This window comes from Glandiceps talaboti, chromosome 7 (genome assembly GCF_964340395.1).
Source record: "Glandiceps talaboti chromosome 7, keGlaTala1.1, whole genome shotgun sequence".
Lineage (NCBI taxonomy): Eukaryota > Metazoa > Hemichordata > Enteropneusta > Spengelidae > Glandiceps > Glandiceps talaboti.
In genome coordinates, this window is record NC_135555.1 from 8,586,455 (window position 1) to 8,730,633 (window position 144,179).

The 144,179-nt window shown below is 33.9% G+C and overlaps 3 protein-coding genes across 6 annotated transcripts in view; all 3 read right to left on the reverse strand.

Moving 5' to 3' along the window:
* Positions 1-2,813: 2,813 nt before the first annotated feature.
* LOC144437215 (sodium/hydrogen exchanger 3-like) lies at positions 2,814-71,732 on the reverse strand. Its single transcript, XM_078126110.1, has 15 exons — positions 71,348-71,732; positions 37,342-37,811; positions 25,976-26,232; positions 24,114-24,331; positions 23,750-23,961; positions 23,090-23,179; positions 21,645-21,715; positions 19,558-19,791; positions 13,832-13,976; positions 13,036-13,294; positions 12,148-12,258; positions 11,223-11,297; positions 8,458-8,493; positions 6,397-7,059; positions 2,814-5,077 (listed from the first exon to the last, which is right to left on the reverse strand). Exons 1-15 carry the CDS (start codon positions 71,613-71,615, stop codon positions 4,905-4,907), a joined length of 3,282 nt encoding a protein of 1,093 aa, XP_077982236.1. The 5' UTR covers positions 71,616-71,732; the 3' UTR covers positions 2,814-4,904.
* Positions 71,733-76,051: 4,319 nt separating this feature from the next.
* LOC144438236 (sodium/hydrogen exchanger 3-like) lies at positions 76,052-131,327 on the reverse strand. 3 transcript variants are annotated; one of them, XM_078127282.1, is made up of 14 exons: positions 130,962-131,327; positions 118,394-118,860; positions 104,691-104,947; positions 102,759-102,976; positions 99,682-99,881; positions 98,872-98,961; positions 98,034-98,104; positions 97,490-97,708; positions 97,074-97,218; positions 96,202-96,487; positions 95,786-95,878; positions 94,120-94,227; positions 90,475-91,023; positions 76,052-83,766 (listed from the first exon to the last, which is right to left on the reverse strand). In XM_078127282.1, the coding sequence occupies exons 1-14, from the start codon at positions 131,224-131,226 to the stop codon at positions 83,588-83,590; spliced, it is 3,147 nt and encodes a 1,048-aa protein (XP_077983408.1). In that variant the 5' UTR covers positions 131,227-131,327; the 3' UTR covers positions 76,052-83,587. The 3 variants fall into 3 exon arrangements, with proteins under 3 accessions (XP_077983408.1, XP_077983407.1, XP_077983409.1); XM_078127281.1 differs by lacking the exon at positions 76,052-83,766 and having other exon boundaries at positions 87,761-91,023; XM_078127283.1 differs by lacking the exons at positions 76,052-83,766; positions 94,120-94,227 and having other exon boundaries at positions 87,761-91,023.
* Positions 131,328-135,426: 4,099 nt separating this feature from the next.
* Positions 135,427-144,179, reverse strand: part of LOC144437373 (uncharacterized) — a 32,015-nt gene continuing 23,262 nt past the window's right edge. For both annotated transcript variants that reach the window (XM_078126299.1, XM_078126298.1), the window contains exons 8-13: positions 142,279-142,330; positions 141,273-141,537; positions 140,834-140,940; positions 140,220-140,299; positions 139,466-139,495; positions 135,427-138,274 (exon numbers count right to left, since the gene is read on the reverse strand). In XM_078126299.1, coding sequence (XP_077982425.1) covers positions 138,160-138,274; positions 139,466-139,495; positions 140,220-140,299; positions 140,834-140,940; positions 141,273-141,537; positions 142,279-142,330 — 649 coding nt within the window. In that variant the 3' untranslated portion in view covers positions 135,427-138,159. The remainder of the gene's footprint in view (positions 138,275-139,465; positions 139,496-140,219; positions 140,300-140,833; positions 140,941-141,272; positions 141,538-142,278; positions 142,331-144,179) is intronic.

Here is a 144,179-nt window from a genome sequence, read left to right on the forward strand (position 1 = left end):
ATATGCTAAATATCAAAGTGCTGAAATTGATAGATGTTACCAGAAAGATATAGTTTTTTATGGATTTTTTTGTAGATGTGCAGTACAAAGTATCGTCAATGATGTTTCACTGACTATAACAAAAACGGAGAAAACAAAGCACCACATAATACAAGACTACATGTTGCTGGACAGCTCCTATGCTTATCAGTAGAACGCTTTCAAGACGACCTGCCAAACAGCTCAGTTTTGCTTATTACCCATTTTTGTTTTAAATTTATGGTGTTTTCGCGGTATAATTTTAATAATGCTTTCTTTGTTTTTCTATCTCTCTCAAGGTATTGGTGTGGAAATGCAAGATGTATCACTTATAATAGGAATTCTTCACCATATTAGTGAGTTATGTGAAAATTTCAATTGTGCTATCAACTTCATCCTGTATTGTGTGCTAAGTAGTCGCTACAGAAGCACTCTAAAACACACCGTATGTTGTACATCATGTGTCGGAAGTACGCCATCAACGACACCATTAGGTAGAGGGCCAGTAATTTCTGTGTCATCGGCATCTTTGTGGTCCAGTTTGAGCATGTCAAAATTTCGAAAATATCATAAAAGAGAACGTAGGAGACAAGTGGCAATTGACGATACAATTAATGAAGTTAATTGAAATTTTTGAATGTTTTGCCCTTTACTAAAAATCTGTTGTGACACATGGTGGTCACTACACACACACACCTACACACAGCCATAAACAACTATTTTCCCTCGTTTATTTGACAAACTGAGGCCACTAAGTGACAAAGACTACCACTGATTACTTTGACACTGTTGAAAATCGCAAGCTGAACTTTATTGCTTATGAAAATAGTACAAAAATAGTATTTTGCATAAGTGACATTTTTAACACCAAAATGTAAATTTTCTGTAACAATCCTATTTACAATCAGGTAAATTCTTAGAATGATGTTGGCTATTTACAAGAATGCTTGCTTACGCGCTTCTCAATTGACCTTTCAAATATATAGCGCCCTCTATTGACTAGAATAAGTTTGTAAAATGGGTGAAGCATGGACCACTCACGATATCAAACATCAGCATATCATATGACACAGCATAAACTGGTTACAGACTTGACGCTTGTATAAATTGTTGCCATACACACCACTAGAGGGCGCCATTTGTTGCTGAGGTATATCATTTGGCCATATTTCATACAATAACTTTCGGTCTCCCTTCGTTATCATTTCTCATAAAGTTTTCTCATAATGTACATGGTGTGAGTCTCCTCATACCAATTTAAAATCATTTGACAGTGCAGCACAAAAATTGCATGGATGCCTCTATAATACTTGTCAATCATAAAATTCTCTCAGTGAGTATAGGTTTAAAATAACCACAAGTCTGAAATGCATATTTCTCTCCGTAGTGAAATACACTTTAAAGCCAACTTTTTACGATAAAATCTCAAACACATTTAATGTACTTTGGTAACAGTGCCAATTCTCTATTCTACATTATATATAAAGATAGCACTGCTGTGTTATAAGTTGCCTTATCATCCTTTTTCAAATCAATGATAAAAACTATATGCAAATGGCAAATACATTCAGCTAGTTTAAAAATCATAAGAATTATACTTTCATTTGTAATAATAGAAAAAACCACAGCTTTAAAAGCACCAAGACATTGTAAAATTTTTGACAATATGTAAATTACAACTTGCCAAATATGGGCATCTACAGTCACTTGTCTATATAGTCAATTACTTGCCAAATATGGGCATCTACAAAGTCACTTGTCTATAGTCAATTACTTGCCAACTATGGACGTCTACAAAGCCACTTGTCTATATAGCCAATTACTTGCCAAATAGGGGCGTCTACATAGTCACTTGTCTATATAGTCAATTACTTACCAAATATGGGTGTCTACAAAATCACTTGTCTACACAGTCAATTACTTACCAAATATTGGTGTCTACATAGTCAGCATAGTTTCAAAATAAGATTGTTTACATAGGACATTCCAAATATGAATATCCATATAAAGTACTTGGCCAGATATGGTCATTGACAATTTTACCCAGTACTTTTAACACTTGTAAGTATGGGGTTTACACAGTCAAAGTACTTGCAAAATTATGGATGTCCACATCATTAAATTACTCTTCAAATATGGTGTTACTAATTCAAAGTACTTGTCAAAAGATGGGTGTCTACAAAGTCAAAGTACTTGGACAAATATGGATGTTGACAATTTTATACAGTTAAAGTACTTGTAAGTATGGGGTTTACATAGTCAAAATACTTGCCAAATATGGGTGTCCACTACAGATTCAAAGCATTTTCCAAATATGTGTGTTTATAGCTTCAAAGTACTTGCTAAAAATGGGTGTTCACACAGCCAAACTACTTGCCAGATATGGATGTAGACATCATCAAAGTACTTGCCAAATATGGATGTAGACATCATCAAAGATCTTGCCAAATATGGATGCAGACATCGCCAAATATGGATGTAGACATCATCAAAGTGCTTGCCAAATATGGATGTAGACATCATCAAAGTGCTTACCAAATATGGATGTAGACATCATCAAAGTACTAGCCAAATATGGATATGGGTGTTTACAAAGGACTTTGACATACAGACAATATTTGACAAGATAGTGTATTCTATCACCAACATGTCAAAACTATAACACTTGCTTAATTTAAGTGTATCCCTACATCAAATATACTGGGGCACACACACAACAAACAAACTTCTTAATTTTTCATCCTGTAAATGTCCATGTCATGCACAATAATTGTTAATTACACATACAATCTTAAAATTCACAACAATTACACATTCAAAATAAATTAAATATTATTTCTTTTTAAATATCTATCAATACATGTCGTTATTTTTTTATAATATATTTTCCAATTTTTGAAATATTCAATAAATAAATGCACAATTTTAAAACCATACAAAGTAAACAAAACTCAGTCTTCATTAAATATATTAGTCTTTTAGATATTCAGATTAGAATATACATCTCATTTTAAAACAATGATCACCACTAAATAAAAAACACTTGAACACACCAATTCTATCTCACAAATATAACAGAAGTGTGTACGCTATATAGTATATATCAGTCCATATCATTGGTGTATGACAATTGTATCTAGAATCTCATTGGTGTATGACAATTCGATCTAGAATCTCATTGGTGTATGACAGTTGTACTTAGAATGTTATTGGTGTATGACAATTGTACCTAGAATCTCATTGGTGTATGACAATTGTATCTAGAATCTCACTGGTGTATGACAATTCTATCTAGAATCTAATTGGTGTATGACAGTTGTACTTAGAATGTTATTGGTGTATGACAATTGTATCTAGAATCTCATTGGTGTATGACAATTCTATCTAGAATCTAATTGGTGTGAGAATTCTACCAAAAATCTCACTAGTGTAAACTTATAATGTATGTAGGATGAAATACCAACAGACAGACATACAAGTTTACTACACTGAAAGATGTTGTCATTGTTGTTGGTGTTTCTGTTAATCATTAGCTATTAAAACATAACTCATTAAAGGAGTGTGTGTATACAAAAAAAATATTTCAGTACAGTAGATGTTGCATATACTTTAGTTTGGTAAAGACCACACCTGATTTGAGTTGGTTACATACAGACTAATATGTTAAAATAAACATACCAATTTCACAAGTAAACAGGTTCTTAAGGTTGGAACTTCAATAATATAGTAATTATCTTTGGTACACAGCAAAGTTATTTTTTTTCATGTCTATGTTTTGGCAATGTGACTGTTGCCTTCCTCAGGAACCAAATAACACTACACTATTATAAAACATAGCAATCATTTTTCACAATGTTAAGGTTCTTGGTAGAATTGTCTCTATACTGATGTCATCTCAATTGAGTTGCATCTCTACTCTCACATCAATATATCTTTCAGAATCTGTATTTTCAGTAAATGTGAATAGCTATAGAATACATTCTTTATTTCAAAAAACGTCATAATGTGTTGACTGTTGAAGTTTGACAGTAAATGAATTTATAATAGACGACAGAGTCTGTCAATGCATCATTAGTAATGTTATAAACAACAATTCTGTAAATTTGGTAAAATGATCTTTTTATCAAACACCTACCTATAAATAGTTTGGTTCACTTCTATTTAAAGTTTAGCTAACAACTATATGTCGTTTATGAATCTGAAGATCCCTTTAACCACGTAGAGGTGAACAAACAAAATCAGAACATAATTCCATTTTTATCATGTACAGTGGTATTTAAATACTATTGCAACATGAACGTATCCTCATGTATGACTTAATTTTAGACTGGAGTTGGACTTCATAGTAATAATTATTTGCATATCTTGGAGCAATTCTCTAGAACTCAGTCACACCATGTTAATACATAAGAAGTAATCAATTACTGTTGACATGTGCTGTTTCATTCTCGCCAACCAGAGTTATTATTTCTACAACTACATTTCGAAATAAATACTCTGGCATCTTACGGCTGTCAAAGCCATATCTCACGTATACGTAATACATATTCATAAGCAATGACATCATGATAATCTGACCAATCAAAGTCCGTCTCTCAAAGAATGCGTTTCAGATAACAGTGGTCTCATGTTATGGCGAATTATTGCAACTGCAGAAAAGTTGGCGGCAACGCAGAAAAACAACAGGATACTCACACATACAACCTGTGGGAGGCTCGTTAAGAACGTTGCCGTAAAACAGGCTGTGGTTTGCGACAATGGTGCTGTTTACACTTTTCCAGTATAAGACTCAGCTGAGATTTTGTTTTACTACCTGTGGTTAAATGGATGTTCAGATTCAAAAACTAACGTATAGTTCCTAGATTATTGAAACTTCTACTCAACCATCACACAGTAGATTCTTTGTCAATAGATTCATTAGATATATTAATCCTAAATTCATCTACAGGTTTAGGTGATGGTGTTCTGTCTCTTGGAGGTGATCCATTCCGTTTCTCTGCAATTGGTTTTAATATGTGATCTTCTTGTTGTTGAGAAGGGGAATCAGCTGGTAATGTCACTGCAATGGAAAGAAATATAGTATTAATGAAGGGATCTGATGGCGACGATCATTTTGCATTTTGTAATTGTAAGACACTACTAATATACTTTATAATATTGTATGTCAATAAGTATAAATAGGATTTTACAAGTTTGTATGATTTTTATTCATGCTCGGGAGTTAGGTTAGGGCTAGGTTAGGGCTAGTAATAGGGTTAGACTCCCCAGTATACCCTAGAGTCTTGCAACAAGACCTTGGATCTGTGCTCGTGACCTCTGGTCACTTTTAAAGTTTAACTTAGCAGATGTTTTAATTGTCCAACGGTCTAACAGCTAGACTAAGTATGCCCCTGATTTGTATCATCTTCAATTAATAGACTATTCTACATGTGTTCTTAAATTCTATCAGAAGTGTAACAAAAGGTGGTCACGTTTAAATTTAAAAAAAATAATTTTCTTAGTATTCTGGAAATGCACAAGGTAGAAGCATATCATTTGGCAGAAAATAGTATCTGATATATACAATGACCTTGATAACAGAGTTTGACTTGCAGTGACACTTGAAGGCTTATAGTATCACTATCAATCTCCAGCTAAATAAAGAAAATATTGGATTATATATATAATTATTGTATTGATGTTACTTTTAATTCAAATTGATGTTACTTTTAATTCCATTAATGTATCAAGTATCAAAGTATCTTTTTTGTTTGTATCTGCTGATCTTGTAGAAAGACCACAACAAGTCTGAGTAATTTGTAAGAATTGACTATTGTAATTATCATGAAATGTCACTTCAAGTTGATGAACTGAGATTGTGAGAATTTGTGATGTTTTGGTAATAAATTGATATTGTGAAAACAATCTGTTGTGATTCAGTATATGATTTAATGCCAATATGACATATAACCCAACATAAAACACATAGCCTTAAATCCAGTCAAGTGGGAATTTTGCTTTTGCTTCCCCCCCTACCAAGCCCGGCATTTTGCTAGTGGCTGTTTTACTTGAATGAAGCTTTGGCCAGAAAATCAGATGCATATTCTTATTGAGTTTTGAATTTTTCCTTCTGTGAGGTCCCTAGCATCACTATGTGATTAGAACCAACTTGGAGAGTTGAGCTATATGATGTAAACATTACCATATTCAATCGTTACTGTGTGGGAAAATCAAAATCTAATCTTAGGTTTGAATAAATGGTTGCTAGCAAAATGCCAGGTTTGGTAGGGGAAAAGCAAGAGCAAAATCTCCACATGACTGGATTCTAGGAGAGAAAACAAAGTGACACCATTGTAATCCTCAACTTGCCAGAAATAATAATGGCTATGACAAACTTACTACTTCTGTTGTCTTTCCATGGATGATGATGATGGTGGTGGTGCTGATGATGAGGTTGATTATCGCTATGGTGATGATGATGATGATGATTATGATGATGACGTCTTGAGAGTTGTGGACTACAGCATCCTGCTGAGATCTCTGGTATGTCATCATCTTGAGGCACTGAGTGATACCTGTATGGTTTAGTGTCACTAGCCCTCCGTTCGGTTGTTGAGGAGGGTGGAACAAGATCAAAATGATAAGCAGGAGGAGTGACTTCACTCTGTCGCCGTAGTAACAACTTACGTATAACATCTCCACCAATGTTGACAGGTTTGCCACTGTCTTTGTCCCCACTCCCTCTCCTGGCTGCAAAATTTGCAAGATCAGCAGATTGTAAACTGCTCCGTCGTCTTTCTCTCAGTATACCTTCAAACTTGATATCATCACACTCCTTGGTAGAGTCATCCAAAACTTCGTCAGGAATATCAAATATACCGACACTTTCTTCCTTTGCCCTCTCAGAAAGTATGGGAGTATCACTGTACTGTTTCCATGGCAACCATGACTCAGCAGCAGTTGGTTCAATGCTATCTAGCTCATCCAGTAACTCAGGTTCTGATGGCGTTTCCATGGTAACAGATGCAGGTGACGCCCCAAGCAATGATAAAGTTTCTCTCTCTGTGTGAAAGTGAAATTACCATTAGGTAGTTGTACAACTTGTTTTAATACAGGGTATAATTGGCAGTAATTTTCAAACAGATTATGTCGTCTGCTATTACACTCAGATTTGCACTTCTGTTTAAGTCAGTAGATTTACAGAATGACATTTACATGTTCTCTCTTTCATAACTGTCTTTGAAGCACTCAATCTAACTACATCTATAAATCAGGTTTACACAATTAATCAGTTTGCTTTCCTTTTTGATCACGATCTTCACATGTTTGTTGACAACACAAGGTAGAGCTATTGACGTCCTATAACTTTTTTCATTGCCACAGCCTCTACAGTATTGTCAATGTATTTATTGATTTTCACCAAGGCCAACTTAGTATTCACAAACTAACAATTACTGTATACAGTAATAGGAAAACAATGGCAAAGGACAAAAACAAATCAGGTTCTATCTGAGTTTGTACATAATAATGTACGTCACTGCATTCAGAATCTTTTGAGGTGAATTTTATCACCATTTGTGAATGAAACACATCATTACACTGTATTGAAAATCAGATATGTAACGAATTAAACAACATCAATACTATTTTCAAACCCAGGCCAAAGCTAACAAAAGCGTTAACACTGTCTATTGACCAAATCAAATGAATAAAAACAGAAGAATTATTGTATAAATGGAACTGTAAGCAATAAATTGTCACCATGGTATCATGGGTCATTTCATGGTGTTTGAGTAGTGTGGACATTTTTAGAGCCATCATGCAGTGATAACATTATATATCAACTATTCCATTCAAGTCTTGCCTAACTGGATGGACACACATTATTGTATTATTTATATGGGTGTGTTGCTTGTATTCCACCTAAGTAAGACATGTAATGTGCATCATGGCTTTACTCTCTATTCAATGGTATGTCACTATTTAAGCTGCAGGTGTGGTCATTTGTGTGTGTTGTACTCCACCAAAGTAGCTAGGCCATATGACTGCGCATCACGGCAGTTATTACTCTCTATAGACAAAACAACATTTCTTGTGTGTGTGTGTGTGTGTGTGTGTGTGTGTGTGTGTGTGTGTACATGTATGTGTGTGTGTGGTGGGGGGGGGGGGTAATGTCACTGTGTGTGTTGGATTCCACCAAAGTAGGCCATATGATATGGCACATAATGGCACTTACTCTCTATAGTCAAAACAACATTTTTTGTGTGCACATACACACATGCATGTGTGTGTGTGTGTGTGTGTGTGTGTGTGTGTGTGTGTGTGTGTGTGTTTGTGTGTGTGTGGTAATGTGTGTTGTATTCCACCTAAGTAGGACATATGACATTAGTATATTATTCGATTCTTTATCCAAAACAATATCGTTTGGTTGGTTGTTCTCTGACCCATGATTTGTCTTACCTGGAATGGTCTCCAACATTGCCTTTTCCATTATCACTAGGTCAACAATTAAGAAACAGTTTTAATCTTTATAATCTTTCTTTAAAATCTCTATATTATTAAGGATTGTAAATTTTGTTATGTTTTAGTATACATGCAGACACAATTATTGAAATTTGTCTGAAATTTTAAAGTTATGTTTTAGTAACAAGCAGACACTTATGAATTTCTGTAAGTATCAAAGTTATAGGTTGGTTAATATTCAAGCTCTGATGCAGGTTATGGAAACACTGTTTTTATTAATTAGTTTTCATCCAGGATTTAGAAGTGCGCCCTCTATGGCAAGTTTGTAAAACTTTGCATCTTGAAACTGCGAGTTTTATGTCTCAGTCAAATCACTCTGTTGGCAAGATTTATGGGATGTAACTGATTTACACTAAATTCAGAACTAAAAATTAACATCTGGTGATAGAGGGCGCACTCTCAGAAGCATGTTGGGAAATCTTATGTCATCGAAGTGCAATCAAATGACATGCACAGTTTTTAGCAGTTGATTTTAAATAAAAAATTAGGTCTTATTTATCAATCTAAATTTAGTTCAATCCATGTTAAACTGCTAGAGGTCAACATTTCTTATGAAGCAGTCTTGTTAAATTAGTCCTTGTAATTGAAAAAAAATATGAAAGTAAAGAAAAAGTAAAGCATTCTTGGGAAAAAGAAAAGAAATAATGTTAAAAGTTTTTATGGTCAGACTTACCAAATACTAGATTGTGCAAATATGTGAATGAGGTGTAGGAAAAATAATTGAATTTTACTCTTTAAGGTAGAATACACCTCAGAGAAGAATTTCACTGAAAATCGCTCCACACTTTGTCATATGAAAGCTTGTTCCTGGTCCTTTTGAAATAGTAAAAGAAATTTGGGGTTTCACCACCTTACTTTCAGGGAAATTATCAATCATTTATTTTCCCACAGAGTTAACATAGTATTTGGTGGCCATATTGGATTTGGCGGCCATATTGGATTCTAAAATGACTGAATTTTGATCACATTTTGACCTCTATTTCATAACTTTGTATGGTGACCCCTGATTTTTCTTTGAATTTTAACTGAGAAAAGGTTGGAGATTTCTTGAAATAAACAGCAAAAGTTTAAAGAGTTTATTTCTGAGGTGTTTCCTACTAACATTAAATGAAAGGAAAAGAAATGAAAGGAAAAGATAAGTTAAATAATATTTATTTGAAATCATGAAATTTGACATGGAAATAAAATGAAAATAACCAAGTATGACATCATAATGAATGAAGTGAATAATAATATGAATTACAATAAAGAAAAATATGAAAGAAATTGACTCCATAAACCATGCATTGTGTGAAAGAATGAAATGATGTGAACAGAAATAAGTAGAAATCTATAAAAGATATTGACTAAACATGCATGAAGTTATACATGAATGAATGAATGAATGAATGAATGAATGAAAAGAAATTAAAACGAAATATGAAATTGAATATTACAAATCAAGAAAACTATGAAAGAAACTGATTATAATTAAAAGCAAAGATACAAATGAGATGATTTATAATTAATATCGGTAGTAGAATTACACAAGGGCTATGTGTGATGCCATCCATGCCATCAATCTGGTCCTACACAGTATGTTGCTAATAACTATTACAGAAGTTTTGCGACCACAAGTATGTTGTCTTAGCATTGAAGCAATCCTCAAAAAAAAATTTAAAAAAATGAAAGAAGATAAAATAAAATTGCAACCAACCTACCCCTTTCTCTGAAGTTGTGTTTTATCTAAAACCAATTTTTTTTTTTGCCTAACCATAATCTCTCAGTCTGCTCCATATACACGAATGTTTACTTCCAAAATGACACTGAGGTAATACATTTTATTTGGACCCAGTGTCCTACAATATTGCTACATTGTAAATACCATGTAAACACAATAGACTGATACTTTTATATCTCCTATATTTGTATATGGTACAGTTTTATAGAAAAATATTTTTAAAAATTCTAGATGGTAACGGTTGTCACATCACAAAAAAATGTTGATTTTAGATGTATAGACATACTAAGTGCACTATCTAGAATGTGTACAGTGACAACCAAATGGAGCAACATACTTTTAAAGTACTGATAAAACCATTAAATTTAAGACAGCCATTTATCTACTAATTCTATCTCAACTAGGAACACTGCCTTATCCTTATGCCTGAATTCTCTACTTAAATTACTTATCAGGATTTTATTTGCATGAGTGGATAAGATTGTCAGTAATCAAATTGATCACAAATAGCCCTTGTGTATAGAAGTGTTCCCTCTAAGGCTTGGAGCAAAGTGTAGTACAAGCTGAGGTATTTGCACTCGTTGTCATGACAATCACATTTGCATCCCACAGGGAGTTCAACTAGAAAGTAGGTGAATTCCATTTTAATTCTTAAATTGTTTCAGGGAATTTGGATGGCAAAGATCAAAGATTTTCACTATCCATTACTTAGTATTTGTGTCTCTCAAAATTAATAAATCAAATCTTGGCATGACTAGTTTACAAATATGCCTCAGAAGGCACAAATGTTCATGAACTGTGGGTTCATCGTTAATAATGAAAATTTCTACTCACAGAGTCAAATGATTTCTTGGAAACGAATCTGTAATTGGGATTTGCTTCCACGAAATGTTTTGACTCTGTGTGCGTAGGAATTTTTCTTAGTAAGCCTCAGAGAGTTTCACTGTGTGTGTTAGAGTAGGGTTTATAGTAATCTACTTACAGGGACTGTCTAGGAAAAGAGTATCAAAAAACACTTGAAATGGTTCAGGTAGAGAAAGTGTGTGTTTTGATGGGTCTAGACAGCAAAGAAACGAAAGAAAGATTGACAGAAAGAAAGATTGACAGAAAGAAAGAAAGACAAAGAATGAATTAAAAATACAACATAAAAAATAAGAATACCTTTATAGAAAGAAAAATGACAATAACCTAGAGGGTATAAAACATATGAAGTAATGTTTTTAAAAAAAAAACTAATGTTGTCATAAGACATTTTCTCTATTCTAAACACTGTTTTTATTCTGATTTTATCTAAATAGTCTGTGTCTATGTATTCAACTCTCTGACATTACAAATATCATTTAGGTATGAATTTGTTTACTTTTTGTCATTTTGAAGTTTTTTTCTTCATTCTTAAATATTCAATTGTGAAAATTTTATTTGATGATAAATGAATAACATTAACAAAATATACCTTGTAGTTAAGTCATGAATCATTTCCTACCACTATTTCAACTTAGCTTTACGAGTTTTTTCAAACTTACTAACCATAAATTTGAATGAACTGACCAACCTAACTGATCATGAGTTTAAACGAACTGACCAAACTAACTGAACATGAATATCCAAGTATACTTTTTGTTGTAATGACACTAATCTGCATTTGAAATTGAAGGGTACAGGATGGTCTTGATAAAAACCCTACTACAAGATGTCCCAAACACACAGCATCATAAAAGTTGTTAAAATTAACACCCCTAAATCAAATTACCATACTATTTTGTGAGAAGAATATACCACACAAAAAAATAAAGTAGTTCAACACCTCAGTGAAGACAGTATAGGAAAGAATTCACACACTGTCATACATAAAACTCATTTAAATGTAACCACATGGGTCAAGGGGTGGGAGGAGGAGGAAGAGGTACCTGGATGAGCTTCAAATGTTATACCGCCCTCGTCATCTGAACCAGAGGCAGTGGCTTCAGGTGGATGAACTATGACCTCCACAGGACCCTCTCTGATCTCATCACCGGTCGCTTTGAATATAAAAACAAGAAGAAGGTTAAGTATTAAGTCAAATATCTTTGCATCATCTCTGTCTTTTTATCTACTAGTTTCGTGGTCAAGAAAAAATTCCTGTTATCTAATGCTAAGATGTACACAGGCCCACAAAATGTGGCATATCAGGGCCAAAACTTTGTTCATGGATACCGATAACTTGACATTACATGAAGTAGTCAGCTCTCTACATCCATTGACTAAAACATTACTTCACGTCTTCCTTAAAAGTGAACAATACATTCTTAAGCAGAATATAAGAAAAAATCAGTGAACTGGCTAACAATTTACTGACTTTTGCAAAAAAAAAATCAGAATTTTGAAAAAATTTTGAAGGCAGCCACAGTAAGTACCACCCTTATTGCCCACACTTTTGATCCAAAAGCTGCTTCCAGACAGCACTCCTAGAGGTTAAAACGTTGAATCTTTTGTTTATCAAATAACCAGACGATGGTATATTGGTAACAATAAGGAGTATTCTCAGTTCATATATTTAGGTATGTGTTATTAGCTAACTGATAGCTAATAATGTAATAGTGTTATCCGTATTTATTGATTTGTACACATTGACTGTTACTACATTTAGCTAGGCCATATATCACAGAATGGTACACTACATATGTCAGAAATTTATTTGTTAGATAGTTGCACTTGCAAGGTGATATAGCCACAAACTCTGCATCTAAAATGCCACATTTACTCCTGTATAAACAAGACTACTTTTATATTCGTTGAACCACAGTATTAAAACTTACATGCATGTCGTTTCCTGCCATTAGCTTGGCGTCTCTTCAATTCGGGTACTGTTATCTTTTCCACACCATTTTCAAAAATTGTATTGGTGACCTGACTACTTGCATTGTTATTATGTCCCAATCTCTTTGCTAATTTGGCTTTTTTCCTTCGTTGTTTTATTGCATGTCTTAAATGTAAATGTACACTTCTATGAAGTAAATTTTCATTGTTTTCTACATCTTGTTCCTGCATTAGATGCTTAATTCTTTTATACCGACCCTGGATGAATGTAAAAAGAAAACAATGTTACATCCAATCATATTGATAACCATCACAATGCTATGACAACCATATCCTACAATTAAAGTTTATCCTTGGATAGAATTCACTTTTGGATATGGATCAAAGATGTGTGCATTATTGGTATACCACTCTTTGCAACACCAGTATACCATCCCTTCCAACAATTGTATACAGCCTTTACATCACTAGTTAGTATACCATCCCTTGCAACACTAAGAATACCATCCCTTCCAATAATTGTATACAGCCTTTACATCACTAGTTAGTATACCATCCCTTGCAACACTAAGTATACCATCCCTTCCAACAATTGTATACAGCCTTTACATCACTAGTTAGTATACCATCCCTTGCAACACTTGTATGCTGACATGTATACTATCCTTTGGAGATCAAGACAACTTGATGGGATGATGCTACAATAATGTAGAACCTAATGGGGTGAAAGGTCAAGACAACAAGAGGCAACTCCAGACAGAGAACCGAGCAGGTGTGAAAGGTCAGTATACTTACCTGTCTGCTAGGTTGATGCATACTTTTGAGAACAGTTTCCTCTAAGTGATGGAGTTCAGCATCATCAATATCCCTGGCAGCAGACTCTCCGGCACCACCAACGGAATGCATATCAAGACAGATATCACTCACACCATGGGGAATACTGTACAAAATCCAAGGAAATTATCTTAACATATTGTTTAATGGATATTCCTGATAGCAATAGAAGTCAGATACAATTGTGATGGAGAGATAAATGGAAGGAAATTAGAGTGGAAATGGCACTCTTTGACATTTTTAAACAAAGTAGACTTTTTGAAATGCTTATGCTGTGTTGACATATTTCCGTCATCTTCTAATTTTATGAACTATGTGACTGAAACGATATTGCAGCTATAACCTGTTTTTCTTTTTACTTGAATTTAAATACTGTAAAAATCCAATATCCATGGATTTCAATATCTTGTTAATAATGATATATATAAGATATAATTTATATTGTGTCTAATATTGAAAGTAGAAGTTGTTAAAACAGTCCTTGAAATTTAGTAGTTAGAATAGATGTTTTCAGATTAGGGCACATTTTGTATGTCAACATGGCTGAATCAGCTTTTGTATTGTCCCTGTTGAGTTCCAGTCATTGCTTGGCTGTGTTTTTAGACATGAACAACACAACATTAATAGCATATTGACATTTGCAATTGTTATAATTTGTGTAAAATAAGAACATGAGTGGGTTTCTTATGAAAACCACTTATATCAGTTAGTGGACATGATGACATTAATTTGTGGGCGTTGAGAAACACTACTGAGACTTCTGTTCACATCTGGTACACGGTTTACCGATATTATAAGATTTCAGGTGACTTTTATATTAAACACTGACCTATGGGATATAATTATACAAGATTTTCAAATACTCTGGGTTTTTTTTTAACTTTAATTTCTTAATATAGATTATAATCTTATGCAAACTATTTATAATGTCTGTCTGCCTGGTTTATTTTATTTGAAAGTGTGATAATTCCCAGAGGAATCTTACTATGAAAGGTAATAAATGAAAAAAAATAGGTATGAGAAAATAAATTGAAATATAAAAATTAAAGATGGCTACTAGCGTCTCCACACATTGTCAATACATTAATATTGATGGCAAATTTCATTGATTGTGTGATGAGTGACATATAGTGGAAATCTGATTTCTAGAATAACCTCTGAAAGAAGTAAATAACAATAACAATAACAATAACAACAAATGCTCGAAAGCTGATAGACCTAGATTTGATAAATTTATGATAACAATTTATCATTTTGATAAATTATCAGTGTGATAAATGAGATTTGAAGGAAACATTTCATGAATCATTAGTTTGAAATGCATGACTGTTTTATTATCTGATCTGAGCTAAAAGGTCAGCTATCAATAACATCTGTAACTGACAAGAGTCTTTTCTCTATGTAAATTATTGAGAATAATAAATGTGAATAGTGGAGGCAAAATTTACAACTTACTAATCTTTGGTTTTTATGAAGAGAAAGGATATGGACTCAATAACATGCTGAATGTATGGTACTAGTAAAATGTACTGTGCACTGATTTATTTTATGGCATATCACCTAAAGTGCACAACATTAGGATTTACATTTTCTTGTAGACTAGTCTGGATGACTGGACTTCTAAGTATTTCAGATAAAATCTCAAATCAAATGTTAGAAGACTGTAGTAAATATACAGTATGTAATTCTGATGAAATCTCCAATGTAGATTTTTGTAAATTCTTAGTGAAGACATAGTATTTTAGATAAAATATCTCCAGTCAAATGTAGATTTTTGTCAATACTGTTAGTTCTTCAACATGGACATGTTGGTAATACAATTGTGATATATAACATCACACAAGTTTGACATTGTGACCTATAGTTCACACGAACACCTGACGCAATGCAGTAAACTGACAAGTAAGGCAAATTATATTTACACGGGATATTAACAGCAACTCTAGGTGGATTATTGGATTAGACATTAGGGAATTTCTAAATGACTGCCTTAGTTTATGTGATTGTTCTGAAGGAATCTCCTACTACTAACTAATATGCAATGTTCTATGGTAAAATGCTTGAGGCATCTAATGAAGCAGTATCATGATTTGATTATAAATAACTACTAGGGTCAGTATGTGTTCTGGAGTCAGTTCAGTTCATTCTACAATTGTTGGGACACAGTGTTAATTTTAGGGTATGTGATGTGATTATATCTAATATGGTACATAGTCAGACAACTATCATGCAAGGTGACGTCACTGCTATAGCTTAAATACACATATCAAAATAAACATACTACATGTGATTTAAAGGGCAATGTTTCAATCCCTGGTCATCACTTTAGTGTTATAATAATAGTAAATAATCTTTATTCATCTAAATGTATTTGGAAATGTGTTGAATGGTCGCCACAAGAGCAGCACTCTAGTGCCCTAGTGTTGAAGAAGCAGGAGGAAACCGGAGTAACCGGAAGAAACCTGTGTTGTTCAGCAGAGTCAAACTGAGCATCACCCTTCTTACCTGGTTATGGTTAAATATTAATCAAACCCAGCCAATGCTTGAGGGGTTTGAACCCAGGTTGCAGAGGTAAGAGGCATACAAGCTAACCGCTCGGCCACAGCAATCCCTTATCTTTAAATTTTAACATTAATGTACAAATTCAGTCAGACAGAGGTTGTACAATGTGCTACTTTATAGAATTCTTGACTGTAACATTTGGGCTGTGTGATATGTTATTATAACTGTCATCTACATTCAGTTACTGTTTACATGTGTCCTGGTGGAGTCTGACTTTCAATTTGTTCTACAACGGCTACCTTATAGAGTTATTGAACGTCCAATGCTTGGGGTATGTGATGTGATCACAACTGACTAGGTATACTCATATACAGCTGGTCTCTGAATCTAACTTTGTTCTACAATGTACATTGTATGGACAATGTTTTCTGTATATCTGATGTGATTATAACAGACATCTTGGGTTATTGTATGCAGATGTCCTAGGTAGTTTGGCTTTGAATTTGTTCTACATATACTGCTTAGCTTATAGAATTATTGAATGAACAATACTTGAGATATGTGATGATTTGATTATGTATAAATTTAGTCAAACAGTTGGATGTCTTATAAGGTCACTAGGTGCTCGCTTTAATTGTTGAATGTAACATGTTTGGGGTACGTGATGGTGATTGTTGACTTTTAGGGTGCGTCCTGGAATATGTTGTACATTAACTGCTACATTATAGAATTATCGATTGCATTGCTTTGGATATTTGCCATGTGATGTAAATTTAGTCTGGCATTTGCACAAGTGCCTTTCAGGGTGCTAGCTTTTATAGAATCAGTGAATGTACAATGCTTTCCATTATGTGATTAGATTGTAACTATGGGTTGACTATGAGAGTTGATCTGTACAGGTGTCCTGGAGTCAGACTTGTTTCTTCTACAACTGTCAGCTTATAGCATCATTGACTGACAATGCTTGGGGTATTTAAGGTGATAAATGCAATGTACAAATTTAGCTTGGCAGTCAGACGTTTGAACCACCATACAAGGTATAACTGTTGGCTACAGACTCGTTAATGTATACAACTAATGGGGCATTAGTTATAAACACACAGACATGTTCTAATATTGTTAAATACAATTACTGTACTAGACTGACACTGGGTCATAACATTGTCGTTAACACAGTAACACAGATAAATTATCTGACTGCAACTTTAACATTAAATTCTAATGTCCCCAGCTGTGACATATACAGTAAACTGTGTAACAAGGCTTTGTAATTGGACAGGCAAAAGGGAGAATTACTACAATTTATCACACTCAAGTTTGTGTAATAGTTCCGTGACAATTCTGACTTTTTGTGATCAGAAGGTTAGTCTTTTACAAATTGAAATAAAGGTATACTGCCAGTTTCTGTTTGTCTGAAAAATGGCCAGTAATAAGTCATATGAGATTGATCTATAAAGTAAAGATGCAAATACCATGTCATCTGTCTTGTTGGGCTGAAAAGTTAATAGTTGCATCAATTGTACATTTCAAGCTAGTGCAGTAATCACGTACACCACAACAAACAGGGAATATGCCACTCCAGGAAATGAAGGTTTTTTAAAAATAAACTCTGGGTGCTAGAGAGCCATTTCATGATTTTCTCCTGAGAGTTAAACAGTCACGAATAATCAGTGTGGATCTAATGAATAATCATGTCTGCTATAAAAACCCATCATTATTTGGTGTATCAGTGAAGGAATAATAAGAGGTGAAAAAGAGTTTCAATTTGGTGTTTCTTGGCAACCGAGTAAAAATTATTGATGTGAAATCATGAAATGACTCTCGAACCCAGTGTTTATGAAAATACGTTTATTTCCTTGAGTGACATTGCCCTTTTCAACTCATAGTCTAGCTCCTAATAGCAGTAATCTTTATAATAGGGGGATTATTACAAGTTTTATTGGCACTTCATTCTAAGGTCTATGGGGGTGGGGTGGGGTGGCACCAATATAATTTAGTTTTACAGATTATATACGGGTTACAGTCTAGCTTGACAATTGTGTTGTATGTGTTTGTAATACTGAAGTGGTATTCATAGCACATTCCTTACCTGCAGCCGATTCCAAAAAATACAAAATGCCAAATGTTGAACGAACTACTGGCATTTCTTACCTGCTAGTAGCACCATTGCCAAATGCTGAACTACTGGCATTTCTTACCTGCTAGTAGCACCATTGCCAAATGCTGAACTACTGGCATTTCTTACCTGCTAGTAGCACCATTGCCAAATGCTGAACTACTGGCATTTCTTACCTGCTAGTAGCACCATTGCCAAATGTTGAACTACTGGCATTTCTTACCTGCTAGTAGCACCATTGCCAAATGCTGAACTACTGGCATTTCTTACCTGCTAGTAGCACCATTGCCAAATGCTGAACTACTGGCATTTCTTACCTGCTAGTAGCACCATTGCCAAATGCTGAACTACTGGCATTTCTTACCTGCTAGTAGCACCATTGCCAAATGCTGAACTACTGGCATTTCTTACCTGCTAGTAGCACCATTGCCAAATGCTGAACTACTGGCATTTCTTACCTGCTAGTAGCACCATTGCCAAATGCTGAACTACTGGCATTTCTTACCTGCTAGTAGCACCATTGCCAAATGCTGAACTACTGGCATTTCTTACCTGCTAGTAGCACCATTGCCAAATGCTGAACTACTGGCATTTCTTACCTGCTAGTAGCACCATTGCCAAATGCTGAACTACTGGCATTTCTTACCTGCTAGTAGCACCATTGCCAAATGCTGAACTACTGGCATTTCTTACCTGCTAGTAGCACCATTGCCAAATCCTGAACTACTGGCATTTCTTACCTGCTAGTAGCACCATTGCCAAATGCTGAACTACTGGCATTTCTTACCTGCTAGTAGCACCATTGCCAAATCCTGAACTACTGGCATTTCTTACCTGCTAGTAGCACCATTGCCAAATGCTGAACTACTGGCATTTCGTACCTGCTAGTAGCACCATTGCCAAATGCTGAACTACTGGCATTTCTTACCTGCTAGTAGCACCATTGCCAAATGCTGAACTACTGGCATTTCTTACCTGCTAGTAGCACCATTGCCAAATGCTGAACTACTGGCATTTCTTACCTGCTAGTAGCACCATTGCCAAATCCTGAACTACTGGCATTTCTTACCTGCTAGTAGCACCATTGCCAAATCCTGAACTACTGGCATTTCTTCTAAGAAAGTTAGACATACTGGCACTGTTAGGATATACTGGTAGATTGAAGGATCCAGATGTCTTGACATAGTCCATGGCATCTTTGATACTTAGATTGGTATAGACTTGTAAAATCTGTGTATCTTTAGATTCTGGTTGTTCTCTCAGTAAAAATGGCTGTAAATACTTCCTGTCAATCTCTTCCCATCTGTGCAACAATACAGAAAAACAATTGATTTAATCAAGTCATAGCCCTACTGCACTTAACATGTGTTCAGACATTTTTAGAAATTCTTAGAAGGCTTTATGGGAACACCTCTAGTGATGAAATCACATTGTAATCTCTTCGTCTTGACACTCTCTGTAGTAGTCGAGAAAAAAGAGAGTATAGTAAATCTGATGTCATCATGGGGGTTTTCCCAAAAACCCTTGCAGGAAATCACCCAAATGGCTGAACACATGTCGAGTGCAGTAGGGCTTTTGTACAAGACTTCAAAAGTTGCATGAGTTATCAAGGAGCTATTTTATCACCTAAATCCACTGTGTCAAAATGTCCACTGTGTCAAAATGTGGCCACATAGTTGAATGTGAGCACACCATGAAGTGGAGCAGAAATATTGGTTCAATGTATACTTTTGTCTAATCACTAATAATTTTATATAAATTTTCCATAAAAATATGAAATATTGTCAATGGTTGCATAAATAATTATACACTTATTTTAATGCCTTTTTTCCCAGATCATCCTCACCAGAGACATCAAGTCTTACCTGGGGGTACTTGCTAAGTTTGAAAAGACAAGACTATTCAAATCTATTGCCATCAACCAATCCAAAGTGAATAACAGGGAGAAGTGTCAAATGTAACTTCAAATAAAACATTCTGAACTTAAATCATGCCATTTTCAAATTTGAGGATCACAAAACTATTTTGATTGTGGGTACATTTGATTGTTGATGTGATATGAGTTGATATATATATAGTGTTTATTTACCCAAAAGCACAAATGAACATTACAGATACATATACAAAAATACTATTTCGTGGGTAAATAGGGGAATCAGGATTTAGCTTACAGCTATTCAAGCCTGTCCCCTACCATAGTTATATACAATGTTTGACAGCAAATTGATATAGCAAAAGGAAATACATAGTACCTCGGAGTTCATAGTACTTATGAAGAACATATGGTAACAATAAATTGTACAGTGGTTTAATTTACTCTTCTAGAAGAAATTGTTTATAAGATCGCTTAAATTCGTTTAGCGTATTGATACATCTTATGTTGACAGGGATGCTATTCCAGATTTTTCCAGATAGCAGTATTCTATCAAAGTCAGAAATAAGTCTGATTAAATCTTTCCTTTGAGTTTCACCTCTTTTCACTTTTCAGATTTATTTTTGTTTTGAATGTTATCGTTATGATCTATTGAGATTAAAGCTGCTCTAGTTGCAACTGGAATCATTTTTGTTAAAATATAATGACTTTAATTGTAATATCATACACCCATACTTGTGCACAGCTGTATATGGTACGATAAATCCAATCAAATTGATTTTTGGGTCCGTCACCAAAAAAACAGGAACCAAATACAATCCTGATTTCAACCATATTTGTGTGTAGCTGTACATGGTACAATAAGTCCAATCAAATTGATTTTTGCATCTGTCACCAAATCAGGGACCAAATGCAATCGTGATTTCAACCTATACTACATATGGATAAAATTGATGTCTAGTCAGCATGTACAACATCTAACTATTGGTATGTTAACAATTTTCAGTGAATATAACATTGGTTGTCTCATTGAAAAAATAATAATCCTGGACAGTAACAGCTAGTGCATCTTTAATAATGACATTCATCTAAAAAAATACCATCTATCTCTAATATCAGTGTATATAAATTTGCTTTTACACTGTTTTTTGTAAATAAAGTAATTATTTTGACATGTTTGGGTTGTTTTAGTTTGACAAGAATTTCGATTTGTCAAATTCATTGATTGCAATCAAAACCTGTAATTAATGGAGATGTTACTATAAAATGTATGACATACATACTTGTCTCTCCAGTAGTTGTGTCCATGGGAACCGATTACGTCTTCTATACCTGCCATTGCATGGTCTAACAGCTGCAAAGCAAGGCAACAAATACATTAAGAATTGAATAATTTAAAAAATAAAGAGAATGTAAATTATTAAAACATGCACATTACAATTACTGTAACACCTAAATGTATATCGACCAATAATATATACAAAAAACAAACAAACAGAAAAGTGACAAAATCATACCAAAATAGAATTGCAAATCTTACATTCAGTCATATATAACTAATATCTTTCAATATTTCACATCTGTGGTGATTAATAACACTAGACTATTTGATGATATCAGACAACTGGTGACTTTGAAGGCACACTAAATACCCTTAGGTTGTTAGCTACTGGAATCTTGTAGCTTATAACTTTTTCATTAATTTTTTCTCTACACTGTGAATATTTCAAGTATTCCCATTTTCTGAGGCGACCAATCAGGACAGAACAGTGGATTTATGGCTTATAAGTGAGTAATAAAACACCAAATGTGAAATCTGATATTCTTATTTCTTATATCTATCAACTTACATCAGTTCAACGCTAACAACATCCAATCTAAGTTTATCTCAAGCAGCTGGAGAGTGCTAAAACCTCTAAATATTACAGTGATCTGGAAAATGTTATCAAATTCCACAGAGACCTAGTGGAATTTTCAGTCGGAGAAAGTGAACGATAATCTTTGCTGTCTACTGGCTATTTCATATATTCATATGAGACTGTACAGATGATAAAGAAGGGAACTGTCTCTCCTGTCCACTGGCTTGTTATAACTTACTAGTATGTATATCAGGAACTGTACAAATGATAAAGAAGGGAACTGTCTCTCCTGTCCACTGGCTTGTTATAACTTACTAGTATGTATATCAGGAACTGTACAAATGATAAAGAAGGGAACTGTCTCTCCTGTCCACTGGCTTGTTATAACTTACTAGTATGTATATCAGGAACTGTACAAATGATAAAGAAGGGAACTGTCTCTCCTGTCTACTGGCTTGTTATAACTTACTAGTATGTATATCAGGAACTGTACAAATGATAAAGAAGGGAACTGTCTCTCCTGTCCACTGGCTTGTTATAACTTACTAGTATGTATATCAGGAACTGTACAAATGATAAAGAAGGGAACTGTCTCTCCTGTCTACTGGCTTGTTATAACTTACTAGTATGTATATCAGGAACTGTACAAATGATAAAGAAGGGAACTGTCTCTCCTGTCCACTGGGTTGTTATAACTTTAATATATACATGCATATCAGAAACTGTACAGGTGACAAAGAAGGGGATCGCCTCTCCTGTCCACTGACTGGCTTATCATATATCATTGACTGTACAGTATATGCAATTGAAACAATGTTGTGGCTAATTTGTAGTCTGTACTTAGGAGATAGCAAATACTAGTAACTTACCCTTGTAAATATTTTTTCACCCATACTGGGTTTATGCTTATTACTTCTTTTCACTTTTAACTTGTCCACCAAAGGTTTTATGGTCATTCCCTGCAGAGTAAACCATAGTAACACTTGATTGGTAATGTTGGTATTGGTGTTGATATTGTGGAAACATAACAACGGTTGATGTCAAAATTAACAAAATTATACCATATCCAAACCAAGTTGAACAAAAGGTATGGAATTTATACCCTGGTCATTCTACGTCACAACAAAGTGTGTCTATGTCAATCACCACAATGTCTACATCACTGGTTTTGCTGTGTTCAAAATATGAATCAAAACATTCAAAATTACAAGAACTGATTTTTCTTTGATAGTACTCGCACTGGTATAATTATATTTTTCCCCAATATTTTTCTTCATTCAGCTGGAAGTTTATCCCTACTCATCTAGCAATTTGTAGTGACAACACCCCATAGGTAACTCGTATTTTCCTTGGCAGAACAAAGACTATATTTGGGAATAATACTAATTGTATGTCACTATTGGTGTATTGGAGTTGATATTGCAGACACAAAATGTTCTTGTTTATACAACACTAAAGGAATCATTATTACTATAAATGATACGATAGACTGCCTTTTTACAAAACATCTCAAGTAACATGTTACACACCTGAATAAAAACAGTAAAAAACACAACAATCAGACACGTAGTTTCCATTAAATCTTTCTTGGCTTTCAACTCTGGTGTTGGTGCTTCAAGTAAGATGGCCAATGAGAAGGCAATAGCACCTCGTAGTCCACCATATGCCATGATAAACTGCTCCACTTTGTTCACTTTTACGGCACGAAACGAATTAGCAAAAGATGTTAAAAGAATTACACCTGAAAGGAAGAAAATAGACATTAAGTCTTTGCACATAGTTGGATGAGAAACAACACATTATTCTAATTGGATCCTTTATATCATGTGACATATATCATGTGGTAGTCACATGACACTGCATAGCCAATAGAATGACTGGCTCACAACTTACCTATAGCTCTGTAAAGAAGACAGAAGAACAGCGTACAAAGGATGAAAGCTGGATCCCATACATGGTCATCTCTAACAGCTGATAAACCCAGAAACATAAAGATAATAGTTTCACTGATACTACTCAACATCTTCATAAAATATTTGATTGTAGTGTGAGACTTCTGTGATATATTGGCTTCCACATATTTCTTCATGATAATACCACAAAACACAATACTGGTGGAGAAAATAATGGAAAAACAAATGTGATCTCAAAATGATGAAAACTTAAAAGATGCTACTGTAACAGTATTAGTATGTAAAAGTCTATTTATTCATTTATGTACTGTGGTTCTCTCCAGTGCAGGCATTGGAAATATTCTTTATTGAATGTCCTTTATTGATTCTGTACACATAGCCCTGTCCCTGCCTTTACTAGATTCACAACTGATTCAAACTGAATTGATTCGGTTTCTATCCATATGTGAAAACTGAGTAATGGACATGAATTGATAATGAACTGATTTACTTTGAATCAGTTGGAAACCACACCTGACCTGAGGTGGTTTTTGAACTAATGCAACTTCAATCAGCTTGAAACTGATTTAGCGCATGTGAGATCCAACTTTGATTCAATTTCGAACAGATTCAAAATTCCATGTGGGGGACATGGACAGGACCAATATTTGTAGGCTTGTTTGGTCTTTTCTGATAGATTAGAAATTATGTACAATACCAAATAAAACAATCACACATAATTTTTATAATCATCTATAGCTTACTGTATTGCCTACTCTACACAGACTTCATATCTTTATCTTATCTTTCTCTGACAGCTATAATTGCTATGTGTAATCAGCAAAGAAATAGCATTGAGTTATATGTTCATCAACCTGTTTAACATTCAACTCTACCAGTCTGCCACTAACTGATAACTATAAAAAAGACACTGGATTGTCACTCTAATAAACTGCTTACTTGCCATTAATCCCACACCATAAAGTTGTTAAGCATTTGGTATATCTAATGGAGGTATTTTATAGGGCATTGTGATTTATAGCTGTTTTCACAAGGACACTGCACTTAATTGCCTCATAACTATATCTTTTAATGTCTACAGGACACACATATGGTTGTAAGCTAATACTAATCATACCTATCTGAATACGTTCAGCTCTCGTAACTGTTTTTCTCAAAGGAAAAGTTTCACAGTATCATTTCAACTATTATTTCAAGGACTGTTTAAGCATCTCTCATTATTATCAGCCTTTCATCAGTCTGTTGACAAAATAACTGACACGTTTTAATTTGTTTTCTAATAGTACTATAATCTAACACTGATCTGTTGAATAGTTTCATTAACAGATCACTGTTTCATTCAGTACTCTGTTTACAAAATTAGAATTTTATGATGAATCTCTTCACAAAATATCAACAAAATATTTGAGGGTTTTGTAGAACATCTCCATCATATCAGAATGAAATAAAGAATAATTATTCTGTATCTGTTCATTATAATACTAACAATCACAGCATTTCAAATACTTTTTGTTTGTTTGAGGTATTTGAAGTATCTCTGGAAATGAAGATCAAGGCTGAAGGAGGAAGAAATTAATTTCAACAACATAACGATGAGAGTCCAATTGAATGACTAACTTATTATGCTACATACTTCCCACCATCTAACCACCTATTATTGTACCTTTGGCACCCTCTCACACACCCCTCCCCCACACGCATATGTACAATATGTATACTACCCCCCTCCCCCCCACACACATACATATACAACATATATATGGTCAGTCAGTCAAACATACACACTGATGTGCCTATCTCTAGCCATACTCACAGCTACAAGGCAAAGCTAGCTATACTTACGCCATAATGCCTGAAAATCCAAAAACTTCAGCAGTAAGGTAGGAGAGGTAACTCATAATGAAGACAAACAAAGGTTCTATGACTCTGACATGGTCTGTAAACTTGGTGACAAAAGCTGTAAGAAGTCCCCATATCATACCAATAGCAGTACCCCCAACACTGATGACAAGGAATGATGTCAGACCTAACATATAGTCTACTGACTCTATGTTGTCTACACCCATAGCTGTAAACTGTTTAAACATTCTGTATAGCACCTGTAAACAAAAACAAAGGACAAGAGCTAAATATAACACCATATAACACCATATAACATCATCATCATCATCATCATCATCATCATCATCATCATCATCATCATCATCATCATCATCATCATCATCATCAACATCAACATCATCATCATCATCATCATCATCATCATCATCATCACTATTATCATCTTACAGCTGAAGTTATGCCAGTCATGTTTACATGGCAACTCTTGGACAAATGACGAAATGATGAAATGATGAATTCACGTAACACAACACCTCTGGGAGCAGTGATACAAACTACCTAATTTAGCAACTCTGGGACAATTCACAAGGAATCACATTCTATATAGTGCTTCAACTACTCTCAGATACTTGATATCATTAGCAGTGATAAATTTCACAGCTTTCACTGTTTCAGTGTCATACAAGAGCCCTCATGGGGCCTTCTTGGGAAATGTTCACTATTATCAGAGAGACATACACTGATATGGGCTGTATTGGGAATAGAAAGTACCAAACACAAAAGACTACTTGTTTATGTTAATTTTACCTGTATAAAATAGCTATGACTTGTATGTATATCTCATTGCATTATTAAGACGATAGATGTCACTTGGGAATGACAGGACAGTAATTGTCCTGCGTATATATATTGCCTCAATCCATAATATTTTCAACAATTTATGAATATTTTAAACTTGTATGGTATGTTTAATAGCTACTAGCCTGTAAAACATTTACATGTACATTTACATTTATTATTACTATTGTTGTCACTACCTTCACTATTTCAACCACATCGATGTTATCTATCACATCAAAAATAAAGAACATTTGACTTGACTTGACTTTACAATGTATTCAAACTAGGGAGTTATAGTCTGGGTTAGCTTAGGAATTGGACCCCCTAGCATACACTACATTTGTATAATTGAGAATGAGAGGCCACTGTTTTATGCATGTCCCCATGCATGACGACAATGCAAGGGATGATCACATGATGTCACACAAGCTCAATACATGAACTTCATTTGTTTAGGGAGGGGTTCTGGCATCAATGTGATTGCTGAACTTCATTTTCACACTTCTAATTACACTATCATCAAATTTAGAAATCTTTTTCACACCTTCAATGATAACAGGTTCTGTGTTACTACTGAGATGTTGATAAGTTGATTAAAATTTACTTCTAGTGTGATATACAGTACTGGGTTGCCACTAAAAATTTTATTGTGTTTACTATGTTTTCAATTGCATCGATAAAAGTGGTGTGACAGCTACAATTGTCATCATGGTTTACACCATATATAAACGTGTCAATGTCACACTTGTGAACATTCGCTTTAATAGGGGGAAAATGCGGGGTTTTTGGCCTAAACGAATGAAGCTCGTTTATTGAGCTTGGGTGACTTTGTGCGATCATCCCTAACTTTTTTAGGAAGACATTAGAGTATTGGCATTCCAGTCACCTATAACCTCTAACAATAACAATGAAAATCTTTGAATACACCATTTCCTCAATTGCATCAGTCTTTATAACTTATTACTTACTATATTGAATATATTATCATCACAATTCCTTACTTTAGGAGGAGATAAAAGATATCTCTGTTTTGAAGCAATTAATTCTTCAAAATCATCATCAGTTTTATACAAAGTACGACCAGTTGTACGACATCCATGTCTAGAGGTAGTCTAAGAATGATACTGAATATACCAGTATGTAATATGTGAACATCATAAAAACAATTCTCTGTAGCCTTGACAAAACTATTTCAGTTAAGATTAATGATGAACTCTTTGTTGTGTTTAATATATATATATCTTGATTAATATTTTGAACGTATGATTAAAAAGTGTTACTATGGCAATAATTAAGTATAGGCCTAGTGCTTTATGAAGGATACAGTATGATCAATACTCCAACAACAGTACTTGATAAATCATGGCATTGGATTATGTTTGCAGGTGCACTGGTATATTATCAGATATATGAGTTAGATAGCATCGTCAGATATGTAACTTAATATTCTAAGGATTAGTAAAAGTATTGGTGATTGATTGTGCTGTCATACAGCAGTATACGGTATCCTGACTATGTGACTGTATATCATTTTATTAATATCATACTGATATGAATGAGAAAAATTGTAATAATCTACCAAAGGAGTTAATTTGAGGTCGTAATGTTTGCAGGTTCTGTATGGCTTTTCATCCAAGGTAAAATCAAAAACATAATTTTATTCCGAATTCATATGTACATTTGTTGATAGCTATAGCTAGGATACTGTATTTTCACATGGAAACTATTTTTTGCTATCTCAGCGACACAGCTGACTGCTAGTTGTTATCAATATAAAATGAACTCTCAATTATTGTAAATGTTGATAGTGATTAGTATCTAGACTTAATGTCTCCATCTGTACACACTGATTTATCAGCAGCATAGCTGTAAAATACATTAATGGTAGAGTGCCTCAAGAACACATTTCCCTGAAAATTAAAGTGCTTCCATTTTTTCCAAACTTTGCCATATTATACAAAAGCTGTTCCTGGTCCTTTGGAAATAACAATTTTCGGGGGTTCAACTTCTTGTTTTTCAAAGAAATTGATAATCTTTTACTTTCCACACAGTTAATTAACATACTGAGTATTTGGTGGCCATATTGGATTCTAAAATGACTAAAAAATGTTATCACATTTTGACCGTTATTTCAAATATTTGTACAGTGACCCCTGATTTTATTCATTTGAGAAAAGGTTGCAGTAATTTTCTTCAACAATTTAGTAAAAGCAAAGGTCATTCTACGTAAATCGATCAGTAGCAGGTCTTTGGTTTCCTGACTGAGTACATAGTGGTGATAGTGATACTGATAGTCATATCAACATTTCATTCTGTTAAAGTAGACAACTATTATAAATATGTCAACATTTATCTACTGATATATAAATGTTTATGACTTGTAAATATATACAACAGATGTGGACAGTGATTTTGTTATGGGTGGTATCAAAGTACATAAAAGTCTACATGAGTTCCCCAGTTATTCTACCAGAATTGAATCAATATCTAACATATGGCCAAATATGCCAGTTTTACCAGATTTCCCCATTTCTGTTACCATGCATGGTTTCAATACCTTTAAGCATAAACACTTTTAGAGATAAGTGGCCAACGCATATATATGTGAGATATACTCACCCACAGAAATTTGAAGTGGCCATATGGATGAGGATTGGGTATTTATTTTTGGATTTTTAATTTTTGAAACAATTTTATGATGGCTTCCTACTTGTAAAATCAATGTGAAACAACATAATGGCAAGTCCTTGTTTGAACTCAGTATAAAATTACATGAGATAAATAAATGTGTAAAGTGTTTGTTACTGTATGTACAATAACAATACATTTTTACACATTTGTTAGCTTTTTGCAATGTAATGAGTTACAAAGACAGACTTGGTCAATGTTATGTCACATAGATTTTTCAAGAAAAAATCCAAATTAAATAGCCAATCCTTATCCATATGGCCACTTTAAAATACAAGTAACCTTCCCTTCTGTACACAGTAGTCATCACAAATATCACATTTTCACAAAGATATCTGCTATAATAATTACAAAATGTATGGATACACATGTACAAGGAAGGGCAGGTGCACTGCTGTGTTAAGAGATACCAACCACACATGTATCAGAGGTTTACCATAAATCACAGCAGTTGAATTCCTGGCATCCTGCCCAGATGATCAAATTGAAACCTTATAGCTTATTTTAGTACTTTTAATCGTAGTAATTATGTGACTGTGCACTTTGCTGTGTCCATGGTATTAAAGTGACAACCCTCCCAGACATACTTAACCTTTAAGAATACAGTTTCAAATTAATACCACAGCATACTGTGTCCATGAAAGTGACAACTGTCCTACACACTTGTACCAATTCACAGGCTATACTGTGTCCATAAAGGTGACAACCCTCCAACACATTTGTAAGCTGTAGCAAGGCAAGGAATACAGTATCAAATTAATACCACAGGCTACTGTGTCAATAAAAGTGACAACCTTCCTATACACTTGTGGTATGGAACAGGCACCATGATGCTTTGGGTGAGTCACCTCACTCTTTCGCCTTCCTGTCCCATTCCTTTGTCTACAAAATACATCCCAGTATTCTTGCTAGGACAGGAGAACTGTCAGTCACAGACAACAAATACAATGTGAGTTTATTACAACTGTAATGTAATACATTTATAAGAAAATAACTGTTCAGCTTCTTTTAATTTGCATGATATTAAATTAAAGTTTCAAGTTCTGGTCTGTTTTGAATTTCTAGTTTACTGTAGCCACTTTGTACCAAAAATCTTAGATATGATCGACTTTGAATTTATTCAGATGATTATTTTGTGAAAAATTAATCTTTGCTTCCAATATTCAAAATTCATCCCTCTAACCAATGACATGACAGGAAACACTTCCCCCCATCCGTAACATGTAAGTGCAAGTGTGTGGGTGTACTTGGGGGTATTTGTCAAGTGTTTGCTGTGTTCTTATCATTGCATCAAAAACCCAAACCAGCATGCCAGTGTAACTACTAAATATCTCCACATTGAAACTCACACATCATGGGATGCTGTAACAAGTTTCTTTTCAAAAAGAAATTTACTTGCTGTGTATGATATACAGTGGTTATTACAAACTCCTTCTACATATAGATATTGTCAATGTTGTACTGCATTTTATGAACATCAATACAAGTAATAATGTAATACTAAATTGAATTATCTAGACACTGTATATAAAGTTTGGCTACTGTATTATTCAATCTCTGAATACTTGTCATTCTACAATCTCATCTAATTATTCTTTAGAAACCTGTGAATCTCAGGGTGTTTATCAACACATAGTGGTTTTTTTCTCTCTATACATTACATCGAGTGCTTCAATGCTAGTTGTCATATAGAATTTAACATTTAGATGACATGACAATAACAAATATATTCCATGTGTAGCAAACAACATATTTCAACCAGACACAAACCAGTCAATATACTGATGTGAAATTGATACTTTATAAAAAATGCATCCTATTATATATAAGAGAAAGTCAATTTAGCAGTACCTGGAAATCGTTAAGCATTCAATTTGATCCTTACTTATAGTAAACTGAGATAAATTACCACATCTCAATTCATTCTACATCAAATGTTTCAATAAATTTTAATTTCCAATAAAGCTGACAAATTGGTGATAAGATAATTTCCTGATCATAAAAACCTAACAGACTTATTGTGTTGGCAAGAAATTCAATCAGTACATATAATATGTATGCTACTCAGTTGAATGGAGATTAAAGTGTCTGTGTAAACACTTCAACACAAAGAATCCATTAGCCCATATAGACTCTAAGTCGTAGCATATTATACTTTTAATATGACTTCCCAACATTTTTCTTCATTCAGCAAAGGGTATTAATACAAGTGTCCTGAGGGGCCTTCTCTGTTCAGGTAAAAATACTGATAAAACTTTAATAATCAAATTAATGTAGTCATGAGTATTTTCAGGCTGAATAAAGAAAAATACTGCTATAAAATATGAAAGCAAAATTCATGAAAATAATGGGAAAAGTAATGACTTTGACTAATATAGTAAATTTGTTGTAAAGTAGAATGACAAGGATATAAATCCCATAGTTTTGGTTTGAATGTATTCAATTTGGTTTGCATATACAGCATTGCTATCAAACTCACAACTACCAACATGGTGGACTAGACTGAAGATTTCTTCACTGTCTATGATTCTATAGTCATAATTATATGTGTACTAATTCATCTACTGAGTCTTGTATGCCAGATATAAAAGGGAAAACTTAGTTTTTGAAGTCTTTTCATCACCTAGATTGATGGACTTAGTTTACAACAGCTATAATTTACATGACACAATTATAGGTAAAAAATACCCCATCACTATTTATACTTTATAGGTATCAGTGCTTGCATTGGTGTGCACAAATAGTGTTGGTATTTATAATATTACTGCAGTGCAATACTGAAAAACATTATTGCACACCTGTATATACGTGATTTCCATGTTCAACAAATCACATGAATACACACTTGAATTAAAAAAAAAAAAAAATATTTTGATTTTAACAAACCCTACGACATATAAGAGTTTCATGTATCTTATTTAGGGTATAGTTGCATTCAGACTTGTGATAGTTTTTTTTCCGATCACTACACACTTATGAAGGTATATATGGCTACAAATAATACTACATGTACTGCAAGCACTTGTGTAAATACTGAAAGTACACCACACTTGAATTCATGCATCATGGAGTCCTGTTTATGTGTGATCATGCATACAGTGGAAGACAGCAAGAAATGTTTTACATATACATTGCTTTCTAATAACGATGCATAGCCTTAGGTTTACTCTGATGACGTTAACTTCCTGGTTTCCTCTCATCATTATCTAGTCATAAAGTCAAAGATGTCATTAAAAAACACCTTTATCATGCCGTTGAAGGGATAGCTCCAATCTTGTGAGTCTCTATTTTTCACACCTGCAGTTATAGCCAAGGATAACCAAATGCATATAATTGTGTTATCAGTAATCTATAAAAATGAAATCTCCATTGAAGAGTTGCTGGGGATACAATCTATTTCAATTGGATTGCCAGAGAGACTGATAATTTATGCATGAAATCTGAGGTAACCATATCCCCGTAGGAGTAGACATCTACTCAGCTGCATGATTATCATGTTTTGCAATGCTTACTACTTCATGTACAGCTAATACTATAGGGCATTACTTTCTATTGAGTTTGCCATTTTTATTTTACTTATGAAGTAGATACAATGTGGTAAAAGCAATGTTGAAATCTAATGGGTAAATGGATAAAATAGCACCAATAGTGTCAAACACTGTTGTGTCATTATTACTACATATGAATACATGAGGCAACTAGTACCTTCTGTGGGTTTAGTATTAGGTAAAAGACAACAACAAATTTAGTAGCAGCTACATACTGTTCAAATCAGTCACATTATTTGACATAATTCTGTCCACATACAGAACAAGAATTAAAAACAACTTTTCAAAAATTTAAATTTTTTATCATTAGCTTTTCGCCAAGTCCCATGTCCATACAATATTGTCATTAGCTTTTAGCTAAATCTCAGGGATATATCTTACAATCAAATCAATAATATCTTATGATGGGTTTCAAAATATCATCACTTTTCTCATCCAAATATCAAATATTCATAAACTCAATATAAAAATCATAATCATGACAATTTTCTTAATCCATTTATGAAAAATTTACTATGTATACAGCAGAACCAAGACAATTTGTTTTAAATTTCAATCAGTGGTGTTACAAGACATTATTCCCTTGCCACTATATCAGGTAACTGTTGTATCCCCTTGGCTATGGCGGGTATATTACAAAAGTCATTTAATATTCAAATCTTTTAAAACTCTATGTTGGACTCGAGGCCAGAGTATCAATTTTACTAATTTGCAGACATAGATAATGTGATGTCTGTAATATTGATGTTCTCAAGACACAGTTTGATAAAACAAAGTAGTTTTAAATCAACCATGTCCAAGTTTTAAAACCTTTTATGATGAGGTGTCTTATCTGTGATATTTTGATGGGTTAAATTCACCTAAAACTATATTAGACAATGATAATGTGTCTACAGTTATGAAACTTGTTTAAAAATAGCGCCAATGGTGTTTTAGTACAACTGGTACAATTAGAGCAATGATTGGCAGACAGACTGACACTTTATCATGGCTATACCACAACTCAACCTAACTGTTTAGTTGCATTAAAAAATGTCACCAAACAGCATCAAGCAGAGATCAATAATGGTGCTATAGATAATCAAGTATAAATTACCAAAAAAGATTTAATGATATCATTACAGCAATAAAATAATAAATTCCTCACTTGAGTCACAATGGAAGATATGTTTTACCAAACAAATCACATGCATTCATTTCCTATCTACATGTATAGAAGCACTCCAAATATCTAAGTCCCCACCAAATACCAAGACTATTGATCTGGTGGTTTTTGACTTTAAGTTGTTCACATTAACACATGCAAGCACGCACGCATGCATGCACGCATGCACGCACTCACACACGCGCGCGCACGCACGCACGCACGCACGCACACGCGCGCGCGCGCGCACACACACACACACACACACACACACACACACACACACACACACACACACACTTCTGACCCAGTTCAGTAACAGTGCTACTAATCTTTGGTTAAAGCAACAAAATCTTAGCATATTTTTATAACCTCATTTCCCAGTGAAAATAACTTTTATTCTTCATCAATGCCTTACTACTATAAATACTAGGCAACAGAGTCTAAAATTGTATTCCTCACACTCATTAAAACTCAGCACTATCTTCACCTCCATTATCCACTGGCAACCACAGAATACATTTACACAAAGTACTGGGCAATTAGTAAGTAACAGCAAAATTGCTTATTTATGTATTCTACATACGTCCATGAGAAGATTGGTCTCAGACAGGCTTCATTTGGATGGAATATTCAGTGAAAAAAATCATTACTTACATAATTTTTGTCTAAACGTTTACTCAAACATTAATTACAGAATGAATTCAGATAAAATACTACTGAAAATATCATACTTTTATGGGAAAATTAATACTACTGTGTAGGGTGTCTGTGATGGAAAATTGAGAAAAACTTATACTTTACATAAAAACTTTAAATAAACTATTCTTTAAGTAGAAAATTTCTTTCATACTTTATGGGAAAATTTACAACTACTGAGTAGAGTTGCTTTGAATGGAAAACTGACAAAAAGTTATAACTTGCATGAAAATTTACTCACTAATTTATGATTGAGTGAATTTAGATGAGATATTGTTACAGTAGAAAATTTCACATCTTACAGGAAAACTATACAATTGAATGGGTTCAAATGGAAATGTGAAGAAAATTTATGCCTTATGTACATAAAAATTTATCCGCTACTAGTCTATTTGAGTTGAAGTAGATGAAATACAAAGTAAAAATGTTCATGTCCATGAAAAAATCAACAACTATTGAGTAAGAGTGTCTTTTGGATACAATATTGATTCATGATGTAAAGTTAGATGAAATTTAAACACTAAAATGCAATTTGATATCTTCAGGAAATGTACCAATCTTAGATTCATCGTGAAAACGTATTACCTTTTGTCACAATTTGCAACTAATGAGAAAAGTGGTTGTGAATTTAATGAAACCAGGTAATTTTTATCCACACATCCTACTATGACCTTTACAAAACTGACTTTCGTGACATTCTGTATCGGAACTACTTAAAATACATTCTGTAAAGATCACAATTTTATAAATAGTAAATGGTATCAATTTTCAAGGAGACAATTACTTCAAAATGTTATCCAGTCATTACATGTACGTACGTACGTACGTACGTACGTACGTATGTGTATGTATGTATGTATGTATGTATGTATGTATGTATGCATGCATGCATGTATGTGTATGTATGTGTATGTATGTATGTATGTATGTATGTATGTATGTATGCATGCATGTATGTCTATGTATGTGTGTGCGAGCATGCAATGTGTACATTCATGTCTGACTGTATGTATGTACATATGTGTATGTCAAATAACAGTTGACGTATATGTAGTATCTGTTCTGACTGCAAATATGGGCTGAAAACTTAACCACGCAAAATAACCAGATGTAAATAGTGCCAATGGCATTGTAGCACAACTGTATTTGGCTAGGCGTTGTCTTGTATGCAAGGTAAATTTGCTTACATTTTTGGGAAACTTTATTCACAAGCCTACCCATTTGTGTTGTTATCCTTGAAATATACACCATGTTGCTATGTGTGTGGTCTTTTTGCATACATATTCTAAATGTTTATTTTTTTGCCTATTAATCCCTATTATTATTTTTATGATATACACCATCATTTGGCTGTTGCTATGAGCATGGTCTTGTTGCTAGGCATATTTACATACATTTTAAAAATCTTTATTCACTTTAATACCCACCCATCACTGTTATCATTGCAATGTGCATCATAATTTCACTGTTGCTAAGGGCATGGTCATGGTTGCTAGGGCCAGTTGTGTCAAAATGTTTTTACGTTTCAGTTCAAGATCGAGTCAAGATCCGAATCTGAATAATTATTCACTGCAGAAAGTTCATCTTAAATACGGTGTAGACACTCATTTCACTTTTATGTACATAATTTCAAATTTGATAAAGAAAAAAATCCAAACCTTTGAACCAAGTTTGATCAAAACTGGCTGAGAATTTATGAGAGGATGGATGCACAGACAACAGAGATAAAAGGAACCTATACTATTCCGATAGTCTCTCTCGTTGTTGCCAACACACTCCCCCTACATACATTTTATTCTTATCTTTAGGCATCTCAGAATTATCATGTCAAATCCATTCAGGCATGAACTATGAAATCAGGACATTAACATATACATACTGGCCCTATTCCTTTGCTGTATCACCCTAATTAATCGGACTGCTGTTAGAAATACTATAGGTTACTACAGGTGACGGAAAGAAACCAGGCAAGCAGACATTGAAATCTGTTGTTACTATTTCTTATTTTTTCTGTAATTTTTACATAATCTTTATCTCAAGTTATTTCCAATCCAACTCAACATAAAAGAAAGAAACAATACAGGGTACAAGAAGTAAAAGAGGTTACCATTATCAACAAAAATAGAAACAAAGTTGCTTTTAATTTATCTGACAAAGTCAGGACAAGACTGCTGAAATGGTCTAAAAAAAATCAACTTGCGATTTTGCGAAAGGAAAATCCTGGTTTGATGATAATAAACTATCAGATGTACATAGAGGTGAACAGCTTAGACAGAAAGACTCGCTGTTCCAAAAGTGCCATTAGCAACAAATTTTTCAGTCTAGTGAACAGCTCTGAGTGCTTGCAGCTTGTATATAGTTCACAATGTGATATAAAGTATGGACATGCATACTGAGAAGACGATCCATTTTGTCATGGCAATATCTTTTTTTTCCTTTGTACTTACCACAGTGACTGCATCATTGAGTAATGATTCACCAAACACCAGAATATACAAAACTTCATTGACGTGAACTTCTTCAAAGACAGCAAGTACTGCTACAGGATCTACAGCAGATATTAAACTGCTGAATACTAAACAGTCTAAAAAATCCATAGGTACTGACACCCAGCCTAATGACACAATTCCAAACAAAGAGGCACCGATACAAAAACAATTGAAAAGTGTTCCAACAACTGCATAGAGAAGAATTGTTCCAATGTTGTCAAAGAATGACCTGTTTGGCATAAAATATCCAGCTTCTAGTACAATGGGTGGTAGTAGAAACAGGAAGAAAGTGTCACTGTCCAGTGTGTAGTTTATTCCTATGTGATCTTTGGCTGCAAAGAAGATGACAACACCGACCACTAAACCAAGCAGAATTAGCAAACAGCTCTCTGGAAAGATTTTGGCCAGTCTATCAGTCAGATGAAATGCTGAAAGAAAAAATAAAAGAAGAAAGGTTGAGAACAAAGAAAATTTTATGGAGATAAATGTTTCAATATTCTGTCTTGAGTGTTATTACAATGTATAATTTGTAGAGAGATTACAAGAATCTTTTGCCAGATTATTATCAGCCTAAGGTATATTGAAAGTAGGGATATATTTGCATGAAGGGATTGATTTCATCCATAATTCAAATATCTAGTATTTCGTAGACTAACTTCTTAATACAAATCCATTTATTTGTATAAAGGTTTTCTTTCAATAGCTGAACCACTTTGTTTATGACATATTTTGTGAGAATTGCCAGTTACAGATACAAAGATGAAAAGAAATATGCCATGGTTATTAAGAGACAGTTTCATATCTAACTGTAGAAATTAATTTATTTCATTGCAGCATAATTAACATACAAAACTGTTGTGTTGATCTGTCACAGAAACTGTGCAACATCAATTTTCACTTTACGTATACTTGAAATTCAATGAAGAGAATAAAATTGTTGACAGGGAAAATGTACTACTGTTAAGATTTTACAAATAAAGAGTTTTTGACATTCATATTTTGTTTTGAGATGGGGGGGGTGGGGGGGGGTGCAGTTGATGGACAATATCCAATATCTGCTGGACTTCTTCACAACTTATGGTAGAAAATAGTCAGAATATTTCATTTCATTTCATCAGATTTCTCCTGTGCCATATACATAGGTTACATAGGCTATAAAAATCTAGCAAAGTATAATCAATATTGGTATATACAACTACTAAAATTAAGTCATTTTAAGATGTCCTTTATAAAAACAAAAATTGTCAAATAACAACAGATGGCAGCACCTTGTGAAAATGAAAACTACCCAGGCCTCCATACATTGTATACAAATATCTGAGAGGCACTAATACAGCAAATGATAACCCAGCAATCTTTGAAATGTATCATTATTACCATATAGGTATATGTTACACATGAAACTTCCTGCATTTAGTTTATACTATGAATGATTGCCATGAAAGGTATTTCAAAAATACTTTTAAATTTAAATTTGTGAAGTAAATGTGTATAACAAAAACTACCTAAGAAATATTCCCCTGATAATGTTACTTTATGCTTTGCATTTGTTTGAAAGAATTTTTAGGTCCTTGATAATTCTGTTTAAAACTGTTATTTCTCACATGAAATGAATACATGTCTCATATTTTGATATTTAATATTATAAAATTCACTCTGTGTATAGCATGACTGCAATATAATAAGTGTTGCTGGCCTCTAGCCAAACACAGCTACCAAACAGCTGTTACAGTAGTATATGTATATATGCATTACAAATGTTTACTAATCAGTATATGTATCCAAACAATTAACCCCATAATACAAATAATATTATTTTTTTTATAATTTTTATAATTGCAAAAGTACAGTTGTCCTGTAGCATGCTGTTTATGCATTTCCATATATACAAGGTAGATAATTTATCATGTTTTGTCAGGATGAGTCTGAAGCTAGTGATGATATAGATTACAAAGGAATATGATATGGCAAGGCAAATAGCTGAACATAATGCTATATTATAGCATTTGCATGTCATGCACTTTATCAAAATAAAAGTTTAATTTCTTGTATGAAACTTACATGGTTTTCTCTTTATACTTTTAATATAAAACACCATTTGTTGTGTTGTGTGACATTTACCTTTCAACACATATGTTGCTGAAGACATTGTAAAGTATTGCATGAAATAAAGTTTACAGAAATCACCTTTCTGAATATGTACTATGACTATCACACACACACACACACACACACACACACACACACACACACACACACACACACACACACACACACATGTAATTGGATAATGAAACTATGTGAGGCTGCCTTGAAGTCTTTTGGAAGATATCAAGAAACTGATTTTACTTTTCTGGAAATGTTCTTCAATAGCAGGTTAACAAGTCATGCAATTTGTGTTCCATGACATAAGTTTACAGAAATCTACCTTTTTGAATGTGAATGACTATCTATCACACATATAGCTTTTTGATAATATATAACATGAGTTTGCCCTGAAATAGTTTGCAGCATATGTCAAGAAACTCACATTTTACATTTCAATGACTGGTTAATAAATCATAGAATTCTGAGTTAGTATTGCAAGATGCATGTTTAACAGATATTTACCTTTCTGAATATGAATGACTGGATAATAAAAATAATATATAAGCATGAGTTTGCCCTGACGCAAGCAGAAATCTACCTTTGTTGAATATTATGAATGTCATGCACAACATACATATTGGATAATGCAAACTGATATTTCTCTGAAATCTTCAACAGAAGGTTAAAAAGTCATGGAATTTGAGGGTTGTTTTTTCCTAGCTATCTACTTTGGTTAATTAATGCTTGTTGGACAGTCAGTCACCATAAAACCACTACGTGCATGAATACTCAATGTAATGCATAAAGTCAACTATTTATTGGTATACATTGCACAATATGACTAAATATGTATATCTGCTGTTATTGAAAGAAATTCAAGTACTCAATTTATTCCACACATGACTGGACTAAACTAACTTTTTCTGTCATTTTTCTTCTGATAAAAAGGCAGTGGATAGTAGTAGTATACACAGACTGGCATTGCACATTTGTACTGCTTTTTAAGGTCACCTATATCTTCACACAAAATATTTCATTTCTTGGAAACCATTTTATAATTAATTTTCCAACTGTCACAGTTCAGTGATGAGAATAATTTAGGGTGTTCTAACACACTTCCATGGATCATAGCTGTGTTAATATACAGGTAACCATAGCAACCGATACATTCACATTCAGCAAAGCTCTGTAGGTGTCCTGACTACTACTCACAGCACCTTGCTGACTTTGTACCACTAATCATACATTTCACTGCAGTTCCCGAATCTTGAAGCGTGAGAAGCGAATTACAAAGAACAATTGCTGTGGGATATATTACAAAGACACACCAGAAGTGTTTAACCTGGGTTTACAAGCTCTACAGAAGTCTTGACAGCATAGAAAACAGATGAATGGCACCGTAGTAACAGCTGATTGCACTGAAGTATATTTTTTTAGATGCATACCGAGGATCGCATCATCTTGCTTTTTCAAGTAGCTACCTAAAGAACTAGATACATTTAGATTTATCCACAATAGATTAATTGCAGGTATTTCGACCAAAAAAATTCCTCTTTAGAACATATTCGTGTATAATTTAAAGACTGTCTTATCTTTAATAAACGTTTCATCTGGACACCAAAATACATATATCTCAACTCAAATAACAAGACATTAATAGAAGACCGCCACATCACTCCCTATGCTGGTTTTATTTCTTACTGTGTTTCACAAGGTGAGAGATGACACAATAGTGACATAATATAGTTCACAAGATTGTCAAATTTCAAGAGATCAATCCTAATTCAGAAAATATTCAAGATGAAAAATATGAGAAAAACAATATCATTTATGACAATTACTATTAGTTTGAAAAAAAAGTTCAATGATTTAAAAGTTTATATTTCTCACTAATCACAAAATATTATGACGACATGTACATCATTCTCAAAAACCAGAGTTTTTATTTCTTCCGTGACACTGTGAAATAATGTCTCTGGACTCTTACGATGAACGGACTAAGTATTGGTTGTAGTGTTGATGTACAAAGTCACTGTGATAAATACTGCTTTTGTATGTGAACAAAACCACGGTCTCTTGGACGGTGTCGTAAAAGAGGCTGCAGTTTACGACAATGATTGTGTATTGTGAATATCGCGATGATAATATATGATTTGACTTTTTGAATCATATGATTTTTATGATATGTCCAGATGACTATGTAAATAAAATGTAACTATCATCATCATCATCATCATCATCATCATCCTCATCATCATCATCATCCTCATCCTCATCCTCATCATCATCATCATCATCATCATCATCATCATCAATCATCATCATCATCATCATCATCATCATCATCATCATCTCATTATATAATTTTATTCTGTTAGCCCAGCTGGTATTTGTATGTTGTATCTATTTCAGTAGTAGTGTTGGTAATTGTGAAGCGGATAATTTTCAAAATGGCATTCATATACTTTAAATCCTACACTATACGCAAGGGGTTGACATAATGCATGACTGTATATCGATAAACTTTCCAGAGTTTTCCTACATAACATACAAATAAGCGCTTATAACTTCCTAAATATCAATATCACTACATCCAACATACTAACAATTAATTACTTCATGATAATCTTGCTGCATACAATTATATACAAGAACACATACATAACTTCCTGAATCTTCCTAGTATCACATACAGACACATTCTAACTTTAACTCCTTGAATCTTCCTACATACACAAATAAGTATAGGTAAAAACCAATTAACAGAGTGTGATTGATAGATACAGGAAATGCTTGTCACGTTTTAATGCATACAATGTGTTTACAGGACATTAAGCATGTATTCCATCTGTAAATCTTTCTAAGTTAACTCATTCAGGTATTTATCTATATACATAGCCATTGTATAATTCATCTATTATTCACTAGGTGTCTATATACACAGCCATTGCATTAAATCATGTGTCTTTCACTAATCTGTACTATACTACACTCAGGTGTCTATAAGCAAATCACATATATCATTCACTGGTCTGAATCACTGTATACACTATACAGTATATTATACCATGCACACGCCAAGTTGAACAAAAATATGGAATATATTCTGGTCGTTCTATGTCACGACAACATGTTTCTACGTCACTGCTGTGTTCAAGATATGAGTCAAAACCTTCAGTGCCATTACTTTCCCCAATTTTTCTTTGATATTACTGGCGCTGGTATAATTATGTTATTCTCCAATATTTTTCTACATTTATATGGAAAATACTAATGACCTAAGGGTTGTCACTACTCGGGGGAAAATATGAATTCGAAAGTGATGAGAATCAGACTTCGATGGTTGGACAGTGAAATATTGTCATATGAAGACAGTTACTATTTATTTCACTGTCCATTCTCTCATGATTTACGAATGCATTTCTATAAAAGCTTACTTGAGTCATATCCAAATTTTGCAAACTCTAATGAGTAAGACAAATGGAACTTTATAATGACCAATATGCCTAGAGCAACTAGTGAATATATTCAACAAGCATACACCAGAATGTGTAATCAGTTATATATTTCATCGTAATACTGTTACTTTCCTTTACATGTTATGAATTGACTGTGCTCTTTCCATCTTGCATTTCTTTAAGTTAATTAGTAAATTTTATGGTGACAAATAAGCTCGATGGGCTGGGTGATGTATTGACTTGCTGTTATTTTGATTGTCAATTTGTGAATGTATAGTCACATCTCACTATAAAAAACAACTCTTACTACTTCTACTACAGTAACTATAGTCACTTTGGAATGATAAATAACTTACATGTAGTTTTGATTGATCTACTAAAGACCATTGGTCCCACTGGAGATTAATTAAAACATTTCAATCATTTCAAATTAACCATTCCAAAGTATATTTCACTTTCCAATTTAGAAACATGATCAACACATTTTCCAGTACATTTGATTCAAGATCAGATACAGGAATTATTATATTTCCTTTCGTTATTCTGTTAAAATGTCCACATGGCTGAGTAATGGGTGCTACGGATTTCTAATTTAATAATAACTTTTTGCTATGTTTTTACTACTTGGCTGGCAAACAAGATCAGTTGTTTCTTATTAGCAAACACAATTTTCACAGTCACGTAAGATTTTGTGATCACCTAAAATGCAATGTTTCAAACACTAATTAACTTTTGAATAAAGTAATAAATAGTGTATGAGGCTTGGCAGTACCGTGTAGTTTTAGAAATAAAATAGTAAGTAACCTTTGACCTGTAATACTGAGTAACAGAATGGTCAGTTAATGAACGTTATAGTTACATGACCACAATAATCTCTGTGTGGCATAATACAACTATAGCAGCAGACAGTACTGTACAACTTCATTTTATGCTTCCCTTGTGCTAGCAACTCTTCTCTAATCATTTATTTGTTTCTGATATCCGTAGGATTATCACCATGCAGTTACTTAGCAACACTTGCCAAGTGGGAACTCTTCAAGTGGTCCTGCCCACTCAATCACATGTTCAATCAAAGGGATATGTTTTGTGGGGGTTTTACCTGCTGATAACAATTATACTAGTGTGACCCCTACAAATAACTAATCTATCCTGTAGCAGTGATTTCAAAGCAACTGTTGTTGATGACAACTACTCTGTTACATTGTATGTATCAACACCATATGTCTGACTTATTGCAAAGTTGAGATATACATGATTGCACAATGATAGGAAATCATACAGTAAATTAAAATTTTTTACCACAGAAGAGAACATTTTATCAGATTGTTGTCAGGCAAGTTCTATTTTCCCCAATATGTTCACTGTGTTAAAAGAAAATTTGATACTTGTTGTAGTAAACTGCAGATACTGGCTGCTGTGGAAAAATTGTGCAAAGATCAAAATATATATATTCATAGTCACATCCATCATTTCATCATTTCACAGGTAGTATTATTATTTTTGTATTATCGATGCTAAAAGATGGAAAAAATGTGCCTGTAACTCACTCTTAGGACAACTGTGCAACTTAAGGTTATTACAGTATTGTTAAGCTGTGGGTTGCCAGTCTCTAGCTGTTGGCTGCTGTGGAAAAAACCATGATCATAAAGAAGTTTGAAACTACATCAAATTCAAAGTTTTTACAAAATGGTTGGGGATTCAACACATAATATTTGACAAACAGAGAAATCATACAGCCTTAGCATTGCTGAACAACAGTGTAGAAGTAGTTGTTGACTTCAAGCCATTAGCTCTAATTACAGTCTTGCTCCAAGTAGTATGGATTCCAGTATATAAATATCTATGCAGTTGATATTTGCAAAATTTTACCTTGAATTCTGTTAAGTTATATTTTGAATTGTCTGAAAAGCCATATGGTGTTCCTGTAGCTAATACTTGAGTCCTAATATAGTACATTGTAGTGATTACTTACTGTACGTGTGGAACTTCAATGTTAATTAAACTACTCATGATAAATGTTATCATTGGTGACCTTTGCTATGACTGTCACGACGCTCATGTTTTTGTTATTAGATGTAGTTTCTAGTGTTTCCCTAAGGATGCAAAGCAACACAAGAAAAGTGGACTCTGCAGAGTATCAAATAGATAACTAATTCATTCGATCAAGAGATCAACTGAAGTACCAAATGATGCTGCACTCTTGGACTTCAATGTAGAGGAAAATTCTGAATCTAAGATTTTGAAGTATTCATAATATTACAATGTTGAGGTACATTTGTATAACATGGGATTTGCTAATTCAGAAACTGAGTGTATTTCTAATTGATTACCATTTCATCATAAAGTCACTGCTTTATCTATATGTAAGTAAACCACATAAAACAATATGTCACTTCTACTGGAATCGGCTCCATATATGGTTTTCCCAATAGTTTCAATCATTTGCCTCATTGAGAGAAATACTTAGGTCACATAAGGGGCCTTGTTACAATGAGCTGAAGAAGCATGATAAAACCCTATGGTCAAGAGGATATGTTCTGCCTGAATTGGTAAATGAATTAAGTAAAAAACTTTGGGACCAACCAGACTTGCTTAATGCACGGCAATTAATTTTTAATGTGTAGACTCGTGTTTCCTACACCATGGAACTATACTGTAAGATTTTTGTAGCACAAAACAAGTCAAAATTTGTCAAAGATGGTTGATGAGATAATCAATTTGATTAGCTAGCTATACTTCATACTATTAGCTCTGTTAATAACACAACTGACCTTTATATGAACTTATAGCTTATTGCAAATTGTTATTTCGTTTTGCCATTAACTTGTAAAAATATAAGGACTAAGGTTTGCAATTCCATATCATCATTTGAACTAGAATCCCCTGAACTTCATATGAACTCAGTCACATGGCCATGTATTGGTTGGGTATCATTTAGTCATGCATAATTCACATGAACTCAGTCACAATGCCATGCATTGGTTTGGCATCACTGGAACTCATGCAGTCACATCAGTTACTGGTTTGGTAACATTTAGTGATTCACAATTCACACTGTTATTAGCAATAGGAAAAATGGTAGTGCAGTCATTAACAGACAATTTGAATGATAAATGTCAGACAAATTTTGGTTCAAAAAACTCAGTAAGGTATACCTTGCATTCCATAGGTATTTCACATTTTTTTCCAGATTGCCACACCTGTCATTGTTGGGGTTCTATACAGTGTGCCCTCTAGGCCAATTTGACACGCCACTGATGCACACAATTTCTAGTGACGCACCAAAATTTGTGTTCCCCTATCTCTTACTATGGCGTCACTCACAATAAGTCACAGTTTTTCTCATTTTGACTCACAACAACAACATTTGACTTTCATTAGAGGGCACACTGGTTCTATACAACTTCAGCAAAAATAGCTCATGATTGTATATGAATTGATGGCAGAATGGATATAATTTCATGATCAAGTGAACACATCACAATACTTTAAAAAGTCAGACTCTTATTTCTGCATTCATTCATTCATTCATTCATTCATCATTTGTATATGCACAAATGAACATGCAATATAGCAAAGGAAATACAAATCACTATTCATACAAAATGAACATGACAAAAAAGCAAAAAGCTGTCAACCGTTAGGCAACACACCATCTGATTAATTGTTTTTGTGTAATGGAATTTCAGCTCAAATGGTAGCATGCCAGCTGAGTTACTTCCACAACAACTGACATGTACACTCCTGCTTAACAGACATCCCTAATCTAACCTTTAAAATGCTGTTCACATCAAATGGTGGGCAGAGTGACAGCTCATTTAAACTACCCCCGTGATATTATCTTCAACGTTTCACGTTAAGAACAATTGAGATAAGACTCAACATTCGGTAGATATAATAATTCACCTGATAACATGATTTTGTAATTATAAATTAGATTTGAACTAAAATGCAAAATTTGTCAGTACTGTAGTTGTCCCATAAACATGAAATTTATACTTGATTTGGGCGTGTTATACAAATGTACATGCCTACATTGTACAGTTACATGAGACTGTGACTGTCTGGGCAAGCAATCACCATCCACAGAATACATCAAATCACGGAAATGGAAATGTTAATGCTAATTATGTATTTTTTTCTAACATGGCATTGTATATATACAATTGACTGAGAATACCTAAATCTATACTGTATATTTTTTTAAGTCTGTGAGATATGATAAATTATAAAATCAGGTGTAGTTGCTATGGCCATCATCATTGAAGGTTGTCACGGATTACAAAAATATAATTCAAATGTAACCATAATCATTTTGATTTTGTCCAAAACTCATTATTTAAGCTGTTGCTATCCATATAATGGTCATAGTTGCTATGATGTCTGTTTTTGTTTGGAATGCTTGTACTCATTAACGGGGCAAGTCAGACTATGTGGGTTATTATATCTATCGAAAGTTGGGATTTGTCTAATGTTTTATTTAAGAATATTACTTGAATAGCTTAGTACTGGCTAAGTACTTCTGTTTATCATATATGTGTCAAATGCCAACCCATCAATGAGACTTTTACATACTTATTAAAATATCCCCACCACATATCATATCAATCTGCCAAACACAACTAAAATAAAAAATATTACCACAATATCAAGACAAGTTAAGCCACCGGCTCCCTGTAGCGTAGTGGTCAGCGCACAGGATTAGCAGTCGGGAGGTCACGGGTTCGAATCCCACTGGGAAACAGATTTTTCTGTGACTGACCCAACACCCAGGGTGAGTTTTCTACAGACTCGATGGGTAGGCTGTATGGGCCGTGACTCATTCCCAAGACGAGTATGAATTTGGGGGGACTCCTGGAGTAATGACTCAAAAAGTCGTGGACGATTACTCACATGGAGCCTGCAGGTGCTATGTTTGCTGGGCCTGGGTGTCTCTGGGATAACCTGTGGACTGGCTGGGAAGTTCTTGACAGTTCCACAGCAACATGATATAGAGTATGCAACATAGCCTTGTCACATAGTACCAAACCTGAATGGTTTTCTGTAGCATTTGTGTGTGTTTGTGTGTATTTGTCTGAATAACAGAAAATCACCGGGAGCAATTCCCAGCACCAAAAAAAAGAAAGAAAAAAGACTAGTTAAGCCTATAGGCAAAATCTTAATTTACTCCCAATTTGTATATGTATCACTGATCAGATAGCTTTATCAATCAATTCCCCATCTAGAGACCTTAGTATCTATAATCTAGTAGGCATTTGCCTAAGCTATGTTCCTACAATGCAACAAGGGCAAACAATTCAGACTATAGTGAATTCTAGATATCTGTAGATTATACATATCCCCTGACAAGCCATTCAATGATTCATGGAAGGGTACAACAAATACTTCTAAATAATATCAATATGACAATTAAATCTGGAAATTGTATACAAATTATGCATTTCCTATCATCACAATTCATTTTATTTTATCATTTCATTATTAAAAAGAGTCTAAAGTTAACCTAGGAAACCTTTATTCATCTTTATTTGTCTTGAGAATAACTTTATTCAAATTGAATTGAATTGAAATTTATTCCACCAGAAGAGAAAAATATATACACAAACTCTGAAAGCAACGGATAGAACATTTCTGGTGAGGGCCATGGAAATAGTTCGTAGGAACTAATCAATGTCCATGGACCATGCATGTAGATAATAAATACAAATTGAGAAGGTGAAGAACATATTTATATCACTAAATTCTTAACCTTTCTATAAGTGAATGCATATAAAACATGCTGATGATATATATGTCTTGATTTATTCTATTCTTATCACAAGCCTCAAACAGCTGGTTAACAGATGACACTTGAGTTTGTTTTACATGATGGGTAAGTTGTGCTACAAAATAATAAAGGTGAACTAACTTACATGTACAATAAATCTGCATATAACAGGATGTTAATTGTTAACCTGCATAAAATGGTATCATCTCTAGTTTTCAACGTGCATATACTCTTATTTCTATTTACTTCAAATAAAATTTTACCATCAGCGCATGTCATAAAAACAGCAATATGATTTCTTGGTTGATACTACGACTTCTACCCCACACACTATGCTTGCATTACTATGGGTGTATTAGAATAAGTGATTTTCTTGTTCTATTTTGACCCTCTAGCATGAGATAAAATGGTATTACATGCACCAAGAGCAAATGAAAAGCAATGAAATATTTTGACTTGGTCTTCTTTTTTTTCAATATTCAAAAAACAACGTACTAAATTGCATCTGGTATTGCTACGTGGGTGTCAATAAATCAACACACAGGTACATTAGATGTTTTCATCAATTTGTTTTCATTTTAAGAAAACAGGCTACATTTATTAAATAATATATTGTAGTTGCATACAAAGAGTAGATCAATTCAATTCCAACTCACATCTACATTTTGCATATATTTCAATATTTGTGGTTGATTTAATTACTAATCATATTAAGGCCACATGCAATTTTACACATGCAACTTACTAACAATACACTAAAATACACTAAAATGTTAGAATTTACCTGGAATTTGAAACCCAAGGGGAGGATTTATTTACAAAGCAGTCTCATAAAATATTCAAAATAGGTTTTAGTTGGCAATTATGGCTGTCAATCAAAGTTTTGACATTTAAAAAAATTCATACAGTAACAAAGCTGAAAAACAGTTTGATGTTCCTTATATTATTTGACATAAATAATTCACAGTGCATAGTGATAATAATAATAATAATAATGTTGGGTTCTTATATAGTGCTTTCCCACACCGTGCTCAAAGCACTTTACAATTATTACCCCTGGCTCGGATCAGAATGGCACAACGACCCTGATAGTAAATTTGCTATCAACATCAGGTATTCATACATACATACATACTATACATATTTCATAATATCATTATCACACATACATAATTCAAATAACTGTTTGGCATATTATTGAAATATACATGGAAATTATTTCATTTTTAAAAAATCATTAAAACAGCATCAGTATGAAAAGTTTGAAGTTTCTAAAATCTTCACAAGTTGAAAATATAATGAGCCTAAATTCATCAAATAAACATTATATCAGTAACCTCATAATTCAAAAGATCTGTAAGTCTGTAATTATCAAGTAACATTTTTCCTTTACGCTGTCAACCATAGTATAATTACATCCTGTTCACTATGGTAATCCTGTGACTACTTCATTACTTGAGTACAATTTGAAAATTCCTTTCAAAGGCTGACTGAAATATCCTGTAATCTGTGCATAATAAAGGTGTCTGCATGACATTGCATCATTTGATAAGGGAAATTAGTATTCACATCAAGTATTTTAGTATATAGACAACACATTCTAAGCGAATAGCTATATCAATCAACCATTAAGTGTTGTCTGAGCTTCACTGTAAATAGTTGATGCCACAACTCTTTTCATTAATACAGCCTCAACCCACTGATCATACAGTAATCCACTTAATCGTGTTTAATGGAAGATGTAATGATCCATTTGGTTACACATAGAGTAGGCAGACCAATTAAAGACATATCCAGTTTTGCTACAGACATTAATCACTTAATACCAAATGGGAATACCATATCTGTTACCTAATCTCTTCCTAAATGCAATATGAATCTATAGCTTTTAATTAGGAAAATTACAAAATGTATTGAAACAGTAGGTTAGCACTCACTTTCTTTCTATTCAATACCATATCTAAAATGGCTGAGATGAATATGCTACTACAACCTTCATATCTGATGGCTATGATGAATATGCCAATACAACCTTCATATTTGATGGCCATGAATATGCGAATATAACCATCACATTTGATGGCTGGATGAATATGCCAAGAATACAAACCTTCATATCTGAAGGCTGCAATGAATATGCATACACAACCTTTATATTTGATGGTTGAAATAAATATGTCTATAAAGCATATATATTTGATGGTTGAGATAAATACATCAAGATACAACCTTGATTTCCTACTTGTATAACTAGCAATTATGTATCAACTTGAAGGGTTACACTGATAGGTATGTTACTTTAAACAATAGTTTGCAAATTCCCCCCCCCCCTAAAAAAAACAAAAACAAAAAAAATTAAGAAAAAAAAACAAATTAAAAAAACAAACAGAAATAAATCTATTGCATGGAAAGTGAGTAATGAATTGAATCAATATAGTGCAGATCTGCAATAATGCTAAAATACAGCAAGGATTTAGTTCAGAGTTAATTTAGATTGATAACACTGTTAAAGATTTAGTGTGGTGTTATGTTGATATTATGCAGTAAGTTGCAGCTACTGTTTGTTCTTAAAGTGACTGTCTAGATTTTACAGAACAGTGTTCTTAAATCCAAAACGAATACAGGAATTGCTAAAAAAAATATATGTATATATCATTCCTTGGCTATCCTCCTTCCTTACATTATTCACAGAAAATAGTTTCCTTCCTCCTCAATCCTGTACTATTGATCTAGACATAATCACTTCGCAACTACGGTACTAGCTGCTACTCATTGGATAATATCAACATAACACCACACTATCTTTGTTAAACTAACTCCAAACTAAATCCTTTCATGTAATGACCAATTCTTTGCATCTTTAATTTCCTTCACGACAGGTCTTAGAAGCTATCCTCTTACAGTTAAGATGCCGTGTTTATAATAGAAAGTGCAATTGCGACTTGTTTATTTTGTGATATTGTACCTCACCATTTCTATGTAAATTATGTTTGTTGACATATGGCAGTCACCAGACATAATAATTGTTGCAGTCTGAGACTGAAAGGTTTAAATTTATTGGAACTAATCACTTCAATTACTGTCTGTCAAAACATACAATGTCTTTAGAGATTGTGAGCTGCTGTCATTCATAGTCTTAATTTGGATAGTTTTCATGCAATATATCCTCTAGCACATCACCCTGTCTAGATTATAGATAGTAAGCCTTTAAAATTGTTATCTTACATGACAGCATTTCCTGTATAAAATAATTCTACCGTAAAAACCTCAATGATTATTTCAAGACTGTAGTGTAGACCATAGCTCTTTAAACTTCAGCAAAATGTATCTATTCCTTATGTACACAGAGCAGCCGGATCATTTTCAATTTCATTTGCCGGTGCTAAAATCTGGAATAATCTTTCAACAGATCTGAAACATCTCTCATCAAAATGTGAATTTAGAAAAGCATTAGGAGAATACCTTATCAGTGATATGTGACTACTAAACATTCTACCAAGTCTTTCATAGTCCTGTCTCTGTATTATTATTTATGCTAAAGTGGATTATTTGTAATGTGCGGTGGAGCCAAACTTAACTAGCAAAGAGTTATTTTTTGGACTCCAAAATTGCCAATTCTGTTTTGTTTATAATTATAGTATACTATAATTGTGCTACTACGGACATGTAAATTTTGACCCTGAAACTGGCAATAACTATGAATGAAAAATGAATGAATGAATGAATAAATGGCATTTTGGTATCTATTGTATTGTTTATATATTATAAACCAATTAATTGTCAACACAAAACGAAGGAAATCAGTTATGGGTATCTTATAAGCTATAAGTTGCCAAGGGCTTATAAACAGGTTTAACGTATAGCACTACGTAGTCTGCATATAATTATATATGGGGATCAGATTAAGATGATGCTCATTGCACTACATGACTCTGAACATGTAACACATTCACAGAGCTCATACAACATCTATGAAACTGCCATTTTAGAGAGTATGTATTACACTATTGTACTTCAATAAAGTATTATGATATATAGGAAAGAAATTTGCCACTTCATCGGAAACTAGTTGCGTTTTGGGAACTGCATTCATGAAAATGCTGGCTTGATACACATTGGAAATGTTGAGATACCGACCCGGAATTGAAAATTAAAATGTTAGCAAACTCTAACAAATTATGGTATGTTATACATTTCAATTGTTTTGACAATTTCAACCCATTTCATCCACACAGCTATTAGACTCTTTTACAGTACTAGTACCTCCAAATTTGATAGAATAATGATACATATGAAGAAGGTGGTCCAAAATAACACATACAAGTGAGAAATGCTGACTATAAATTTAAAATTCTGAGAGATTATACACGAAAGTATACATTACTCTATAACGAATTACCTTGAAGTTTGTCTACATCTAAGAGCTATTTTTGACTTAGTGTCTAATTTACAACTTCTGTTATTAAAGGAAACTACAATTATCCAATTTAATCTGATATACATACAGGAAACTACAATCACCAACTTTAATCTGATATAAGATTATAGGCAAATTGACAAAAGACAGCCTATAGGCATAATGCATATTGACAATTCTATTAAAACTCTCCACAAAATACATTTATAACTCTTCATCTCAGCTACATAAAATTGACATTTTATCTCTTCCACAATGGAGTTCATTTGGAAAAAAAAAAAAAATTCTGCATATCTGCATGGTACTTTGCATGTATGAATGGAACACTAATTGCTCAGAAAGTGTCACTGTGACTATAGATAGAGCAGTAACACTGATAGTCAACTCAGTATGTGGTTCTTTATGTATCCAGCTGAGGTATTCTGGTAGTTTATAAATTATAGGGTTCTAATACTTTATTCAGCTGAGCCATTCACATAATTTATATTTCTATAACATTCATATTTCTGTATTATATATCAGAAACCTTGACTTGTGTGATCAATACCTTCATTCATCACTCAGTATTTGGTATGCAGTATACCTTCAATGACACTCAACATTTAATTCATTTCCTAAACATTTCTTTTATAGTCTTCGTTTTAATATTGGATTTGCTATCAAGATTTCAATTTTGACTTTGTCTAATTTACATATCTCACAGTTATGTGTTAACAATTTTGTCTAGAGAGAGAGAGAGAGAGAGAGAGAGAGAGAGAGAGAGAGAGAGAGAGAGAGAGAGAGAGAGAGAGAGAGAGAGAGAGAGCTGTATTTAATGTTTCATATGAAATGGCATATGTGTATATCCCTGTTCACAAACTCATAAAATATCAAATGTACATGCAGCTGCCCAAATCATCTGTTTTTAAGAATATCAAGAAATTTTATTGACATCTCTAAGTAACTCAATAGGCATCTTGACATGACATGTATACATAAATGTGCTAGTGTAAGCCTCCACAACATAATATAATTGAATAATTTACTGTCTTGCCTCAAACATTTTGTTCAAAGAGCAACCTTTTCGTAGACATCAAATAAACTACAGACATTGTTTTGAGGCCTTTTTGCATAACTTACCATTGTAATGACTTGTACCCTAACCTTTTCAAAGATGACATTCGACATAATATACTGTTACCTCATTACTTCACTGCTCTTCAAGGTACACAATTATGTCAAACAGGAAATTTAGTTGAAGTATAAAGCTGAAGGAAGGAACTCATTGGCAAGTGTTACTGATTGGGAAGATCCTAAACTATAATTGTTCTTTCCAGGTACTTTGAAAAAAGAATTTATTTGTAAACTTTATCGCTAATGGCGGGTTATATGGTACTGAAAAAGTTAATCAACTTATAAACAGACTACATTAATATATTTTTATGAACACTTCAACAACTCTCTAACAGCTAGTATATATGAGAAGGATAAGTGTTATGATTCAATGAAAATGAAACAATTATTTATTGAGGAAAAAGTGTAGCATGTGTCTGTTAATTGTCAAAGCATACATGTACATGTGTGTATTATGTACAGAGTCCCTGTAAACCAGTCCAAGCTCATGTATATTTGGCAGTCTCTAGTCTAAGAGCACTTTGGTAAGAAGGTGCAATGACATTGGGTACAATCTAGCTGTCTGCAAAATTTGTCATAAAACATCTGATATTACATTATTCTCAGATTTAGTCTACAATCTCAGATTGAATTGTATATCCCCAAGTGTATTTCAGATAGCTTAAAGACAATCCTTCAGAATTAAACCTTTCAGCCATGACAGGAGAAATTCACCTTTCCCGAAGTCATGACTCAGCTTTTAATGGATTATCCTTACAGCAAACGTGTCACCACGAGATGAAATTATTAAGCTTACTCTACATGTACAACACTCCTAGCACCAGAAAATGTACAGTGCAGACTAAATGACGATGAGCAAAGAGACAAAAGTTATCTGCATTCATTCATTCATTCATCAATCATTCACACGTAACTAAAATTCAATTAATTTAAAAGGTTGGCATATCCTTAGTAGTCAATGAAATTTGGTCATCCATTGTGTAAAACCTTTTATAACTTTGATTGACACAAGAAAATGTTATCAGATTTAGTATTTCCATTGTGAAATGTTTGAATGTAAGCATTTGAACTATCACTTTCAATTTTGGATCCATTGAATCCATTGATTCAACCAAAAACAACCTACGCATCTACAGTGCCTGATGGTATACAATCACATAGTTTCTAGTATATATTGTACTCTTAGGCTGGTTTTACGGCACATGCAGGAAGCTTGCTGTTTGACATTTAATTGTCACTTACTAGATACATGTAAGTTTCATTATGATTTATGTCATACACAACAATCCCTTTGTTTTCACGAACACAAAGAAGACAAAGAATTTGTTGTAAAATGTGACGTCGTCACAAGAGGTATTCCCATAAACCCTTGCAATAAATTCCCAAAATGGCCAAACACATGTCAAGTGCAGCAGGGCATCACTTAATCAAACCAGATGGACAGGAATTGGTAAAACAAAACCAGGCAATCCAACAAGGCAAAGAGAAAACAGCACCAGCTAAACTAACCAATCAGGAAGTAGACAGACAACACAGCTAAACATAGCCATGTATGAAGAATGCAACAAAACTGACCAATCAGGAAGCAAGCAAAAAACCCCAAAGACAGGGAGTATTGCAGCACTAGCTAAATCAATCAATCAATCCATCAATCAACCAATCAATCAATCAATCAATCAGGAAGTACAATCTACACAACACCAGCTAAAACACAACATCAGTAAAACCAACCAATCAGGAAGCAAGCAACACAAGATAAACCACCAAGACAGGGAGAATTACAGTATCAGCTCATCCATCCAATCTGGAAATAAACAACACCTGGTCCAGCTAAACATATAACCATGTACAAAGAATGCAGCATCAGCTAAACCAACTAATCAGGAAGGACCAGGGTAAATTACCACACCAGACAAACCATCTAGGTTATAGGAAGAGTGCAGCAGGATGTATAAAGCACCAGCTGAGCCTGAATTAGCAAGGCAGGCAGAATGCAATATCAGGCACACCAGTGGGAATGGGAAGATACAACACCAGCCAAACGAACTGAGTAAGAAGTGTGCAGCACTTGGGATTATCATATAATTACCTTTAGGTGAACACATTTTGATGACATTTATATCTTTAAATAATTTAATATTTCACATCTGTCTCTTCCAAACGTCACAATGCATCTTTGTGTAATGATATCGACCAATTATTAATCCAACTGATATAATCCTAAATAAACTCTATGGTATAATAAAGTTTGTCAATTATGTGCCTGAAATAGGAAGAGCATTGTATTGTATATTAAAGTAAATAAATATTCAGTGCTGGGTGCTGTGTACACATGATATCAAAAAAATAATTGATCAGTACACATGCTCTTAAAGCTTATATTTACCCCTACTTTTCCTTGTTGATTGTAGCCTAGGAAACTGAAATCTGTGTTAAATTATTTTTCCTCTTGATCTTGTTTCACAGATGGACAATGGCATACATTTGTTACCATACAGAATGATTGGGAGAGGTGAAATGCTTAGACAGGAAATGTGCAATTTCACATTTCAGTATGTAGAGACTATCAGGTAATAACAAGAGAACATTTGAAATGGCTTGGTTTTGGCATCAGTGCTGGAGACTATTCCACAGACCTGCCAATCAGTGTGTGATACAATGATTGAAACTTGAAAGAGCTCAAGACCACAGGGAAATAAGACAAGACCAAGAGAGATAATTGCTTTATATTAAAGTGTGTAATTCTTTACAATATATCTCGATTTAAACAAGTAACCTCTGAACTGTCACTGGTTATCTCATCAGCTGGATTCTTGACTTACTCTCTATCACATCTTAATCTAACCATTACGAGTACAACTCACAAAAACTAACAATACAACTAATACAAAAATAGCATGGGTGCCTGTGATGTAGGTTCAGGTCACGCTTTTATCAGTTTGTTTATATTTGTGGAAGTTATACTGCAACACTAACAACATAGCCAACATGATGATACACATATTGATTAGCCAATTTGCATATTTTAATCAAATTAACAATCTAATCTCTATGTACACCACAGAAGTCTCTCCCTACATTTCAGTTATATATACTGGGCATGAGTTTCTAACATAATAATTCTGTGTAAATGTACATGCTGATTAGCTAATTTGCATATTCATTCATCACCTCATTACAGTTTCGACAATCAAATTACTACTTATTCTCTTGTAGTATTAGTGTTGCATATAGCTGCCATGTGTTTTTGAAGTCATACTTTTATACCGTAACAGCAATTTGCTAATTTGTATTTGTATCAGTTGTAGTTACACAATTCAGAGTCATAACTATTAAACAAAAGTTAGCAGTTGAGGTTCTTGTAGTTCGTTTTATTTGCTAATATCTCAACATATTATTTGTCAAAACCATTTGTCAATCAAAAGTCTCTCATCACAGAAGCTTCCGTGAAATTGGTTTCTATATCAATGATTCGATAAACCTTTCTTAGGATGGGTTAATTTGCTTTGCGTAGAACACAACTTTAAAAATTTCCATCTTCAAGACATATTCTAGCTGAACTGATAAATTATTTGTACTGCCAAATTTGGGCATGTCCATGCAATTGCTGAAGATGAGCTTGAAATCCATTGACATGTAGAATGATCCATACTTTTACAGTGATATTTAATAATAAAATTATTGGGCAGTATCAAGTAATGATGAACATTACACAATTTATATGGGCCACAAGGTATTTTTGTGATTGACAGTTCAGTTTTAATTCATTTTCTTTCTTTAATTGAAACATTTATCAGATGGCACATAATAAAACTTCACAAATTTCATACAAGTCAATATATTTATGCATTTGAAGTTTCATTTCATTTTAGTGAAAGGAAATAACATTTCACAACTTAAGCTCTTAGTAAATCCGTTGCTATGGATACTACAGTACTTTACTCACTTATGTCATATGTTTGCAACACGGTTACCAGGCCCAGAGGGCATTTGTATGACTAAAAACCAGCCTACAGGTTACAAGGCAAAGCCTAAAAATATCAGTTACCGCTGAACAGAAAATCTACTGAAATATATACCATCAGGTGTTGGCATTTCACAGAATGCACACATATATATTATTTAAATTTCATGAATTTTCATGAGAACAAATCAATACTTCATGGAGATCTGTATTTATTTTAGTATTGACTTATGGTTTGTTATATAGAAAATTTGGCGAAACTCAGAAATTCACTATTACTATTAGTATTAACATATCTGCATTGTATGATTTGCGAAATAATATCTGGATTGGGAGGTAGGTTTACCTCACCATCAAACTTAAATGCCAAGTCCATATGTTTATCACTACACCTAGACAACATGACTTATTGCAACTGCCTCTATATGACTCTATTATTTTACTTCAGGCTGTCTTAGTTTTGTTATTTTCACTCATGTCTATGATCTGTTACACAAAAGTAAATTCTATGTGCACAACACACCTGATAATTGCTCAAAGTAAAAATTGAATTCCTTGAGAACATAATATCAAATACACTGCTTTGTTGTCTTTACAAATTACATACATATATAACTATGAAAACAATTTTTTTATCTTGACTACATGAAGTGTTTATTTTGGTATCTGCAATCTATAAAAGTACATACCCCTATCATTGCATAATTGATTTGACAGCTCTAATATCAGCTATCAGTAACATCTTTTTTGACCTTTTAGTGGTTGCCTGGCAACCATATTCTTGGAAGCAGTTGGTAATTTAACAGATGTGAGTTCTAAGTGAGCAGTAATGAGTACAATACTGGTGCTGAGGTATGTTTGCGTACATGTATGTATGTATGTATGTATGTATGTATGTATGTATGTGTATGTATGTATGTATGTACATTGTATGTATGTATGTATGTATGTATGTATGTATGTATGTGTGTATGTGTGTGTATGTATGTATGTATGTATGTATGTATGTATGTATGTATGTATGTATGTATGTACATGTATGTATGTATGTATGTATGTATGTATGTATGTATGTATGTATGTATGTATGTATGTATGTATGTACATGTATGTATGTGTGTATGTGGTGTATGTGTACACATGTATTGTATGTGTGTGTATGTGTATGTTGTATGTGTGCCTGTCTCTGTGTGTTTGTATATCCATGCATCTTTTCGACATATTAGTGCATCACCATATCTATTCAAATAAATTTCCATAACATCAGCATATTTGCATAACTTGTAATTTATTTAATGATTGCAGGAAACAACCATTTTTAACTAACATCCTATGCAGCCTCTCAGTCTGTAACAAATAACCTCATACAATATCTTTTAAGCTATTTAATTGTCAGTTTACCCAGTTTCAGAGGTCAGAGTTATAATAGATTCGTATGATTTGCAATTTCAAAACAATTGTATATAGACAGAGAGACAAATCAGTAACATATCTGCCTTGCTGTGGACATCACTGACGGCTTAGTGACAGCTGTGTTGAATATGTCTGCTACTTGTCTTCAAGTCGCTGTGGAACTTGTAGAACAGAGAGACAGAATTTTGTCACGCAACCTCAAAGAGTAGTATCAAATGTCTAATTCTGCAGATATGAAATAACACATCAAAATAGTATCATAACCAGCTTTTGCATGAAAGAGTCAAGGGAAGTTATACTTATTCACAGTAGAATACATAGGAGTTCACAATGTACACTGTTTTGCTACTTAAATGGGCCTGCCACTCCAAGAACTAGCAGACACATATATATATTAGATTACTTAGCACTGAATATTCATGACTCCTGAATGCTTATTACCTAAATAAATAGTCATGAATATTCAGTGTTCATCTAATACATATAATGTACATCTGTTAAATCTCATGAGACAACAGTTGACCACAACAGGGACCACTAAAAGAACAATGAAGGTGAAACACAGTTTCAATTAGGTGTTTCTTGGAAATCGTGCAAAATTTATGTGATGTGAACTCACATGAAATGACTCTCCAGATCTAAAAGTTTATGATATTAATTTACATGTAATTCCAGGAATGACATTCCCCTTTAAGGAAGAGTGCAGTGGGTAAAATCTACCTGAGTCACGTGAAGTCATTTTATCTTGTTCTATCAAAATTATGGTAACATATCGTATGGAAATCTACGCAAGCATTAATACTCCTTTCTGTTACAAACCCTAGCATAAAACACTCTCTGATGTCAGTGTGAATTTCTTGTTTTATCTCTATCATACAGTTTATATAAAACAAATCACTTCTTCATATTTCTTCACCAGATTGAGAATCATTAAAAGGTCAGATATATGTTATATAGAATATTTATCTAAAAAATAAAAGTGAATGTACATTGAAATATTAGTACTCTTAATTACTGACATTTTGATATATTTTTGGGTTCTACAGTCTAAATATCAAATAAAAAATAAGGAACTTGTGTCTCACATAAAAGTCAACATGATGTGTGGCAAATGCAAATTCAACTCAGTGACAAAAGAGTGTGAGTAATATGTACTGGTAATTGTCAGTAAGGGTTTGATAACTCACAACTAGATCTCTCAGTGCATATACATGTAAGGCCCCCCAAAAATATATCTGGTTCTGGTCAGCGCACGCGTGTCCCGAATACCCTCGCATCGATCCTTTTTTTTCCGATAATTTTTGCTTTCCCGTTCCTTATTTATTCCTGATATCAGGAGAACAAGCAGCTGAAATCTATCCTACATGCCAAGACTGCTTAAATACAAAGGCTAAACTGCTTTGAAGAAAAAAGAAGTTTTTCAAGAGATAAATATGATAGAACAGAGTATGTAAAGTGTCAAAAAAATAAGTATTTACTAATTTGCAAAAAAAAATAAAAAATTAGAAAAAAAAAAAAATTCGCGTCATCGCACCACTTTAGACAGTTTACCCTGACCAGAACCAGAAGGTTTTTTTTTTGGCCTAATGCTTCCATCAAAGACACTATACATTGTTTTATTTGGTATTTAATTGTATGATACTCTCACCTTGTACATGTATAGTGGCCATGGCAATGTCCTGTGATGTAAATTTTAAAGTTTTAATGGTCAAATCATGACAATGCACTTTTAAACAGTACTAGTAGTGAACAAAGTGATTACGATATCATGGTCAGATCAGAACATACATTATTCTACATTATAATGTACACAACTTTGTACATTGTACTAGGACAGATCAGTCAAGATCTGAACATCATTTATGCCATACATGTATAACAGATCAGTCATGGATTCACACATACAATGCTAGAATGGGTGGAATGGCTAGAACACATCACCAGGATAGATTGGATCAAGATAGACTGTAATTAGTTAGCTAAGATTGGTCAGAATAGCACTCCTTGGTGATGGAATAGAACTGATCAATCTGTCTGTCTGAATACAAATATACTACTCTGAACAGAGCACCATACTGTACGTAACTGCAACAGATTGGTTGTGGAATAACTATACATGTACAACACATACATATAGGATGGAATAATTGGGTCAGGATTGACCCTCTATGTACTTTTAAGTCAGATTGGACAGAATAGAGTATCACGGTGTAAATCTATAGAAATGATCACGCTGAATAATAATGTAACCCTGTACATCTTTACACTGACAATCTTATATGACACTCATTGAACCCTTAAATCAACTTAATAACTGTACCACAGAGCATGATGATCAATCACACAGAGGGTCCTTACAGTTGACTCAATAATGGTACTGTGGTGATCACTCACAGTGCTTTTGTCAGCCAGCCTACTCTTCAAAATAACACTCCTTTCAATATGCCTATCATTACTGACAAAAGAGGGTTGACATATAAATTGTCACTGTACAGCTATATCACTAGGAGTCCCTAGACTCGTGGTGACAAAGGCCCCTTAGGTCACTCATATTTTCCTTGGCTGAACAAATAAAAATATTGGGGGATAACATCTAATTACCAAAATAATCCTATGAGGAAAAAGAATTCTTTTTTTTTTTAAATATCTTTTTAAAAAAAATATATATGATAATTATCACTAGAAACTGTTACTATACAGAAACTAAAATCATGACAAAGTATTACTAGATTTGGATTACAAATGTGATAGTTGATATCTTTTATTACTGTATTTTATAAGTACAATAACAGCTTATATTAAGACGATAAATCTCCACAGATAGATGACATCAGGTGCTTCCGATGACATTTGGATGGTTTTATTACAAATTTCGATGGATGGATGTAAGCATCATCATACATCAAATGTGAAATAAGGAAAGCTATTCTGAACAGATATGACTCAGTTACTTCCTGTGATTCACTGTACAGGATTAATGAGAAAACAACTATCCCATCTTACTATTACCTACCAGTACTGTCCTACAAACCTACCACTAACTACTGATACTGTCATATTAACTAACGAACCTACCACTAACTACTAATACTGCCATATTAACTATTAAACAAACCTACCACTAACTACTGTAATGCATGTGTATAGTGCATGGAGAATTGGCAATGTCTTTTATCAGTTGAATTTATAAAACCTTTCTTTGGGTGATAAATATTCAAATCTTAGTTCACAATCATGATTTCAAGATTAAAGCTGAGTGAAATCACAAAAAGAAGTCAACATATATTTCACCAGTTGACAAATCATTTGCTGTACTACAAAATACTTATAACTTATAAGGATGCTTGATTCAACATATGTTTTATGTAGGTTCGGTTTTATTGCCTGTAAATAAATGATGCTTTCATCAAAACAACACACTGTTGTCACTACAACGGGATAGCTATAAATAATGTTAGTTTATTGGTGAACAATATATCATGTCATTCCTATAATTGGGTACTTATTCTTCATGTCATTCCAATACCACAGGGATGAGAATTATTTCAAATGAGACACAAGTCCAAAGTAAATCAAAGGATAAAGTCACCATAAAACTGACTTATAAGTTACTATTTCCAAGTCATATCTTACAAATGTAATTTCCAGACATTTGCTATGAGTCAGACATGGTTGCTATAGCGATTTATTACATTATATTGAACTCTATTATTAAACTATATGCATGGAAAATTTCAAAACAGTGTCAATGGTATTGAGACACTATTGCTTATAGTATATGCAAACCAAGTTTAATACATTCAAACACAAAGTATAGGATTTATAATATATATCACAAAGACACATATGTCTACATTCTTTGGTTCTGCAGTACTCAAAATAAACGTCTATTTGTTCAAAAGTGTTGTTATTTGTTTTCCTAATTTTCATAATCTGTGATCATATCATATTTCATAATCAAATCAATTGTACTAGAGAAACTAATACTCTATGGTTGCTATGGCTATGGTAATTGTTGCTATGGATTTCTTTTAATGATTTAGGGATGTTTGTTGTCTAGATCATCCAGAACTTTCTTCATACCTTTCTAATAGTACAATCTGGCTTTGGAAAATTAATTCAGCGGAAACCCATAGTTTATAATGCTTGTCTTTATAACCTAAAACACCCACTAGTGTAGTTGCTATGGGTACAGTTATAGTTGCTATGGATTCCATTATACATTTAGAATGCAGGCATACCTGTAAGTAATATAGGCAGAGTGCCTTTCTGATTCATTAAATGACTCTTTCTTCACATGTGTTTGACAAAAGCAGCAGCTGCAGCAAGAAGGAAAAATTGCTGAGTAATCACTTTATAACTTAGGTTAAATTACAGCATAGAAACATCAATCGCTTTTTCATGAAGTTACTCTTTCATGGATGTTTAATACCATGGTTATAAAATCTTACCATGTAAGCAATTATCAACAGGATGATATACTTTGACCAAGTTGTATTATCAAATATAACCAACAAATATATTTACATTTTGAATTCAGTATCCAAATATATCACATAAAAAACAGCAAATAATCATGATAAATGAATTACACAGCATTATGAGAACATAAACGAGATCTTGCAGTCTTCTGACTGAATGAAACAGACATGTGAAACCAGACAAGGGACGGAGACACATAATTCACAATCTGAGCTATTGAATAATGTTGACAAAGCAATTCATTAACAAACTCTTTAACTGCATGCTAGCATAATGAACTACATTGTAATGCAATGGAGTCTATACTACTGTGTTAACTATCTTGTGAATTGAGTGGTGCCTTTTTAAAAAAAAAACTTTTTGTCATGGTCAGATTAAATCGTCATGAATTGTCTGTGAGTTGTGAATAAAGGCACAAATCAACTACAAGCCTTGAGTCTACTTGGATAGTCTATTGCACACACTGGGGTCATAGTGTCACTGTAAATCTGATATTGTGACCCAAGAATAAGATACAATAGTTGAGTGGTGACCCTCAGGTGTATTTTATCGTTTGCTATAATGATTTTCCTTTGATGGTTTATAGCGGACAACAATTAGAAGTACTAGATCATGACTTGCGTCATCACAACAAAAGCTACTGACAAGTTTTCTGTTCACATGTTTTAGTAACCTGAAAGTTCAGTCAACAATAATACATCCAATAGTAAACCTTAACTTTTATGATTGTCTTCAAAACCACAAGAATGGCATTGTATTGGTAATTTAATATCTAAGCCACCCTGTTTTCATAGGTATAACCTTACATCCAAAACAAGGCTCTTAAATAACTGTATATGATTACAACAACATTGTTATAGAAATGAAAGTTGCAAACCACTATTCCTGGTTAACAAATGATTTTGGCAGTCATAAAGATTTATTACATCAAGGACTTATAGGTATACAGACTTCTAATGGATTGTTTACCATTAAATTTGAATACCTACAACTAGGTATGCAGTTTCATAGTAAAACCTTCTCAAAATTTTTTAGTACTTCAAGATTCAAGAACAACTAAGTCTACAACAGATTATTACATTTTAACCATAGATTAAACCTGAAATATACAAAGTTTGAGATTCAATAGAATCCAGAATTTGGAGGGAAAAGTATACTTGAAATACAACATTACTTGATATCCATCAGTATAATACCTACAATAGTATTATGTACTATACCTTGTATATTGTATAAAGATTTGTATAAATTTGCATATCACATATAGACAATTATATGGTGTGTGTGTGTGTGTGTATATATATATATATATATATATATATATATATATATATATATATATATATATATATATATATATATATATATATATATATATATATATATATATATATATATATATATATATATATACCATATAATTATAAACAAATAAAATTAACCAAAATAATGTATAAAAATAATGTATAAACACACTCACATGTATGTGTATGTGTGTGTATGTGTGTGTGTCTATGTGTGTGTGTGTGTGTATGTGTGTGTGTGTGTGTGTGTGTGTGTGTGTGTGTGTCAAATGTCTAATTCTATACATACAGGTTTATTGAACTATTGTCTATTATCTTAAAGCAAAAAGCACACATGTTATAACTACAAACTGTACAGGATTCAGACTAATTACACATTTGAGGTATAATTTCCATGACAACTGAATCATCTAACATCCATGTCTTATTAGCCTATATCATGCTTGAATTACTCTGTGTTTTTATTTAAGGATGATAAGCTAGTAAAAATCTACCTGAGTTCCCCAGTCATTTTATTGAGGTTCCCCACCAAAAAAATGGTACAATGGTACAACGTAAACCAGTTTACCTGTTCCCCCTTTCTGTTACCACGGTTCCCAAACCTTAAAAAAAAACTTAATTTAATAGCACCTATACGACAATGCAGAGTCTCTGATAATAATTTATGATATTTGGAAATAATAATTTGTCATTAAAGCAATCCCTACAGTAATTGATAAATATATAGAAAATATTTATGAATAAATATAAATGAATGCTTAAAATGAATGCTTAATATTAATATTTAAAATGAATATTTAAAATGAATGCTTTAGACTCTTTATTGATGTACATGTATACATACTAAATTGGTAAATCTGTATCGACAATTGAAATATTAATCATAATAATAGTGTATATGATTTGTAAATTGGTTAAATCATCAAATTTTAGGTCATCTTGATTAATACATGTAAAGTACTTTCAAGTTGAAAAGTGTTGTATTATCAACTTTAACATTGTAGTACACCCCTGACTATGCTGACTTGACGTCAGTGACAATTTGTGATTTGCTGCCAAGAAATATTGTGACTCTGTGAGTAGAAATTTTCATTACCAAGTATGAACCCAGAACCCATGAACATTCATTCTCACAACTTTCAAATCATGATTATAATACTCTTCCCTATCCAATAGCACCATAGAATTTGACCGATATATCATATGTACATCCTGAACATAGACAGACAAATTGATGGACAATTCCTACAATTTCTATAGCCTAGAATCCAGGTGATTGGGGATTTTGAATGAATTCAAAACCACTATTTGTATGCATTCCAGGCTAACAATTACAACTAAATTGGGGAGAAATTTCTAAGGTTTCAATATAAATTCCATGAATCAAAGAAATTTATAGCATTTTGCAAAATGCACCTGTCATACCTGTCCAATTTATTAGTGTGTGAGTATACAGCTCACTTAAGTTGTCATGTGTATGCATAATTGCATTAATCTAAAATTACAATAAATGTATAAAAAATGTAACTTTTAGTGCAAGTCGTATACTACAAGTCTACAACCAATAACTAACAACACTGTTTGATATTCAGTTACATACCTCTCAAAATACAGTGTAGATAGGATTAATTATCTTAGTATAGAGTATTGCATTTTCATTATTTTTATTCTGTGGGACTCATAACATTTCCACTTTTAATGTTATTTTATCAAAATTTCTGACTTTCACATCATTATTGAGATATTTCCGTTGAAACTATGTAGATTCAAGTAAGGGAATATCGAATCACAGTACTTTTTTTTCACTTAGACTAAAATAGTTTGCCAATGAAAAACCACATTGCTAGTACAGTAGTAGTGTTAGGGAGGCCTTATCTATTTCTATGGAACACCTTTAAAAGGATGGGCTGGTCAATCAATTGAATGAAATCAAAACCACTATTAGCATGCATTCCAGGCTAACAATTACAACTAAATTGGGGAGAAATTTCTAAGGTTTCAATATAAATTCCATGAATTAATGACATTTATAGCATTTTGTAAAATTAACCTGTCGTATCTGTCCAATTTATTTTTAGTGTGTGAGTATACAGCTCACTTTAGCTGTCATGTAAAAAGTCTAAACCAAATAACTTAAGGCTAACACTGTTTGATATCCGGTTACATACCTCTAAAAACACACAATGCTATTTTTTTTTAAATTTTGCTATAGAGGGCACCAATTTTTAAAAATTATTTTGCCCAAATATGCATTTGTGGGGGTCGTCATCTTACCATAAATGATGTGATTTTTTTCAAATCTTGCCATGGGGCATCAATTTTTAAAATTACTTTGCCCAGATATGCATTTGTGGAAGTCACCATCTTACCATAAGTGATGTGATTTTTTTCAAATCTTGCCATAGGGGCATCAATTTTTAAAAATTTTACTTAAAATTATTTTGCCAAAATATGCATTTATGGGGGTCGCCATCTTACCATACACGTGTTAAGTGACATGATTTTTTGACAAATTCTGTTGTAGAGGGCATCATTTTTTTTTTCATTATTCAGCTCGCGATTGACAAAATAGTGTTGGTTGGGTCATGAGAAACATAGAAAAAAAATAGGGTTGCCCTTATGGTATTTCAACTTTGTGAGTTGTTACATACTTGAAGCTTTACAAGGCAACAATCTTGTAGCTGTGAGTTGATAATCACTGTGCATTATTAAAACAGATCAAAGTGGAATGTAACATATATATCTTAGTAGGTAGAAAGTTGAAAGGTCAAATTGAAACCCAGACATCTCTCAAACTGGTAAACAAACAGAAACTGATAAATACTGGTATTGTGGTAAGCAACTCAGTTTAGAATGCCACGATACTATATTTAGTTTTATATTTCCATTGAGTCTAGTTTTACATAAATCTCCAGGGAGCCCTCAGTCACTCCCTAGGGAGCCCTCAGTCACTCTATATATATACATATATGGATCTACTATTTGTGGATATTTTCAATATTATAAAGTATCAAATGTTCTGTACAAGTATTAGATTTCCAAAAAAAAGAGTTTCATATTTACATGGTGTAACTTGAGTTTATTCACTGAGTGAGAAACTGCTACTATTTTTAATTCACTATATGGTATTACAAGGATTTAATTGCCATGGTAACATACCGATATCAACACAGATTACTGTTGTCAGTCTGGCCTTACAAGTTACATTCAGGCCTTAAATTCTGAAAACATGTGACAAACCATGGAATGCACACAGTACATATGAAACTATCTGACATATTGCTCAACAAACTCTAGAAAAACACTTAACATTTAGTTGACCTCTAGGGCAAAGGTCAAACTGATCTTGTGGCAATAGTGAAGGACAAGTTATTCCAAAAATACTGCTAGATTCCTACATTGTTGAAATCAAAAATTAGTAAATTTTACAGAAAATACGCAATGCAATCTTTTGAACATAAGATTTTTAAATTTTGATGGAAGAATCATTTTATAAATCCTGAACATGTCTAACATACTACATAGAGATAAGTTGTTCTCTGAATTGAGAAGTAGAACAAGCTGTCTTGAGTTAATCTCAAACTGGGCTAGAGATAGCTACCACTGTCACCAACTGTTTGACCTTGACCTTTGCAGCAAGGTCAATTAACACAGAAAAATCTAAATGGAATTTAGACCTTACTCTCCATATATATTACCATTCTTTGACCATCAGCTATCACTGTATGAGGTATATAACCTTTCTCTATAAAGCACTGACAAGCTATACTACATCAATCATGTCAACAAGTAATTAGGTAGTTAGGTGTTAATTAAAGCACTCATAAATCAGTTACTGTCTCCTGAGTGAACTGTTAGATAATATTTATTTATTACATTAGTAGGTAAATTAAGATGTGTTGTTCTACTCAATTAAACAGGATATTTTATGATGTTACAGTAAGATTATTCAGAACTAACAAGAAATTATAATTCTTTAACATGATATGTTAAACTAAATATAAGGTCCTGAAATGTTGTGGATTCATCATATAACCAACTATACTTGAACATAGAGTACCTAGAGAAAAATATTAGTAGTCACCACTACTAGGCATTCCCTGCCATCAATCAACAACTCTGATATGACTTGAGAGATGGTCGCATGATGTCACATAAGTTGAACTTCGTTCATTTACGGGGGAAAGGGGGTCTGGTGTCAATGCTATTATCTAAGAGTTCATTCAGGATACAAGAGAGATGACAGACAGTTACTGATTTATGCGTGTTTTAATTAACACCTGACTACCTAATTACTTGTTGACATGATTGATGAAAGGGGGTCTGGTGTCAAATGTGATTGATGAACTTTTTTTAGTTTTCCACTTTTTATTCAAATTGTGAACCTTCAATGATAATTCAGGTTCTATATTTACTCCTGAGATGTTGATAAGTTGATGAAAATTTATTGCTAATATGACATACAGTGCTTGTTCCCAGTTAGTATTTTAATGTGTTTACCATGTTTTTACATTGCACCGATCATAGTGATACAACTGCTACAATTTTCATCATGGTTCACACCATTATAAATAAACATGTCAGTCACATTTGTGAACGTTCATTTTGGGGGAGGGGGATGGGGTTTTGGCCAAAACGAAGTTCATTTATTGAACTTGTGTGACATTGTACGATCCTCCCTAAAAGCTACTGCATTTTACAGCTTTTTGAAAGCTAGCTGTCTCAATAATTATCTGCATGAACATTATTTGCCAACTAAACCAACAATATGTATAATTGTTGCAATATAACATCAAGTGAATCCATATTGCCTTCTTTTATTCAAACCCCATCTTCAATATTTCCTACCTATACATTGTGAATTCAGGTACTACCAGGTATATCATTTCCATATAATATGAAATCCATGGAAACGTTAATGAGGTTAATCAACTAGTCACGGAATACTATTAAAAGTTTCACTTTCATGATCACAAGTCTGTCATATCATTAAGGTAAATATTTGGTACCAGATTGTAAATGTTGATTTACATACTTGCATTATGAGTTTTATTGAATAGGTATTTAATAGCAGGAATAAGGAAATCATTTTACTGACAGGAAATACATATTTCAGGAAACAGATAGTTAATATAAGGTAAGGATTGAACTACTTAAAATATCATCCAGGGAAACCATATACTTAGCAAATATCACCTATGCAACGACAGCTGGAAGACTTCAACATACAGCTGACATGACATTTTATATTTTCACAGTCATGATATTCTGAGTTTGCCAAGATTCAATGCTTTAAAAAATCTGCATGAGCCATTTCAGGTTATTTTTAAGTTTGCCAGTGTACAAACAATGTCGGGTCGAAACAACAGGTAAACAAAGAAGTGTTAGTCGCGAGCAGTCACGACAGGCCATTTGATTATAACTGTCATGTAAATATACACCCCAGAGCACATAAAATACACGACACGATCCGATCCATTGCGCGTACTAAATTTATGTTGTACTAACCCGGAAGACACGATCGTTTGATAAGCAGTCAATGGTACTAACAAACAGAAACCGTTATCATCAAAAAATGACTCTTTTATTTAGTATTCTTGAGAAACAGCCTTTGCACCTCACACCAAGTAGATGCTTGCCTTTACGAGTACATTGTATACTGCACTGCTATCTAAGGTTGAGTGTGAACGACCGCGACTTTACATCACTCACTGTGTCTTGTCTTGCACATACTAGAAATTGTCAGACTGTGCAACAAAAATATCAAAATTGTCAACCAATATTCAAAATATCGACAAGACGGTGGAATTAATTGGATTGAGTTCAATATTTGTTGTGATAAAAAAGCTGTTTATATCATACAATTGTTTTATATCCATGATAAATAGCATCGTCCGAACACAACAACAACAACTTCAGTGAACGATCTTTCTCAGTAACAAGTTTAAGTACACTTACCAATCTTGGCATAACTGGCGAAGAGTACAAACAGCGAAATCAAGTACGGTGTTTCAACATGATGCCAGTTCAATTCTGCTATGGGATAACGTTCAGGTACTTCATCTCGGTGATGGTCTGCAACAGGGCCATCGTCGAGTTCTGACGATGCATGGTGGTGAACGCCGGTAGAATTTTGAAGAGCTGTTTCTCCCGCTGACGCTCTGCCGAGAAATGTAAACAATAAAATAAAAAGACAACAGTTCCGATATTGTGCGGTAGAAATCATTGTTCACGCGTCATTCTTGGATCTAGATGTGGCACGGTGTGTAAATATTATTGGTAGTATTCAGGTGTTTCATTCCTTGTCAACTCCGGAAGCTTGCGACCGACCGGGACCATCTTCGCTTCGTCGTCTGGTGGTAATAAATTTGTCGTATGCTAGGCACGTCAGTTACAACTCTGACTCCCTAGGTCTGTAATCAACTTTACACACTGACATGCCCACCTGAGCGTGATATCACCGGTGACGTAAGTTCCATCGCTTCGAAATGTTAGACATAAACATAAAAAATTGTGTTATTGCATTATGAATCATAAAAAAAGTATTAAAAGTGTTAAAAGTCTAATCCGCGCACTTGTAAAACTACCGTGATTTACTTTCAGATTTTTTTTTTTAAGCTTAATATCCCCTAAGCTCATTTATTTAATTTTGCGTAACTCCGCAATTTATTACATGTAATTTATTTTTGCAAATAAATGTACATGATTTTTTTGTTGATCATCCTATTGGTAGTATTATATGAAATGAAATGATTTGAACTGCAATCACTAGTGTAAGAGTCGGTCCATAAATGTTTCTGTACCACAACAGAAAAGAATTATTATAAAACTGGCCTACATAAACTACGCAATTAAAATTATTGTAAGCTTATTTTCTACCAGGACAGATTGGCTCGTAGCTCATATATAAAACCCCGGCCCACTCTGAAACCACATTCTCTCTATGTCTCCGTCTTGCTCTTTCGTGTCTGTCTGTCTGTCTGTCTGTCTGTCTGTCTGTCTGTCTGTCTGTCTGTCTGTCTGTCTGTCTGTCTGTCTGTCTGTCTGTCTGTCTGTCTGTCTGTCTGTCTGTCTGTCTGTATGTATGTATGTATGTATGTATGTATGTATGTATGTATGTATGTATGTATGTATGTATGTATGTATGTATGTATGTATGTATGTATGTATGTATGTATGTATGTATGTATGTATGTATATATGTATGTATGTATGTATGTAATACCATATCATATTTAGACCGTATAGAAGTCTATATCGTTATGAATGACTCTTTGAACTAAATGATTAATGATATAAGCCTATACGTCATTTACATAACCGTGATTCAAAATTACCACAGTAAGTTATCTTGGTTTTGAGTGATGGGATATATTGGAAGTGATCGAAAACTACCGATAACATTGGCAGCCATACCAGAATTGATGAACTGATCTTATAACACAAACAGTGATAAACTGGAGTAACTAAGTGATGAAGACTAATAATTTACCGCCAAAACTATAGTAGATATGGGATAAATGTAGTAGGGGAGACACTGTGTCTGTACGCCTAATGCGTATACGGACAAACATCAATTATGTGTGTTTACATTAAATTTCAGGGATATGTCTAGGTACTTACATCGAAAGCTGTGATTGGTCAGCTCCTATGCTGACACATGCTGACACGTACATGCTGACGCTGACCAATGTAATCTTTCAAAGTTAAGCTACAAATTCAATCTTTAACCGCAATTTAGGGACCGGTCAGTTTCTTCGCCAGGGGGGGGGGGGTTGATTGGTACGGGGGGTGTCACCCCGTTATTGAAATTGGCAGTGGGGGGGGGGGTCATCCTGTTTTGAAAATTGTGGAGGCGGGATTACTAGTATTTTGTTTTGTTTCCTACCTATGTTCTTTAATATTACTTCACCCTGGGCCCGGTGGAGTGACACTCAAACATAACTATATTACATGTATTACCTACTAGTTACAGAACATGTCATATAAATACTCAGGTATTTCACAATCAATGGCCAATATGCTTCACATATATATTGCACTTTGGGGCAAAAGTTGAAAGTTCCGTAATCGACACTACAAATCACCACACCTCATCAGATTCCAGTTTCTATTATACGTACTAGGTATGAGCACCTAAAGTTCTCTACCATACCAGTGACTTTACTATATCTGCAATATTAATGCCAACTCTCCCATGTCAATGATACAACCATCAGATACTTAAATTATATATCGATAATTTTTTAAAGAACATATTTCAACCCTATGTGTAAAGAATAGTTTGATTTGTGATACCTGATGGTGCTGTCTTGTATTTAGCTTGGAAGTTATTGTCTAAAGGGCTCTGAATAGCCTAGAAATTGGCTTTACAAGATTATAAGAATAACAAAACTTCCAGAGCTTCTAGGGAAAGACCCCCCCTAGGACACCTACAAGAGGTGGACATATCCCAGTCACAGTGTAAAACTCTTCCCCCTACCTCCTACGGGTATTATCAAGATGCTATTAAACTTTTTTTTTCACTATGTAGTTGCTTTTCACATGTTGGTGATGTCTTGTAAACCTTGGAAATATTGTCTGAAAGGGTCTGAATAGCCTAAAAGGCTTTTAAGTGTCAATAAACCTCCAGATCTTTGAGGACCCCCCCCCCCCGTGAGAGGTGTACATATTCTCAATACAAAGCTTTCCCGCTACCTTTTACTGTCAAGATGCTATTAAACTCCTTTTTGAATATTTACTGTGTGGTCGCTATTAAATTTAGTATGATGCTACCTTATAAAGTATTTAGTCAAGCAGTCCACTCTGAGTCACCGTCGATCAAATACCTGTTATGTAAATATGATATATATAGGGGGGCCACTATGTTTTAGAATTGAGTGATGGGGGGGGGGGCAGGCTGGTTTTGGTTTTACAGAGGGGGGGGGGGAGGTCAGTGACTTTTCGTCAACCTGATGGAAAAATAGGTCAGGTCAGGTATAGTGAGGTATCGACTGAGTGTTATTTTTAGGCTCACATTATTCAGATCCAAAGATGTGAAATCTGTCCTTATGTTAGCTTGCCCCACATACAAATCACCCATGAAAACAAGAACAACACACGCCATATCACAATAGCTTCCTCCATTGAATAAAACTTATTGATATGTGTACATTATGACAATTAATATCTGATAAATATACAATACTGAAGAGTAGACATATGTCTGCCATCTTGTACTATAATTATAACAGTATCACTAATACCCAAACTAATTCCTAACTTACATACAAGAAATAATTCTGGGTCTATTAACATCCCAATTTTAGAAAACTTTGTCTTCCTAAATCTAGAAAGGATCACTGAAAAAAAACACATTTTGATATTCCACAAGAAGAATATTTCCCCTAAACCATGTTAAAACTGTAAACTGGCCGTCTTTTATGATCCATCGAAATTACTTTGTTTTTTGCCGTAGCAGCGTTGCGTGTCTTACATGATCAAAATTGCTTTGTTAACAGCGCCCTCTTACAGAATTCATCTAAATTACTTTGTTTTGTCTTAACAGCACCCTCTTTGCTATTATATCGAAATTGTTTTGTTTTCACCCGTAACTATGCAGGAGTTGTTGAATGTGGTTGAATTAAAGCAACTACAAATACAAATAGCACAAGCAAAATGAAAATACATGCTTGTAACTCTCTAGTGCCAATCTTGCCTGACACTTTCATGCACTTAGTACTATCATTATCAGAAAATAAGTGACTTATTGCGATCACTGAAAGGCTTGGGCATCATCAAAATTTTGGTAAAGAGTGCCAAACCTTGTGCAGGCACTAAATTGTGACATTGCCCTCTCTGGCATGTTATTATTTAAATATCACCCTGCAGATATGACATTTATTGACTTGAAAGTAAAGTGTGCCCTCAGTGTTTCCATATTACCTTGTCAATATGGAATTTAATCACTTCTTTAAAGTGGTGAAGGGCAGCTCTTTATCAAAAACTGCAAATACTGAGTTTATTTCTTGACTTAATAAACTAGTAAAGGCAACCTTTAAAGTTATATATCACCCTGCAAATATGGGAATTTATTCACTTCAGAAAGGCTGCCCTCAACATTGTATATCATCTCACAAATATAATTTGTAAAAGGTCGAAGTACTGGAATCTACCCATATAGAATTATAGACACTATGATTCGAGTAGGGTATTCTTTTGCTTAAACTACTCCTTCAATTTGGAACAGTCTTCATCACTCTCACTCTAAGTCTTCCTTCCACTCTGCCCGTAAAACTTTAGCCTATTTCAATCTTAACTCTCACTCGCTTACTTCTCTCTACATTCTTCCATGTTTTCAATTGTTTCTCTGTATCCTCTCATTTTGTTTCTAGTTCTGTGTATGCGCCTGGAGCTCTTTGGAGAACAGGTGCATTATAAATTCACTTTATTATTATTATTAGGGTCTATGATATAATGATCTTTTCAGAGCCACTATCGACTTCCAAGAGGATCATGCTTCTCATTGACACTTATATTATTTGTGTGAGTAGTAAATCGAGTACAATACTGACTCGAATCTTTAACTAGTTTCGCACCTTAGTGGGTTTTTTTTCAAGAAGTTGGATCAATCAAATCATTTGCTTGGAAACACAGAAACCCAGACACAGCTAAATCTTGGATAAACTTTATTTCATTCATTTTAAAAGTAACAATTACATCCCTGTGATGTACATTTCTACATAAAGCCAAAAGTCGTTGCTTTTTGTAGATTAACTCAAGAGTAATACACTCAACATATACGCTGGCTGACAGAAATAAACACTATAAAGAAAGCGACATAGTTAATAAACGATATGCAGTGTGGCTTTACACACTGCCATCTATGTAAATACACAGTAGAATGAAATAATCTAATACATGGATGACAATGGCATACTTTGTAGTTTTTGGGTTTTAAATTGACTTATTCATATGCGAGAATAAAAAGATAGGTGACAGCATCACTGCTGAATTACCAATTTAAATATAGTTACAACTCTAAGGTAACCCTCAGATATACAATGAATGAATTGTAACGAAAATACATGAGCTTTGAAAACATGTCAGCAAGGAGGCAACAACATTTCTCTGAAAGCTTTTGTATAAGTTCGTTACAATAAAATTAATCTATGTGCTACAATAACACTTGGTGAATTTGCCTATATCTTAGCATGTGAAACACTCAAATTTATAGATAAACTTGACAAAAAGTTATTTTGTGTGCAGTATGAATTAAAATATCCATATCACATGTCCTTTGGTCAGAAAAGTCATTTATAGACAACATGAAAGTAATGCCACTGTCATCAATATGGACAAGGATTGGGTATTTTGGATTTTTAATTTATAAAATAATTTTATCATGGCTTTCTACTTGAAAAATCAACATGAAACAACATATGCCAAGTCCTTGGTTGTAACTCAATAAATGGCAAAAGACTGATAAGTGTGTAAATGTTTGTTATTGTACATTTACACATTTTTTAAAGCTTTTTGCAATGTACTGAGTTACAAACATGGACTTGGTATGTGTTGTTTTACATTGATTTTTCAAGTAGAAGATAAAATTGTTTTATAAATTAAAAATCTTAAATACCCAATCCTTGTCCATATGGCCACTTCAAGAAGCATTACATTTTTTTGCTGTGACGTTATTGTTCAATCAAATTCGTTTGCAATACTTATGCAACAGCGCCCTCTATCACTTCATATCACACTAACTTTTGTTTTTTTAAAGAGTAATTTACTTTAGTGATGATAGCTAGCAGTCAAAAATTTGGCAGATTTTCTTTAAGATTACAATATAACCACAGAAATGACATGGTGAATTCAAAGCCACATATAACTAGGAAATATCTCTGTGAATATTGTCAAAAAAAGAAGTAAAATGAATCTATTAAATTTCTCAAACCCTTGAAAATTGACCAAACTGCATTGAAATTCAAGTGTGTATAATGTTAATACTAGTATACAGAGTTGAAATTACAATACATTGTTTTACTAGTAACATAGTGATAGCACACACACATAAAGAGTGCATATTTAATAAACTAAATCAAGTTGTGAAAATGTTGAGACTAAAATATTCTAAATAGCAAAGAAAATATTAATATGATAGTGATTGTTGACACAAAACATGACTAGAATTGTGAGAATGAATAATCATGGTCTTTAGATTCATAGTTACAAAAATGAAAATTTCTACACAACACAAAATGTCAGCAAACATTTGAGATTCACTTCCAAAAATGTTTTGACTCTGTGAGTAATATTCTGATTTGTAACTATAAGAAGAATTGTTTGTTAGAAAGTGTCGGACAGAAATCATGTTTGTACATAATAAAGTAAAATAAAGTAACTCTTCATTTGCAAATCCTATTTCAATAATCTGACATCATGTCAAGTCACTGTATATTTCCAAATTTTATGTCTAAAGTATATTTATCACTTTTACATGACTTTAAAAAATAATGTTATTACACATATACATATTATACACTTGTTGTCAGAGAATTTGTCATGTGAATTACATATTTGTTTTCGAACTCACACAGTTGCATGTTTGTTTAAATTATTTTCATTCATCATTCAAGATTTCAGGAAAGTTCAGCCCATTTGATCTAATAACCAAGTGTTAACCATTTAACATGTTTCTGTTCAACCTGCTAGATGTTCCACATAATATTACATATCTACCAGAGATTAGTTGCACCAGTTTGTGGCGCATACTAGTGGTATTTTCACTGCAGTGCAATACCGAAAACACAATCATTTGCTATACATGAAATGGTGTGCTCGCACTGCATGATTTTTATGGTAATTTGCCATTTCAGATAAACATATTTACATGTAATAATAACAGAACCCCATCCAGTGTGGATACTCAGGGGTATTTGCACTCGTGCTTGCAGTGTTTTCTGCTGTACTTTCACTCACTACGCTAGTCAAAGTATGGGCTCACAGAACACTGCAATCACTAGTGCAAATACACCATGTACACCACATTTGTACTCATGCATCATGGGGTTGTGTCATAGCATTTGATTCACAGGATGAACTGATCATTGCACTCTTTATTTCCTATCACAGGAAAGGTTTTCCACTATAATTTTATCACTTCTATGCATCCTTAATACTGATTTTGTGATATTACCTCTTTTGTCCTTCTAGTTAGCTGAATCCAATTGAATTCAAAGGAACAAATGAAGTTGTATTGCATTGCACTGAACTCTTTCCGCAATACGAAACCCTGTCCCTTTAAAGCTCTGACAGGGGTGAGTATGCCCGATTTGGTCAATCAGGCATACTCACCCTGTCAATTTGCAATTCATGAAGTTCATTTTAATATTTTTAATCCCAAAATACAACTTTCAGACTGACAACTTTCCACAGTTCTGAAAAGTTTCTCAGCTGTTCTACTATATAACACTACTCCTACTGGAGTCCCATTTACATGTTAGCACTGCTGTCAATTTGGCTAGCGCTATGGATGTTGCCTGGCTTTACTGTGCTAGGGGAATGAACTGTGTTTAATTGGCATAGACTTTGGGTGGTAGTTATGGTCATCCTCAAACATATACAAGAAAATCAGTATTGCTGGTAGTAATAGTTTGTCAAATATGTCAAATGGAAAGAAATAATAATTCTGCATTTAGTTGTAAAAAATGTTTTAAAAAAACCAACATGATGTCCAACAATAAATTCCAAGTACATTATAATATTAATATATTTGGAATAAAATACAGATCCCTACGGCGATGTAAGTTTGAGCAGAAAACATATTATCATATATGGTAAAATATTAAAATAATAGAGAAATGTAATACAAACTGTATGCCAGTGATTTACAACATTGGCAAGTCAACTATTGGCAAACTAAGATAGACACAAACTATTATTATGACATGTTTATATATGATATATATATATTCAATGGACTTGATGAAATGTTATATTCATAGTTGGTGGTGTCTCTGATAGCAAGTTTCTCTCAAGTGGAGGCACATTCAACATCATGTTTAACTTAGTATGAACTGGTCAAGTAGTCTACATGACTTCCAGTGTTTACACTACCTCGATTACAGGGTGATTACCATATATCTACATAACCGAGGCACCGCTATCACCCATTCGTGTCATCTATCACATGTACCAACAATAGTTTTAGTTTGCATCTATCTTAGCTTTCAGACGTAGACAGCCAGTTTTCCATAGTAGTATTGATACAAATAAAATGACAAAACGACATGTAAAGTGGAGGAATGAAAAAAACAAACAATCAATCAAATAATAGATACTCTCATTATTAAATTCATATCAAAATACTAACATTACATATATTTGACTGGCTATATATGTATTCATTAAATCTATCATAACAAATTTACCTGAATATGTAGAAATGACAATTTGAAAATATTTTGTTGCCATCGATTTCAGTTTTTTTTTGAGTTCCTACTTGTCAATGTACAAATAAAATCTATTCCATCACTCGTCAAAAAACACTTCAATGTATTCTCATGTACACTCTAACATATCAGAAGTTGCCATCATTGTTAAAATGATACCAGCAGGTGTTATCAGACTTGCTTCATGGGTATAATCTCACTCACTTACACACTTCTCTCTACATGTTTTCAAATTGTTTCTCTGTATCCTTTCATTCTGTTAGTAGTTCTGTGTCTGCGCCTGGAGCTCTTCAGGGAACAGGCATATCATAAATTCACTTTATTATTATTGCCTTGCGTGATTTCTTACCAAAGAAGACACAGTTGATTTGGATTTCAATTCTGTTAGCTGCAATATGATTGGTGCAGAAAGTCATGTGACCTCCTCATGAATATTCAAGCAGCAATATGACTGGTGCAGTCATGTGACAAACTCATGAATATTCAAAATCTTACTTCATTCAACCAATCAAAATGTCTTTTAGATAAAGATGAATAACTTTGAAGTGTATTTTTCCACAAGCTATACTGTAGGTAAAGATGAGATCAGCATTAACAAGTAAATGATTTATTTGGCAGTAAATTGCAGAGAGGAAAAAATATATATAAATGAAAACAAAAATTTTTTTTCTTTTATTTCAAAATCTAATTTTACATCTCTTTTATATGTTTATACCAAGCCAATATAATGTAGTAACTGAAGGAAACTGAATACCAGTACAATTTATAGACTGTATTGTGCAATATCCACATTGAACAGGAAAATTTGTGTTGGATAACTATAGCACACTGGAATACTGATAAATCTTTGAAAAAATCACCCTGTTATTAAACTGAATTCAAAGTTCAAACGTCTAGTCTAAGGTTTCAAACATACACTCTGATTATTTTACTAAGAATGCTGTGGAAAATTTCATTTTTTTGTGGTTAAAACTGTATGTTTGACAGTACTGCCAGTAATAGTTGGTCTTATTAAAGTCACAAAGTCAACACAATCTTGAGATAACTGTGATTTCATATTGTGAGTGTCTTGCTTTTTTTCACAACATGAAATCAATTATTTACAAAATCATACAATCTAAATATTACAGAATATTATGACTTTTTTCCCTTGTAGTTATCATATAGTATTGTATGAATAATGGCGACTTGAGACAATTTCAGTTGTCAATGATTTGACCTTTGACCTTTCAATACTCTGAATGGCAAAGATTGGTCAATGCAAAACACTACAATATAGAGCAAGACTTCATCTTACGTAAAATCACTCTGAAAATTTAACTCTCACCATAGACACTTACTATGACAATAACAACACCATCTTGTTTACATATTGATATTTACTGTCACCATGACAACCACTCATTTACATAAACAGCTACCTGTTTTAGTTGTATCAAGGTTATCACTGATTGTTTTAATTTTAAAGTTAATTATATATTTAACAAAATTCTTGTCACAGTTTTACAATACTATTTACACTTTGAATAACCATATACTCATTTCAACTGCTCAAGGAGAACATGTTTACATATTCATGTAAAATTTAATTTGTTCCACAATGACATTAAACAGTACAATTAGAAAATTCTTTCCCTTTTTCATTTTTCATCATTTTGAAAGGTCAGAGTAAAAGAACCCCACTCATGTATGTATCAGGTGACCTGTGACCTCAACTAAGGTCAATGGTCACCTGTTCATGTATGTACATGCAACAAAGATGTTTAATGTAATTGTAGTAATTATTTTGTATAGAGTACATATCAAATTTGACAATTATGTTATATATATATATATATATATCAATTCTGATAACTACATAGATGGTACAATTTACAATGCATTGCACCAGTACAGTATGGTACATCAGTTTTAGTAGTAAATATAGAACAGTGGCCAATTGTAGTTGTCAATATGAATCATATTAACACTAGAGGGCGCTAACCACATTCCTGTCCCTACCTAACTCTAAATTTACTCATGAACTCCCTAGTTTTACATTCTCCCTTTAGTCAGTCAGCTTACAGACTGTTACAAAACTAAAGTGTGCACTCCATTCTGCACTTTCACAAGAATACAGTGGACCACCAGTACAACAGATTCATACTTGGATTAAACTAGGGAGTTGGGTTTAAATGTTAGGGTAGGGAAAGTTGGCCACTGTGTAACATTTGCTATGGTGGTATCTCTGACAGTGATAGTGCAAGTCCTTAATGGTGATAGCATTTATCATTTCATGTAAATACCATAATATAGCTTTACTTTATTTACACTTTTTTTTTTCAAATATCTTTTAATCATTTATTTTATTTATGAAAAACTGTGTGATAACTTTTATTAGCCACATTGTAATGAATATCATGTCATTGCTTATTCACACTGGTTAGACATTAATACATAGTATGTACCTTGTTTTGAAACTTTTTACATAATTCTTTTTAAAAACTTTAATTTTTAGATGTAGCAAATTCCTTTATATCATGAGCATTGATTATTCAAACAAACAAACATATGCACACAAACTAACACAGCAAAAACTCCCAATTTCAAAATATAGGGTCACTCTGTCCATATTACCATTTCACATACTAAGATAAATTTCAAATTATGGAACAATTCAGACATTTCCAATATTGGGTCACTCTGTCAGTCCAGATTATCAAATAATACAGTAATTTAATATATTTAGGTAACTTTGACAGTTTTGATTATGGAACAATTCAGACATTTCCAATATTCGATCACTCTGTCAGTCCAGATTATCAAATGATACAGTCATTTAATATATTTAGGTAACTTTGACAGTTTGGATTATGGAACAATTCAGACATTTCCAATATTGGGTCACACTGTCAGTCCAGATTATCAAATAATCACTGCAACAAATATTCAGGTAATCAATCATTTACTCCGAGGTCAACACTTTGACTTTGGCAGTAATCTAGTTTCTGCTAATTGTGACATATACACAGACATTATCACTTTCACAATATAGACATTTTAACAAAAAATAATTATACAATTAATCCTGAGTAGTGATTCAACCTGACTTATTTTTTTCTAGATTTGATGCCGAACACATTTTTTGATAAATCAAACCCTAGTCTAAGTAAACCTTGCAACTCTAGCTGTTAATCTCAGAATTATTTGCTACACTCTCTAATTTAGATGCTAATCTCATAACCTCTCTGGCTAAATTATATGCTACTCTCTCTATATTTAGATGCTAATCTATATCTGAGAACCTCTCTGGCTAACTTTGACATTCATTACCATTACTTACATTACAATGTGTTGTGTGGCATAGACATCATGCATATGATGTGAATGACCATAGACCATAGACCATAGACACTATACATATACTCTGGATATTAAAGGAGATGTAGTATAGACATGGTATAGACACTAATAGAGTAGACATGTATAGACACTATACATCCTGTATACTAGGTGTGGTGTAGCATAGGCACGCATAGACACTATACATCCTGTATACTAGGTGTGGTATAGCAATGTCGCTTTCACATGGTTCATTGAATATGAGACACATAGCTTGGTTTGTATGGTCCAATAATTTGTGGCTTATGGTTACATAGCAACATACATACACATACCAAAAGTACAGGTAAAAGTCCATTTCTGTCTCTACACCTAAACTCAAAGTTAAACTTATTTCTTGATGGGTTGGTTTTCTCACAACTTCAGTAATTTGAATCCAATCTTGCCTCTAAACTGACGATTCATAGTTGATATCCTGGTTCCTGGTATCAGCTGATAGTAAGTTAATATTGAGTTCTTGATCTCTGCATGTCATTGGTATGTCAGTAGGTGGTATTGGATTGTTTTCTATGTCTATTATGTGGCTATCATCTCCATGGTACAACGGGTTGTCTTCTCCTTCAGAATCTGTTAGAGATGATATGTAATATGGCATTACAGTTGTATCAAGGCACCGTAGTCTGTAAGGTACGCTGTGATGGGGCACCCTCACACATCGGCCAACCCCTCCCAGAGAGGAGGCCTGTGAGGACGGAACGTCACGACGTATCTTACAGTCAACAAGGCACTGAAGACAGGGTACATCATATTGATATTCAATTTATGCACAGCTTCTTGAAAATTTGATAATTTATATACAAGATAATGTGTGTGTACATACAAATATGTACCTTAGTCCTATACTTTACTGCAGATGTATATGTAATGTTTTGGAACTATAACAAACTGGATGGTCCACCTGGTAAACGTTCTTTCCACACAGCCTGTGACATCTGTAATTCAAACTCAGTTGTTTTCATGGATACATGCACTGATGCTGATTGGTTGAACATGATCACATGATGCATATATTTATGTTGATTAGCCTAGGTCACATGATGCCCATATTTTATAACCTAAAAAGTCAACACATGATATGCTAATTATATGCTGATTCTTCCCTCTTGGTTTACAGTTGTAGATAATGCGACGTGGAATACTGAGTCTGAATTACCATGTTCACAGACTGTGCTGAGAGAAGGTTTGCCAGGTTGACCATCTAGCCTGCTACAACACCTTGTAATGGATATGTTGACTGAAACAATTTTTTGCAGTTGTGATGTAAAGCTGAGGTTTTCTGGGTCAAAAATAATTTTTACATTTATCTTGGACTTATCAAAGTCTGACAATGACAAATACTGATTGATAATGTAGTACATGCAACTCTACACTTACCTGATATGATCACACAGACACAGACACAGACACAGACACAGACACAGACACAGACACACACAGACACACACCAGCACATGCATGCATACACATACACACAAACAGGCATGCATACACATACACACACACACACACACACACACGCGCACACACACACACCATGCAAATAAACATAGACAATATGCAAAACACATAAGATACTGCGCCAACTTAGATATAAATTCCATGCAGTGACTAAGAGTTCAAAATAAACCAGCTTGTTTATCAGTGTACAAGCATGTTACATGTATTGTGCTGAATATAGCATAACAATAAAATGACAACATAACAATACAATTGCAAAATATTCTTTTGGGGAATGTTTGAAAGGATAGTTTGGCATTTTGAAAGAGCTGGATGTACAGTTGATGGCTGTGAACTTTTTAGCGTGACAATAGATGTCAAGTATGGCTGTGAACTTTTGGAGAGTGACAATGGACGTCAAGTATGACTGTGAACTTTTGGAGAGTGACAATGGACGTCAAGTATGGCTGTGAACTTCTAGAGAGTGACAATGGACGTCAAGTATGGCTGTGAACTTTTCAGCGTGACAATAGATGTCAGGTATGGCAGTGAACCTTTCAGCATGACAATAGACAATGGATATCAGTTATGAAAGTTTATGATGACATTTGTATCAAATATTTGTCAATCGATAGGGGCATTTATACACAATGATATATACTTTACATGGATGGCATAAATCAAACTTGTATGTTCAGTTGTCTCTAGACTGCACACTGTCTTTTTGTAATACAGAGGGATTGTGAAATTAGTCTAGTGTTGTCTGATATGCAATTTTCAATGAAGTTACTAATACACCATGGTCTGTTAACTATGCTTCAGACATTGTCAAAGCTTAATTGTAACACTGTCATTTAACTTCATTAAGACTTGTTTTAGTTCCATTGTTTCGGACATTAAACCATTGACAATACACAAATACAACAACACTGGAAAGTATTTTAAGGTGCACTTCTATTGTGGTTCAAATCAAATAACAAACAGCTTCCATCCAGGCACAATGATGACACTGACTAATACTAGACGTACAACTTATAGAGTGCCAATGTTTCAATGTATCACTACCAGTGGTAGATACTCCCCCCCCCCCCCTTCCACAGCTCATCCTGACCAACCCCATCAAGTACAACATGCATACCTATTCAAGAATAGATCCCTTCAGCCTTTGACAGCAGGTATATTGCTGTAAGTGGTGGATTCCATGTTCCAACCCCAAGCCCACAATTATGACTGACAATTTTTTTACCAATCATTCTACCATACAGTGTCTCATCTTTTTTCCAAGTTTGAAAACAATCAGACGTGTGTCTGAGAATTGCACTCAAAGTTACTCATATGACTGGACAGATGGAGAGAATTCCTGGAGTGACTGTTTATGACACTCATATGGGGCTAAAATGTGATACAGATAAACACATTAATGCATATAACCTCATAGTATTTTTAAAACATACAAATACACACAGGCTTTATGGCTTGAACTCACAATATGTGCCTCAATGTAAACAATATACCCAGTTGGAAGCTGAACAAAACTAAGAACACCGGATCAAAAACAAACAACAAAACACAGTATTAAACACAAATAAGGTGAACCAGTGCACTGTGTTATTGTATTGCGTAGAAGTATCTCACCATGGCGGCCACGTTGATCTTCTGGTACAATCAGTAATGGTGTGTCAGTATTAACAAATGGCTGTTGAGGACTTGGCTGAGTTGTCTCTGCATTGAATGGGTATTCAGGAGTCTGCTGGGGGTCTATATAGAAACTCAGCAATCAAACAATGTACAGTCTTGGACATATAAAGCTGAGTAAAACTCAGTGGTTGGATAGTCTTGGAGAAACAAAGATGTGAGTTTTTGTATTCGCAAGAATTACTAAGATAGGTAGGTGTTGAAAAATAATAGAAAGATGTGATAAAAGTCTTCGTAGAAGACACAGTCCCCTCCTCCCCCCAAAATACTTACTTTTATGTGACTGAATGGCGATATGATTTAAACAAATTGGTGGCAACAAATAAATACAACAAAGCATCTGTGATATGAAGGAAACGGTTGGATTTTGATAATTGGTCTGGAGATCAAAATCAAGGTCAAAGGTCAATGTCATAAAGAAAGTATACAATTGATAATGTGGGGTAGACACTTGAGTAGAGTCTGTATATCAAAGTTTTGAGTTATGGATTATGCAGTAAATCATGGCTGCCATTGTATAAAAAGTTATACAGCATCAACGGAAATCTTTGTGTATATTGCTCTTCTTCTATATTACTTGTAAACATAATTTAGAAGAATTTGGTAACAACGAATTCTACAAAGTGTCTGTGATAGCCAAGCAATTGCTTTATTTTGATAAATCACCAAGAAGGTCAAGGTGTAGGTCAAAGGTCAACATTTAAATAAAAAAGGCTTGTACCCAATAATATGAGAGTAGACACTTGAATGGAATCACTATGTATTACTAATTTTGAGTTATGCAGTAAATATTAATTGTGAACTAAAATATGGCTACCAATCAGTCACAAACAAAGTGATGTACACATATCCCCAGTGATATGTCACCTCTAAGGCAGGTTTTAATGAAATCAGATATTACATGTTTTGAGAAATGACATATTACTGCTGTAGGGACAGACGGACGGACGGATGGACGTACAAATGGGAGCCATTTGCGATTGCCCCATTCAGGAGATTAAAAACAAATATCAGAAACACTCACATGAGTGTGACAGAATTCAGGACAAATTGTGAAACAAAAAGTCAGAACAACCAGTACAAAAACCTAATTAGATGTGTCGTGTTAGTGTGTGCAAAGTGATGTGATGTGGTATGATGTGATGCAGAGTGGTGTCATGTGTGATGTGATGTGATGTGATATGATGTGATGTGATGTGGTTTGGTATGGTATGGTATGGTGTGGTGTGGTGTGGTGTTGTGTTGTGTTGTGTGGTGTTGCATTGGATAGTGCATGAATGCCAGGTATGTATGAAACAGATAGAAATGAGAGACTATGATAAAATGATAAGAAATTCACAGAGAAAGTAAAGAACTGGGTAGGAGGGTAGGACTACTACACCATGTTGTTGACAACTACTCACTAACTTTATTGATCTATATGGTAATCTTTATTTCACATAAATGGACTAATTGGAAAGCATTTGTAAAAATAGACAGCACAGATGGGCATGGATGAATTTATTTTTAAAATAGAGATACCATTCAACTAGATGAAAACAAAAATGAAAATTACATATTGGATAAAAATCAATTTAAAAAAATAGCATGGTATTAATTTAAAACATAAAAGCTACAAGGTAAAGTATGGGCTGAAAAAACAGTTATTGGGCTCTAACATTAAGCACAAATACAATAGTGCCCTCTACGACATTCTATGATAACCACATGAGCATTTTTATACCGTTAAAAAATGTTCAATGAATCAGTACTATAAATTCTAGTAAAGTAGTAAATAGTTATCCTTTGTACAGTAGGTAATGTTTTGTTTATTCTGGTTGCCTGGCTGTATGCCACGAAGTTGTTCTACCTTTTTTTGACCTTCCTAAGGGGTCTTCTGACTTCTACCACAAATAAATGATTTTTTAACATTACTTTTAAGTCTTATAATATATTCACAGTAGTTCCTTACATGATGTTATTTTATAGGCAATCATTTTACGTGTCAAATTGGTAATTTAGCAAAACTACTGTTTCTGGTTATCATAGAATGTCAACACAGGTAGAGGTGAAATGCTGAAATATGTCATGCATTAGCTACAAATTAAACAAATATCAAATTTTACAAAGCAGACAGCACACATTTCTTAACTATAATGTCATGCAGAATATTGCTCAGCAGTAAATGAGGACAAAACAGCTTTGAATTTTCAACTAGTTTCACACCTCAGTTGGTTTTTTCAAGTAGATTTCGGAATATTTCACAACCTATTTCCCTGAGATTACATGTAGTACTATGTATTGTATATGAAACTCTGTCAGCATACAGAAATCGCGGCAATCTTGGCCAGATTACGGCACTGTTGTGTTACATCACTAGCTGTTGTCATACATCCTAGCCATCAAAACCAATGCTTGTTCTGAGAATGTGAACAGGTTGGTAATTATGATTTGAAAATGTACACCCAATAACCTGATTACAAGTACAACCATGACAACATTATTCAAATGAAGTCATAATGTTAAGTGTATACCCAATATTACGATTACAACCATGACGTTATTCAAATGAAGTCATTATGTAAGTGTACACCCAATAACCTGATTACAACTATGACAACATTATTCAAATGAAGTCATTGTGTAGATGAACACAGTAGTTAACACATGACACATGTGATAATTTAGATGTAATTATGTAAATTTAACATACAAGTGTCTAATAACAACTTTTGGGGGTGAGGCTTATTGAATCAGTTCTAACAGTTCCCAAGACAAGGTAGTTCGGTTCAAGGGCTAGGTGGTACAACAGCTACAAATGTAACACAACAAAGCAATAAAACAGGTTAGGACAATACTGATTCCTTTGAAAGTATACAGTAATACTTTATCATGGTCATTTTAATTCTCTCGATATACTTCAAGTAAATTTCTCCAACCAGAATATATAAGTAACCTAATATTGCAGTCATTAAATTGCCAGGCAGTACTCCATCTGCTATTCAACATATGTTCAGAAATGTGCATGGTACATAGAATACATGCAAACTGGATGACAATGCTATAAACAAGGTAGTGTACCAGTCACAAACCACTGATGTCATAAAATGTACAGTCAGAGAGACAATAGTTGATAATTTTAACACATATTATAAAGACACCAAATGTTGTTGAAACATGGACAACACACTATTTAAAACCTTTACACCTAAGACAAAATGTGTTGGCAATTTCTGAGACAAAATTTGCACATGTCTTTGAAGAGTAAGAAAATAGAAATATCATCATTCAGTATTTGAGATTAGGGTTATTGTACATTGATGTTTGAGTTTATTCAGGAATGCAGGCCCTTGTACAATTTGAGAATGAAAATTCAGGTCAGAAATTGGTATTGTCGTAAAAGTTACACAATTGACTGTTTTGGACTGCAGACTGTACATAGTAATGAGAAGTAGTGATGTGACTGGTAGCCTCTTACAGATTGCTAAACAGAGCTATTACAGCAATGTTCATAAAATTTACATCACAGAAAATTATAATATATAAAGTTTAAAATTAAAATTAGCAAATGAAACAAGTTTATTCAAAATACATTAATAACTAGGGGTAAGATGGCATTGTACAGATGCAGGGATGGCAATGAAATGATAAAATGCAGCTTTTAGCACTGTGTGCACAGACTGTTTGCCAAGCCAACATCAACCATATTATTAGTGTATGTCAAGTGCTGCCATAGAGCCACGCTGCCATGTAGTAACATGCATTGTTAGGATACCACACTGGCAAGTGATGAGCTGTGTCAGAGTGCCAAGCTGGCACATGACATGCATTGTCTGAATGCCAAGCTGGCATGTGACACGTATCATCACAACACTTTCTTTGACTAGTGAAAAACAAAGTCAAAACACTACACTGGCAAGTGACAAGCAGTGTTGTAGCGTTATGTGGCAGCACAAAACCAGCACAAATCTAAAAGCAATTACACAGATGTGTCAGAATATACTGAGTTTTCAGTGTCTCCATCTACAATATTAATGATGGGCAGTGTCAGTGATTCTGAATCAGTGACATGTTTGATAGGGGTAGATTGATTTTGTTCATTAGGTTTAGATATAAGGGGAAGGAGCTCAGATTCAGCGTTGTCTATGTCTATGATGCACTCACCAGAGGAGTCAGGACGTTGGTGATGATGGTGGTGGTGGTGGTGATGGCGATGATGATGGTGATGAGGTTTATCTCTGTGATGGTCATCTCTTTCTTCATCACCACGTCCACTGTCGGGTTGAAAGTCAGAGGATTCCTCACTGTCTTGACGAGGGGAGGGATCAAACTCATGACGACTCGAATCACTCCTATGACGGTGTCTTTTCCTGACTAATACTGGGGAGTGTACTGGAGAGTGACGGAAGTGTTCATCACCAAGACCAGGAGGAGACGCCAGTCTTTCATCTGGTACATTTAAGAAGTCCTGTCCATCACCAATAGAGAAATCTAGTTTCAATGTGATTGGTTTTCCTCCCTCCTCGTCCTCGTCCTCAGAAGCTGGAGGTGTTGGAGTGGGAGTTCCAAGTGCACCAAATGATTCCTGACGTGCCCTGTCAGATAAACATGGCTCACTATACTGTTTCCATGGTAACAGAGACTCTGCAGCAGTTGGCTCAATCTTGCCTCTTGGAGATGATGGTGCATCTGGTTCATCAAATTCTCCATTACCTAAAATCAACATAGATGTACAATTAGGCTTTTGTTCTATGCTTTATAACATGATTACATCTGGTCCAGTATTAAAAGGAAATGCCACAAGGGAAATAAAGATACTTCCATAAATTCTCCAAAGTCATTTCATGATTTCACATTACATACTTTTCACTCGGTTGCTTAGAAACACCAAATTGAAAAGTTTTTTACTGTTTTTCACCTCAATTGTTCTTTCAGTGGAACACCATTGCATCATGGGTCTTAGCATACATCAATATTCATTAGATGCACACTGAATATTCATGACCATTTATCTGAAGAAAATAAGTCCTTACGGGTCATGAATATTCAGTGTACATCTAGCAAATATCTCATGAAAGACCCATGAAGCAAATGTGTATCACAGAAAGAACAATACAGGTGAAAAAAGAGTTTCAATTTAGTGTTTCTTGGCAACTGAGTGAAAATTATATAATATGCAATCATGAAATGACTCTCAAGAACCAACAGTTTATAAAAGTACCTTTATTTCTTGGAGTGGTGTTCCCCTTTAATCATAACATGTTTGGTATGCAATGACAATACTTATATGGTTCTATGTAAGTAGCACACTACAATGTCACCTTGATTTACCCATTTGTGGAGACTTTCCAGAGTATTTGTTATTTCACCTTACAAGGGGTAGTAGTTTTTAAAAGAATTGAAAGAGTAAGATATAACATTGTTATTGTGTATACATCACAGACACACAGTTACACTCTCTGTCTGCCTGCCTGCCTGCCTGTCTGTCTGTCTCGCTCTCGCTCTCTCTCTCTCTCTCTCTCGCTCTCTCTCTTTCTTTCTCTCTTCATCATTGGTTAATATCCCTTTTATCACTATTTATAAATTAAAAATGTTGAAAACTGCATCACAAGCTGTGATAATATTACAAGCTAACCCATTCTGTGCAATCAAAGAACTCTCAGATACATTGCCTCATCACCATGTATATAGCAATCCCCTCCTGATGTTGCACAATGAATGTAATCAATGCCTGATTGACCAGCAAAAACACTTGTTCCAAAAATGTGTATAGTGGACAAACTTATTTTCAAAATCTGTATGTAAAGCCTTCAAGGAAATGAGATGAGTTGATCTGAAAAGTAGAACATCTTGATACTATCTCATGAGTTTTGCTCATTCTTTTAGAAAAAATTCCACAATTGGCTGTACTTTTGGTTATTTTCATAAATGTTCAAGTCAGTAGAGAATACCAATGCTACGTAACTTTCAAAAAATTCAAACAAGTAATTGCATTTTGTAGTTCAACATTTAAAGGGGAAAACCATTTCTTCTGGTGAGTTATTTCATGATTTCACATGAGATGACATAAATTTCATGTGATTGCCAAGAAACACTAAATTGAAACTTGCTTCACATTCATTGTCCTAGCAATTGTCCAGCATTGCCTCATGGGATCTAGCAAATGTACATATGTATAAGTTGAACAATAAATATTCATGACTCCTAAGTGCTTATTACCTTCAGATACGTAAGTACTTATGAGTCATGAATATTTATTGTTCATCTAATACATATGCATGGCTGCTAACTCCCATGAGGCAAAGCAGGACACTGCTAGGATAATGGCTAAAGCAACTTTCAATTTGGTATTTCTTGCCAATCGTGTAATGAAATGACTCCCCAGAGCCAAGAATTTAATAAAAGACCTTTATTTCCTAGTGTTCCCCTTAAAAGTAACATGTATACCATGCATGTAAAATCAAACTAAATATTGCCATGTGCACAATACTATAAATGAGTTGGGGTTCATGAAATAGACCTTTACATAATTTGTCTTGGTGGCACTCTACTTCCCGTCTGTGTGTACCCTGGGGGTATACATAGTATAGGTTACTGAATTAATCATAGAGCACTGCTGCTTTCCTCAATGTCTGAACAATATGAAAAACATCTCTGATTTACGTTTCTACATAATACAAGGAACAAAGCTCTTAAGAAACGGTACTATGGGGTGATGATACCCCCAATTTGAGCGAGGGCGTTGTATTCTCAAATTCCTGTTTGCGCTCTGCAATGGCCTATTATCCTCAATTAAAATTTGAATACATGTACATAGGAAGTACTTTGATCTGAGATACCAATGATGACACAGAAGTGGCTATTGAAGAGGCTGAATGAAAAATAAAATATCAAATGAAACATCTTGTTAGTATTTGCTTCTGATAGCATACATCATGCTATTGATACTATGAACAGTAAACATATATTAATGGGAGCAAAAAATTATGCAAATATTATTAATCTTAAGTTACCTAACCTACAGCAAAACTGTTACTGTTACATGTAAACCAGTGTGTGAATATTGATACTCATATACTGCAGTGTTTTTGTTAAGGGTGGTAAGTAAGTAAAATCTACCAACACTCCCCAGTCACTTCACCAGGTTCCCAACCAGTGTTTTTGTTAAGGGTGGTAAGTAGGTAAAATCAACCAACGTTCTCCAGTCATTTCACCAGGATTCCCTACCAGTGTTTTTGTTATGGGTGGTAAGTAGGTAAAATCTACCACATTCCCAAGTCACTTTACCAGAGTTCCCTACCAGTGTTTATGTTAAGGGTGGTAAGTAGGTAAAATCAACCAATGTTCCCCAGTCACTTTACCAGGGTTCTCTATCAATGTTTTTGTAAAAATAATTTTGTTAGTATGTAGGGAAGCCTATAGCACATATACCCTCTCTGTTACTGGGGGTTTTCCAACCTTGGCAGAAACACTATAATGGTAGATTTTAGTATACTAAGTATATAAAATGATGACATTTCTATCAAATACACTACAGCATTGTTATATACATGATTAATAAGTTTAAGTAAACTCCATATCAAAGCACTGGAATGTGAGTATTGCATTTGGCGCGCTAAACAAAACGCAAAAACAAAGTTTACTAAAGCATTGTATGGTGAGTGAGTACAGTATTAGGCAGGCTAACCAAAAGTCAAGCTAAAGCAGATAAATTTGAAATAACACAAGCGAGTTAACATAAATGTTATATGGATAGCATTATTAGATGACAGCCTGTAGTGGTGAAAGCTGTTAATGCTGTCCACATACCTACTAGTACATGTACTACTATAGGAGAAGATGGGTTGTCTAGCAAGTCTGGGTGCATGGTGATCCCAGGGTGGTGCTCACTAGTATCACCAGTACCTGGATGTTTATCTGTAATAACATAGGCCAACAATACACACAGTGAGTTGATAGCATTGGCCAGCCATCAATACATATAGAGTGAAAAGTGCATCATATGCAAATAAACTGGTAAATATCCACCTGGCATTCATTAGCCTGTTAACATCATTGGATCTGTGATCATACAAACCACTCATGCTACCTACCAATAGTTGATTTTTCGGTTCCAAGATGCATTGCGCGAGAGGATGGCTTTTACATTGTTACATTTACCGTAGTCTTGTTTTGTCTTTATTACATTTGAAATAACATTTTTATCAGGAAATGATGGAAAGACATGTTGACCTTTTGGATAATGAGTAATGTTATAGAACAAAGACTAAATGTCATCAATGATAGAGAGGGATTTTACGGATGAACCCACGGTACAGTCAGGTGACAACCATCCCCCTGAGTAGCGGGCAAACCCCTCACAATACATGGCATTGTGTGCACAGATGCGCAATGCATCTTGAAAATCTCCCCATGAGCTGATTGGTTGCAATGGGGCATATTTACACTATGTCAGACTATTTGATTATGCAAATGAAGTCATTATGTAAATGTACACGTTAAACTACAATGAATGTAATGCTAAATTTACACATTGAATTTTATATATACAGGTATTCTGATGACAGCTTTTGTGGGTGTGGATAAATTATCCACTTTGGAAGGCTACCATCACAAGCTGGTAGGTAAAATAAGTGCTGGTATGGTCACAGATCCAGTGATGTGAATGGTCTAGGCATTCATTGACATGTACATGGTTTTCTTTCTGAAAAAGTATTGGTCAATAATACTCTATGATACCCCTGTGCAATGCAGTGTCTTTATATAACAGTATTGGCTAATAGTATTAGCACTCGGCAATACCTCGGTGAATTTACAGAAGCAGACACCCTGCATTTCTACTACATCTGCATATATAAATAAAACTCGATGTGAAATGATACTGGTATTAAAATTGCATTCAATCATACTGCAAAAAATTACACAGTATTGATAGCACTCCAACTATCAACATGATATGAATGATTCATTGGAGGGCTAGGGGGTCTGTCTATATCTCATTTCATTTCATACCATACCAGTACCAAGGAGCACAAAGATATGAATGACTGATTGGAGGGTTAGGGGGTCCTTTATCTCATTTCATACCAGTTCTCTGGAGCACAAAAGATATGAATGACTGATTGGAAGGTTAGGGGGGTCGTTTATCTCATTTCATACCAGCACTGGGGAGCACAAAGATATGAATGACTGATTGGAGGGTTAGGGGGTCCTTTATCTCATTTCATACCAGTTCTCTGGAGCACAAAAGATATGGATGACTGATTGGAGGGTTAGGGGGTCCTTTATCTCATTTCATACCAGTTCTCTGGAGCACAAAGATATGAATGACTGATTGGAGGGTTAGGGGTCCTTTATCTCATTTCATTACCAGTACTGGAGAACACAAGTAGAGTAAATAACAATGTAGGACCTAAAAATAGGAAATTGTTGATATTTTTCTAAATATTGACAAGAATATATGTAGTAAGTATACCTGAAGGTCTTGCTTCAAAAGTTATACCACCTTCATCATCTGACTCTTCCTTCAGAGTAGGTTCAATATGTACATGGGACAAAATATCATCCTCTGAAATCAATATACACACACACAACATTATATAAACAGACACAACATTAGAATTTACATGCATAACATTAGATTAACAGACATAACATTAGAATTTACAGGCATAACATTAGAGAAACAGACATAACATTACATAAAAAGACATAACATTAGACTTACAGACATGACATTAGATTTACAGACATGACATTAGATAAACTGACATAACATTAGATTTACAGATATAACATTAGATTTATAGGCATGATATTAGATTTACAGACGCAACACTAGATTTACAGACACAACTGACATATTTGTGTGTAGTTTCATGAAGTACTCACCTCCTAATGGGGTATCTAGACTAAAACTGACATTTTTATGTGGAGTTTTGTGATGGCCATGACCCTTGTCATGCTTGTCATGTTTGTCATGTTTTTCAAGATGATTGTGACTAGAGTTCTTATTACTATTCAGACTGTGATGAGATGGTCGGTTGGCCATCTTGGCTTTCTTCTTTCGTTGTTTCATAACATGTCTTAAATGTAAATGTACACTTCTATGTAGCAGATGATCATTCTTCTCCAACTCTGTGTCCATCATCTGATGTTTCATTCGTTTGTAACGATGCTATAATGGAAAGTAATGAAAGACGATGAAAAATGTAGACTCATAGTGATGTTAGGTTGTATATCAAATGATAAATTTATATAGCACCAAAGAGATTGAATGAATTGAAAGGATCAAATCATCAAGATTGTTCTGTATGTTGGAGTTTATTTCTTGAGAGTTCATCCACTGTCTGGAAAGTGTGTCCACTGTTTACAAAGTTTGTCTGTTGTCAAAAAAGTCTGTCTACTGTCTAGAAAGTTTGTCTGTTACCTAGAAAGTTTGTCTATTGTCTAGGAATTTTGTCCATTATCTAGAAAGTTTGTCTGTTATCTAGAAAGTTTGTCTGTTATCTAGAAAGTTTGTTTGTTATCTAGAAAGTCTGTCTAAAATCTAGACATGTGTCTGTTGTCTGGAGAGTGTGTCCACCGTCTAGAATGTTTGCCTGTTATCGAGAAAGTGTTCCTGTGTCTACAAAGTAAGTCTTATCTTTTTAAAAAGTGCATCCCATGTCTAGATATATTGTCTGTTATTTAGAAAGTATGTCCATTGTCTCCAAAGTTTGTCTAATGTCTAGAAGGTGTGGGAATATGTAAGATATGTTTACCTTCTTTTTGGGTTGATGCATACTATCAAATACAATGTTAGACACATGATGTATTTCAGCATCATCTACCTCTCTCCTGGCAAACTCCCCGGCACCACCAACACTGTGCATATCCAGACAAATGTCACTTACATTGTATGGTATACTGCAATGGCAGACAACAAACATGTTAGTTTTGTGTAATATAAAGTATTGTCACTATGGTGTGACTTCATTTTATAGCTTCAGAAAGCAAAGATAGTACCGTATATGTACATGAAATTAAAACAGAATGATCATACTGGCCATAATACTAGTCAGCAATTGTCTATATGGCTTTCATATACCACAAAAGGCCTTCACTACCATTTTAGTTCATTGCAAGACATGTTACAAAAGTTTTACAGCACTGCCTGTGATAATGATCTTGTGCTTACCTGCCATTCCTGCCTTGCAGCCCTGCTTGTGATGTAGATCTTCGTAGAAAATTAGCCATACTGCCATGTTTTATGTTGAAAGACCCGGCAGTTTTTACGTATTCCATTGCATCCTTGATATTGAGGTTTGTGTAAACTTGTAAAATTTGACAATCTTTGGCTTGTGGAAGCTCTCGAAGTAAAAGTGGTTGCACATACTTTCTATCTATCTCTTCCCACCTGTGTAATACAATTGTTAAAGTGGTTGTATAAATGCAAAAGGTATATGTGCCCATATATGATGTATCACGCTAGTACATATGCACACACTTATACACACACACACACACACACACATACACACACACACACACACACACATACACACACACACACACACACACACACACACACACACACACACACACACACACACACACACACACACACACATTTAACACAACTGGCCAAAAGACAGGGATTCTATCAACTCAATATTTTGACTGGATACTAAAACTACAAGTAGATTCATTAGCGTACTTCTATTATAAGACTGAATACTTACTTGTCTCTCCAATAGTTGTGACCATGTGATCCAATTACATCTTCTATGCCTGCCATAGCATGGTCTATCATCTGTAATGTGTAACATCAAATAATAAGTCACATGCTGTTTACAGTTGTATTTAGTATTAGTGAAAAATCCATAAGTGTTAGTGAAGTATAATGGAAATAGTTACATATAAATAGTACATCTACCTCTTAATTCCCACCCCACTCCTTCAACCCACATACACATGAAGTCATTTTCACACTCACTCATACAAACTCTAACACATTCACCATCTCATTCTTACGCCTTCATAGTAACATACAGCGCCACATGCAAGTATGTTATACACACACAACTCAATCACTCGCTTCCTCCCTCCCTCCCTCCCTCAACTCAACTCACCCTCCCTCACTCCCTCCTTCCCACCCACCCACCTACCCACCTAAAACTAACTTTAAAACAAGACGTCATACAAAAGAATTTTACAGATAAGAATCAGTATTTCAGTCAATCAATACACATGAGTAATGTTACGTGCATAAACCTCCTGGGAAGTAATCATTACATTGTTATTCAGTCATCTTGACTCGTATACTACCTTGGCTTTAGGGATTTCTATTACAAGGAGTATGTCAATACATACAACACATGAATCAAACAAAATCAATCACAGCATACCCCTAGGCTTAGCATAAAACATTTAGAAACAAATGATCATACATACAAATAAGCAAGTCTGTACACATGATTATACAACTAAGCAAGTCTATCACTCTATTACCAGCAATACCTACCATATGATCACACTAAACACATCTATCAACCTATAATCACTACTACTACTACCTACCCTTGTAAATATCTTTTCCCCCATGGAAGGTTTGTGTTTGTTGCTTCTCTTCACTTTCAATTTGTCAACTAATGGTTTGATTGTCATTCCCTGTAATAAACCACACACGATTATTAACATCTAGAAAAATGAGTACTTGCTATATACAGATGAGATTATAATTCTAAAACCTTGCAGTCAATAGATATATCCATATATAATGACAGAACCTCATGATACGTGAGTGCAAGAGTGGCGTACTCGGGTATTTGCATGAATGCTTGCAGTACTTGCCTGTACTTTCACGAGTGTAGCAAGAGAAAGTGCAGGCGAAAACACTGCAAGCACGAGTGCAAATACCTCTGAGTACCCACACTGAAACTCATGTGGCATGGAGTTGTGTTATTATTACATATGTTTATCTAAAAGGCAATTTTCCATAAAAATTACACTATGCGATCATATGCTTTCATGTAGAATGTACGACTGCATCCTCATTTGCATATCATTTGCATGCAGGTATGTAATAATGTTTTCAGTATTGCACTGCAGTGCAAATACCACTAGTATGCACACGCACTGGTGAAGGAATCTCTGGTACATAAGTAAAAATATTTTGTATGTTTATAATTTCTGGTAATAAATTATTATTATTCAAGTCCCTTGGTCATTTTTATCATGATTCAACACAAAAAATATGTAATTGTGCATGGGGGAAACATAACATCTTTCTCTTCTGTTACAAGGGATGTGGGTTCTAAAACCTTGGCTATCACACACATATTATCTAAACATTTAAAAAAAAAAAATAAAAACTGAAAAAGGACATACCTGGATGAATACAGTAAAGAATATCACAATCATACACGTTGTAACAAAAAGTGATTTACGGTCAGCAGGTCCATCTAATAATGCTACCAATGAGAAGGCAATAGCACCTCGTAGTCCACCATATGCCATGATAAACTGCTCCACTTTGTTCACTTTTATAGCTCTGAATTGATTGGCTAATGCTGTCAATATTATCACACCTAGACAGAACAACATATACGATTGGTCATTAGTTGTCAACATGATAACAAATAGAAAGAACAACAAAATTAATTGGTTGATGTTGACAACACTATTAAACCCGAGAACAATCACAGTTAATATCTGATGAGTGTTTCCTTACATGCCTATATAAGAAATGTTGGGTTATTAAACTCAGCATTAGCTCCTAATGGATTTTATTTTATTTTTTTTTAATCTTTGTAATGTAAATACTTTTAACAGAAGTTATGCATCATTACTACTCTGATATATAGAATTGTCTAGCATTATCATTTGTCTAGCATTATCATTTGTCTAGCATTATCATTTGTCTATCATTATCATTTGTCTATCATTATCATTTGTCTATCATTATTATTTGTCTAGCATTATCATTTGTCTATCATTATCATTTGTCTATCATTATCATTTGTCTAGCATTATCATTTGTCTATCATTATCATTTGTCTAGCATTATCATTTGTCTAGCATTATCATTTGTCTAGCATTATCATTATCATTTGCCTATCATTATCATTTGTCTAGCATTATCATTTGTCTAGCATTATCATTATCATTTGTCTAGCATTATTATTTGTCTAGCATTATCATTTGTCTAGCATTAGCATTTGTCTAGCATTATCATTTGTCTAGCATTATCATTTGTCTAGCATTATCATTATCATTTGTCTAGCATTATTATTTGTCTAGCATTATCATTTGTCTAGCATTATCATTATCATTTGTCTATCATTATCATTTGTCTAGCATTGTCATTATCTAGCATTATCATTATCATTTGTCTAGCATTATCATTTGTCTAGCATTATCATTATCTAGTTGGATCTCTACATGAAACATGTAGGGTGTATGGTTAAGTCTAGTTATTTAGTTTTCCCTGACAATAGGTAGTCCATAGCAATGATTTATGCATTAACCCTACTCATGTTACACAAGAGATCTAAGTACCATATAAATCACACAAAATATTTATTGGAAACAAAATAAGAAGAATCCCATTACTTGAGTAAATTTGCTGTTGTGTTGACATGATTATCTTTGCAAGAAATAACACAGACTGCTGGATGTTATGATTTCAATATGACATAGCATGGACCACTCTTTACTAGTCTTATAGTACATGTATAAATAAAGACACATCACCTGACTGAAACTATTGACTATCTCCCAGACCATGTATTTCCTACTAATATTGTAAGTGATATAACAGATTTAAAACCATCATTTATTACATAATGTCATTACACTCATAACTGTGGTTAGAACTCATTAAATCTTCACAACTAGAATATTTCTGAAACAGCTTTGTTTGTAAAATATAATGACTTAATCAAAATATCGTACACCCTGAACAGTTGTTGGCTTCCTAATTACACCAACAACTATACGGCTGAACAGAAGTTTAATTTAGCTAGACATTATGCAAAAAGCTGAAACTTATTATACTCTAAAGAAAAAAGTAAAGGGTCGTCACACAATTATTTTTTTAAAAGAGTTAAATATGATAATAAAATTCCGCCATTGAGGTTTCAAATCCAATATGGCCACCATCCAATATGGCCACCGACAACTGTATTAACTCAATTTCCTTGACAACAAGATGGTGGACTCCCAAATTATATTTAAGTTTAATTTTCAAATGGACCAAGAAAAATCTTCCATACAGCAAAGTTTGGAGAGAATGTATGTACTTTGATTTTGAGGGAACATTGGTCCCCAAAGGCACAACAAACAAACAAGATTCAATACTGCCCTTGCGATACAACATTGTGATCAGCAGTAACTCAGTATCACACATAGAAAAGGTCAAATGTTTGTCATCTGGTTAATTGCTTGGATAATCTACGTCATGTAATTATAATATATATATATATTCTCAGACTGCAACTGTCAATGTGTGACCAGGACAAATTGCCAATTCTATTTATATCATCCTTATCTAATGCACATTTTTAAGACAATTTGTACAACGATATTAATACCTGCAATAAATTCAATTTTTTCTAAGAATCTTTCAGTATTACATGTACAGTTTAATAGTTTATATAACTCTCATTTTTTGTGCAGTTACCATAGTACATTACATTTATTTACATTTGTCTAGGTTTAAGAGAATCTATGGGCAAGAATTATTTGCATTTTATTTTTACATTTTTTTTTCACACAATATGAATTGAAAAAAATATTCTGATATGAAAATGAAGTATTCCATATTATAATAATATGATATTTGTTACTAGAAATTGTTCAAATTTACTTAGTAAACGTCATTAGAATCAGTGTATTGTATTTAGTATGCATGAGTTGGATTTCAAAGCCTGCAGCATTCTCTATTTTAATCAATACCATTTGCTTTATTGCCATTCTGCCTAAGAGTACGACTACGTGCATATCACTCAGTTTTTTTTTAGTTTCCCCAGACCTTGGACAGTGATTAGAGAAAATACTGATTACATAATGGCTTGTCTATACTTATGAAATTATACACTATTAATCATATCAAATACGAATAATTATTAAATTTGTTCATATGGAAGTCTTGTGTACACATATTTACATTCTAAGTTGTGTGTTTGAAGAATTTTGAGTTGGTAGTTTTTGGTACTGGATGGTTGGTTGTATCTGATATTTCTACTAAAAAGTTACAGGATCTGTACCAGCCAGCTTAATAGCATGTCATTTTGTCATACTACTAATAAAATGTCAGAGAAATTGGTATATTTCCTGTAAAACATGCATAGATGTTAAGTCAGCAGTTTTTGGTATTGAATGGTAGTACATTTTGTATCTGAGAGACAGATTTTGTATACATATAGCTATGACAGAACATGTGAAAGGAGAGTTTGTATACATACCTATAGCTCTGTAGAAAAGACAGAAAAACAATGTGGATAAAATAAAGGCTACATCCCAAACATGGTCATCTCTAACAGCTGATAAACCCAGAAACATAAAGATAATAGTTTCACTGATACTACTCAACATCTTCATAAAATATTTGATTGTAGTGTGAGACTTCTGTGATATATTGGCTTCCACATATTTCTTCATGATAATACCACAAAACACAATACTGGTGGAGAAAATAAAAACAAAATATCAGTACTACGAATCAAGTTGGTAGTAAAGTGTGCTTTTAAGTTATATTACAGATACAAGAATCTGTACCAATTGTATTGAAACACAACCTACATTATGTACTGTACACTTTTCATTAACCAATTGCTTAGCTGATTTCTATACTGATGGTTATAAAGCATGCAAAGTATATGTGACGGAAAATTTCAACAAACGTATTGAGACATACATGCACATACACTAGGATATGACTACATGTATGTACACACAGACAGACAGACAGACCCACATACACATACCGGTACACACACATGTACATACATACAACATACATACAACATACATACATACATACATACATACACACACACACACACACACACACACACACACACACACACACTTTTACATCCAGTACACCCTTACAAAACACCCCCACCCCACACACATACGCAACTTCAAGTTGAAACATTCCCTATACATATACACATACATGTACATGTATAATCAAAACCAGTACACCCCCACAATACAGCTACTTTTCCAACGTATGTCCAGTTTCCCATAAACTAATGATTTGTAATCAGGACCTTTCTGTTCAACTAAGACATGTCAGCTGCCCTTAATTTGGCTTAATCACAGAGTGTTGTCAGTAGTCTCCCAAATGAGAACATGTACATGCACTCAAGAGTCGCCAGTAGTACTAATTCTATCAGTCTGATGAATCTAACTACATGTACCGTATATCTACTCTGGTTTACTTGACTTCACATTTACATGATGCACAGTATATATAACTAGCAAGATGTATCTCTAATAGACCTACATGTAAGTATGTCAACTGAATTTAGCTATTCAGGTCTGTCTGGTGATAAATCTTTATGTACAGACAACTGACGTAAAATGTCTCTGGTAAAACTCACTTTAAATCTCAAGAATCTAGGTGGCAGTTTAGATGTAGAAAACTGTATGAGAATCAACACTTTACTGACAAATTATATTATCAACATAATAAACAAGACTATAGTAAACCATGATGATTGTCACAAGAACCTTTGAATAAGTTAGTAATGTGGTATAGATTGTACTTCATTAATACCAACATGTTCAATTCACATATAACTCAAACACCACACTGTACCACACCACACCATACCATAACCAACCATACCATACCACATAACATAGACCCAGCAACACCACATCACACCACACCATATCGTACCACACCACATCACACCACACCACACATACTGTTCATACATGTACCAAACCACACCACACCATACTACAACACAACACACCACACCACACCACACCACACCACACCACTGTGGCACACGTACCACACCACATCACAATACATATACTGTGACCATACTTTGTATTTTGGCTGTAAGATTAATTGAACTTCACATTTATCTGAAACAATGTTTATGCCAAATTAAATCAATATGAAATTAGAATCACTTTCACTGGTAATTACTACGTTATAAAGGTAGAATCAATTCAAATTCAAATCAAAACATTCACTCACAAAAGTGATTTGAAAGTGAAAAGTAAAAAATTGTTTATCTGCCAAACAAAGTACAATGTAGCGCCAAAATGTGAAAAATTGTCTTTCATGCTAAATTTGTAAAATATACTCACAGTATTACATAAAATTGTACAACAAGTTAATCAAGTGACTGCATTTGTGTAATACTTACGACATGATTCCAGAAAAACCAAAGATTTCAGCAGTGAGGTAGGAAAGGTAGCTCATTAAAAATACAAACAATGGTTCTATCACACGGACGTGATCTGTAAATTTGGTAACAAATGCTGTCAGCAATCCCCATATTATACCAATTATAGTGCCAGCACAACCAATTATTAGGAATGACGTTACTCCCAACACACAATCCACTGCCTGGACATTCTCCACTCCCATAGCTGCAAACTGTTTAAACATACGATATAGCACCTGAAAGAAACACAGATAAACATTTTAGAGTTTTATTAAATGTGTGCTATGAGTAAAACTAGCCACATACAATGTAGATACTGAAATACAAACTAACACTAGAGTCTTAACATGTACATGTACAAAGTGACTAGTCCCATACATGCACACTGTTTAAATGTATGATATAGCACCTGTAAGGCACAGACAGAAACTAACATCAGTGTTTGGCTGCTTTGAATACAGATTGACTTGTTCCACACATACAAACTGTATAGACATACAATATAGCGGCTGTAAGATATAGAGAGAAACTAACATCAGTGTTTAGCAAATGTGTGCTCTGATGAACTTAAACCTCTCTCCCCACTTGAATCATAGACCCTCCCACCCACGGAGGGTCTATGCTTGAATTGATTTAACACTGATTCATTCTAAATCAATTCCGTTAGAGTGGTTCAAAATCGATTTCTGTCCCCATGAGAAAACTGAGCAATGAATTTGAATTGATAAACTGGTTTTGAACTGATGTACTTTCCATTGGTTCACAACAATCTTCCTGAAATGGTTTTGAACTGATTCAACTATTAACATTGGTTTGAAACCGATTTAGTGCATGCGGACAGGAGAACTGATTCCAGTTCAATTTCAAACTGATATAAAATTCTACATGGGCACAGGGCTATAGATCATGTAAACTGTTAAACATACAACACTCTGTATAGCACCTGTAAGGAACAGACATAACTTCTAACATTTAGTTTTATCATATGTGTGCAATTATTACAGATTGATTTGTCACATACATGACAACTGTTTATATAATAAGCATTCCATATTATCACCTGCAATAAACAAACACAGACATTTAGTTTTATCAAATGTGTGCTATGATCAACTTATATAGATGCAACTTGTATAAACATATACCATATATCACCTGCAAGAAACAGACGCAAATACAAACATTGGTGTTAGATTAACGTGTGACATGAATACAGATCTACTAATCACATACATGTAGATGTTGAGATTCACCCTAACATTTAGAAGTCTGAGGTCTATCAAGTGTGTACTGTGAATACTGCTCTCATGTGTGCAGAAACACCTGAAGTGTCTTGAAATTGTACCAGAATAGCTGTAACTCACAATGTTTCACTGTCAATGACTTTTACTCTTCTGATTTACATGTACAGTAAAATGCTACTAAATTACAGGTGAACATGTCCAAGATATATTGAAAGACTTGTACTGTTAGACGGCTTCAATTTTAAAGCACTCTTGACAACCTTACCTGCAAGAAAGCTCACAGTAACATAATTAATCATATCCTACTCAAACGTGTATGCTACCCAATGTACACCGTCATTCTGATCAATATACTTATGTTAAACTAACAACAAATAGTTTTCATGCTGACAATGTCATTAATATAATATAGGTATGCATGTCTGATCTTTACAAGATTTGAATGAAACTGGCCTGAGGTTCAGTTTAACATTACAGATGCACACATACACATTATGCATACACCGACAGACAGTCAGATCTTGTTGTATTAAGCTCTCCTCAGAGAACTAACCTTGTAAGACCTAAAGCTGTTTTGATGAGATTTAGTTTTCACTCTTTACAAGGTAAACATTGTAATCGGATAATCCCTTGGTGAACACGGTGTCACATGACTAGAAACCGTGATGTTGAAATCATCCAAGTCATTCACACTGCAATAAATTAGCACAAGCCAAGATGTATATGTTTGAACAGAAAATATGGGATTGATACCCTGGCCAGATAATCCCATGGCAAATACTTGACAAGAACTCACAATGTTGAAATAAGCAAATTCATTCACACTGAATTATTATACCAAGCACAAGCTAAATTATACATGTTCAAACAGAAAATATGATATTTATACCCCGTCATTCTACATCATGACAACAGGCAGGATGTTTTGAAATATTCATAATATGAGTCAAAACATTCAAAATCATCAATATTTTCCCCATTTTTTTCTAAAACCAGTCTTGCATAAACATAATCACATTACATGTGATCACATTACATTCTGCAACATTTGTCTTCAGTCAGCCAGAAAATATTTTGTGACATAAGGGGTTTTGTGACTACTTATCTTCAACTCATAGAGACAAGGCCCCCACCTGTCACTCAAAATTTTTCTAGGTTGAACAAAGAAAATACCCTGGAATAATATCTACTCATCTCTTTAATGATCAAGAACTGATATTAGAAAATTATCTATCATAAACGTCAAATGTATGAAATATCTATCATAAACAAACATACAGAAATATGATCTGTTCTAGTAGTACTCCTCCCATGTTTGTACATGTTATGATGTATACTCCACACTATAATACTTTCAGTTGGTAAATTATGGTGCATGTAAGTTGTGATTAAATTCAGAAGATCTTACTTGATCTATATTTAGTCTATTTTTCTTCTTACATAGTAAACTTATAATTTCATTTTTATCATTTCATTTTCACTAAATATCACGATTATAAGACAAACAGTAATGAAGTATAAATGTTCAATGGTGTATATCAATCTGCTATAGTAGAAGAATAAAAAGATACTTAATTTCACAATACATGTTTTATGATCAAGTAATATTAATAATGATGACGATATCATCTTTACTATGGACTCCAGGGAACAGAACAATTTTCACACAATTAGAGTGGCTTCACCTTCCCTAAGTTAGTCTGGATGCCAACGTGGTTTCTAACTATTAAAACCAAATCTGGTCAAACTCCTTCTGTGAGTGGAGGTGTGAATCGCAATGATACACGCGTATAGGAACTAGACTACCTTCCCTTGGACAACATAGTAGACATTTGCTAGTAGACAGTGTCCTGTTAAATCCATTAAACTGACACTATAATTATCAGTTAATATAAAGTAGTATGTTGACATTAAGTATAGTAAAGGTTACAGGTCTATCACTAGTTTCCATGCATCATGATAGCATTACAACTGTTATTAAAGGGACATGGGACATGGGACATCAGTTAGGAAAGCATTGACTTCTCATCCATGTTGTGGTTATGAGTACATGTACATGTATGTAGCCTATCTATGGCACTTACGATATATTCTGTGCAATCTCTCATACAGTTTTGTACCTTACGCTTATGTCTAGAATTGCAAAAAGCTGTTAATACACAGTTTGAAAATATCCATCCAATCAGCTGAGCTTGTTCATCATGGGGTATTCAAATGAAGTGCAGTTTGAAAATATCCATCCAATCAGCTGAGCTTGTTCGCCACCATGGGGTATTCATACACATCATTTGCATGTGTTTCATTTGCATACTCACATCATTTGCATGTGTTTCATTTACATACGCACTTCAGTTGAATACCCCATGGTGACAGAAAGCTGATTGGGTGGATATTTTCAAACCATATTGACAGCTTTTCGCAATTCTATTTACAAGCGTAAGGTACGAGAAATTGAACAGAATATACCGTAAGTGTCGTGAACAGGCTTATATGTATGTGTTATAATGATATTATGACAACATAAAGTATTGCAGAGGTTCCTCGTCTATCATTCTCTGCAAATCTATGTGTTATGATGACTCTATGGCCATGGCAGTTACTCTGGATGCAACCGGGGGTCGTTAAACTAAAAAAGAAAGATCTAAAACTTAAAAGATTCAACAAGGGATAGCACGAGACTATGTGGCAGTAAAGTGTTGCAGGAGTTACAACAAGTCTACATGTACATGTATGTCATATGATGACATGGAGGCAGGAGTACATGTTGCAGAAATAACAGGTCATATTAAACCACTAGTCCCTGCAAGTCTGTGTCATAATGACATTGCATGTATACTGGTCAATAACCTGTATTCATTGTCAGATGTCAATGACCACTATGTTAAGTCATGTATGGAGAGAAACACTAATCATCTCAAATAAGTAAATACCAGTAATTGTTGGAAATATCTTAAATTATCAGAAGGTCACTACCATAAAGCAATGCCAAGTGTTTGTTACTTTGAGTATATGTACATGTGTGACTAGGAAATGAAATAACAGTATTGACTCTACAGGACTTATGAAATATATCTATTTGTCTGAACTCCAACACAGAACAACTCAAGAATCAGACAGAGTTATTAGCATCAGTCTACAATGATTTGCAAATGCAGACATACATAGCAATGTAAACATTGACAACTCAAAACATCTTTAAACTTTAGGGACTGTCAGACACTTCTCATATCCAATATTCACAATGCGGATAGCTCAGTGCTAACACAAGGGTTAATGTCTACATGAACCCAATATTGACACCAAACTAGCTCAGCATGAACACCAGGCTGGCACTATACACCTCACCAGCATGTGTCAGCAACTCCTAGGGTAAATGCCTGCATAGCATGATGTTAACATTTGGGTCATAATTAATTCAGACTTTTACAGTAAAGAGATTCTTGCAGTGCACTTTCTCCCTCTAATTTGTTATTACATTTTAATCTCTAGTCTCTCCCTCCTACAAATAAGTACATCCATTTAACTTTGTATAGCCAAGAATACGATTTTCATTACATTTTAACTTTTTGATTTTCCCCCCAAAATATTCAGTATGTTGATACCATTACCAACATTTTGTAACAACATGTGTGTTAGATATACAACAAAAATATGAGGGGAGGGGTAAGGGAGAGGTTGTGGGGAACAGCTAGGATATTTATATTTCCATTTTAGGGTTACAATATTCCTGAAATCAACAATAGTATATCAATAACTATTAAAGTCAAACTAAATAGTACACATGGGCTAGTAACCTATGTACATGTACATGTACTAGTAAACTGTGGCTCTAGGCTATACACATGTACAGATACAGAGTGGTTAATTTGCTTTCAAATGAAAACCAGTAGAGTTTCTAGCAGACATACATGTACAGAGTGGTTAATTTGCTTTCAAATGAAAACCAGTAGAGTTTCTAGCAGACATACATGTACAGAGTGGTTAATTTGCTTTCTCATGAAAGCCAGTAGAGTTTCTAGCAGACATACATGTACAGAGTGGTTAATTTGCTTTCTCATGAAAACCAGTAGAGTTTCTAGCAGACATACATGTACAGAGTGGTTAATTTGCTTTCTCATGAAAGCCAGTAGAGTTTCTAGCAGACATACATGTACAGAGTGGTTAATTTGCTTTCTCATGAAAACCAGTAGAGTTTCTAGCAGACATACATGTACAGAGTGGTTAATTTGCTTTCAAATGAAAACCAGTAGAGTTTCTAGCAGACATACATGTACAGAGTGGTTAATTTGCTTTCTCATGAAAACCAGTAGAGTTTCTAGCAGACATACATGTACAGAGTGGTTAATTTGCTTTCTCATGAAAACCAGTAGAGTTTCTAGCAGACATACATGTACAGAGTGGTTAATTTGCTTTCAAATGAAAACCAGTAGAGTTTCTAGCAGACATACATGTACAGAGTGGTTAATTTGCTTTCTCATGAAAACCAGTAGAGTTTCTAGCAGACATACATGTACAGAGTCTGAGTGGTTAATTTGCACTCACATAAAAACCAAGATGTAAAGTTTCTAGTAGACATACATTTTGTACATAAATATTGATTAATTGGCACTCACATAAAAACCAAGATGTAAAGTTTTGAGTAGATGTACATACATACATCAATGATATACAGCTTGGCACTCCTATCAATGGCATATAAACCAGTAGAGTTTCTAGCAGACATACAGTACGCAAGGAGCTACAATTGAAACCTTAACCTTTAAGTAAACATGTGCATTTGTAATTGGTATGTATGATGTCACAGGTAATCAAAGGACAAATTTCCATTTACCTCATATAATATGAAAAATATAGGTTTAAAAATGTTTATTTGTATTTGTATCATAGCCGACCGATATACATATACATAGGTAGCCTTACTGATATTCTTTTTGTACACCTAGGTAGTCCTAAACATACTAAGTAGATATATAACAATTTTGTGATATGAAACTAAGACTTCATACTCATGACACATAAATAGTATCTTGAAATTCAGGAAATGACTCCATAAAACTATTACATTTTACAGAGATCAGGAGAGAGATATACGTATAGAATAATAAATGCACATTGAGAAAGTACACAGTGAGTTCAAACTACAACTGAACATCTTTTTTCCCCGAGTCAGCGTATGATTTATACTAGTACATTACTTACTGGTAACTAATCAAGTATCGTTTGTAGATATACAGACAAGTTAACAGAATATTTCAAAATGTCTAGTTTTTGCTTTCATGACACAATCATGATGATATACAATATATCTATGTAATTCATGTTCTGTACTTGAAAGGCCCTGACAGTTTCCTCATGAATATGAGACATTTTACCATGCATGAGCCAGGTTCAACAAAAAAATATAGAATATATACTCTGGTCATTCTACATCACGACACCGTGGATCTATGTCACAACAGCACATGGCTACGTCATTGGTTCCGCTGTGTTTAAGTCAAAACCCTCAAAATTGACATTACTTTCTGTAATTTTTTTTATAATACTGGCAATGGTATAATTATATCATTCTCCAATATTTTTCTTCATTCAGTCAGAAAATACTCATGACCTACGGGTTATCACTACTTGTCTAGCAACTCGTAGTGACCAGGGCCCCTTAGGTCACTCATGATTTCCTTGGCTGAACGAAGGAAAATATTGGGAAATAATATCTAATTATATTATTGAATCATTTACATACATGTATCGTGCTTAAAGTTAAACCACAGATGTTGGAGATGTTGGACATCTAGGGTTAAATGTAAGGTCAGTGCTCTGAAAGTACACACTGATGATTACCGTAGTATGTTTTGGTGATTAGAATAATGTGCATGGCTTTTCACCTGAAACTAAGGAAAACCACTTTATTCTTGATAATGCATCAATAATGTTGTCATTACTTAATAGAACGTGTGTAGATGTGATACCATTGGGTAACCATGACAACATATTACATTGCCATGGTTACTCAATGGTATCACAATATATATTCAATATTGTACGATAATTATCATTATGTCAAATCTACATGGGTTCCATAGCTATTTTACCATGTCCCCACAACAATTATGGTACAAACTTTCAATATGTACATTGTATGTATATGTAAGGATAAAACTGATTTCCAAAAAAACAACTGGGTTTCCAACTCTTAGTAAAATATATGTGTATTAATTGTGTACATGTACATGTAATAAAAGAGTTGAAATGCATCAACGATTTTACAGTTGCCATGTACATGTATTACCACAGCATTAATTTAACGCTCTGTAATTAAGCAATTATAAACTTTCAAGTACATCGACCTACATTACACCAATGGACTCGAGGTATGCAAGTATGCTCAGGAAAATCACCTGCATCAGAAATTTCACTATTTAAAGAGAATTTAATAGAGTACTATATTTATAACGGATGTACAATGTACATTGATGACAGGAAGTCAATGTGTAGTCATGTACTTAGAATTCATCTATCATCATATATTCATAGAATCTTTTCTATGTCACTTCTTGCAAGACATACAAATGTACATGTACCATGTGTATACTATAAATCAAGTACAAAATAAAGTCTCAAACAGTATATACATATACATGTACATGTATAACAAAATGCTATGTTCCATGACATAAATGTACAGCAAGTACATGTATGTCTCAAAGAGGGTACATACATAATAAAGTGTGTGTTGAATTTGATAATCCACAAATTACTATATTCTACATCTGTGACAATATGTTGAATATTTAGAGTCCAATGGCCAATGCATCTTACATGCCTAAGTTGTAGAATCTGTTTCCAAACATTCAACAAGACAAAGTTTATTATAATGATCTTGTTATAAAAGTCTTCTGTTTATCCCTTGTAACACTGCTCCCTATCTTTGCTTTTACACTGAAAGCATCATAGTTGCTGAGAAATCATACAACAATTGGAGCTAGGGCCACCACTCTGTCAAATGTTGAGATATATAATATACAAATGTTTATAATTATATATTATACATAGCTTGATTCTGAATTAACCCCAAAGGTTATAGTCAAGATCAATTTGAATATTGTCCACAGAAAGTTTGTTACCTCAATAACATACATGTATGATGTAGCCTTAGATACTTATACTTGAATGTGGTCTATAAATAATAGCTTCAGTGATATGATGTATAAAGTATATCATGACAAAAATAGTTGAATGGCCTTCCCCTAGCATTCTGTGCCCTTTGCACTCTAGAGTTGAGTGACTTTTCCCTAGCTTAGTATTCTGTGTCAACTGCACTCTATAGTTGAGTGGCCTTCACCCTGGTTAACCCTGCATGTCCTCTTATCCATTGTCATTTACTGACCTGTGTAGAAGTGCATATATCCAATTAAACTGGAGATTGATTTCCAGGGATCAACAACACAGTAGTAATGAAGTATATAGACATTACTTAGTTAGGAGATGTCAAAGTAGAACATATATGTAACTTGGCATGTACATGTAAGGTGCCCTAAAAGTAGATCACTCACAGACGAAAACGTGATATATGATATGATATATGTCTTGTATAGTTATTTCAGGGTAGTTTTCTTTTAGAGTGAAATGCTGGAATTACAATTGATTACAAGCAGTTCCTTGTCAGATTTCCATTAGTATCTTCTCATATTATACTCAAAATACTCTGATTATTTTGTCATTTTTAGGGGCCCAAGCCTATGGCCTTGGGCTCCTATTGGTGTTGTTAAGGTTTTTCTTCTTCTTCTTATTTCTTCTTCTGCCATTGTTTTGTCAAGCTAGAACTAGAAAATGGTTGCCTGTAAACCTTCAAACTTGGTAGGCTTACTGGGGACCATGATGAATACTTGTACACCTGACCCAGGAATTTCGGGCTGGTCATGTGACCTGGCCGCCATATTGGATTTCGTGAAAATCTTAAAACAATTTCTTCTCAAAACCTAGGGGTCTAGTTGGTTTGAAATTTGGTACTTATGTAGTATGCATGTCCCCTGTCCTTTTAATTTGGTCAATAAAATTGCGTGTGGTCACGTGACCTTGGCCACCATATTGGATTTTTGAAAAAATGACATTTTTCCTTTAGAAATATTCTTCTCCAGAACGAGCAGTCCACTTAGTGTGATCTTTTGTGTATAGCATCATCTAAGTGATGTCTTTCAAGTTGGTGAAAAGCGTTGCATTCGGTTGACTGCTATGGTGGCCATATTGGATTTTACGAAAATTTAAAAATGACAACTTCTCCAAAAGAACTGCACTGATTGACTTGCATTTTGGCAAATAGAATCAACTATGTACTTGACTACCTTACAGTTTGTAAACGAGAAAAAATTTCAATGCATAGTTTCCCGACAATCAATGATTTAACAGTGGTGGCCATATTGGATTTTTCTCCAAATCATTTTTAAAAATATTCTTCTCTGAAACCAGCATATACTAGATAACTTTACAATTTAGCATGTAGAAGGAAGACTACTCCAAGCTCCATGCAGTACATCATTCCCAGCTGGGCAAACCGCTTGGTACCCGCAAACCCTGCTTGCAGCTTTAATTAAACATTTGATTTGCTTTGTCACTCCCAAGTAAAGTCAACTAGTGATTCACAATCTATCACAAAACTTGTCAAATTTGGTATGTTGTCCTCAAATATTCAGATGAGAACACTTTGATTATCTTGTCATCATACTAGGTACTCTAGGGACGGAAATCATCCTGACAGATTTTTTATTTGCTTTGTATAGCTGCTAGTTAAAGTCAGTGATTACAAATACATCACAAACTTATCACAGTTAGTCTCTTGTCCTCAAATACTAAGTACACTCTGATCACCTTGTCACAAAACACTATCGATCAGAAGAGTGAGATTATTCTCACATGGTCTTTTTTCGCTTCATATAATTCCTATGTAAAGTCAGTGATCACAATTTATCACAAATCTCATTAGAGTCTTGTCCTACTCGGCACACTCTGATCACCTTGTCACAAAAAACTATTGATCAGAAGAGTGAGATTTATCCTAACATTGTCTTTTTTTACTTCATATAACTTCTCCGTAAAGTTAGTGATCAAAATTTATCACAAATCTCATTAGAGTCTTGTCCTCAAATACTCAGCACACTCTGATCATCTAAGGTCCTTGTCACAAAACACTATTGATCAGAAGAGTGAGATTATCCTAACATGTGGGGTTTTTTTTGCTCTATAGATTCTCAGTACAATAAGTAATCACAATTTATCACAAATCTTATCTTGTCCTGGAATATTCAGCACACTGTGTCCATCTTGTCTAAAAATACTATTACCCTGGAGAGATGCATTATCATTTCCTGCCCATGGCATTGAGTTCCAGTCTCCAGGTAAGATCAGTGATCATAATCTATGGTGTACCATAAAACTGATTGTATTTGACTAGCTTGTCTAACAATACTTGATTCATTGTGATCATCTTGTATGACATATACTCAGTAGACTACATGTATAGGGTCACCTTGTCGTTTTACTGTAGCTTCTATAATGATAAGTGCAATTTGTATCTAAATGAATGTGTATCTCATCAACCAATGGGGGACATGACCTGATTCAAAGTAATGGGGTAATCCAGATCTGGACAATGCACACAATAAATCTGATTGAAATCTAATGTAGGAATAGGACTGGAAGCATTCAGGTCAACCAAGGTCAGCATATCACCTGTTCAGTATTCATCCATATAATATGTCAGAAGTGTTAGACTTCTATAGCACTTATCAGAAACATTCAAGACAACTTAAACCTAGGTTAACACATCATCTGTTGGTTGGTCAACACATGTTAGGAAGTGTCCCCGTTAGTGTACCATGTACGTAGCATATCTCACTACAAAAACATTCAAGACAACTTATGCCTGCAGTATAGCACCTGTTACTCCATAATATTCCATTATACTTGTTACTACATTACTGATTGTTAAATGATTAAAAGACAGTGAATGAAAATAATAAGAGCAGAACACATCATAAAACATAGTGACTTCACATCCCTCAAGAAGACCTGATGACTCAGATTGATAGCTAAGATTGATTTGGTACAGTACAAAGTTTTAATGCTATTGCAACTATGTCACCTTTAATAACAAAAAGACTTTTCATCATACGGGGTAAAAAATCATACAAGTGTATCTAGATCACATACACAAAGTTCTTCATGAAAGTGGAATATCACTCAAAGAAGATGTTTTTATAAACTTTGGGTTCTAGAAAGTCATTTCATGACTTGACATCACATAAATGTCGCCCAATTGCCAAGGAACATCAAGTTGAAACTCATTTTCACTACCTCTGTTTTTCTTTCAGTGTTACACCATTGCCTAATGGGTATCAGCAGACACGAATATTTATTAGATGAAAAATGCATATTCATGACTATGTATCTGAAGGAAATTAGCACCTGGGAGTCATAACTATTCAATGTTCATATCATCCATAATTTTCTGTTCCCTTGGCAATCCCACTTAATTTATATGATGTGAAATCATGAAATAACTCACAAGAACCAAAAGTTTATGAAAATACCTTTATTTCCTGGAGTGGTATTCCCCTTAAATAAGGCACAGACAAAAGTTTCTTACTTGTCTGTGAATAAGGGTACAATACACAGTTACATAATAATCCTATTTTTTCCAATCAAGTGAATTGATTTTTATACAATTTGCAAATAGTGTGTACTGAGAGAGCTGCTGTATAGTGTAAATAGCAAGCTAAACACACAATGCAGTAAACCAGTTTAAAAAGAGAGAGCATTACACAACCTTTGAATTCCTTGAATTACTCAATATACAAGTACTCAGCCCTGAAGGACTTAACAGACCAATAGGTATTGAAGGCAATGCATGTATCATTGTATGTACATCTATGCTATATGAATTAATAGACTAGATATCAATAACACATTCTGATCAGGTGTAAATACACATGTAGATGAGAAAGCATGCTGAATGAAATTTATGATATCCATATCAAAGCATTATAATCACACTGGGTAGGAACACAAAATAATTAGAATTACGTGTTTAACTCCACGTAGATTTATATAAGAAGTTTATGAAATGGTGACAAATGTTCAATTTATTCTTCACAGATTCATAACAGAAAGTAATTTCCTGTACAATGATTGCTATAATATATAGTCTTCAATAACAGCTATTCGGGGCTGAAAGAAACTGTGAAACACGAACACTACACAAAATTGACATCACATCGTATGTTTCATATTCAATTCTTTTCATACTATTTCAGCTTGCGCTATTGGAGGTGATGTAGATTTGTGGGAGATCAAAGATGACGATTGACCTATTTTGAAATGAATGATTCTCAGTAAATAACGATGGTAACTATCTAAAACTATATATATCTCTTTATGGTTTATAGATTTTAGATTTATAGTACATGTAACTCAATTTTACTGTCGTACAATTTCAAAGGAATAAGATAGATGATAGGATTCCGAACATAGAATTTTGTCAGATTTGTGTTTGAATTTAGAGAATCTAAAAAAACAGAATGACTCAGTCACTCTGCAGTTTGCGAGAATGTTCATGGACTCTGGGTAGAAATTTTCATTACTAACCCTGCAGTTTATTGTCAAGTAACACTTTTTCACAGAATATTGAATAGAAATAGCAAATAATCATGTTTGCACTCCAAAAAATCACACATTTTGGGTCAATGTGAAAAAAACAACAACATGACAATAAAATTCACATATATTATTTCTGATAGAGTAATATGTAATTTTAGATAGTTATCATTATCATTTATTTAGAATCATTCATTTTAAAAGAGGTAAACTAGGTCATTCTTTGTCTATCAACCTGCATCTCGCCCTAAAACTGGTGTATACAACATTTATAAATGTATGTTAGTTACTGTACATGTACATGTACACCCATACAGCTGGAGTCATAATTTCTGTTTCATTTTGGCATATTTATTGTATGCAGACTGTAAGATAAATCATGTCATTCAGCCCTATTTATCAGTCTACTCTTTGAAGACTGGTGCTGGTTGATAGACGTGGTACTTCATGTTATTTCTTAAGTTACAGACTATACTGTATGCCAAGTTTCTCTATAATTCTTACAAGAAAATCTGTAATGTTGTTTCCTTAGTTACACTTAGCTGGGACTATGTGGAATTATAGTCATGCATGGTTGTCAAGATAAGGTCAGGTTTATATTGGGGGATAGGGGAGACTAACAAAATGTAGTTTGTATGTACTGTACTTCTATATTGACAGAAGTCTGAATCCATGGAATCTAGACATTTCATTTCATTTCATTTGCTAGATAGAAGAACAGAATGACATGGATTCATGACAGGAGAGTACAAATTCAACACTAGAAAATAAGATTATTCTTAATGTACTTACCACAGTGACTGCATCATTGAGTAGTGATTCACCAAACACCAGAATATACAAAACTTCATTGACGTGAACTTCTTCAAAGACAGCAAGTACTGCTACAGGATCTACAGCAGATATTAAACTGCTGAATACTAAACAGTCTAAAAAATCCATAGGTACTGATACCCAGCCTAATGACACAATTCCAAACAAAGAGGCACCGATACAAAAACAATTGAAAAGTGTTCCAACAACTGCATAGAGAAGAATTGTTCCAATGTTGTCAAAGAATGACCTGTTTGGCATAAAATATCCAGCTTCTAGTACAATGGGTGGTAGTAGAAACAGGAAGAAAGTGTCACTGTCCAGTGTGTAATCTGACATCACATCGTTGGCAGCAAAATAGATGATGACTCCTACCACAATACCAAGTATAATAAGGAGACAACTCTCTGGAAATATCCTGGCTAATTTGTCAGTCAGATGAAAAGCTGTAGAATAAAACACAGAAGCATATATGATTAAAATTAGTACACATGAAAAAAGAATTCACCTCTTAGTAAGTCTCACTAAACTATTGGAGATTTGTTACGGACAGTTTATTGGTAAAATCTACTTCAATATCATGTCATATACATGTACTTGTACTGTGTAAGCAACACAGTGTGTTTGGTTTACAAAAATGATAATGTACTTCTCTTTGATAGTTCAACAGCTTTGATACAGTTGTAGGATACACTGTTAGTATACTGGTAAACTACATGTACACGTCAGTCTATTTTTGCATGATTGTATCAGACGTGATATCGATGCAGTCTTAATTACAAGGAAATTGAAAGCTTTGTGACTTGGGTACATTAATACAATGACTGTGTACAATGTAGATCAGTTTATGTGTACATCAACGAAATGATATTATTTAAACAACAATGTATGCCCTCCCAGTCCATAATGGACGAAAGCAAACTTTGAACGACATAATGGGCGAGGCGACAGCCGAGCCCATTATGGAGCGCAAAGTTTGCTTGAGTCCATTATGGACTGGGAGGGCATACATTATTGTTATTATTTGATAGTTTTGCCAATTCCAGTGAATTTGTAGACTGAGAAATACAAAACAGCATATAATATACACAGCGCTGAACATCATCTGCCATGTTCGGCCCGGAAGCTGAATACTAATCATAGCGACACACGTACATACACGTACACACACATATACACTTCAATGAACTGCTGTGAACACAAATTTGTTTCATGAATGCGTTGTATTTTTAAACAGTGGAAATGACAATCATAAGTAACGACATACATTTCGAAAAAATACCTCGAGTCGTATGAAGAAACAGAACAAATAAGATTGTATTGTTGTGCTAGTTCCGGGGCCGCGATGCCCAATAACGGAGTACATTATCAGTAATAATGTACAGAGATGACGTCATAAAATTCACTGGAATTGGTAATGCTATAATATAATACATATTACTGTATTACACAATCAAATTATTTACAATGTGAGTTACATCTGTACATTTTTGAATAAAGGATTGACTAAAATAATCTTGACAGGAGATTGGGATATAAATACAAGTACCTATAGCAATGGCTAAGTACATTTATATTAGACACTTACTGATATTGGTAGATGAATAGAATCATCAGGTATTATTACAATACATACTATGACAATGGGCAAGTATTTAGACACCTACTGATTGTTTGATGAAAGTCATCACCAGGTGTTATTACAGCAAGTACTATGGTAATGAGGCAAGCATTTAGACACCTACTGATTGGTTGATGAAAGTCATCACCAGGTGTTATTACAGCAAGTACTATGGTAATGAGGCAAGTAATTTAGACACCTACTGATTGGTTGTCTAACTAATAACCAGGAGAGATTAGTCAAGAAGTATAATGGCATTGGTTAAAATTTTATAAACAGCCTTCTCATTTGTTGTCAAACAGATCACCAGGTGAGCTAAGTCATTTTGAATTGGTCCAAATCATAATCAGTCAAATCTTACTAATACAAAATAGAGTGGGAATGAAATGGAATTAGAAGTAAGTAAACCCCTCTAAATGTCAACAAACTTTGAGTGGAGCAACAATAAGGGGAGGGTGTGTTTAGGAGGGGGTGTTTTGGGAAGGGTGGTTACATGTACCATTGAAAGTACTTGATTTCTTTGACATGAACATTGGATATAGACATGAAAAGTGACGTCAATATAGCAAACATCTGTAGAACTTAACACCACTCAATTTATAATAAGCACCATTTGTATTTATATAAGATGATTGCTACTGGTTTGTTGATGTAATATAAACTATGATGACATTATCTAGCTTATCTAAACTCGCATCATAAATATCAAAGGACTACAGCAATGGAAAAGTCAATACATATAGAAACATGAAAATTCAATTTGCTAAAAACTGAAGCCAAACAAAGCAAAGCAATGCCAAGTAAAGCAAAGCACATCACATAACAAGCAATTAGACATCACATGTAGACAAACACACTCTGATTTGATGGAAAGTTGACGTGGATAGTTACTACGGTAACTACACAGACAGTAATCACTACATAGATAGCAATCATAACATTTATGTCTGGGAACGAAGAAGTAAAGCAGTAATCTATGTCTAGACAAAAGTTGTATTTGTACAATGTAAATTGTAATTTCATGACTTATTTATTATGGTGAATCTAATCAAAGAACAAGTAACTTAAATGTAAAATTTATGATTAACTTACTCTGGAATCACAGCATTAGTGTATTTTATTGTTTACACACTTGTATAATGCAGAATGAGATGGCTCAGAATGTACATTAGCAATAAGTTACTAGTATTCAACTCTAAGCTTCCAAAGTGATGTCATACATGTATATATTAACGAACCTACATGTATAACATGAACCAGAAACTTACATGTAATATCCAGTTCACGTTCTGATATGGTGTTTTATTTTCAGGTTTTTCAAATCATGATATTATATGCATATACATGTACATGTACTGTAGAATGAGACAGTTTGGATACCTATGCTAGCAATAAGCTACAAACATCCAGTGTTGCACTATAAAGTACGCTTCATTTCAAGTACAAGTTAACATAAAGTCCAGCCAGGAATAGTTCTGTGTTTGATACACTTGTACTGATTACTGCTATCAACTTAAAAAGTCCAGTAAGACTTATTTCTATCTTTAGTACACTTGTATTGATTACTACTATCAACTTACATATGATTTGAGAGATAAATAGCATCTCAGTATAAAAATACTTGTAAAGAAGCTCTATTAGTGCACTTGACATTTCATTTTGAAGATTTCCTGCAAGGATTTATGGGAAAACCCCTAGTGATGACATCACCAAATTATACCCTAATCTATTTGTCTTGACACTCTTTGTACGAGTCTGACTGGATTTTTTCCTTTCCTTTACATGTACATGTAATATGATAAGTTTCCATGGAACTGAATGATGTGTCATGGAATATTATCATAAACCACTGCCTCTTTTACGGCAACTCTATATCATTTTGCACTGCATCAGCGGAAAAATATGGCCTGGCTTTTGAGAATGTGTAGGAATGACCTTGTAATCAAAATCTTGAATAAGCAGGAATGTGCACGATTATCACAACAAAATATTGGATTCTTTAGAACAGAGTAAGCATTAAACCATGTCAAGGTAAATGTAGTTCAGTGCACATTGAAATTAATACATCAAGGTTTCTATCTATATACATGTATGCAGCACACTCATGATAGGAAGCAAGTGCATTCACACTTATCAACCTATCCTGAAAAAAATGTTCACTTTTCATGTCTAGCGGTTTTGACGAACGCCTACATGTATCTACAAAGTCAGGTTTATTATATAACAATTTTCAAGAATTCAAAGTACCTTCCTTTTCTTTCATCATTTCCTGAGTTACCTTTCCTCGGTTTGTAACCATCGATCAGCATTTGTTCAACAACAATTAAAATACTATGTGAATGCTACTGGCCAGTAATGTGATAACTTTATATACAGTTCTTTGAATTGAGGACATTTTATCCATAGGCTACCAGCTTTGTACAGTGTCATTTTAATGCAATTGTGTACCCTGTACATTGTATATATGTACACATACATTATATATTTAGAATTAAAATGTACATTCTACAAGCTTTCCATGATGCGATATTTGGTTCCATGTAGTTAGATATTATCCTTCCCATTGTGCATACAATAGCCTGTCTACTTGTCAGATCTGTGACTCCGCTACATATGTATATATGGATAGGAATAATCGTAGTGATAGATCCAGTGAGTAGACAGGCTTTGTGTATACGTGCCCTCTTTCACAATTAATTTTTGTCAACAACTCTATCACTGATAGACAAAGTTGGGAGATATTATCCTTAGTGTTGTGTGTACCTGTGCATCCTCTCCCAGTTTGTTTGCATCAACAACTCTATCATTAATAGACCAAGTTATTGATTGATTAGTTTAAATTCTCATTACATGCCTACATGTATATACATGTAAGGTAATACCACCCTGTACACTGTGACTACCAATCTATCAATGAATCTCTTCTGTAAATACTAGTATCTGTGGAGTTTGTTTATCAATTTATATCATCAACACTGCAATCAACTGGGAAATGCTGTCACTCAATGCCTACATGTACTTTGATGATATCATTGCATTGATGCATGCAAATGTAACTGAATTTTTACATTGTATATCATGTACATGTATGTTAGCTGTCACCCCCATCCCCACCCACGCCACACACATATTTCTTTATACACCTAATATATGACTCAGATTGCTGGTAAAACAAAACAGTTTACTAAGTTTTGAGGTGATATTCATATGACAAATTTTGGCAAATTTTGACACATTATTTTTGTATAATGTAGCACAGCACTACTGTATGCTACAATACAATTACATGTACATGTATTTCCACTTCACAAACAAGATAATTAATAAACAGATGTAAACAGTATATGTTCTAAAAGTTTGTAAACAAGTATGTCTTTAGTTGTGACACAAGAAATGCCCATGTTCGTCACTGAAATACACCATGCTAGTCCTGCTTGCAGACAGAGCAATTCGGGACTTGATTCTGACAATTGTCCCTCCCTTCTGTTGAGGGACATAGTCGTTACTGTGTTCCGTATTATACAGTCTGCAAGCAGGACTACCAGGGTGCTGGTTGTTCATCACTGAAATCACAGACAAGTTTCTTCCCTGTCTGTGTTGAAATACACTACCAGACCAGAGCGCTGGATGTTCGCCACTGAAATACACTACCTGGGCGCTGGATGTTTGTCACTGAAATACACTACCAGGACGATGGATGGTAGTCACCCAAATGACTTTTGCATAGACTGACTGCCATGTACATTTGTATATCCATGTTGACGCATCTTTTGATGGTCATAAAAGCTTAGCATTTGATAAGTTTATGCAACAAGTTACTCAAAAACAGAGTGAGTGGACTGACAACAAGTTTGTGTGGTCTCGAACACCACATGAAATTGTAACAGTGTACAAGGCAGAATGCTTTGAAAAGTTGCCTCAGACTGACGCATCTTTTGATGTGTCCTGGTTTAGAGTAAATTGTTGCATAAAATCCTCAAATGCTAAGCTCTTATGACCAGGATTCAGTCTCAAACCCCAAATGCTGTGTGTGTCTCAAACAAGGATTGCGTGTCTCTCAAACATCCAAATGCTGAGTTTTTATGACAAAGAGTGTAAGTAGTTAAGACAACCTAAATTACACGTACCAGTACATGTACACTTTACCTAGACTGTCTGGTACTTAATACACCAACATAAAACTTTATACAAAATCACCAGATTTACTTAGAGTAGTGTAAAAATCAGCCAGCTGAACCAAACAGTACATTGACTTTATATTTTGGTTCATGTCTGCAGATTACCTACGTAATTGCACAAACTGGACAGTAATTTGTTCTTTGATAATGAAAATGGAACGATTTTACTCCACGTGGATTTAATCTTTGATTCATTCAGTGTCAATTAATAGCTTTCATGGGTGGAAAGTCTGTGAGATTTAATTCATTTTTGCCATTAAGAATGAAGTACAACTACCGGTATATCCATAGGGAGTATTTAATGTATCTGTAGTGTGTGTATGCCATTACATGGATTGCTTGTTTTGATTCCCTTCACTGAGAAATTAATCTAAAAAGCTATATACATATAACGTTCAGGTAGCAGAGAGAGAGACTTGTCTGTCTATTCATAATTGAGCACGCTAAAGGAACTGTCTCAGAATTGAGAAGTGAAATTCCTTCATTCAGGTCATCACCTTCTCCACTAAACAAGAGTTCAAAAAGTGTGACATAGATTAAGATTTGTGACACACAGACACTATAGAATGATTATGTTTCATTTTACCTATAGTTGCTGACTCACTATATACTGGGATACCACATGCAAACATCACATAAATGTACATTGCCATGCAGTAAAAGTATATGTATGTTTCTCTTCCACAAGACAAAATAATCTTGTACAATAATTAATCATAAATAAAGTTGACCTTGACCCCAACCACTGTGTTATGTTGTTGTTGTTGTTGTTGTTGTTGTTGTTGTTGTTGTTGTTTAGATTTAAAATATTATTTTTAAATGTCAAAATGACCATTTTTTTTCAGTTGAGAAATTTGGTCCAGTGCGTTTAATCTATATGATGTATGTACAAATGTATATGATTATGAAGGGGTTCTCATGTACTCTTGTTAATTCTCTTTCTCCCAAGGAGGTATTTATTTGTACACCAGGAACTACTAATGGAGAGAGAAAGAGGATTTTAATATGAAATTTAGTGTCAGGGTGGAAAATGTACATATTTCACCACTGAAAAGTTTGTACTTGCATGGGTATACTACATGTACATGTATATGGCAAACATATACACTAAGCTTGGCTAAATTCCAGACACTAGTGATAATTACATACATTTGTAATCAATGAAAAAGTGACAAGTTTGGTTTGTACTCCTTGGCTGTCCATTTAAGATGTTTTCTCACTGAATGTGGTGTCTTTTCTGCATTTCAGTTTTAATGTCTAACAACAGTACTTCAAGATAGATTTACAGAAATAGTGTGCGAGTTTGTGACAGCGGGATGGGGGGGGGGGCACACATGACTGCCATACATGTATACATGTAGCTATCACTTACAATTATATATCACATACAGGTATAGCTACATGTACATGTATAATGTGTCATACTACCAATACACCTACACATTCTATCCCAGCTATTCAAAACTACAACAAATTTTCATTTGACATTTACAATCATATACATGTATACCATTAACGTTTCATGGTGAGCTCTTTCTTCAATACAATCGATTACACACACATGTACATGTGATATACATGCCGTGGGTTGTCTCCTACATTACCAATATTCAACCTTTTACAAGTACAACTCTGGGATAAAACACATCAATGTTATTGAGTTACACATGTGTACATAAATGTATTTTTACACTGCCAACCGGGGGATATATATTTTACTTGTTTTTGAAAGATTCCTTTCATATTTGGGAAAGGTGGATGTATTTTGTATTGATCACAAACATTGTTGTCCTTTTTGTGTTGTAACATCAATTAGACTAAGATAGGTCGTGTTGTTCAGCCATATCAGGCTTTTTAAATGAGTGGTGCTGGCTGATAGCATGACACAAATGTCTGCATCTAACAGACTAAACATCAATATGATCAAATCAATGGAAAGTATGCATTCTAATATCAATCAATCAATCAATCAATCAATTAATTAAAAATGTTACATAATGCACCAGACTCCAAAACCATAGTTCTACTCAATGGTGCCAGAAAGGGTCAATCTACACGGAATGAACAAATGTGTCTTCAGTTTGTTATTACATGGCATGATGTGCTCAGATTTGATGCTTGCCCTCTGCTTGTCTAATGTTAAGAATTCTAAATTTTAGATGCACAGTTTGGAAAAACTCATACATGTATGTGTATTGTTCCTGAGTTGTGTTGAAAGCTGCATACTCTTGTTGTTGGCTGGATGAAGGGGATATGATGATGTGTAAATTTGAAGAATGTAATGGACGTAGGCTGGAACTTTGTAGGTAAGAAGAAGTCTGCAGTGTATCCTAAAGTGAACAGGCAAAGAGTGTACAGTTTGGAGGACGCTGACTCTGACTCAGGAAATATACATGTACATGTATGTATGAACATAAGGGTATTCTAGCAGCGTTATTTTGAGCATGTTGTTAACAATATCAATATGACTAATCAATGGCAGCTTCAAAGATACTACATATGGTAGATATTCTAATAATATCAATACAATAATGTAGGCATCATCAATATGATGAACTCAATGAAAGGTTAATACACAAGAAATCAAAGTACATTTATATATATAGATATTGATTAAATACATATACTTTCTTTACATAAAAACACCATCAACTTCACCTGTGAAATCTACAGATTTTCTTACTTTGCATTAGTATTATGTGTTGTCACAAGATTGAAGAGTTTGCTGGTAGTAAAGTATATGTACTACTAATTGAATGTATGAAGGTGAAATTACGACACATGTAATAATAAATTATCACAATGAGTTGACACTTTCTCTATGGTTATTACATCAAAGTACAAGTACATGGTACATGTTAACAGCTATGCCTTTTTATAGATATTACATTGATGTTAATTTTCTATTTCTATGTATACATGTACATGTACTTGTAATGCTCTCTGTTTTCCTGAATAATACTATGATACATAAACAAAATTGTACACTGTTTTCCATTGTGTGATCAGATGTTAAATTCATCTATCAAGAAGTGGGGGACAGTTTTTCAAATTTATCCCCTCTCAAAATTTGTTATACAAACTGTAATCTTATCAGGGTAAACTAAGATTCTTGTCTGTAATTTTAATCATGAAATATTTTTGTGAAGGATTGTATTGAGGAATACGTGTGAAAGATGATCAAAATTATTAAACAAAAAAAGCAAAACAAAAAGTACTACATTGTTCAATACACAATAGGTTTTATGTTCTGGTCATTCTAAATGTATGTCAATGTCATGGCGATATGTATTTACGTCATTACATCTGAGGTGCTCAAAATAAGAGTCAATTATACAAAAATGTTTTTATTTCAAATTTTCACAAATCAAGATTGGGTAAGTAGAATACTTTTTTCCTTAATATTTTTCATTATTCAGCTGGAAAATACCTGGGATTTTGTCACTACTCATCTTTGACTCTCCTTCTGTGTAACATTGTTTTTTCCTTGGCTAAATGAGGAATAGTCTAGAGGCTATCCATGGATATGAGCATGGAGAAAGAGATCTTCATAGCCACAGACACTCTCTCGACTACATTTGTACATGTAAATGAGGAAAAGCATTAGGAAATAATTGTTACATTCTATAGCATGTGTAAATATATGATTGAGTTAACACCCAGCAAAGCTGTATTGCTACTGTAGTCTTAAATCAAGTTTCACTTGTGTTTGTCGTCACGTCAACAGAACCGACTTTCTGTGATTTACAGTTTGATCTTTTGATAGTCTGGATGTCTTTGCTTCAGTACGTACCAGGATGTCAGTTTTACAAGTTGTCAAGGTGTGTTGATACAGCTCATTGAATGCAGGATCCATACATATTTAGTGTGATCAGTGCTAGGAAATATCTACATATGAATAGAAACCAGGAAACAGTCTTTCTGAGAAATGGCTGACACTCCTAAGATTTTAACCAAAAACCAGGAAACTAATTTATTTTCCATAGAAATGTTTAGCAATTACACAATTTGCACTCACAGTCAGGTCAAAAATGTATTTCATGTTGAGTAAATCACTAAATGTCTGGCTGAGAAATGTCTGACACCATAAGATTTGAACCAAAACCAGGAAACTAATTTTTCCCAAAGAAATGTTTAGTAATTGTAGCTTACACTTATATTTCAGGATTGTATTTCGTGTTGATTGAATGTGTAAAATGACTAAAAATAATGCCTGAATATCAGGACGGCAAGTAAAAGTAAATTGTATAGTGTCACATTGGACAAAACACACTCAATATTCTTGCAATGTGATATTCACTTGTCCATAATTTAATTCCATACAAATCTATAGCAAAAACTGTATAGGCTGTTGTCAATGTGTGCAAAGACCTTTGTTTACAGAGAACAGGCACATTAGATAATGTTGTTTTTGTTTTTTAACATACAAAATGTTTGTCCTTCTAGAGTGCAATGCAATAACAGTTTGTTTACATCAGAATATCTGTTACAAGTTTTGCTACACATCTGTTAAAACCAGATAACAAAATCATAGCACCATGTTTCTGTAATTATAACTCACAAGTACCCAGTAAGAAATTCATAATGTTAGGAACTCTAAAATAAGAACTACATGTAAGTGAAAAGAACCCAGTCCAGTTGTTTACTGTGTTAATTTGTTGCAAAGCTATAAGGATTATCAACCACAGTTTGTATTTGTTATATAGTAATATTTTCAATTGCTATGTTAGCACTTTTAGTTGTTAGCAGTGTCTCTTTGTCTTTTATGCTATTATGTAAGTATTGTAATTTGGCCAATTGGTCATGTTTTGGAAATAAACCATTATTATCATCATCATTATTATTATTATTATTATTATTACAAGTTTAATTTACAGAATTATTCATCCATCCATTTTTCCTTGCCACAGTTCAATGATTCCCAAACCATACAAGCTTACATTGTAGATTATCACCTGTCTAATGTTATCATTACTTGTATAAAATTATTTGACAAATAGAAGTAGGTTTGTCTGAAATGATAATGGTTTTGTTTATTTGACTGGAAATGCAGTCAGTAATGAGTATGACGCCTTCAATAGAGAAAATTCTCTCTAGCTGCCTATTTACATATTATGTAATAACTCACAGCAACACAAATACTACTATCTTGATATGCGGTAACATCTTCTGTAGATTTTACCAGACACTCAACTAACATCTGGATGTGTGAAAACTTCATACATCCTTCTAAATAAACACAGACTTCCTATCTACTAACTATTCAGTACACACTATACATCTAATCTTATATTTGGTTACTAATTGGATATCTTTGGAACAGTCCTTGGACTATCTGTAAACTTATGCATGCATGTTGCAACTTATAATATTTCTTTATTTGATAGGATGGTAGTTGCTTTGCTTGTCTATTCAGCAAGACCCTATCAATCAAAATGGCAGAGTTAGTGTACCTGGAATACTTAGTATTAGCCCTTCAGGTCTATACATTCTGAGGTAGGCTTGCAAGATCCAGTGGACTGGCTACAAACAATAGCTACACATTATAAATTGTGTAAACTAACGAGTTTGGGTCAGGGGTGGAATAGAATTAGGGAATTACACCCCCTAGTAACCAATTTCCTTTGTATCATTCTCCATATGTGATGTATGTGGCCCTTGTTTTATACACATCCTGTCCAATCACAGCTAATGGTAGCCCAGTATATTTATAGTGTTTGCTATAAGTCACTGTCTATCAGTGAGTCCTCTAAGCCATGCACCACTGGCACATAACAATTCCTGTGATCACCAGACTATGCACCAAAATTTGGTTTCACTTTATACCCCAAAACTATACTGACTCATAAGAAAAACCCTACTTTTTGTCATTGTGAGCCAAGACACACAAATGTGCCCTTCATAAGGAAACAGTGTTATATGTTACGTATATTTAGGTATATATATATATATATATATATATATATATATATATATATATATATATATATTAGTATTTTGGATGTCTCCCATGAATTTCATGTATACTTCATAACAAGCCATTTTTATCCTAGAGTAAAATTTGTTTCTTTTATAAACACCTGTCTGACAACAGGGTTTGGAGTAAGTTTGTCCCTGTAAAACTGAATTTGTAAAAGATCACATAAATTATGTAATTTGATCCCCTCCACAACGACCACAAGCTTACAATGCTACGAAAATCCTATTACTGTAAATAAATGGACGACTTACAAGTTACACATATGACGTAGATTACTCGAGCCCACGCACCGTGGCACCTTGTACTATTAGTACTATACTCTAATTTTCTAAAATCGAACATAGTACCTCTGGATTTTATCGATTTTCAGGTAACAGGAACTATAATCATCTCAACACTTGAACGAATATGAGCGGGACATTCATAATAAACGCCGTTCCCGTATGTAGCAGACGATAACATGACCAAATGTCGTCATAAAGCGACAGCCTGGTGGCAGCCATATTGAAATTCAAGTCAAGAACGAGTTTTTGACTTTCGCTAACGATATACACTCTAAAGATTATATAAGAATCCAAAATAATACGATATGTTTCATCTGTGTGTAAATTTACACCACTAATGATTGGTACAGCTGTATTACATGTCCAAAAGTACGGCATACATACAGGAATGTATAGATTGTTTTGGATTATTTCCCGTAAAGTTAAGGAGCTCGTTAGATCGTCAATTCGCCGGTAAAAAGTGAAATTTCCAATAGTGACTCACCTATCTTAGCATAGCTAGCGAATAGTACCCATAGAGATATAATGTACGGTGTTTCTACATGTTCCCAGTGAATTTCGGCTACGGGATAACGTTCAGGTACATGTGAATGTGAATCATCCTCTGAATCGTCATCGTGACTGTCTTCATCGGTTCCATGATTTGTACCGGTTGTATTTTCTCCCCCTGCTAACGTCCTACAAACAAATAGCGTTATTGAGAGGAGGAGAATCCCGGAAAACCGATGACGTCTACCCTTGTAACACATTCTGCTAACTGTAGTGCCACATACTACAAGTTTTTGGTCGGTAAGACAACCACAACATAACGCGTGACAAATTTCACCACGACCAGCTTATGCCGTTGTGATCAATTTGACCCCCTAGCTAGATGAATAATGTACGAGAGCATACTCGTAATTTACCAAAAATGTAACAATAGAGTTCACGTGATGGCGTACTCAACCAACGAGATAGCCTGTGGTCTCCATAGAGACAGTAATATGCAAAGCTGGATGGAAAGGATGCAGTGGGCGACAAAAAAAAATCATTCAATGAAGTGCATAACAAATATATAAATTCGTAAGCTTATATAGATTTATTAGAACAATTCCGAACATTAGAGTGATTAATATTAGTGTAAAAGCTTATTTGTTGCAATGTCTATTCTTACTTGTTCTGTATATATGGTATGAGATTCTTGTGAGCCGGGGTCATTTTTCCTGTCAGTGTATTATATAGAAACATCAACAGTGCAACTATTGAACATGTTGATGGTAAAGTAAAACACACGGTATACATAGTATATTAGGTTACAGTGAGGGTCCGCTTTGGTCCAACTTTCGCGTGTTTACATGTAAAGTGTGCGTTTCCAGTTACTCATACGATCATGCATACGGTCTCGCGCAGTTGGTATTTGATTTCCGTCTTTTGTGTCTTGAAGTCACCACAATAAGTAATTTTCCCGAAAAATACCAGTCACGGTGCGTCATCTTGTGGCGGAATAGAGTTTAGTTTTAATACCAATCGTAGTAATACACAGTTTCTTCACTTGTAATATTTTACGAAAACGCATACACAATTGATTCCATTAGATTGTTGTACATTTTTTCAGTACTTGTATGGCACTGGTAAATCTTGAAAAGTGAGAAGAAGAAAAAAAACGTTCGAGGTCAAGCGAAGTATGGAATGTTCGAATTACATGTAAAGTTACATAGCAAAGTGCTGTATTGTAGAAATTCGTAACGTGAAAAGTCACGTTTTTAATCCACCTGCGATAAAAACAATTTTTAAAAATCATTTTTCTTTTCCAAAGCGTAAAAATAAAAATCTAACACCCAGTCCGAATTTGGCTTCCTTTTTTTGTCATTAATCTATTGCATAAACTTTATTCAGAAATTAAAAAAAATGCATAATTCGTCATATAAGGGCTACAATCAACGTGATGTAAACTTACTGTCAACATCAATCTGATTAAAATCTGATCATGTGTTGAAAGCGGATAGATGCCTTTATTTACCGCTTTCAACACATCTAGATTTTAATCAGATTGTGTCAACATATACCAGACGTATATTATTGTATTTGCTTCGAATACTTAGCTATCCCTTCCAACTACGTAAAGTGTGAGTAGCAACCTTAAACTTTTGTTTTGTATTGTCGGTCATAAGCCTCGATTAAGACTTTAAAACCAAGTGTAAGCCGTTTTATAGAATCTGCCGTTTAGGGTCTATGGTTTTACGTACTAAAATTGTATGAAAGAGCAGACATCATCAATTTATTTACACTTTATTTATTAAACTTCTTTATTCCACTACGCACGTTTCGAGCCGAGACCGGCTCTTCATCAGGTGTTCAATCTCACAATGCTAAATGTATGACGTCACATCCAAACGTTATAAAAATCAATAGACAGACGAACGTTGATGAGAATCACAACAAAAGAACTTTCACCCCTGATCCCTTTCTTGGTTATGCCATGACTGAGCAAAGATATATGTAGAAAAGTTTGAAATACATGTATCAACCATGGTTACCTTTCATGGATGGGTGATACTTCAATGATAAGATTAACTTTACATTTTTAATCCAATCTTGTTCACGTCCGCCAGAGTACTATAAACGGTAACAGTGCAAAACGTAATCAATTTCCTCCAGCAATTAAACGCATGAAGTGCCCTTGATGCTTTTTCTGCAAACTGCTATAGGAACTCTATAATTCAACTAAACTTTTAGAGGTATAGTAAAGATCAGTAAAGGTAAATGAAAACAACAAGAACAAGAACAACACCCCGCGACGCCAATTTCAAAATCATAAGCTTACACATAGTACAAAACAATTTCAACAGTTTGACTAACATACTCATTCTGGTGTACATGCTGAATCTTCAGCATCCCAACATTTCTGAAAATTACACCTTTGTTAAATTTATACAGACATGAAGATTATCACTAAACCATGTGAATACTGAAAGGAGAAACAGTTTACTAAAAACAAAGACTTCAATCCGATTTATGAAAGTATCACCCTGGATGAATATTGTCAGTCAAATCCATGCCTTCTTTTCTTTTCTTTTCTTTTTTTTATCCAATTCTGTTTTGCATTTATATTTGAATTTGAATCATTCTTTAAAAGTATGATAAACCGTTGCATTGATATAAAAGGAAGCAATTTCTGGGCTAAACACTTTTCTTTTTCTAATTTCTTATTTACTGGTCTTACTTTGTATTTGCTTTAAAAAACACATTCTGGGTAAAAAAACTATTGCTGTTTTTCTAAAGGTCCTCATTTTTTACCCGTCTTAGTCTTGTTACTTATAGAAAAACCGTTCACACCAAGCTGCAGCATTCATATCCTTAGAGACTGTCTTGCCTCCCATTCAGCTTGTTGGCACTGCTGTCATATGATATAAATATATGTGACGTATGTGTGATATATATGACGTAAGTGCCTTCCTTTTGAAGTGCAAATGGTCAAACCAGTTAAAGAAGCAAAACAGAATTCAATCTTTATGAATATATGGGAACTATAACCTAACCTAGTACAATCTGTGTATTTCTGTGTAATTTTGATATGATTGCTCTAATTCTACTCTCCAATAGTACCAATCATTGGAAAATGTCGACTCTTTAGAAATAATTGTACATGGTATATACAATGTTTTGATTCATAGAGGAGATTCAAATATATTTCAATCCATAAAAATCAAAGAAAGCACACATCACATCTCTTCAAATGATCGATTTAACATTTCGTAATTTTATTAATATATACAAGGCAGTGATAGAGATATATACTGTCTTTTATGATATGTTTTCAGCTCGAGTAAGCTTAAACCTGCATTAGCTGCTACTGGGACATTTTTTTCACCAAGGCAAGTAATCATATATTCACTAAAAATTGGTCCCTTACCTATAAAAAGGCATTGTATCTGTTAATTAGTTGTCAATATTATATGTAGGTAGTGTAGTGGCAAGTTGAAAACTTGAGTGAAAGCTAGGTTTTGAATGTCACCATGTTAAACTGTACTAGTTGTAACTGGAGTATAATTTTTCGATCAGACAACCACAATATATATTCACTGAAAATTGTTAAATACCATTATATTATAGCATTACCAATTCCAGTGAATTTTGTGACGTCATCGCTGTACATTATTACTGATAATGTACTCCGTTATTGGGCATCGCGGCCCCGGAACGAGCATAACAATACAAGCTTATTTGTTCTGTTTCTTCATACGACTAGGTATTTTTTCGAAATGTATGTTGTTACTTATGATTGTCATATCCACTGTTTAAAAATACAACGCATTCATGAAACAAATTTGTGTTCACAGCAGTTCATTGAAGTGCATATATGTGTGTACGTGTACGTACGTGCGTTGCTATGATTAGTATTCAGCTTCCGGGCCGAACATGGCAGACGATGTTCAGCGCTGTGTATATTATACGTTGTTTTGCGTTTCTCGGTCTACAAATTCACTGGAATTGGCAAAACTATAAAATAATAACAATAATGAACGCCCTCCCAGTCCATAATGGACTCAAGCAAACTTTGCACTCCATAATGGGCTCGGCTCTCGCCTCGCCCATTATGTCGTTCAAAGTTTGCTTTCGTCCATTATGGGCTGGGAGGGCGTACATTATTGTTTAAATAATTAGACATTGTATGTGTTAATCAGTGGATAATATTATCCACAAGTAGTACAGAAACAGTTTGAAATCGTGATCGCCGTTGAGGGCGCCGATTTTTGTGTGCGGACCAAATTTGATTTGATTTGATTTATTGTGTGTACAGCTGCAAAAAAATATGTTTACCCACAGGTGATGCAATACTGTTCAAAAAACACTTTAATAAGGAAGCAGTGACACTGTAGTGTTCAAAGAAAAACTTTATTTAAATTCTGGAAAACAGAAAAGTGTTAAATTTTGTTCACAATGTGAAGTATTGCAATAATTACCACAATGTCATGTGTTATTCTAGTTGTAGATACAATCAAAATATATACACATTATGTGCTATCCTAGTAGTAGTTCATACAACCAAAATATATATAATTATATAATAATTTCATACGAGTTATCCCAGTAGCTCACACACCAATAACTTCATATGAGTTATCCCAGTTCACACATACCAATAACTTCATATGAGTTATCCCAGTTCACACATACCAATAACTTCATATGAGTTATCCCAGTTCACACATACCGATAACTTCATATGAGTTATCACAGTTCACACACACCAATAACTTCATATGAGTTATCACAGTAGTTCACACACACCGATAACTTCACATGAGTTATCTCTGTAGTTCACACACATTGATAACTTCATATGAGTTATCCCAGTAGTTCACACACATTGATAACTTCATATGAGTTATCCCAGTAGTTCACACATACTGATAACTTCATACGTGCTATCCTAGCAGTAAAGACAACCAAAATGCATTATACAGTGTTATATGTACTGGTACTATACATATAAAAGTCACTAAATAGAAGTCTGCAAGTCTATGCAGGGATACAGGAAGTAGTCAAAATATTACTGGTATATATACATTCACTTCCTAAGTAGATAATGGATACAACTCAATTGCAAAACATGGTTGTATTATTAAAACTGGTACCATGGTTTCCATACTATCTAGTATAGTTTAGTCTGTACAAAAGGCAAGAACATAAAATTGCATAGTCCCATTTGGTACATGTAAATCAAACTCATAATTGGTATAAATGTTCGTGAAATCAAATTTTAATAGAACTGAAAATATTAAAATTTAGACATTGTGAATAAGTTTTTACTCTGTAGAACACCCCTGACATGATCTCGGTGAAATTTGTGATCCGCTTTGTTGACTCTGGGAGTAGAAATTTTCATTTGTAAATTGAACTGAGAATCCATGAACATTCATTCTCACAAGTTTTTAATCAGTCACAGGTGAGTATGGACTGGTGAAGCTGATAATAAAAATGAAATCAGGAATTGCTGGATGGAATCAGACACAGGTAAATTATACAAATACAGTGTTCTCCTATCAGAATGCTTATGTGACTTCCTGCTATGAACAGTTACCAGGGTAACCAAAGGGTTGTGTCAATCAATTCTAATAAATGTTGCATGTTTCATCATGTTTCATGTTTTTTAATATCAGCAATGATAACATATGCCATGGTATGGGTGCCGCTCAAAGCACTATGCTTTGTCTCGCCTGACTTGTATGGCTGTAGTGTACGTAGGGGGTAGGGGTGAGTGACAACAGTCAGAATCAAGTCACAGATGGACCCACACATGCCATGCAAGCAGGGCTAAGCTTTGTCCTGATTGGTTGTGAGGACAATAGCCACTATTGTATTCTTACAAGTTACAAGGCATCACAGCTATTCTCTGTACAAAATCTTGAAAGCATATAGTCTTGATGTCAGAAATAACAAACTCCTGAAATAGTCCATCTAGTCATTAGAATGCTATACAGGTAAATAAAATAAATCATTCGAATATACTGCATTCATCAGCACTCACTATTATAAAAAATTACCATGGTTAAATTGACCCAACTCATAATTGTAATCTATTAATTATTCTATATGTTTCTAAAAAATACATCAAGAAGTTAGGAAATCACTGAAAGACTGTTAGTATTATCAAATTATGGTACATATTGTCATGACATGTGCACTGGTTTCACCTTTTGTTATTAAACCACCAACAACATCAACAAACTGTTTGGTCTATTCATATCAAACTAAAAAATATCTCAATCTATATACAAAATATACATTAAAAATGTTTGTTGGAATCACATCATGATCAAGCACATGCCATATGTCATCAGCATTACTCTGAGTTACTTTCATTGGACGGAGAAGTTATCAGTCATTCCTTGAACAGCGCCCTCTTGAGTTCGTATTAATATTTCGTTTGTTTAGTGTTAGTATGATACTGCAAAAACATTGGTAGCTACTATTCACTATTGGAAAACATTGGAAATGTTAATTTCATACAAATAAAAATACACTACCTGAGAAAATACAGCAAGTAGACAATTTTGTCTTTAAAAAAAGGTCAGGTTGCTAAGCATCAACTAGAGTTGTAAATGAATCAAAAAGTAGTACAAGTTATACCATGTACCAAATACATCAGTCACAACTCTGACAAAAATATTTTTTCTTTAAAAATCTAGAGTTTTCTATCAGAATGGCATTGAGTCAATATGCCAACAGTCAAATCAGCTTTAAAATGTATATTAGCTAGGAAGGAAACAAATTAAAGTCTGGAAGAAGTGACCTAACAATTCTACTGTGCCCTGTGTATAAACTAATTTGTGTATAAATTATTTCAAGTCATGGACTTTTCTTGTGGTACATACTAGTTTACTCTATATGGAGTATGAAGGACGCCCTCACAGGTGAAAGATCTATGTTAAAAGATGATTCATCCCTAAATGTCTGCTCTTGAATATATCAAACATTTTGGTACTTATATCCGAATGTAGTCTGTACTGTAAGATATAGTTCAGACTGCAGGCTAGCCTGACTAAGTCAGAATTACAAGCTGAACATCAGCTGTATCAACATACTAAAACTGAACTACAAGTTATACTGCTGTACACATGTTGTTCTTCAATGTTTAGGTACAATGCTACTTAATTTCTAGAGCTACCAAACTTGGAGAAAAGTTTATTTGTTTATTTTCATCTTCCTTTATCATCATCATCATCATCATCATCATCATCTTCTTCATCATTATTGCTTTTAAAAACTGGACCTTTCTCTTGATTGTCTTCATTGTACTCTGTCATAAACAGCCTGTAAATAGTAAACATAAACAACCCATAAATAACAACAAAGATGTGCCAACAACAACACCAACAATAGTAAATATAAACAACCCATAAATAACAACAAAGATGTGCCAACAACACCAACAATAGTAAACATAAACAACCCATAAATAACAACAAAGATGTGCCAACAACACCAACAATAGTAAACATAAATAACCCATAAATAACAACAAAAGATGTGCCAACAACACCAACAATAGTAGACATAAACAACCCATAAATAACAACAAAAGATGTGCCAACAACACCAACAATAGTAAACATAAATAACCCATAAATAACAACAAAGATGTGCCAACAACACCAACAATAGTAAACATAAATAACCCATAAATAACAACAAAGATGTGCCAACAACACCAACAATAGTAAACATAAATAACCCATAAATAACAACAAAGATGTGCCAACAACACCAACAATAGTAAACATAAATAACCCATAAATAACAACAAAGATGTGCCAACAACACCAACAATAGTAAACATAAACAACCCATAAATAACAACAAAAGATGTGCCAACAACACCAACAATAGTAAACATAAACAACCCATAAATAACAACAAAGATGTGCCAACAACACCAACAATAGTAAACATAAACAACCCATAAATAACAACAAAAGATGTGCCAACAACACCAACAATAGTAGACATAAACAACCCATAAATAACAACAAAGATGTGCCAACAACACCAACAATAGTAAACATAAACAACCCATAAATAACAACAACGATGTGCCAACAACACCAATAAACAACCTACAAATGACAACAAAAAATGGTCACCAAAACCAACAACAGCAAACATAAATGCATAAATAACAACAAAAGATGTAAACAAACTCAAGAGTCAAGATAAACAATTTATAAATTACAAAAATATGTAAATAAAATAAACGATAGTAAACATAGCCCATAAATAACAAAAGATGTGCAAACAAGACAATCATATCAAAATAGTAACACTACAAAAATGTCAAAACAAAATAAATATAGCCATTCTTCTACTTGTTTATAGACAAAAATAAGATGAAATAATTCGATTCATGACAAATGTGTGTATATTAAAATGTGTACATAGTTCATATGTTGATAAAACAGCAAGCAAAAGACACTATTCACAATGAATACATGAAACATTACTTACCCATCTCCTTTCTTCTCCTCTACATTCACACTACAAAATAAAACAAACAAGTTTGGTTATAGAAGACCTAGTCCAGAGGCTATACATGGCATTGAATCTCTTAAAGTTTAGAGGCTATTGATGGCATCAAATCTCATGAATAGCCCTCTAGACTAGAGAAGACATTGCCTCTAGGTATGTCTGTTACCTTTTCAGATCTTACCGGATATCACTGGATAGAGAATAACAATACTTATCAAGCAATGGCAGACTGACACATGACATACTACTCATGACTTGTAGCTAAGAAATACTTGCAAGTTGGTAACAATGGGACAGGTGTATCAGGGCAGCAACAATTGGTGTATTTGAAATGATTCAACTGTTAGCAATTGGTCTGGATGTTCCTGGTGGCACTTTCTCTTATCTGTATATCTCCACTGTAGCATCACAAATGTTAGCATTCAATTCTTTCTATTGAAAATTTGTAGTTACTTAATGGTTACATATAAGGAATGTTACCTATTTCATTCTTGTTGTTACTGAACTATACTTACATTGCAAAAGCACTTCACATGATGATACATTTTTGAAAATGTTTGTTTTCAGATGGTACAGTGATACAGAAAATTGATAGGATATACCGTATATACTGAGGTATTACTCTATGAACAGGTGATACATTTGGAAGGATAAAAGTTGATGTCAGCGAAAATTTGGGATTCACTTCCAAGATTTGTTTTTGACTCTGTGAGTAGAAATTATCATTACTAACCTTTCTCCTTCTTTGGTACTATTTATATCTACTTTATCATCATCATCTCCAATATTGTCTTGGGCATCTCTACCATCAACCTACAAAGAGTGTATGAAAATATTTAAATTAGATGAAATATAAAATCCACCTTGTAATACACAAAACTTGAGAAAATAGACATTCTGTTATGTTAGATTTGTTTTTATAGACCAAATATTCTTTACAGAATCACTTTACTCAGACTCAAGAGTATTTTGCATTTCTTTATCATTACTGAAATATTGTCTACATGTCTGAGTTTCATTCAAAAAGAGAGCCATGAAATCTAACTAATTCATAAATACAAGTGAAAGATCCTTCATATGGCTAAAAAAAACCTACTTATCTCAGATCATGTGCTTTGTGTACTCTAACTAAAAAAGTACCAATAATTTAGCCATTCAAAATGGTACCATTTATAACTGCAAAATCTAAAACAGGAACCGGGAAACTATTTGCCTCTATTATATATTGCCTACACATAAGTACTGGTACAGAATGTAGCAGATAAATATGTACATTAGATGACAATTTCAGGTATACTCTTTTCTTTTCCCTACCATTCACAAAACAGACATGGACATATTGTTTACCTCTGTTTCTGGTTCTAAGCCACTGTCATACCCATCTTCATTATCTTGTCTGGGAGAATCTTCAGCCTGGTTAGCAACTTGATCACCTTCACCCTCTGCATTCCCATCTAAAATGATTAAATCACAACTTTCCATGAAACATTTTGATTTGGAATGATGTTCCTATACAATGACTAATATTAATGTAAATATGAATAGTGCATAACATAGTGCTGTCAAGATCAATGCAGTCTGGAACCCACACCTTTTTCATTGTCATTTCAGATGTAAAGTTTCCTTGAAAACGCCCCTTTAAATTATGAAACTTGTCAGAAGTTCAAGCTATTTTTGTATTGAATTACCATTTCTAACCATGTATACATTTCTACACTACGATCAATATTCTCTTAGAGCCCTTCTCTGGAATCAGTTAACTCCCAAAAAATCCATGGTTTCCTACCTTTATTCTGATCATCTTCCTTTCCTTCATCTTCCTCCATATTTCCAGGAATACAAGCTTTAGCGCTACTGGAACCAGCAGCTTTAAATCTGACCCTAGCACCAGCCACATTATCAGACTCTTCTGTACTTCTAGAACTAGCAGTGACAGGTCTGTTTTCATCTTCACTTCTATCTAGACTCTCTTTGTTAGCTCCTAGTAATGTACTTGGCTCTTGTACACTAGGTGACTCCTCAGATTCACTCTGTAAAATGGCAAGTCGACTCTGAAAGGTAGACAACTCAGTAAGGAATGGAGTCACAGTAAATGGGAAATGGTTTTAAAGGTAGACAACCAGTAAATGAAGGACTCACTGTAAAATGGAAAGTCTAATCTGAAAGGTCGATTATACACAAAGATAAAGAATCTCTGAACATCTCAATCAATTATAAGACCAACAAGATCGGATCATCACGCAATTCATCCAAATATATTACAGCACATCCCAGCGAAATATTGAACACAATAACAAGCAGAAAATGCTGTTGAGTCTTTTGACCAAATATCTTTTCTGTTTTGTTTACAACTATTTTCATATATCACTGATCTGAACGTTTGCCTTGAACAATCCATCAACTAAAGTAGCATCCTGGAAAAAGTATCACTGCAATGGTTCAACCCCCCCCCCTCCCCCCAACACACATATATAAAAGACTAACAGACACCATGCCATGATTGTAATGGTCCTTCATAGAACTCAATTTTTGTTGTTGAAAATTCAATCTTTTTAGACAAAACAGCCAAAAAAACAGTTCTACTTTTCTCTCTCCCTCCACATCATTCTCACTTAGTGAATACTTTAAAACAGATGAAATGTGACTTTTCTGAGTCCATATTATCAAGTATCTGAAAACCATTAAAACAAGTTGAATTTTCTTGATACTAACACATACATGGAAACTAATGTTTTACATCAATGGAAATATTTATCATCAAAATTTCAAAAGATAACCAGCAGAATACTTACTTCTCCTATGTGTCTGTCTGCTAAGTAATCATCACCTTTACTTGCGCCACTTCTAGAGATACATGATAGCACAGGACCATACCATTTACATAGGGGTATTAGGGGTTAATACAAGAGGGGGAATGGCACATAGACACAAATAGCATACATATAGCCAAAGCAGGCAGAAGTAAACATTTGGGGCAAAATAGAATTGTCATGCATTAGATGCAATTTGTTAGTGGCAAGCGACATTCAGGTAGAAAAGCACAGGAAAAAAATACGGGGAAGAAACACAAATAAAAAAATTTTCATTAATATATTTAACACAATTAACATTTATTTCGTACTTGAATAGAACATTTGAACAGCATTTGGTAAATGCAAATGCATAAAGCAGTTATCAACACACACATGAATAAGCAAGCTAATGACAAACTTTGCAATAGCATAATAACAAATTCACCAAAATAACCCATAACACTTGGCCAATTGCACACCTTGGCTTCAAAACACTCAATGAAAGCTTTGATTACAGTTTTTTTTATCAGCATTTTTAAGTCAACACCTGTGAATGCAGTACACCCAACTTTCCTTAAAAATATCAGTCCTAACATGTGATAAACATCCATCAACATGTGACAAATATCCATCAACATGTGACAAATATCCATCAACATGTGATAAACATACATCAACATGTGACAAATATCAATCAACATGTGACAAATATACATCAACATGTGACAAATATCCACCAACATGTGATAAATATCCATCAACATGTGACAAATATCACAACACCTTTACCCCCATTAGCATTTACTACTTTTCACATATAACAGCCACATACTGTCTTATAATAAGTTTTTAATACATTAATTAACAAGGTTTATTTTCTTATATTTTTGTTAAGAACTTTCTTTATGATTCTCTATTAGGTTGTTGCTGTTCTGTAGATAAAAAAAGACACAAATTGTGATATTTTCACAAATAGCAGTAGTAGTAGAATAAAATGCCCAAACTCTAATTCTTAGGAACAGTTTTTTTTTCAATCTTACTGAGTTCCAATAGTATGCCATTTTGTCTTTAGATAGACTGCAAGATTTGTTATTGTAGAAAGTGGAGCTCCAACACTGATGAATTTTTCAGTCTCTGTCAGAAACATTAGTTGTGGATTTGAAATGTTGAGTACCTTTCAATACCTATGTCTGTCGTAGATATGGTGGTATTGTTGAAAAAATTGATCGATTCTAATTTTCATAATACACCTTGTATTTCAGGTAACAAGAATACTTTGAAAAAAAGAATACTTTTATGACATACCTTAGTGGAAAATGCTATTTTAGGTAACATTGAATACTTTCATAATGTGTTTACACGAACGTGATTTAGCTACATTCTAAATACAGCTAGACTTTCAAGTTTCAGCTAGAGACAACTAACAAACTGGCCAACAACTTAAGTACATATCTAAACTCATCTAACTATTATAAATAGATGATAACTTTATTTCTATAGGAAATAGTTCAACTCTGTGTTGTAGTATAATTGAAGGTGACAAGGCCCTCCTTGACAAAGAAAGTTGTTACATGTAATGATGAACATATACTACCGCTAATATGGAAACACTAAAACAAGACACTGTACATATGTAAAAACCAGTATATATTATTATTATTACATTTGTTTTTACAATCACTTATTTGTATAAATATTTTAACTTTGTCATCACTATTTTAGGAATCAAGATAGAATATTTCTAATCATGAAACTAAAATTGCACAATGAATTCTTAAATCAAATAGTATTTCTGCTAAAACAAAGGTTCTTCACTCAGCCTTCACTTCAGACATGTCAATCATCTTATAACTCCAACCTAACATCTCTCCATCATCTTCTAACTCTGCCCAAATGTCTAA

Excerpts from the sequence above, each read along its gene's own strand:
- LOC144437215 (XM_078126110.1), bottom strand. The coding sequence starts at position 71,615 with ATGATTTCTACCGCACAATATCGGAACTGTTGTCTTTTTATTTTATTG. Across the intron at positions 26,233-37,341 it reads TCAATGATGCAGTCACTGTG|GTGCTATACAGAATGTTTAA; the intron begins GTAAGTACAAAG and ends TTTTGTTTACAG. Across the intron at positions 23,962-24,113 it reads TCTTCTTTACAGAGCTATAG|GTGTAATTCTTTTAACATCT; the intron begins GTAAGTTGTGAG and ends TCTTCCTTTCAG.
- LOC144438236 (XM_078127281.1), bottom strand. The coding sequence starts at position 131,226 with ATGTGTTACAAGGGTAGACGTCATCGGTTTTCCGGGATTCTCCTCCTC. Across the intron at positions 97,219-97,489 it reads CTGCAAGGCAGGAATGGCAG|TATACCATACAATGTAAGTG; the intron begins GTAAGCACAAGA and ends CTGCCATTGCAG. Across the intron at positions 95,879-96,201 it reads TCTAGATACCCCATTAGGAG|AGGATGATATTTTGTCCCAT; the intron begins GTGAGTACTTCA and ends TATTGATTTCAG.